Below are 144,179 nucleotides of genomic sequence, written 5' to 3' on the forward strand. Positions count from 1 at the left end.
TTTTTGGTCTGGATCTACAATTATAAAATATACGGTTTCCACTTACATACAAATTCAACTTAAGAACAAACCTCCGGTCACTATCTTGTACGTAACCCGGGCACTCCCTGTATTGGAGTCCAAACGCCACATGTGTCAATAAGGAAAAAACTGCTAAGATACATCTGACCAACAGAAAAGCCAAGAAAAATCCCAAAAAACAGATGGACACAGCCGGACGTGTGATACATGTGCCTCTTACTCGCGACCCTTAATAATGGAAGAATAATAGTACTAAAAATAATATTTTATAATATAGAATTGATAATTTTGGTTCGACTTGAGAACTTATCTTACACCAGTCACCAAGTCATTTCTATATTTTAATTCTATATTATTTCTGTGTTAATTACCAAGTCTTATGGCTGACAATGACATTCTCCATGATCTTAATAGTGGAAAACAAACCAGACTGAGTCGAAACCAGTACCATACCGTGGAAAAATGGCGTCAGACACTATTAGTACGTTAATGCTGTAATTACTTCCTATTATCCCCCACTTATTATGGGGTTCGGACATCCGGCGTTATAATGTTTAGGTATCAGTCATGATTCGCGTTGTAGTATCTGCCCCAGGGGCAGCAGTGATACAACGCATCAGGACTATTCCTGGCAGCGTCACATTAATGTGAGTCACATATCAGCTGCTGACAAGCATGAAGAGTCACGCCTGTGTCACACATCAGTGCAGCCATAATACGTCCCCAGCTGGGATTGTGTCACTAGTGTGTAACATGGAGCTGCCGCGTCATGTGTTATTGTGTGCAATGCCGCACGCCCTCACCAGGAAGCCATTTTACCATCTAGTCATATTTTAAGGCCCCCCCCCCCCTGATGTTTACCTTATTTTATAGTTATTCTCTCCCCTCAGGAAACCAAGAACATTAGGCTTTTTGTAGTCAGGAGGATTTCCCACATTATGTCACTAATATAGTAAATCTTAGACTGAAGTGGTATATGTGTTCATCATCATGCGTCTGTTTCCTGATCGCTGGCGGCCATTTTGATATGAGTGTCATGTGTAGTGCGGCCATATTGCTTGTGAATATTGTATACGCTGTCACTTTGTTATACATAATACATAATAGTCCATTTACATTGTTGTAGGAGAGGGGGTTACATCTGGCAAGTAATATGGCTGCACTACCTGTTACCAAGTTTACAAAAATGGCCGCCGGACTGCTGACTGGAAAAACACCAGATGGGACTTCTACATTAACACACCTTATAGCCATCTCCGTCATCTACAGGCTACTCCGCTGCTAGGGCCGGTCCTGCTTTCTATATTTAAAAGAAACCTGTCAGGGCAATTCGGGACATTATGGACCAGTGGTTTCATATCCAAAATATCCCTGTATGATTTTTAAGTGAAGTAGAAGTAGTGGAGTACTGTATTCAACTATCTATGTCGGCACTATAGAGATAAATAGAGTAGCGGACGCATGTGCAACTGGCGCCTCAGACCCAGTTCACCACTGGGACATGCACTGATTATCAAGTTATCCCCTATCCACACAATTGATGTGGCTGGACAACCCCTTTAATATTCATAGACTTGATTTCTGTCTATAGGACTGGTAATCAGTATCTGTGGGGGTCCGGCATAGCGATGTACAGTGCATAGTGCCTTCCTCTTTTGGCTCTGTCCCCTATATAGGTTCCGATCCCCTCCAAGTGCTGGAATCAGTGCAGAATTGGGGTGTCTGACCCCCATCTCATGTTACTAATGACCTATACTGATTCCAGGTTCCAGAAAACCTCCTGTAAAGGAGTATTACCATTTTACACAAAGGATATACTATAAAGTTGTGATAGTTGTGGGTCTAATATCAGCTGCTATTTGAGCCATAAGGCAGGGGATTTGCATCAATTATATAGGTTCTGGTACAAGAATTGTATATATGTCCCAATACTTCCCCAAAATATAATACGGCAGCCCTCCTTATGTGTATGGCCAGTGGCTTAATGAGATTTGGCTCCTTTCCTACAAAATGTTAGGGGACTTCAAAGCCGCTGCGCTAATCATGGCTTTTTGTCTATGTCCCTCCAGGCACATCCTGCTTATTACGGTCCTGAGGATCTCCTCAAATTACATCCATTTTCTTTCTTTGCTCTTGTTTGATGATCTTCATTCCAGTAGATTTTCATGTATCCTGGTAGACCCACTGAAGAGTTTTCCAGGAGATAAGCTGCGCCCCAGGTTATGGGCCCGAAAATGATGGTTCTTTTCCTGTTTTATCACATTCTTTACTATCTATCTGCCCACGGATAGACATTAGAAATGTTTTGGATGTATCCCTGAGGAGATCTCAATAATGTCTTCCTCATAGTTACCGGTAAATAGTTGCAGAGAACCGCAATTCTTCCTGCATAGCTTTTTCCTCACAATGATCTTAATTATTTTAGGATTGTCCCTAAATTATAGAAACTATAATGGAAAATTTGAGTCATAAAAAACTATGCGATAGTGGATATACCCAGGATGTTTTGGGTTCAGTTCTGATTTAAAGGAAACCTGAACCCAAAAGATTGAGACCTCTAAACCATAAACATGACTTTATGTAACTGGAGGTTATGGGCCCAAATATATATAGATCACCCCTGTGGGTTGCCTTGAGAAATCAAGGTGCAGTGGTTCTGTGAGTGCGCTGCAATGGGTCAGAATAAGCCTACAGCACATGCCCAGTGTGCCTGGTGAAGCTGATAGCATAGAGGTGAGATAGTGCTGGAGATACTAAGCCCCATCAGTATAGGCTACCTTCACACGACCATAGGGGCACGTGTATACGGTCACAATCTTGGGGCCATACATACGTCCCCCATAGGTCGGCAATGGGCGCCCGGAGTGATTTGGTGCTGCAATGGAGAGGGGACGTGTCACCACTCTTCCTCTCCATCGCGGCGAACATTTGCCTGCCGGTTCATGTGAATGTAGCCTATAGGGGGGCTTTATACTGCCCTCATTTTTACCAAACAAAAACTCTAAAGCCACTTTCACACCGTCCGTATTTTACCAGTATTTCATATCAGTATTTGAAAGCCAAAATAAGAAGTGGAATATCCGGGATCTACGCCAGTCCCTGGTTGAAGTACATAAAAATTTGTAGCACACACCGTCCCAGATACTGCAGAGTTTTTCCACAGACAGTCACCTGCTAACTTTTTACCTGAATTTTTTACCGTTTTTTTCCTGGGTATTCACTGCCTGACTAGACTGCCTGCTGTTGTGCATTGGTAAGGGGTGAAGGGGGCACTAACCATGCAGTGCCCACCACATTCTTAGGATTGGGCCCTAGTATATTTATACACATATATACCAGACATATAATGTGAGTATCCCTAATGATGACATCATTTATCACAATTTATACATAGAAACTTGCAATAACAAAAAAAAAAACATTGCCTCGTATAAAGAAACCGCATAGTGTGAATGGGTTGCGCTTTACACGTCATAAAAACGTTAAACAACTTCCACTGTTTGCAGGCAGCGGTTAACACTCCGTGTTATTTCTGTTTCTCCACAGATAAGACTCTAGGACGTGTTTTAGAGATAAAATCTCCCTGGAATGAGGAAGAAAACCCTGAAAAATAAAAACTGCAGCGACATTTTTTTTTCCACGGACTATTTAAATAAAAGCCACTACGATGCGGAGGGATACTTTTTGTAAAGTTGTAAAATAAAAGTTGGCGTTGCGCAGTGATACACTCCGCTGAATGCGTTGCCTGGCGCCGGACAGCGCCCACTAGCCCCTGATTGGTGGGTTGCCGTGTGACGTTACGCAGAAGGAGGGGATAGCGCTGCTCAACGGTGACTGTGATGGGACAAAACTATTCTGATCGCGCAGCCCAGGCTGCTGTAGGGTTCTCCTCCGCCGGAGAGTGGAAGAAGCGCCTCAGAATCCCGAGGAGGCGGAGAAGGGAAGACAAAAGCCGGGCTGAGGAGCTACCCGGGGGGCAGAGGACGGGAAGGGGACGGCGGCAGCCTCGTGCTGGAAGTACAGCGCTGAGTGTAGAGCAGACGGGGATAGAGAGCACACTATCAGCGGACAGAGGAGGCAGGGGTGAGAGTACACAACAGCCGAGTACAGCACAGGGTATACAGCAGCCGTATACACAGAGTACGGCGCAGAGTATACAGCAGTCCTATACACAGAGTACAGCGCAGAGTATACATCAGTCCTATACACAGGGTACACATCAGCCGTATACACAGAGTACAGCACAGGGTATACAGCAGCCCCATTGTAGCCATAGCCTGGTACCTAGTACAGCACAGGGTATACAGCAATCCTATACACAGAGTACAGCACAGAGTATATATCAGCCGTATACACAGAGTACAGCACAGAGTATATATCAGCCGTATACACAGAGTGCAGTGCAGGGTATACAGCAGTCCTATACACAGAGTACAGCACAGCATATACAGCAGCCCCATAGTAGCCATAGCCTGGTACCTAGTACAGCGCAGGGTACACAAGGAGACCCAAGACCTGGATCAGATTCAGCGGATTTAACCCCTGCCCTTCCAGGAGGTGAACAGAGCCCGTTGTGTACCCTTGAAGGTACAGCACCGAGTACACCAACTGCTGCAGCCCCTGACATGAGACTGGATGGGCAGGGAGGGCGGCTCAGAAGGGATATGTCCAAGTGCGATGCCGCCATGAATACCGGAAAAGAGAGAGTTTGGCTGGAAGACGGTGGGAAGAAGATGTTGGGGTCACCTGGTGACTGGGGGGCAGATGCAGAGCGGCCTGTAGAGGGCGCCGGCCAGGCGGTAGTGATCAGTAGGATGAGTGAAGTTTCGGAGACTCTGGACCTCTCCGGCAGTAACTGGAGAAGTGAGAAGAGACTCCACCAATCGATGAAGCACCATGGAGTCTGTGCCGGATCCCCCGGAGAAGTCTCTGGATCGTCCTGTGATCGGCTCTTATCACGCGTTACCATCTCTGTGTCTGGGACTGATCACAAAGTGGGCTCCAGCTGCGCCCCCCATCATTGTCCTGTGGAGGAGCTATGGAGCGGCGACTCTGGAATTGGCAGCCTAAAATTAACCATTACTCCCCCGGATACAGACTATTCCCCCAAATCACCCGGAGACACTCTACTAAGCAGAAGGGGCCCCCCTTTCCTTATGAACGCTGATAGCCCCGCTTATACCATCCCCCGACTCATCGTCACCCGAGATGTCAGTCCCAAACGCTGCGTCCCTCCATCTCTGTCCCCCCAGTTCAATGAATCGGGGTTCAGCCTGGACGTTCCCACCTCGGGCGAGGCAGAGTCGCCCTGTTCGGACAGCGGCTGCGGGGGGTCCCCGGTGCCTTCCCTTTTTCTACGCAAGTTGTCCAGTTCCTCCGGTCTCTCATCGGCTTCATCCTTCGAAGAATCTGAAGACGACTTCATCAGCAGCGACCTGGAGCCTAGTGGGTTAATGGTCTGCGGCCTGGACGAGCAAGGGGCATCTGTAAGTACAGGACGGAGATTGGGGGGCGGGGGTGGGGGGTCTGCGATTTCTTGGTTATTGATCTTTTGAAAAACTACATCTCCCAGTATTCTCTGGCTGCCGGGAATTCTGGGGGTTGTAGTTCCCAAACTGCTAAGTTATGTCTCTAGCAATAGGACTGATGTTTCCTTGGGCTCTCCTAAAGTTGCTGTGACTTCGTGATCACATGATTACTTGCTGTCATGTGACTCCCCCCCTCCATAGGAAGAGCTGGTGGTCTCCCTAACCTGGAACATCGCAAACCAATTGAAGTTAGAAGTTGTCCCAGGCATCATCTAACATAGTCTGTAGCGCAGTACACTATGGCCCCCATGGCTATACAGGTGGGGCCGTCCCTCCAGACTCTTGTCCACTGAGGTTTGGTTGCTTGCAGGATTCACTGGACCAAACCCAGAATCACTGACCTGAGTTCAGCAGGTTCATTAGGTCACTCTAGGTTCGGTCAGGTAAATCCCGGAAGAGCAGGAAAGGTTCCTGTTGGACTCGCTCATGGTCTGCGTCATCCGGTGCTTGTCGGCCGTCATTACTGTAAAGACAAGTATGCAGGGACCCGGACTCCCTGCATCCTATTCATCCCACTGATTGATCCATGAAACATGGCGGGTATATGGTCCATATTTCATGAACCAAACTGAACCCAGTCTCATCCTTAACCTGCACTAGAGAAATCCGGTTATATGGCTGAGCACCTCGTCTGATGCATCTTACAATCCTGGCACCCCCTCCATACACATGCACGCTCAGCTCATCCAAGTATGCATGTGTTCTGAATGGTTAAGGGGAGTAAGCCACTGCCAGCCTCCTCTCATGTTGGCTAAAGGAGTAGACTTATTAAAGGGGTTGGGGTCCAGCAGATGTTTGTGGTGTGTCCTACATAATAGATGGTCCTTTTACAAAATATCCATTGTCCTCCCCCTAGCCGGACCCCCCCCACCCCTCTCGTGTCCAGCTGTATTGTCCTCCTCTTAGCCGGGCCCCCCACCCCTCTCGTGTCCAGCTGTATTGTCCTCCTCCTAGCCGGGCCCCCCACCCCTCTCGTGTCCAGCTGTATTGTCCTCCTCCTAGCCGGGCCCCCCACCCCTCTCGTGTCCAGCTGTAGTGTCCTCCTCCTAGCCGGGCCCCCCACCCCTCTCGTGTCCAGCTGTAGTGTCCTCCTCCTAGCCGGGCCCCCCACCCCTCTCGTGTCCAGCTGTACTGTCCTCCTCTTAGTCAGGCCCCCCACCCCTCTCGTGTCCAGCTGTATTGTCCTCCTCCTAGCCGGGCCCCCCACCCCTCTCGTGTCCAGCTGTATTGTCCTCCTAGCCGGGCCCCCCACCCCTCTCGTGTCCAGCTGTACTGTCCTCCTCTTAGTCGGGCCCCCCACCCCTCTCGTGTCCAGCTGTATTGTCCTCCCCCTAGCCGGGCCCCCCACCCCTCTCGTGTCCAGCTGTATTGTCCTCCTCCTAGCCGGGCCCCCCACCCCTCTCGTGTCCAGCTGCCATGGTCGGGGCAGTCTCCGCCCCGGTGCCGGTGCTGAGGATGTTCTGTCTCGCTCCGCGTGTGGCGTTGGGGCAGGGTACAGCCTGTTTTGTGTGATAAGAATAGAAATCCGTGGCTGGTTTTTATTGTCTCCTCCAGTTATTTACACGCTGCTAAAAATACCGCGGGGAAACGCACCCGTCCCTCACCTCGGACGCTATTTTCAGAGTTACTTGGAAAAACCTGTTCTTGAAACACTGGGCGCGGATGTGTGAATCAGTTAATCCCTCTCCCAGTGGCACCCTAATCCTCCGACACGTCCTGCTTACACAGGAGTAATCCCACCCATTGTGTAGTTATATAAGGGAACAGACAACATTGGGGGTGGGATTTAAAGGGATGCTCCACCTAAGTGATAAGATGTATAATGGATATCCATGACCCGTGCGTCTGAATCCGCTGCAACATCTCGGACCTAATCGTTAGGTTACAGTGTATCGCTTTAGGTAAGTCCATTCATGCACAGCAAGCAGAGATCCTAATTTTTGCTTTGAGCTTCTTGTGTAAAACATTAGGTATGTACCCCCCCCCCCCCCACCATCTATAGGGCCGCTCACATCAACCTATGAGGCCCCAGACCTTAATGGTCGTGATCAGTCTGATCAGTGATCTGTATGGATGTCTGTCTCGGGGGGGGGGGCGGGGTTGGGGGGGTTCTGATGTTTTAGACTTTCACAGGGTCTACCAGCAGTTTTGACCATACATTTTGATCTGCGTGTGTGTTGTTAGTAGCAGGACTGTGAAAAGTGGATTTATATTCCAGGATTGCAGCTGTATTTGGAGCAGTGGGGGGAGTCTCCTCACACTGTTGTGTTCTTAAATTGCTACAATGCTCTCCAATCCCTCCCCTTTGCTGTCATATCTAACCAGAAGCCCGATACTGCTCTTACCTGGAGCCAAAGGGAGTAGATGTGCTGTGCTCAGTAAAGAGATACTACACCAGTGCAGCAGAACACTCCAAGTTCAGCTATAATCCTGGAATATAAATCAATTTTCACAGTTCTGCTTCTACTAACAAAACGTGGTTAGATATTACAGCGGAGGGGGGAGGTGCAGTGTAGTTAAGAATGCAGCAGTGTTGGGAGACTCCCCCACTGCTTTAAGTCCAGCTGCAATCCTGGAATATAAATCCTTTTTTTATCACAGTCCTGCTGCTACTATCAGCTCACAACATTACACAGATCTCCAGGGTCTTGTCTGCAGTTTAGTATGGTCAGAGCTGCTGGTAGAATAGATCATCTCTACTGATGTCCCTCCATGTTGGGGAAAATGTATCTTCATAATACATTGTATCTGATGCTACGTGTAGGGGAGGGGGGATTTTTGTGGGTGATCTCGGCGTCGGGTCTACCTACACGTGTCGGGGTGTGCAGTCACTTTCTCCTGTTTCCTGTCTTCTGCTTCTGTTTTTTTTTATTTTCCGCTTGTTGCTTCGTCTTCTTGTTTTGTCGCTGCACTGCTCTTTCCACGTGGCCCCCGTCTTGTCATTGCTGGGAACCGACTATTCTTATAATTACATGTCAGCCATGGATTGATATGAATGCTATGGGTCTGGCACATTTACACGTGTTACACTACACTTAAAGGGGTTGTCCAGCTCCCGTGGCCTAAGAATTTACACTGACCGCCACGGATGGGATGAGACTCTGCACAGCGGAGAATACAGTGCGGCTTCTAAATTAGGCTGCAATACCATAGACAAACTGAAAACAAGTGTGGCGCTGTTTTCCAGGACTGTATGTACCTGATACTGCCGGGGGGTGTCTGCTGCACCCTCATTGCCTAATCTGGATCATCAGAGTCCTGTATTGGGCCACGTTCTCTGTGTTCCCATAAACAATCACTTATCTTACCAATTGTTTTGGCTGCTTCTCCGTATTGACCTCGAGTCTAATAACATGGAATTTTAGGCTCCCCCGATACAGATATGTTTTAGAACTTTGTTTTATAGTCAGTGATTTAGGGGTTAATTTCCTAGAATCAAAGGAAACCAGGGACATTACTCGTTGATCCAGGGACCGGGACTGTGGGACCGGCTTATATCTGTTATTCATGGCCTCCTCCCTTCCAAAATCAATTAATGAGCTAGAAGGACTCTGGGGGTGTTACCAGAGCTCCTTAGTGCTGCAGCTTCACGGACTGTTACACTGTGAAGGAGCAATTCCACTAACCTCTGTGTGTGATTACATCAGGCAGAGTGGGAGGGGATGCTGATGGAGCAGGGTAAGGGGGGCAGAGTAACAGCCTGTGAAGTTGTAGCACAGAGGGGCTCTGGTAACACCTCCTGAGCCCCTGTGGCTCATTAGTATAATTTTATAGTTGATTTTAGAAGGAAGAAGGCCATGGATAAGTAATATAAAGAGATGACCACAGTCCCGGTCCCTGGATCTATGAGTCATGTCCCGGGTTTGTCAGGATGGATTCTTTATGGTTGATTTTTTTTGCCCGTAGGTTTTTGTTTGAATGACTTATGTTGAATGAGTATAAACTGCAATACCACCCAAAGCCTGCAGACTAGGGAGGCGCCACTAATGGAGGGAGATAGGAGCAACACTCCTGCTGCAGAGCACAAAGCATTGGAGGAGGTGGAGGGATGTATGGAGACATATGGATACAGGTCGCTCGCAGTGGAGGAGGAGGGGGATGTATGGAGACATATGGATACAGGTTGCTCTCAGTGGAGGAGGAGGAGGGGGATGTATGGAGACATATGGATACAGGTCGCTCTCAGTGGAGGAGGAGGAGGGGGATGTATGGAGACATATGGATACAGGTCGCTCGCAGTGGAGGAGGAGGAGGGGGATGTATGGAGACATATGGATACAGGTCGCTCTCAGTGGAGGAGGGGGATGTATGGAGACATATGGATACAGGTCGCTCTCAGTGGAGGAGGGGGATGTATGGAGACATATGGATACAGGTCGCTCTCAGTGGAGGAGGTGGAGGGATGTATGGAGACGTATGGATACAGGTCGCTCTCAGTGGAGGAGGAGGAGGGGGATGTATGGAGACATATGGATACAGGTCGCTCTCAGTGGAGGAGGAGGAGGGGGATGTATGGAGACATATGGATACAGGTCGCTCTCACTGTAGGAGGAGGAGGGGGATGTATGGAGACCTATGGATACAGGTCGCTCGCAGTGGAGGAGGAGGGGGATGTATGGAGACATATGGATACAGGTTGCTCTCAGTGGAGGAGGAGGGGGATGTATGGAGACATATGGATACAGGTCGCTCTCAGTGGAGGAGGAGGAAAGGATGTATGGAGATGCATGGATACAGGTCGCTCTCAGAGGAGGAGGAGGGGGATGTATGGAGACATATGGATACAGGTCGCTCTCAGTGGAGGAGGAGGAGGGGGATGTATGGAGACATATGGATACAGGTCGCTCTCAGTGGAGGAGGAGGAGGGGGATGTATGGAGACATATGGATACAGGTCGCTCGCAGTGGAGGAGGAGGAGGGGGATGTATGGAGACATATGGATACAGGTCGCTCGCAGTGGAGGAGGAGGAGGGGGATGTATGGAGACATATGGATACAGGTCGCTCGCAGTGGAGGAGGGGGATGTATGGAGACATATGGATACAGGTCGCTCGCAGTGGAGGAGGAGGGGGATGTATGGAGACATATGGATACAGGTTGCTCTCAGTGGAGGAGGAGGAGGGGGATGTATGGAGACATATGGATACAGGTCGCTCTCAGTGGAGGAGGGGGATGTATGGAGACATATGGATACAGGTCGCTCGCAGTGGAGGAGGAGGAGGGGGATGTATGGAGACATATGGATACAGGTCGCTCGCAGTGGAGGAGGAGGAGGGGGATGTATGGAGACATATGGATACAGGTCGCTCGCAGTGGAGGAGGGGGAGGGGGATGTATGGAGACATATGGATACAGGTCGCTCGCAGTGGAGGAGGAGGAGGGGGATGTATGGAGACGTATGGATACAGGTCGCTCTCAGTGGAGGAGGGGGATGTATGGAGACATATGGATACAGGTCGCTCTCAGTGGAGGAGGAGGAGGGGGATGTATGGAGACATATGGATACAGGTCGCTCTCAGTGGAGGAGGAGGAGGGGGATGTATGGAGATGCATGGATACAGGTCGCTCTCAGAGGAGGAGGAGGGGGATGTATGGAGACATATGGATACAGGTTGCTCTCAGTGGAGGAGGAGGAGGGGGATGTATGGAGACATATGGATACAGGTCGCTCGCAGTGGAGGAGGAGGAGGGGGATGTATGGAGACCATATGGATACAGGTCGCTCGCAGTGGAGGAGGGGGAGGGGGATGTATGGAGATGCATGGATACAGGTCGCTCTCAGTGGAGGAGGAGGAAAGGATGTATGGAGATGTATGGATACAGGTCGCTCTCAGTGGAGGAGGGGGGTGTATGGAGACATATGGATACAGGTCGCTCTCAGTGGAGGAGGTGGAGGGATGTATGGAGACGTATGGATACAGGTCGCTCTCACTGGAGGAGGAGGAGGGGGATGTATGGAGACATATGGATACAGGTCGCTCTCAGTGGAGGAGGAGGAGGGGGATGTATGGAGACATATGGATACAGGTCGCTCTCACTGGAGGAGGAGGAGGGGGATGTATGGAGACATATGGATACAGGTCGCTCTCAGTGGAGGAGGAGGAGGGGGATGTATGGAGACATATGGATACAGGTCGCTCTCAGTGGAGGAGGGGGATGTATGGAGACGTATGGATACAGGTCGCTCTCACTGGAGGAGGAGGAGGGGGATGTATGGAGACATATGGATACAGGTCGCTCTCAGTGGAGGAGGAGGAGGGGGATGTATGGAGACATATGGATACAGGTCGCTCGCAGTGGAGGAGGAGGAGGGGGATGTATGGAGACCATATGGATACAGGTCGCTCGCAGTGGAGGAGGAGGAGGGGGATGTATGGAGACATATGGATACAGGTCGCTCTCACTGGAGGAGGAGGAGGGGGATGTATGGAGACGTATGGATACAGGTCGCTCGCAGTGGAGGAGGGGGATGTATGGAGACATATGGATACAGGTCGCTCGCAGTGAATGGAGTTGGAAGAAATTCCTTAGTTCTGTGTCAGAAATTCCTGTCCCGGCAGAACAAACAGCAGGGTGTGATCTACCCACCTTCAGGGGAGGCGACTGATACTCCAGCAGCCGCTTCCCCAGGTCTAGGTTAACCCTTTACTGACCTGAGAACCAACTCCGTATTACAGGTGGGGGGGTCCATCCATCATCACGTGAACTTTCTAAAGCTTTTAGTCCCAAGGATCAAAGGATGATGGCTGAACTGCAATGCCGAACAAAGACACAATACAGTGTTTGGCGCTGTTCTTGATAAGGATTGTTGAAAATGTAACATCCCCTTTAAGGTATAGGGATTGGCTGGTGATACTACAGCACCCAGTATCCGCGGCACCAGTTGGGACTTCTGTATGTAGAAATCGAAAAAATAATTGGGTGCAAATAATTCAGTGTCCACAATGCAACCCCCCGTCCGCTCCCCTGTAGACCTCGCTATGGTTTCCTTTATAATCCCACTGTGTCCCTAGATGCCTCGGGAGCGCGGTGTGGATATTTAATCTTCCTATCTGTCTCCATGAGAGGAGTTAATCTCATGTAGGTGGAGGGCTGCGGGCGCGCGGTGAGCACTGGGGACTTGCCAGGTGACTATACTTAAATTTCGTGGTGGGCTTGGACATGATTTACATTTTGGGTTTCTGGGATCAACCATCAACCCAAATGTTTGCCCCGGAACTTGTCTAAACCCGATTCATGCGAATCTAGAATCTGGAGCATTCCCTCTGGGCTCTGCACATTGCTGACACCCGACTTTCATGTCCATAGGGTCACGTGGAGGGGGTCAGAGGTTTAGGGTCTTGTCAACCATTGCACATGGCAAGTTTTTGACTATTTTTACTTGTGAATGTGTTATAGTTTGGTTTTTAATATCCTCAGATTTTTCGGATACGCGTTAAATCTACGGCGTCTCGATTCAACCTGTAAATTCTGTTTCCTATATGTGTTCCATCGGGTTCCGGTTATGCAAATGCCAGGACGGCCATCTTCCAAAATTTACATGTCAGGAAGACGGAAGTGACCCGCAGCTTTTTGGATACAAGGGCACGGGGTCACCGAATTTTGCTTTCTCTAACCCCTTTGAGCCGTGTTTGCTCCGAGTCTTCATCTTTCCCCCGTTGACCTCTCTCCCTGACCTGAACTTGCAGGACCACAGGTCGTTTACCTGGACTGGGGCAGGTGTGCAGGAGGTCAGGGGTTAACCAGTTACATCGACACTCACACAGTGTTTTTTTTTCTCCTCTGTCATGGAAAAATTCTCCTGGGGGTTGCAGTTACTGAGCAACTTCCCAACGTCAGCAGCCGCCCCTCCCCTCTGCCAGCGGTGATTGTGTTTTCGGAGCGCACGCCGCAGCCCAGACCGGCGTGTGCCCCCCGTCATGTAGAAGAGCTTCCCCGGACGCGTCTTACTATAGTGAGTCATACCTGTTACACCTGCGGCTCTCCAGCTGGTGGGAGACTACAACACCCAGCATTGTCCCGCCTGCTGCAGAGCCATAGGTTGGCTTCTTAGTGGTGGATATTGTTTTGCCTGTTTAGATGTAGGACATAGTAGTGTGCAGTCTTCATTGATCCCCGGGGGGGGGGGGGTACATTTAGCCTCAGACTTGGCGCAGGCGCTATAGTGCAGGTGCTATAGTGCAGGTGCAATGGTGCAGGTTGTTTCCGGCTTTCATATTGAGCTTTTCCTTCTATAGAAAGTTCTTGTATAGAAGATGTGAGCAGCCCATGGACCTATACATTATCTCTGCACCAGTATAAAGGGGGGAATTTTGACACAAATTAAGTGACCCCCCCCCCCATGGCCCTTTTATATACATTCTAAAAGCGGTGATCAGAAATCGTTACGGCTGTCCTGGCGCTCCAGGAGTTTTGGATCCGGGCCGCCTGTTATATGGATGACTCTGTAAAGTTTTGGTGGGGCAGGGTCCAAGCCTTGGTCTCGGACTCTCGGGTGCTTCTATGAATACAATGACAATGAGTCCTGCTCCTCCCTCCAGGCCCTGCACCGTGTATTATCCCATGAGTCCTGCTCCTCCCTCCAGACCCTGGACCGTGTATTATCCCATGAGTCCTGCTCCTCCCCTCCAGACCCTGGACCGTGTATTATCCCATGAGTCCTGCTCCTCCCTCCAGACCCTGGACCGTGTATTATCCCATGAGTCCTGCTCCTCCCCTCCAGACCCTGGACCGTGTATTATCCCATGAGTCCTGCTCCTCCCCTCCAGACCCTGGACCGTGTATTATCCCATGAGTCCTGCTCCTCCCTCCAGACCCTGGACCGTGTATTATCCCATGAGTCCTGCTCCTCCCTCCAGACCCTGGACCGTGTATTATCCCATGAGTCCTGCTCCTCCCTCCAGACCCTGCACCGTGTATTATCCCATGAGTCCTGCTACTCCCTCCAGACCCTGGACCGTGTATTATCCCATGAGTCCTGCTCCTCCCTCCAGACCCTGCACCGTGTATTATTATCCCATGAGTCCTGCTCCTCCCCTCCAGACCCTGCACCGTGTATTATCCCATGAGTCCTGCTCCTCCCCTCCAGACCCTGCACCGTGTATTATCCCATGAGTCCTGCTACTCCCTCCAGACCCTGCACCGTGTATTATCCCATGAGTCCTGCTCCTCCCTCCAGACCCTGCACCGTGTATTATCCCATGAGTCCTGCTCCTCCCTCCAGGCCTGCCCCGTGTATTATCCCATGAGTCCCGCTCCTCCCCTCCAGACCCTGCCCCGTGTATTATCCCATGAGTCCTGCTCCTCCCTCCAGGCCCTGCCCCGTGTATTATCCCATGAGTCCTGCTCCTCCCCTCCAGACCCTGCCCCGTGTATTATCCCATGAGTCCTGCTCCTCCCCTCCAGACCCTGCCCCGTGTATTATCCCATGAGTCCCGCTCCTCCCCTCCAGACCCTGCCCCGTGTATTATCCCATGAGTCCTGCTCCTCCCCTCCAGACCCTGCCCCGTGTATTATCCCATGAGTCCTGCTCCTCCCCTCCAGACCCTGCCCCGTGTATTATCCCATGAGTCCCGCTCCTCCCCTCCAGACCCTGCCCCGTGTATTATCCCATGAGTCCTGCTCCTCCCCTCCAGACCCTGCCCCGTGTATTATCCCATGAGTCCTGCTCCTTCCCCTCCAGACCCTGCCCCGTGTATTATCCCATGAGTCCTGCTCCTCCCTCCAGGCCTGGAGCATCTGGATGGCGTTGATGGGTTATCGCCTCCCCTACTGGGTAAATGACAGACATTCGCTCCTAATTCTCATTGGACTCTTGGTCATGTGACTAAGTTGTTTTGTCATCCCTCCGTTTAACCCCTTATATAGCAAGATGTCAATACCTGCCGTAGGCGAGTGACGTGCGCCGGGTGTGGGAATTGTTATAATGCACCCAACAACCTCGTTATTAAAATCCGGTGACTCCGAGGACAGGACAGGGCGTGGGGCTGGGGCTTTGTTTTTTTGTTTTTTTAAATTTTGGTCCTAGAAAAATAATTCTCTGATATGACTGGACCTGACGGCATCACAGGGCAGGATAGCGACGGGTTCGAAACGATATTGACGTCACGTGTTTTACGGTCAGTCCTAAATGACTCCTTGGTGCATGGGTAATTATGGCTTGGGCTCGGTCCCTAATAAGGTGGAAAAAAAACCCATATAATAACCGGATCTATAATTGTCTTCAGAAAATGCGTCATCCGCGGCAGAACCTGCTCCTCGTGTACGTAGAACTTATTCTCGGCTCGTTAAAGCGTAACATGCAAAGCGCGGGGGTTTCCTCAAGCGATCGCGTAACCACAGGACCCTGGGGACCTTATAGAGAGGTCTCACCATCGCTGTCTATAGGGAGGCGTCACCAATGTCGGGTGTATGCACAGTGCGTGTGTGTAAGGGGGGCCCTTGTGGTCTGGCTTGAGCTCTCCCGTGGCTGCGCGGAGCGATCCTCTACGTGGTCGCACATAGTCTCCTCTGATCTTCTCGCCAACCACAACCGGGGCCGCAGTGGAAACAATCTGTCATAACATACATGTCATGAATCACCCGGCACTGCAGGTCCACAAGATCCTCTTGTGAATTGTTTGATTGACCTGACTTCACGTGTCGGGTTGGTGGAAGTTACGTAAACCGAAAATCAAAAAAAAAATTAAAAAAAATTTCAAAATCAAAGGCTTGAACCATTGTGCAACTTTGCTTCTGGCGATTGCAGGCGAGCGGAGACGTGAAGCTGCGCTCCTGTGTATACAGCAGATGAACGCCAGCTGAACCCAGGACGTATTGATCATCAGATGCAGATGGGGCCGTCCTGCTGACTGCTGGTGGTAGCACACGCACGCTTGACTAAGTATGGAGAAACGGATCCGGGAGACTGACAGCGATTTTGTATGTAATGTGTCGTCTTTAGCCTCAGGTAGACAAAAGTTTATAGAACCTTCTTCAAGGTCCATGAATTGAGAACTCTCTAAGCAGAAACTTTATGATCCCACTGTGCTGTGTGCTGACAATGTGCTTACATTATCAGGATACAGGGTTTGTCTGCACTTTTTAATTTACCTTCTGAACATTGCACTAGTGCCTGACACTTGGAAAGGGACATGGGACGGATCAGAGATGATGAGATGCATATAACGCACAATCACAAACTCAGCTCTGCTCTGCTATATGCCTCCCTCCCGGATAAAGGCCTTATCTGCCTGTAGCTTGTAGAGTAAGTCTCTGCACACGGCTGCTTGCTGGCAGGAAGTGCCTGTGTCTGAGCTGGTCTTGTAATGCAGTGGGAGGAGCAGGAGGCAGAGAGCACTGCCGCGTGCAGACAAGAGAAGCTATTCATGAGAACAATCCGACCTTAGACAATTTACGGTCGGCTCCAGGGGCGACCAAAATTATAAAGACCAGGACTGATAGACAGGTTTGAATTATATTTGTTAATAACAGTGATATGGAGAATGTGTTATTTTGTTATCCTGAGTATATTTGAGAATCTTGTCTTTGTGGGAATGTCCCTTTAATGATCTGCGGGCTTGAAAGGAGAAAAGAGTTGTCCAACGCTGGTCTGGTCAGCAATGGGTCACCTTGGGTCATGACTTGCTTGACGTGTAGCTTCATGGGAAAAAGCTTTCACGTCCGGTGGAGATCCCAGTCATCGATCTGTAATTTACTTCCCCTTTAAATAGCTATTGGACATTCACTTTACACAGGGGGGGTGTAAGCATCACTCACTTCTGATGTCGGCTTCAAAATTGTACAAGGATTGGGCATGTTGAAGATCAGCATGCCCAATCACTCTGTCCTCCCATGTTATGTGCCCCAGGAGGACACTGTGGCCTCTGCTGAAGGCTCCGCTGAAGTGTTTGGGCACCTTAATGAAACAGGAGAAGGGTGTGGACCTGGAAACATTGAGCTCTCCAACAAGTCTGTGCACCTCCGTGAATCGAGATTGTAATCCTCTAAATTCGGCACATGGGAATCGGACTACACCCATGTACGGGTTCACACGGGTGGGGTGCTGATGGATTGTCCTGAGGCTGCGTATAATGTTACAGATAGACCAGGGCCGCACGTGTCCACGGGAGACGTCTCCTGGTCATGGTCACGGTGGACGCAAACTCAACAACAAACCATCAGCAGGTGATCGACTCCTAAAGGGAATCTCCATATTCCCTACGTCCCCCCTCCCCCCCGGCCTGTCTGTCCTGCCGATCCCGCTTGTCACCATCTTTTCTTATCTCCGTAACCTGCAAATATTGAATTCTGTATCCAAACAATCGTTTCAACTTTGGCGTCGGATTTCTCTTTTTCTTTCTATCAGTCGGCAAACACCGGCGTCTGTTTGTCAACATTTGCTAAACGATGCGTGCGGTGAGATAAGACATTGTGCGGTACAATAGGGATCTGCTCCTCACCGCGGGAGCCCGACTCTTATACGGCCGCCAGATCTTTGCTCTGTGTCCAGGATTGATCCTAAATGAGATCATTTGTTGTCAGATTTGGTTCTCCTAAAAAAAAAAAAAACCCACGGGGATTGTGTATCTCTATAATAAGCAGCCAAGAGACCTTAGAATCCCGAGTATCCATAAGGGACTGTCTAATGTAAAAAAAAAATTTTTTATCAAACCAGTTGAAATCTCTTGGGCTTGGATTAAAATTGCGTAAAAGTGACACATCTCTGGGTCATAGGAACAACTCTGGCTCCAAATCCCGTGCAAATCCAGTCAAATAATAAAGTTATATCAGTCTGTGACCACCACTAGAGGGCGCCTATTGTACACAGATTCAAATTTCAAACAATACATGCAGGATGGCTCCCTAACGAGTGCCCATAGGACTAATCTCCTCTCGGTGCTGTGGTGGTAGTCACCAATACTTACTTGTGATTGAACCACTGCTTTGATCACACCTATCGATGAGTCTTGCAGAAGTGTCAAAAAGTATAGTGTACGGAGGGAGGTGGGATTTGTCCTCACACTGCTGTGCTCATAGCTCTCTCTGCAGTCCAGGGACAGTCCAGTCCCTAAGCTAAGCTCTGATTGACTTCTGTAGTATTTAAACTGTGTGTGTGTATATATAATATATATATATTTTTTTTTTTTATGGGGCTGTGTAGAATTGCAGTGCTGAGGGATAAGAGCACAGCAGTGTGAGGACACGCTCGGAGAAGCTACAATCTTGGAATGTAAATTCTGCTACGAACCACCTATATAAAGGTAAAATTAAACCGCACTGCAGGGGAGGTTCCCTTAAAATCAGGCAAATGGGACCACCCTCCCCTCCCCATGGACAGACCCCCTTGATCCTTGGTTTTGAGGTGAGACTCATTCTAAAGCTCGACCATGTTGCCAGCCCGGCAAAAAAAGATTTTGCGAATAGCGACAAACTTAACACTTTGCTTCCTTTGGTTTGTGGTGTAAACATAGTTTGATGCCTGCAGCGAGTGTCTGCTCTTTAGCGAGACGGGTTTGGCTGAAGTTGCAGGGCGGCGCGGTGCCCGTCGGGGAACGCTCAAGGATGTACTAATGCAAACTGAGGCGCGGCCGTGTCCCTTTTATTAAGCAGGGTGTTTCATCCTAATATTTCCCATGTCCTCTCGGTTCAGTACATTTCTCAGAAGCCTCTGTCGTCGTCCCTCTGTTATTCCTCCTGGAAGTTCAGTATTGATGAGACCTGGGTACAACATATGTTCCTAAATATCCTGCAGACTAATCTGATCTTCACCTACTTTTAAGGCGTTGAGAATTTTCGTTAGGCCGAGATTCACACCTCGTCTTCTGCCTCCTGCCGGCGGACATGTTTTTCCCACAAAAAAAAAATAAGGATCTGAACGTGTGCTGAGGCGAATGCGTTACTGATTATGGGTAAGATGGATGTACAGGCCGTGTGCTTGTCCTGTGGCGACTGTAAGCAGACAACGAGATGTGGGTCAGGCGGCACCTCATGTATTAGTGGGATCACGTACGTTCAACCAATCTAATTCTAGAATTTCACATGCCACGGCCTGGTCCTGCCACTTTCTCCGCCACTTTGGTCTTGATTTTTGCCCAGTCGGTGGCTCTTGAGATTTCAGCGTTGATCGGAGGGGAAGGAAGCAAGGACGAGAGCAGCCGGGGGACGAGAGAGTCCTAACCGTGCCACAGGACACTCCGCAGCAGCGGGGACGTCGGCCATGTAGCGGCGGGAGGGTGGCTCTGCAGCAGCGGGGACGTCGGCCATGTAGCGGCGGGAGGGTGGCTCTGCAGCAGCGGGGACGTCGGCCATGTAGCGGCGGGAGGGTGGCTCTGCAGCAGCGGGGATGTCGGCCATGTAGCGGCGGGAGGGTGGCTCTGCAGCAGCGGGGACTTCGGCCATGTAGCGGCGGGAGGGTGGCTCTGCAGCAGCGGGGACGTTGGCCATGTAGCGGCGGGAGGGTGGCTCTGCAGCAGCGGGGACGTCGGCCATGTAGCGGCGGGAGGGTGGCTCTGCAGCAGCGGGGACGTCGGCCATGTAGCGGCGGGAGGGTGGCTCTGCAGCAGCGGGGACGTCGGCCATGTAGCGGCGGGAGGGTGGCTCTGCAGCAGCGGGGACGTCGGCCATGTAGCGGCGGGAGGGTGGCTCTGCAGCAGCGGGGACGTCGGCCATGTAGCGGCGGGAGGGTGGCTCTGCAGCAGCGGGGACGTCGGCCATGTAGCGGCGGGAGGGTGGCTCTGCAGCAGCGGGGACGTCGGCCATGTAGCGGCGGGAGGGTGGCTCTGCAGCAGCGGGGACGTCGGCCATGTAGCGGCGGGAGGGTGGCTCTGCAGCAGCGGGGACGTCGGCCATGTAGCGGCGGGAGGGTGGCTCTGCAGCAGCGGGGACGTCGGCCATGTAGCGGCGGGGACGTCGCTGTTGCTTCATTTCTTGAACCAACTGTTTTAACAACCAATCTGGATGGACCCGCATGTCGCTCTGTGTAGACCGTCTCCTGGTTGTGATAATTTTTGGCTAAACCTGATCCACGGGTCCATCCGACCCCTTAATGTGTAACTCCTATCCCAATTCTGCCCGCCAATGGTCAATGTTTTAGGGAGATAAGACACCGGATCTGGCGTATTCCTCTCTTCAGATTAAAACCACATGCATGCTCAGCCGTCACGAAGGGAAAAGCGGTAGAAAGAAGTCCCTGTCGGCTGAAGGAGCCATCGGTGGAGAGACGTGATGTACACCGGTCCTGCCCCGAGGCCACCATTAGGTGTATTTTAGGAAATGTGTTTTTCAATAGAGGCATTTAGTCGGTGGCCAGTACATGGGGATAATCTAGTGAAACAAGACAAAGGCACGACCCCCCCCCCCCCCCAGGCCCGAACAATACGCCCTTTATCACGGAGAGAACGAGGCCGCCGTCAGCCTGTGTGTTTAGTCTTGGCTTCAATTAAACCCATTAACCAGCGGCTATAAATAGTCAGCCAGGTTCAGACTTGCTGGTTAATGAGTCAGCGAGATCCACGTGACGCTCCGCAATTAATGAAATTAACAGGAAAAAAAACCCTCTTATTTTGGACGCCGTTGACTTTACAAGTCGTGGCAAAGTATGACGGATGGATCTGTGTCCGATTTCTCCGCATGTAATAAAGTGAGGAATGTTCCTGCTCGTTTCCGCTACACGTGAGGAGACTGAGGAGACGCGTTGAATACTTTGGCCAAGTTTACGGAATTGATTTTGATTAATTGTAAAACGAAAAAAAATTCTTTTTTTATTCCATATTTTAGTCCACAGGAATTCGCAGTAAGTTTAGGACCCAATAAGCTAATACAGAGGTTACAGTCTCTTATTTTGGTGAAGTAGCAGAATATTTTTTAATTTTTTAGGGGACCCAACCTGTAGACATCATGTAATTCCTCATTTGGCCTGCAGAGGCAGTGCAGGGAAAGTGAATAGTTGCTGTTGTGTCCAGCTTGGTGGCTCCATTCTTCAGGGGTGCAGTGGGGTTACCACGGACTCTTGTTCTCGTGGCAAAGAGGCCCCCATCAATCATAATGTTAGCCCATAAGCCTAAGCAATAAAGCCATTGTATAATGGTCTAGGTCCCCGTTATATAGCGGCCTCGTTATAACACGGTCTCCATTAGGCGTTGTCCATAGGTCGGATTTGCTCACAATGGCCGTTCCTCTCCGTATCAAGTTCTCGGTAAACACTACTCCTGTAGAACAAACACGGAGCGTCGCAGTGGTCTGGCTATTTCTGTAGACTTGTTTACTCGCGGCTTTTTTTATACCATACTTTTGTGTATCTTTCCTCTTCCAGCAATGTTCACGCTTGTGCGACTGTGTGACAGGAGGGAGCTGACCTGCGCAGGACAAAGAGAGCCCTGTGTTTGGATAGAGCTGAAGTGTTTGAGTCACGGCCGGGGCGGTCTAAATACAAGTCCAGTTCTCGAAAAATATTGGGTTGCTTATAAACGTCCCTTTAAAAATTTGCCTCTGAGGGGAGGGGGGGGGGGGGTCTAGATGGGTCATTTTAGGTCAGCACAAAATGCCCTCTGTCCTAGACTGACAAAGAGCATGTGAAGCCCAACGTCGGGGGCAGAGGTCGCATTAACGCCTCACCACGCGTCTATGACGCGTGATGAGGCACGATTACCCCCCAAAATAATCGCCATGCGTAAAAGTACGCATGGCGATTATCATGTGTAGCGCGCGGGTCGACGCGCTCATTTGCAGGATCGCGATTCGCGATCATAATGAGAATCGCCGCGCACCGCTCTGCGCACAAGGCCAATAACCAAGCTCCTTTCACACTGCTGATGTTAAGCAGCGTGTATGGGGCTTTGTTATTGGCTGCACGCCTGCCCCTCAACCTTGTATATTACTCAAGCCCCTCCTGACTGTGCACTTGCTGTGGGCGGAGCTTGGAGACGGCGGGAGCTGTGGGAGTCAGGACTAAGCAGTGTGGTTCCTGGGTCCCGGTGAGCGGTTTCAGAATTTTGTGAGTGTGTAATTAAAATATGTACATTGCCTATTTCACAGCCACAGTGAAGACTGTGGCGTTTCACCTATAGTGGTTGTGCACTTTTGCAAGGATTAAGTTATTGCATACACAGTAGTTACATAGAACAGTACAGACATGAGACATTCACACTGCACATGCAGTGTAAGACAGGTGGATTACCAGGTGCAGGCAAACGTTTATATTTGTCCTCTGTCAGGTAAATGGAGGACCTTATATTTGGGCAGAAAAGCTCCCTGTATTAGCCCTGATGTTTATGGTACATGAGATCAATTTAACCCCTTAAGGACGCAGGGTTTTTCAGCTCATTTCTCGCTCTCCAACTTCAAAAATCCATAACTTTTTCATTTTTACGTGTACAGAGCTGTGTGAGGGCTTATTTTGTGCGTAACAAATTTTACTTTCCCGTAATGTTATTTATTTTAACGTGCCGTGTACTGCGAAGCTGAAAAAAAATTCCAAATGTGGAAAAATTGAAAAAAACCTGCACGTGCGTCACGTTCTTGTGGGCTCAGTTTTTACGACTTTCACTCTTCGCTCCAAATAACACGCCTACTTTATTCTTTGGTTCGGTGCGATCGCGGTGATACCAAATTTATATAGGTTTTATTGTGTTTTAATACATTTTCAAAAATTAAACGAATGTGTACAAAAAAGAAAAAAAAAATTTTGCCATCTTCTGACGCTAATAACTTTTTTATACTTTGGTGCACGGAGATGTGTGAGGGGTCATTTTTTGCGAAATGAGGCGACGTTTTCATTGCTACCATTTTGAGGTCTGTGCGACATTTTGATCATTTTTTTATTTCATTTTTTATGTTATGTAAAAAGGTGCAAAAGTTGCATTTCGGACATTTGGGCGCCATTTCCCGCCTCGGAGGTCACCGCTGCCCGTAACCGTTTTTATATTTTGATAGATCGGGCATTTTGGGACGCGGCGATACCTATTATGTTTGTGATTTTTACTGTTTATTATGTTTTATATCCGTTCTAGGGAAAGGGGGTGATTTGAACTTTTAATATTTTATTAATGTTTTTTATTTTTTAAACTTTTTTTTTCACTATTTTTTAGACCATCTAGGGTACATTAACCCTAGATGGTCAGATCGCTCTTACCATATACTGCAATACTACAGTATTACAATATATGGCATTTTTGCAGGTCATACGTTACAATGAGCCACTGGCTCATTGTAACGAACCTGCATAAGCCATGTAGCCTCGTGTCAAAAGAATACCCGAGGCTACCATGGCAACCGATCGCCGGCCCCCGATGACGTTCGGGGGCGCGGCGATCGTAAAAAAGATGGCGTCGCCCGCGCGCCGCCGTCTTTTAAACGCCTCCGGCGTGTGAGTGTAGTGTGTGCTGTGTGCGCAGTGTGTGCTGTGTGCGCAGTGTGTGTGTGCTGTGTGCGCAGTGTGAGTGTAGTGTGTGCTGTGTGCGCAGTGTGAGTGTAGTGTGTGCTGTGTGCGCAGTGTGAGTGTAGTGTGTGCTGTGTGCGCAGTGTGAGTGTAGTGTGTGCTGTGTGCGCAGTGTGAGTGTAGTGTGTGCTGTGTGCGCAGTGTGAGTGTAGTGTGTGCTGTGTGCGCAGTGTGAGTGTAGTGTGTGCGCAGTGTGAGTGTAGTGTGTGCTGTGTGCGCAGTGTGAGTGTAGTGTGTGCGCAGTGTGAGTGTAGTGTGTGCTGTGTGCGCAGTGTGAGTGTAGTGTATGCGCAGTGTGAGTGTAGTGTGTGCTGTGTGCTGTGTGAGTGTAGTGTGTGCTGTGTGCGCAGTGTGAGTGTAGTGTGTGCTGTGTGCGCAGTGTGAGTGTAGTGTGTGCTGTGTGCGCAGTGTGAGTGTAGTGTGTGCTGTGTGCGCAGTGTGAGTGTAGTGTGTGCTGTGTGCGCAGTGTGAGTGTAGTGTGTGCGCAGTGTGAGTGTAGTGTGTGCTGTGTGCTGTGTGAGTGTAGTGTGTGCTGTGTGCGCAGTGTGAGTGTAGTGTGTGCTGTGTGCGCAGTGTGAGTGTAGTGTGTGCTGTGTGCGCAGTGTGAGTGTAGTGTGTGCTGTGTGCGCAGTGTGAGTGTAGTGTGTGCTGTGTGCGCAGTGTGAGTGTAGTGTGTGCGCAGTGTGAGTGTAGTGTGTGCTGTGTGCGCAGTGTGAGTGTAGTGTGTGCGCAGTGTGAGTGTAGTGTGTGCTGTGTGCGCAGTGTGAGTGTAGTGTGTGCGCAGTGTGAGTGTAGTGTGTGCTGTGTGCGCAGTGTGAGTGTAGTGTGTGCGCAGTGTGAGTGTAGTGTGTGCTGTGTGCTGTGTGAGTGTAGTGTGTGCTGTGTGCGCAGTGTGAGTGTAGTGTGTGCTGTGTGCGCAGTGTGAGTGTAGTGTGTGCTGTGTGCGCAGTGTGAGTGTAGTGTGCGCAGTGTGAGTGTAGTGTGTGCTGTGTGCGCAGTGTGAGTGTAGTGTGTGCTGTGTGCGCAGTGTGAGTGTAGTGTGTGCTGTGTGCGCAGTGTGAGTGTAGTGTGTGCTGTGTGCGCAGTGTGAGTGTAGTGTGTGCGCAGTGTGAGTGTAGTGTGTGCTGTGTGCGCAGTGTGAGTGTAGTGTGTGCGCAGTGTGAGTGTAGTGTGTGCTGTGTGCGCAGTGTGAGTGTAGTGTGTGCGCAGTGTGAGTGTAGTGTGTGCTGTGTGCGCAGTGTGAGTGTAGTGTGTGCGCAGTGTGAGTGTAGTGTGTGCTGTGTGCGCAGTGTGAGTGTAGTGTGTGCTGTGTGCGCAGTGTGAGTGTAGTGTGTGCTGTGTGCGCAGTGTGAGTGTAGTGTGTGCTGTGTGCGCAGTGTGAGTGTAGTGTGCGCAGTGTGAGTGTAGTGTGTGCTGTGTGTGAGTGTAGTGTGTGCTGTGTGCGCAGTGTGCTACCCAAATTTTCATACTCCTCCTCGGGTAAAAATACTCCTCAAAAATGGTGAGAGGAGTATTTTTACCCTTCTGGAAAAATGTTAGTGCGACCTCTGGTCGGGGGTCTGCCGGAGCATCCGGTCTGGTATCTCCATGGAATTGAATGCCCTCTGTAATTTCCCGTTATCCAAAAAAAAAATGTATAAAATAGTCGGCTATACTACTAATAAATTATCCAAGGGTTTTTCATAGATAAAATATTCATAGATAATGTAAAGAAAATAAATATCATGTAAAACATATTAGTTTTGAGGATCTCTGACAAACGTAGGGCAATGCGGGTTGTCTCTCTCTAAACGTCTCAATAAAGTTTAATTGAAGGCTGTCCATGAATCCATGTTAGTTGCCAGGCTAAATAACCAATCAAAAGCGCGTCTAAAAACATTAATATGGAGACGACAATTCTATTTGTCCGCCTTGTGAATAGCAGGAAAGGCAGGAATAGCAAAGAGCTTCACGAGAAAAAAAAGAGCGGGAAAAACTAATACCAGAAATTACCTCAAAAGGTACTACTTAAGCCAGGAAAGGACCCTCTATCCCCCGATTCCTATCGTCCCATCTCCCTACTTAATTCGGACGTAAAAATCCTTGCAAAAATATTGGCGACACGACTGAACAAAGTGATCACCTCCCTGGTACATCCAGACCAAACTGGTTTTATGCCTGGCAAGAGCACAGACATTAACATTCAGAGGTTGTTTCTGAATATAGCGGCTGCTAGGGATGTCTCTGATCCTGGTTATGTGCTATCACTAGACACTTGTAAGGCATTCGACTCGGTAGAGTGGCCATATTTGTGGCTCCTGCTATCGAAAATAGGGATCGGCCCTAGATTCCTTGCCTTCGTAAGGCTACTATACCACGAGCCCAAAGCCAGGATCAGGACAAATTTGGACGTTTCTGGGACATTCTCTATGGGGAGAGGCACGAGGCAGGGTTGTCCATTGTCCCCTCTCCTGTTTGCCCTTGCTATAGAGCCCCTTGCCTTGGCGATCCGGGAGTCTGTTGATATACGTGGCATCGTCCGTGGCCCGATAGTAGAAAAGGTGTCATTATACGCAGATGATGCTATTGTATACTTACAAGATGTTGGGCCTTCCCTAGCGTCCCTCTTATCCCTGATAGATAGGTTCGGTTCATTCTCGGGTCTCAGGATCAACTGGAGCAAATCTGTGTTATTCCCATTATCAGAAATAAATGTATCATCCATGTCTTTTCCGGTTCCCCTCCAGGTTGTTTCTCGTTTTAAGTACTTGGGTGTGTGGGTCTCTGGGAATGTCAGGGCGTACCCAGAACTTAACCTTGAGCCTCTAATGACAGACACAGAGTCCCGCCTACGTAGTTGGTCCTCTCTCCCACTCTCCCTACTGGGCCGTATCAATATTTTTAAGATGATATACCTTCCCAAATTTTTGTATCTGTTCCATGTTTGCCCGGTTGTGCTCCCTAGGAAGCTATTTAGGCGCATTGAAAGTATGTTGCGTGCGTTCTACTGGCAGGGGGGTCCACCTCGCTTCAGTCTGGAAGTGTTGCAGGCCCCGAAGGAGAGGGGGGGTATGGCAGCCCCAGACATGTATATGTACTACTTGGCCTCCCAACTTGTTTATGCTAGGTGGTGGATCGATATTGACAGATCAAACGCGGCCACTGCGCTGGCTGGGGCTCTCCTGGGATCGTATGAAGCCCTCACTAGCTTATTGTACAGATACAAGTCATCTACATCTATCATTATGCCGCTGAAAGCAGTTGCAGTAAATTGGCAACGGGCACAAGGGCTAGTCCGTACTGCCGCCCCTACTCCTCAGTCCCCTAGAACTCCTCTCTGGCGTAACCCGTGGTTGGTCAACTTTGTTTCTCTCCCTGGTTGGACTATGTGGGGGGGTGCAGGAATCAAATTTCTTGGTCAGCTCTTGTCTACAACCTCAGAATTCCTTTCCTACGCTGAATTAAGTGAGCGTTTTGACTTACCGGCAATAGCGTCTTTCCATTACCTTCAGCTACGCCATGCATTCCAAGCACAGTTTGGCTCTCTCAACTTATCAGTAGAGTTTACTTCCCTAGAAAAACTACTGAGTTCCCCGGAACTTTCTAGACCACTCACCCAATCTTACACCCTTCTTCAGTCCACGCGTAGAAGGCCCTTCGATAAGGCCCTTTTGCGTTGGAGGGAAGATATCCCAGACCTCTTGGATGAGGAATGGAAAGAAGTTGAATCATCCTTCTTTGAAAATATTGTAAGCGCTAGGGACTCTCTGGTCCAAACGAAGTTCCTCCATCGCATTTATTATACCCCTGAAAAACTATGTCGTATAGGCGTTATAGAGGAGGACACTTGTTTCCGATGTCAAGCTGCTAGTGGGTCCTTTCTACACTGTGTGTGGTCCTGCAGCAGGGTTCAGCCATTCTGGGCTGCAGTTATGGAATTTCTGCATACACACTTTGACATGCCCCGTGTCCTATCACCCAAAGTCTGCCTCCTGGGTATAATTAATGAATTAGTCCATGGGCATTATGATAAGATCTTCTGTAGATTTGCCCTTTATTATGCACGAAAGGTAGTCATAATGTCATGGAAAGATCCCGACATCCCCGCCTTAAAGCGTTGGATGCTACTGATAAATAAGTTTATACCCCACTATCGTACGGTATATCAACACAGAGGTTGTCCGCAAAAATTTGACCTGGTCTGGGGAAGGTGGTGTAACACCCCGCGTACTGCTGCGTAAGGGTACGGATTCTTGTTTCTAGCATCCTTAATCCCACCTGGTGTGTCAAGGGGGAAGGGGGAGGAAGTGTGTGAATGTAGTTGTTGTTGTTGTATGTGTGATGTGCGAGTGAGTTGGTAGCTTGGGCTGCGGTAACGCTTCATTTACATTATACTATACCTAACAGCAATGGCAATGTCAAATTATGTCTTATAAGGTCAAGACGCATCGTTACTGTCAAAATATTGTTGCCGCAATGTATGTATGACATTGTATTTCTGTACCAAGTTGTATTAATGTTGTTCCTATAAAAGTTCTAAAAAATTCCAAAAATAAACACTTTTAAAAAAAGAAATTACCTCAAAAAAATACCTAATCCTGAGGTAAATTTAAGTGGCCATAACCAGAAAATGTGAAACAGCTGTAAAAGTGAGAACATTCATAGAGGACTGTGACACCCTGCATTCCCTTACACAATTGGTTCCAGGTGGTCCCTACATTCCCATAGGAATTTATGAGAACATGAAAAATATGGCCGCCACACGGATTACACACAGTGTAATGTGGGTTTGGTCGCATGTGGCCCCTGACGAGGTTGGTACAAGCAAGTGACATCATTTGCAGGCCTTTACGTTTGGTCACACAGACAATTTTTTTTTACACACCGATAACTTAAGGGCCACGGATCTGTTGTTTGTGGCCCACAAGCTGCACTTGTTCCTTTACGACTAGGTTAACTTTGTACATAGAGTTGTCAACTTTTGTCGGCTTCCACTTTTTCCAATGAATGAGAGAGACTTCGAGATATGGAAAAAATACTTTTTTAGGAGGTTGTCAGAACTGTTCCTTGAGAACCAAATTCCCACACCCACCTAACTAGTCACGTCTCCCAATTCCTGTCAGTGTAAATGTCAGTCATGAAAAATGCCACCGTTTTCCAGCGAGGGGGGGCCCCCCTCATAAATACATGATTTATGCAATAATTTTGGGCGTGCAAGGAAAATCCCATGCCTCACATAAGTGCATTGTATTATATGCCTGCCGGAGAGCCTCGCGGAGTGAGCCCCTCGTGGGTCATTTCCCCCTCCAGAAATCTTGTGTGATGTGGTGGAATTTCTGGTAACAGACGAGTCATTTTTCGTACAGCGGGGAAAGTACAGCTTTATGGATCCTACAAGGAAAGATGTGTAGTTCCTGAATGTTACGTATAATTTAGTTGCTGGTTTTTCCCCTAGTTAAAGAAATAAATACAAGCGCCTGTGTCGTGTACGCAGGTATGTGCTTGCGGGGAACGGGTATCACTTGACTGAGCTGAAAAGAATTTCTGGTTTCGCGAGTCCTTCATTCTCCATTCTCAAATTTCTGCATGTTTTTTGAATGGTGTCAGGATACGACGGGGTCACCGCAGCCAGAACCTACGGGTGACGGGGTCACTGCGCACATATGTGCACCCGACCTCTACTTCCTTAAACTCGTTTACAACCTTCTCTCGAATTTTGGTTTACTTGGCGTCAAGCGTGTGTAATTTTTACCTCAGGATTGTTCATGGAAACCTCCTTCCGTTTTTACGGCTCGGAGCTGCATTTGCTTGACAGATGGTCGGGAATTTACATTTTCCGATTTTCCTCGTTTCCACTGTTTGTGTAAATGATGCTTTATTCCAACAGCTGCAACCGCGACGGAGCGGAGTTCATGTAAACAGCGGCGTCCAAACCGAAGGCCCGTATATATATTCTCTCGTTTTCCGTACAAATTTAGTCATCCTGACAGGAAAAGTACAATTATTAGACTCCAAAGCCTTCTGTAAGCAGCTATTTGTCATGACATCGGCCTCTGGACTCCGGATACACTCAGGAAGTCGGGAATGGACTTGGCTGGAGCTGCTACACATGCGATTGTCCGCAGAATTATACACAATTCCAAGATTCCCGGAGTGATTTGTCCCACGGAGAAGCTTGTGGTGGGATGTGTGGCCCTTTTCTTTGTTTTGGAAGCAAGATCCTCCTAATGTAGCCTCTGGGGTGCCACAATATGGGTTTTAGCACTTTTTTGTTTTTATTTAAAATTTTTTTTTTTCCTTTTTATATTGTGTATTTTCTATATTACAATACGGCAGCCACAGTTTTAGAGGAAGAATGACAGAAATATATATCCGTATCCACATACATATGTTAAGGCCCCATCTAGTACAGTATTAAGGAGCTGTAAAACTTGTGTAAAAAAACATAATATGGTCATGACTGGAATAAAGGATTAGGGACAATTATGGCGTTTTCTAAGACTGGCATTCAGACTGGTGTAGGTTTGGGACATAACTTATACAAATTTTTTTTCCTTAAAATTTACAGTAGTTATTTCCCAGAGCAGATGGGACTATGGGTTGTGAATGGGGAGCAGTGGGGGGTGGTGGTTTCAGTATATATTTGAGTATAAGCCTAGGTACCTAATTTAACACTGGGAAAACCTATTGACTTGAGTATAATCCGAGGGTGGGACATGCATTGGTCACAGCCTCCTGCCAGTATATGGCCCCTGCCCCCTAGTATATAGCCAGCAGCCCATGGCCCCAGTATATAGCCTGCCAGACCAAAGACCAAAGGATGATGTTGCGTCTTCCAGTCTTCAAAATGGAAGGAACTGAGGTATTTTTTTGCAACCCTTTTACGGTGCATTATTTTGGGTCTCTTCTAATCTCCTGAGCGGTCATATCCTTCGTGGCCGCTGTTCGCGATGGAAAAACAATCATGTGCCTTTGATAGCGTCGGCGTCGGGTGTCCATCTGCTGGAGTAATTTTCCTACAGATATTTGTGGTGTTCATCAGTCAAACAGTCTCTACCCCCCCCCCCCCCACTATTTCCACAGATGTCAATCTGGTCTTTTTCGGACCTTACAACAGTCCTGTTAGTTCGTCGTCACATCTGCAGGCGGCCATTTATGCACAAACTGGGTTGTATCCAACTAATGTGATCGCTTGTGACTGACGTCTGGTTGAAGGCCTCAGTATCAAGACAACAATATTGGAGGAAGCGTTTGATCAGTGAGGTTCCTGGGTCCAAGCAGTGTCACGTTACACCTATCCCTTTACCACAAGGAAAAGCTCGATTTCCGATCCGCCGCCGGGTGTGTTCAGAGTTTGGACTTCGTACGGTCACTCGAGCCGTCTATTGTAAGAGAAGCAGCGACCTGCGGTCACGTGACTGGATCTCTAGGAATCTATCGCTGCGATTTATCAGGACATTTCTTAGGAGTCTCCTGTTTTGAGGCGTTTTTGACCAGTTTTATGTCTAGTTTTTACATATTTCGTGAGTGTCAGGTTTGGTCTGTGGCCGGGGACCTGCCTCCTGTTCTTCCAGCATGCCCCGGGTATTGGAGTTAGGACTTTGCCCCCGCACTGTGTAACACTTGGAGAATTCACGCTCTCAGTAGAGTTTACACACAGACGACATCTGTGACTGCGACCGGGTGACGCTCCCCCGACTCCTTGTTTTCTGACCTTATGCGGCTGTCCCGCTGATGGACGTGTCCAGTGATGAGGTAACGTCCGCTTTTTACGTGGTGGTTTTCCAAGATTTGTAATTGGGTTCTGTGGTTGGTTATTGCTGTGATCGTCAGAGGTCCTCATAATGGTCGGTCAAACTCTTCGACCCATTTCACCAGGACCTGCTGGACCGTCTTATGTGTGTGGGGGTCTCCAGACTCAGAAAGTGTGACCTCTGTGATGTGATCATCCGGTCTCGACAGTCACGTGACATACATGAATCCCCCTCGTCTGGAAGTGGTGGGGAATAAAGTGTCCTCACTGGACGAGAGGGACTTTAGTTTTGTAATTATTTATTATTTTTGAGTCGGCAACTCCTTAAGTAACTCTCTCAAAAATGTCTAGGACTATCGACCACCCGATGTTGGCTGTGACCGTAGGACATTGGTGGGGTGGAGGGTTAGGAGACTGACCTTTTGTGGGTTGTGTATTTTTTTTTTTTTTTTGTCTTCATAATGATGATTGGTTGTGCTGTGTAATGGACCTCCTGAGATGATTGGTTGTGCTGTGTAATGGACCTCCTTGGATGATTGGTTGTGCTGTGTAATGGACCTCCTGAGATGATTGGTTGTGCTGTGTAATGGACCTCCTTAGATGATTGGTTGTGCCGTGTAATGGACCTCCTTGGATGATTGGTTGTGCTGTGTAATGGACCTCCTTGGATGATTGGTTGTGCTGTGTAATGGACCTCCTTAGATGATTGGTTGTGCTGTGTAATGGACCTCCTGAGATGATTGGATGTGCTGTGTAATGGGCCTCCTGAGATGATTGGTTGTGCTGTGTAATGGACCTCCTCAAATGATTGGTTGTGCTGTGTAATGGACCTCCTCAGATGATTGGTTGTGCTGTGTAATGGACCTCCTGAGATGATTGGTTGTGCTGTGTAATGGACCTCCTGAGATGATTGGTTGTGCTGTGTAATGGACCTCCTCGGATGATTGGTTGTGCCGTGTAATGGACCTCCTGAGATGATTGGTTGTGCTGTGTAATGGACCTCCTCAGATGATTGGTTGTGCCGTGTAATGGACCTCCTCAGATGATTGGTTGTGCCGTGTAATGGACCTCCTCAGATGATTGGTTGTGCTGTGTAATGGACCTCCTTAGATGATTGGTTGTGCTGTGTAATGGACCTCCTTAGATGATTGTTTGAGCCGTGTAATGGACCTCCTGAGATGATTGGTTGTGCCGTGTAATGGACCTCCTGAGATGATTGGTTGTGCTGTGTAATGGACCTCCTGAGATGATTGGTTGTGCCGTGTAATGGACCTCCTGAGATGATTGGTTGTGCTGTGTAATGGACCTCCTCGGATGATTGGTTGTGCTGTGTAATGGACCTCCTTGGATGATTGGTTGTGCTGAAGGCTCTCGTGAAACCTTGTGTGCTCCAGTTTTAGGGTTTGTTGCAGGCGCCTATTGATCGCCTCCTTTAAGTATCAACAAGCCGCAGATGCCTGACCCAGCGTGTCCGTACCCACAGCGAGCGCTTGAGCAGCCGCCAGAGTCAGTATTGTTTCTCTCCCCCTTGGACTCCCTCCAGCAGTTTAATACATTTACAGCGACGCGCAGCCATTTTTTTTATTTCTCTTTCTTTTGCCAAACGTTGCAAGTCCACGGGTCACAAACTAATTAGATGACTTGTAGCTCGTCAGCCGCGACACCATCCGAAACTGTGGGTTAGTCCTGTAACGTGCCGTGAGGAACAAAGGGAGCCGCCGCTACTCTGGGGTCATATACAGAGGTCACCGCGGAGTCCATGGCATCTCGGAGGTCATGGATGATTTCCCTGTGATGGTTCTCTTGTTCGTTCATCCTCCCCAGGTGTCTGGATGACCTTTTTTTCGGAAACTGTAAACCAGGTGCTGGGTGGCGCCTTCACGAAAATACTCTGCATGTTTCCAAGATAAACTTGTGGTTAGACGTGACCGTTCCTCCGAGAATATCTCCAGCTCACAGCTCGTTGTCTTCTTGCTTCTTGTTTTGCAGAGCACATCCTGGAGGAAGCTGAAGAACATGGTCCACTGGTCACCGTTTGTGGTGTCCTTCAAAAAGCACTACCCATGGGTCCAACTCGCCGGACACGCAGGTAAGGAACATCTTCTGAGAGGTCAACTGTGAGTGAGGGACGGAAGGAACTTCTCATCCTCGGAGCGTAATCCTGGGGAGAGTCGCCACAGATCAGAAACCGAGTCCCACTTATCTGCCTGTAGGTAACTTCAAGGCCGGGGAATACGGGAAAATCCTGAAGAAGTTCTGTCAGTGCGAGCAGCAATGCTTAGAATGGTTGAACCGAGACTCTCTGAGGCCGTTTGTCCCGGGGTATTTTGGAGTGGTGGAGAAGGAAGGAGAGACCTACAACCAGATGGAGGACCTTCTGTCAGAGTTTGACTCTCCTTCTATCATGGACTGTAAAATGGGTGTACGGTGAGTGATGTGTCGGAGTTCTCCTGTGGGGGTCAGTTTACCCCCCCCCCCCATAACCTCCGCCATGGTCTGTCTTCACACCGGCACTGCTTGGGGCTCAGGATATTTCTGCTTTCTTCTGATCATCCTCTTCTTCTTCTGCAGGACATATCTAGAGGAGGAACTGGTCAAGGCTCGGGAGAAGCCCAAGCTCAGAAAGGACATGTATGAGAAGATGATCGCCGTGGACCCCGAGGCGCCGACAGAAGAGGAGCACAGACAGAGGGCCATCCTAAAACCTAGATACATGCAATGGAGGGAGACCCTGAGCTCCACCGCGACCCTGGGCTTCAGAATAGAAGGAATCAAGGTGAGGAGAACCACATCGGCCTCGTCCTACAAGTCTGATACATCCAGTCATTGTCCCTTTCAAGTCTTGGTTTTTCCAGATTTAACACAAACTCTCTGGAGATGTTATCGTGACCGGCTCAGGACTATTGTGCGTGGAACCAGTAAAACCTGTAAACCCGATGTCACCCGCTTGTTTCTTCTTGCAGAGAGCGGATGGGACGTGCGACACAAACTTCAAGAAGACCAAACACCGGGAGCAGGTGATGCGAGCGCTCGAGGACTTCGTGGACGGCAATAAGAACATTTTGGTGAGTATCTGGTGACGTCACCGGGGACCTCATGTTTTGGACTTTGCAGGACTTATAGGGGCAGACTTGATTTTTAAGACTTGATTCTGATTTAATTTGCACCATAAACTGTCTGTAATGAAGGGTTTGGGGGCACATGGCCGTGGTCGCTCTGTGAATATTGCACCACGCAGGGGGTGGATTTCATGGACTGACCACAATGCCAAGGACAGGACTCTGAACGGTGTAGTGAAATATGCATCGTTTGATGCTTGGAGTTACGTCCTCTCTGCTTGGGTCATCGTGTGAAATGTTGCCAGTGCTCTGTATATCGGGGAAAACCACCGACAAAAATATTTGGAATGATATAATGTTGTAATAAATGGGTTGTGGTTTAGTGGGGCAAAAATTCTGAAAACAAGACAAAATTTGCTCCGGTTGTAAAACTGAGCCAATAAATAGGATGCAGACAGTTAGACTAGAAAGTCTTAAAGGGGTTTTCAAGGAATTCTAGAAAACGTCACATGTCCTGGTCTTATGTCCGTATTATGTGTCAGCTTCTGGGTTCCAGTGGCTTCAGAACCTGCTGGAGCCACGGATGGGCCACGGCGGGTCTTGTGCAGTATCTGGATGCTTCAGGTCGTTGGAGCCTGAAGCTTTAGTCCTGTTGTCTGACCCTGGATAATAACATCTTGGATTCTTGTTTGTTTTAATTGCAGAAAAATTACTTAACGAGATTGAAAGATCTCCGCGTGGAACTGGAGAAGTCCGAGTTTTTCAAGCACCACGAGGTATCTGTATATATATGTATCTCACATGTTATTCAGTCATAAGTGAGGGACGGCCATGGATTACTACGTGTATTGTCAGGCCCAGTCTGGAATAGTCTCCGGGTTTATGGAGAATGACATTCCGGAGTATAATTCCCCTTCAGATTGTAATCCGTATCCAGACTGCGGAGGTCATGTGATCGGCCTTGTCACATACACAGTACATGGCATGTAGATTTCTATACCCCTTGTACATTGTGTATGAGGCCTCCGGAGTCTCTTCTGATGGAGGAAATAAGGATCGGACATGCTGCATTTCATATGCCCGATCCGGAGATGATCTTTCTTGGTTGGTTGGATGATTGTTTGGGGTCTGTAGCGGGTGGGCTGTCACGTTCTGAGCTCTAACCTCCCCCGTGTTCATGTCTTTCTCCCCCCAGGTGGTCGGCAGCTCTTTACTTTTCGTCCACGACTCCTCGGAATTGGCCAAGGTTTGGATGATTGACTTTGGTAAAACCGTTCGGCTCCCAAACAAGCAAACACTAAACCACCGGGTGCCCTGGGTGGAGGGTAACCGGGAGGACGGCTACCTGTGGGGGCTCGACAACCTCATCCACATCTTCTCTGACCTGGTGCGGGACTAGGATCCGCGGCTCCCGACCTCCTCTCTACTTCAGTCTATGGGATCTTACGTTTGTATTATAGACGGACGCCATTTTATTTATGCTTTTTGTAGCCTCCTAGAAACAGAACACTGGAAACTGTACAGGTAAAAGCCGGAGACAAGGCTCCTCCCGCTCTTTTATAATTTGTATATATATATTTTATTACTTCTTTACAAACTGATTTTATTCTATATTTTTATTTTTTTAAACGGTTGAGTTTTTAACCAGATGAAGCGTCAGACGGAGCAATAATATAATATAATGCACCGGCCACGTATCTTATAGCCAGACGTGAGGGGGGGGGCGGCTCCCGTATGTGCCGAGGTTTATGGGTCTGACCTGCGTTACCAGACCCTGCCACCGTCAGGAGTGGTGCTGTTTGAACTATATTTTGGGACAAACTGGTCCAGGTAATTCCCATTTTATAGAGTGATGAATATTACTAGAAAAAAGCCCCCACTTTGTAGTCATTAGGGGGTCTGATGGTAAAGATAAAGGGGATGCACTAGTGTCCCCCAATAAAGCTGCTGTGTGAAAAACTGAAGTGCAGCCCCATCAAAATGAATCGGATCAGGTGCAGGTCTATCCACAGCTGGGGGGTCCGAGTACCACTGTATAGGGGGGACGTAACACTAACGCAACTAAGCACTGACCCCCCCCCCCCCTCATTATAAGGGTCTTAGAGATTAGACCTTCACCAGTGATAAAATGATGGCACAACCCAGTGCCAAATCAGAAGAGTCCTAAAAGGGGCTTACCCGCAAAGAAAAGTTATGCCCTACCCACAGTCCTGAGACCCCCGCAGATCGCTAAAACGAGGGGTCCGACCGACCCCCTCATTGCTCCGTCAGCGTAATGGAGCAGACGGCCGCGCATGACCCTTCCGCTCCATTAATCTCTATGGAACCACTGGAAATTGCTGAGGGCAGCGCTCACCGCTCTCCGTCCGCTCCATAGAGATTAATGGAGCAGAAGGGTCCGCCGGGCCCCTCGTTTTAGCAATTTGCGGGAGGGTCTCGGCACTAAGACCCCCACTGATCAGCAAGTGATCCCGGGGATAGGGCCTAACTTTCCTTCGTGGGAAAATCCCTTTAAGGTTGCGTCATACAACCATTTATTCACCTGGTTGGATAATGGACAAACATCTTCCTACAGACATTACTGGAACCTATTTAAAGGGGTTGTCCATTTTCAGCAAATAATTGATATCGTCTCTGCTTGCTGTCACGCTATAGGAAGCTTCATTGTTATCTGTGGATAAATACCGGTCCCTGGTCATGTGACGTCACACAGGTGCACAGCTGATTATATGCTCTGATTATTATATGTGCACCTGTGTGACGTCACATGATCCGGGATCGGTGTTTATCCACAAGAAGTAAACCTAGAAGCTTCCTATAGAATGACAGCAAGCAGAGATCTAGAAAATGGTGAGGAATTGATACAGAAAGTCTATTGGAAAACTGTATAACTTCACTACAGAAACAGTATCAATTATTTGCTGAAAGTGGACAATCCCTTTAAGGGAAGAGATCACCAGGTGCACTGTAGTCTTGTAGAGTTACTGCAGCTACAAATACGTGAGATATTTGTGTATATGATGTATATAAGAACAGCGCCATCCCTGTCCGCAGATTGGACGTGGTATTGCACCTTGGCTCAGATCCGAGGATGCGAATCTGCGATGCCGGACAAAATCCATAGAAAATTGTGAATTCGGCTTCCGCTAACCAGAAGGTGCCGGTGCATGTGGCTAAACCAAGTGTCCTTCAAGGGAGATCGACTGGAATGGGGATAACAATCTGACCAGTGAGGGTCCTACAATCACAAGTTTGGATCCCCCAGCAATCCGGAGACTGGGGGTCCTGGTCCCACTTCTAGATGGAGCGGTATGTGGAGCATGTGCCCATTCTCTGGAATCTAGTGATTGTAGGACCCTCACTGGTCAGATTGTTATCCCCTATGGCAGCTCTGACCCATTTGTGTGCAATGGGGGGAGGGGAGTAAATGGACCTGCAGAGTGCAGCCCCTCTCACGGCACATAGGAGACCCCCCCCCCCCCCCCCCCCAGCCTATGGACTATGCAGCCGGACGTATAGGTTGTGCATCCGGTGGCTCGTGGAGAACTACAAGTACCTGCATGCCTGGCAGTATTGTGTGACTTGTAGTTCCTCTCCAGCACCAGGCGCTGCCATGTCGTACAGAGATATAACATGGATACAGACTGAAATGTTTCGGGTTCCCGGGTTTGACTAGAAGAATTTTTTTTTTTTTTTTGGTTCCTTTTTAGCCGAAATGAGTTATTTTTACACGATTCCTGTACAATATCTGGAATATGGTTTTTATAATAAACGTGACCTTTGAAAAGGAAGTGGATCTGATGTCATGAAATGTTCTGCTTCTCTATGGAGGGGAACAAACAGGAAGCCCAGAGTACAACCCAAAATAGCTTCCCCCTAACCTGTGCAAGGGTCAGCAATGTACAGCACTCAGCATGTGGTGATACTACAACTCCCAATGTGCCCCATTATGCTGGGAGTTGTATGCAGGCTGAACTAACATACCTACCTACCTACCTACAGCACAGCGGCCTCTTTAGGGGGACAAAACCTAGTGCCGAATTCTCTTTAAACTCCCAACCCGGGTATGAAATGTCCTTCTAGAATTCCCTCTTTTATGTGAAATCTTATTTACCTTTAAAAAAAAAATCCCCTCAAAGTTGTGAAAATAAGCAGAGAAGAGTCATATTTTATCTGAGACGAGTCAAGTTGAGAGGCTGCAGGGGGAGTGTCCCTTCAGAAGCAAATCTATAGCACCTAGAAACATGCTGCTGGTGTCACATTAAAGATAAGAATCCCAACTGTCAGATCAGGTCTATGGTTCCTCAGAACTACATAGACACAGGAAAAGTAATAGGCGGGATCTGGATTATTTTGTGCTGAGCCCAACTACTACTTTACTTGTCCATCTCCTGTTCTGTAGCTTTCTGAACCACCAGCCGGATGTGATCTGAAAGATGATACCAAATGCATGTCAGAAGTGACGCTCCTCGTGCAGCCTCTAAACTTGACTAATCTCAGGCAAAATATGACTCTTCGTTGCTCATCTTTCAGATCGCATCAGTTTTGTGTCTCTGTGATTTGCAGAAGGTTTCTAGGTGCTATAGATGAGGGTATCTGAAGTGACCCGGCCCTACAGCCTCTAAACCGGACTCCTCTGGTGCAATTATGACTCTTCTCTGCTCATTTTCACATGATTTTATTTTTTTTTGTATATACAAATGGGAAAGATTTCAAATAAAAGGGAATTCTAGAAAGGACATTTCATCCCTTGCATGAGGGGTCTGGTAATTTAGTAGGTTAGAACCTGCTAATAGTTTCCTGTAAAGGGCATCGACCACCAGGTATGATGACTATATGCAAATGAGCCAGGGGGGCTCCAGGCTCCATAGGTGTTAAAGGACATCTACCAGGATGAAGGATTGTAAACCCAGCACACTAATGTGTGTGCCCCCTCCTGCAGGATCTGCTCTTCACTTAGCTTTTTATGCCCTGGCTTTAAAATATATGCAGATGAATCTGTGGGGCTCCAGGCACCATAAGTGTTAATAGAGGCTGGAGCCCCTTGGGCTCATTTGCATAATTTTAAATATTTTTTTTCCCTTTAAAACCAGGCCATAAGGAGCTTAAAGAATAACAGATCCTGCCAGAGGATGCAAACACACCAGTATGTCAGTGTGCATGGTTTTACAATCCTTCATCCTGGTGGTAGATTTCCTTTTAATGTAGTCTGGAGCCCCTCAAGCTCATTTGCCTACAGTCATTCATCCTGGTCATAGATGACTTAACTCCCATAAAAGGGAGATTTGGTATGGAATAACTGATTACAGGCATCTGGGAACTACCTCTATGAGCTGCATCAGCTGCAGTGAATGTGGGTAGTTGGGTGGGGGTCACCTGTAGGTGACAGACGTCATTATAACATAAGGAAACTTGTTATTTTTGGAGTTTCTCCATAATTTTCAGGCCGGGACTTTCCCTATGGCTTGAGGAAGCCAAGAAAGTTCTCTCTGTTATTATAACAGGTCAGAAGTGGCCGAATCTATAGGCGGGGAGGGTCACCTCCGTGCCTGCAGGTAAGTGATGAATCCTGGTGGACAGAGGTAACCGCAAGGAACCTTCCTATACATCTAACCACGTGACCACAATGACCAATCACGGCTCTTCTAGGGAAAGTCTCGCAGGTAACACGGACACAGATTATAAGGATCGATCTTGGATACAACGAAAATAATCATCATGAGAGACCCGGGGCGCTCGGGGTGTGATCGCACGTGGAGATAACGTATCACAACAGCCGAGAAGAGATCTGTCTAATTCCATTGCGTTTACAGAATGCACACATGACCGCTCCCTCATCGATCCGGCACCGGGACTGTGGTGTCGTCTTATGTTCGTTATCCATGGCCTCATTCCTTTTCAAAATATGTTAATGAGCCTGAGGAGGGTGTTACCAGAGCTCCTCTGTGCAGTAGCTTCACAGGCTGTTACATGGTCGGTCGCTTCCACCTCAGTCTGCCTTCTGTAATCTCACAGGAGAAGGCAGGGGAGGAGCAGCTTTGTAACAAACGTGTCGTCATGGTAACAGATTACAAACAAACACTGTTACTATTTATCCCCATTTCTTGCTAATTTGGCACCACTCCTCCTCTACTCTAAGGGCGCGGTCACATGGTGCGTTTTGAAACGCATTACAACAGCTGAGATGAGGTGATTTGCCAAAGTACATTACTGTTAACAAAACCATGTAAAGCAATGTTAACAAAACTTAAACGCATGCATTAACATTTACACTGCGTTTTGTTAATGCAAATGTTACTTGTAATGTAATTGGGCAAATCACCTCATCTCAGCGGTTGTAATGCGTATGAAAACGTAACGTGTGACCGCGCCCTAACAGGTTGTAGATCCTGTGCGCTTCACAAGACAGGATCAGGTGTCTCCATGGTAACAGACTACAAGCAAACACTGTGTAGTCGGATGTTGCCATCTAATTTAGCGCCACATTTCCTCTCCTCGCCGTCCAGGTGATGTGTAACCCGCGTGCGTCACACTACACGGACAGGACGCAGCGACCAACATCCGCGGGTTTATTTATTTGGCTTTAATGAATAAACATTTTGTTACATCCTTTTGTTTCGGGCTCTGCAGCTTCTATGACACACACGGCACAACTCACTTAAAGGGATTGATCATCACATTCCGTATGGTGGGGTCTGACCCCCTCGATCCCTCCATTGATCAGCTGTAGGGGGCGACCTCTTATCTGTTACTACTTACCTCTCCTAAGAATGTAATAACAGATCCTGGAATATCCCTTTAAGCCGGCGCTGTCTCTATAGATAATAAAACAGTTAATAAGTTACGGTCTCTATACATTCTCTGAGTGTCTTAGCAGCAGGATCTTTCCGCACAGCCCGGCTTGTACGCCCCCTGCAGGCAGCACGTAGTCGTTGCCGTCGCAGCTTCTCTTGGGATCCAGGTGCAGGAGTTGGTTATTGCTGCGGCTCAGACACTCGTATCCCCACAGCTGGTAGCGGAGGCTCTTCCCCTGCTTAGCGATGAGGTAGGTTTCTTCTATGTCCCCCGTGTTGATGCTCCGGGGGCTGAGCGGCGGCTGGAAGAGATTTGGGACTTCCGGATCAGGATCATAAGAGCCGCTCCGCAATCCCAGCAGAACCCCTGAGAATAGAGAAGAACAGCGGCCATGGGATCAGGTCATAAATTATCACCAAGTGTCTGTGCAGTCAGAATCCTGATGAAGTGGACTCCACTAATATAGAAGTGAGAACTTCTCAGCCGCACTCACTGCTACCCGACCTCCTGCACCAATCATCTGCTCAGATATGGAAGCGCTTAATGGACTCTGTCCAAACCGAGGCTTGTCAGGCCGCGTGTGGCCCATCAGCACAGCTTTGTGCATCCTCCGCTGTAAGTTGAGATGAATGTTGCTGCACTTTATGTACATGCTCAGCAGAGAAGCTTCTCTTCTACAGATCAGAGGATAAGGCACAGGCAGGGAATACCTGTACTTATCCCAGCACTGCTAGAGGGAGCAGGAGAACAGTCAGCCGGTGACCGTTGTGGTGGAGCTGGAGTAAGAGGAGATGTAAGTTTGGCTACACGGCACCTGGGGTGCGTTTTATTGGATTGTGGGGAACAATATCTACCCCCCCCCTTCTCCCCCCATATTCATAAAGGTAGGGATCAGCAACCTCTGGCTGCAGCTGTGGTCACACAACTTCCAGCCTGAACACATTCTGGGTTGTTCTCTGAACTCTACATGCCAGTTGCTGGGAATTGTATCCACAGGATAAGGGATAACAAGCTGATCCATGAGGAGCCGCCTGCTGGGACCCCCACCAATCAAGAATAGGGGTCCCTTTCTTATTAATAGGTGAAGATGCCTAAGTGTCTGTGTCCTGCCCCATTCAATAGTATGAGAGTGTTAGAATTTGCAAAACACAGCGCCTGGTTATCTCTTGCACCTCCAGTCACTGTTTCAGTTAGTAGTGTAGATACCAGAGCGCTGTGCTCTGCAATTTCAGACATTCCTATACTACTGAATTCTCCAGATTGCTGGAGATCTACTTCTCCTGATTGGATCCTGTGGAAAGGGGAGAACTTGAAAACTCAATACAACCCATTTAAGGTTTCCAACTTCTTTCACTTGCTGTGGTGACCTGCCATTCCAGTCCGCTCTCATTTTGCCGGATCGGAGACCAAATAGCCAATCCGGCAGAATGACGGCTGTTTCAAAAGTTATGGTTGAACCCTTAAAATAAATGAATGACCCCATCCTATAACAAAGTCCTCACCTGAAACCACTGCCCAGTGCGCCCGGTGCCCGTTTTTCTGGCATGGTTCGTGATTGAAGTCTTCATCGTATCTGCACCAGCTGTTAAGTAGTTAAATACACAAATCTGCCTGATAAGACCAATTATCAGATGTAAATTAGATGCAAATGAGCGGCTACAGCAGTTATCACAGGGTCCATCCCTCCACGTGCGCTGCTGCTGCCACCTAGTGGCCATTAAGGAGAAGGCAACTTATTTCTACACTTCATGGAAAAGGAGGAGTTTCCCTTCAGTGCACAGGACTAGAGGAATCATCTATAGGACATTGTAATCTATAGGACATTGTAATCTATAGGACATTGTAATCTATAGGACATTGTAATCTATAGGACATTGTAATCTATAGGACATTGTAATCTATAGGACATTGTAATCTATAGGACATTGTAATGTATAGGATACGGGATGAGAACGGGAAGCCCCGCTGTCAGGTGACGCAGGATTCGCTCTCTGTTCTCTCCTTCCATTCCTCCGGTCAGTAGTTCACAGCGACAGCCGAAAACTTCCTCTGCGAGGAGGGACATGTTATCCGCTAGAAGAGAGAGGTCACACAAATCTGTCACAACCATCGGAGGCGCCAATTAAATAAGACAAATCCCCGATCCTGCGGGAAAATCTCCTTATAGAGGGAACCTGTCACCGGATTTTATCCCTCAGGTAAAGTCTGAAATTTCCTTTCATGTGAAATCTCACCGGTTTAACAATAAAAAAAATCTCATCCAAAGTCACATGACAAGGAGCAGAGAAGAGTCAGATTTGCTTGAGATGAGTCACATTTACATATTAGTTCAATAAAGTTTAGCAAAAGTTAGTGGGGACTTGAGGATTAGCTCTAAAAAGAGCTATCCTCACGTCCCTTACATCCACCTACCACCCGACCTACCTTTATAGGTACAATCGTGGTGGTAGGTTCCCTTTAAGAGTAGATTGTAGAGGAGAGAGTTTAGTGAGTGGAAGATGATTAGTAGGGAGCAATCGGAGGGGCAATTAGCAGGGGCATCACTCACCTGAGAACATTTCCCCGTGGATGGTGAATCCTCTGGACGACGCCACCTGTACAATGAGATCCAGTGTCACCTCCTGTTGGGCGCTCAGTGTCCCCCCGGCCATCCACAGGGCGACCAGCCCGCACCTACAGGACAGTGTATGGATCAGGGTACTATGGGGGGGTTACTGGTTACTCGGTGGAGGGGTCTCCGTGTACTCAATGCTAATTTCTAGTCATCTATACAGACCCCCTGTTGTGGGGGGTGGGGGGGGGGCACTGACTGGACTCAGGAGGTAAAAAATGAGCCTCAATATCTGAAGGCATAAAGGGGGCAACATCTCATCTGTAGGGGAGTCAGAGCCACGATCCAGCCCCCAGCTCCCCAGCCCCCCTTCCACCTGCTCATGAGGTTTCCATTCACTGACAGCCAACACAGGTCTTGTACACAGCAAGGAACAAGTTGAAACACAAGTTGTAGATGAGTCTTTTGTAAGTGACTTACTGCGGCCCCTCCTGTATAAGGGACGGGATGTGCTGGTTATACAGAAGCCACTTCAGATCTTCCCCCAATCTGAAATACAACAAATTGTAATGAATCAGCGAACACTCGGCCGCACATCACACGTCTCCCCCTAGCACTGGGGCACATCACACGTCTCCTCCTAGCACTGGGGCACATCACATGTCTCCCCCTAGCACTGGGGCACATCACTGCAGCCGTACATCACATCACACGTCTCCCCCTAGCACTGGGGCCCATCACTGCAGCCGTACATCGCATCACACGTCTCCCCCTAGCACTGGGGCACATCACTGCAGCCGTACATCGCATCACACGTCTCCCCCTAGCACTGGGGCACATCACTGCAGCCGTACATCACATCACCCGTCTCCCCCCAGCACTGGGGCACATCACACGTCTCCCCCTAGCACTGGGGCACATCACACGTCTCCCCCTAGCACTGGGGCACATCACTGCAGCCGCACATCACATCACACGTCTCCCCCTAGCACTGGGGCACATCACTGCAGCCGTACATCACATCACACGTCTCCCCCTAGCACTGGGGCACATCACTGCAGCCATACATCACATCACACGTCTCCCCCTAGCACTGGGGCACATCACTGCAGCCATACATCACATCACACGTCTCCCCCTAGCACTGGGGCACATCACTGCAGCCATACATCACATCACACGTCTCCCCCTAGCACTGGGGCACATCACTGCAGCCGTACATCTCATCACACGTCACCCCCTAGCACTGGGGCACATCACTGCGGCCGTACATCACATCACACGTCTCCCTCTAGCACTGGGGCACATCACTGCAGCCGTACATCACATCACACGTCTCCCCCTAGCACTGGGGCACATCACTGCAGCCGTACATCTCATCACACGTCTCCCCCTAGCACTGGGGCACATCACTGCAGCCGTACATCACATCACACGTCTCCCCCTAGCACTGGGGCACATCACTGCAGCCGTACATCACATCACACGTCTCCCCCTAGCACTGGGGCACATCACTGCAGCCGTACATCACATCACACGTCTCCCCCTAGCACTGGGGCACATCACACGTCTCCCCCTAGCACTGGGGCACATCACTGCAGCCGTACATCACATCACACGTCTCCCCCTAGCACTGGGGCACATCACTGCAGCCGTACATCACACGTCTCCCCCTAGCACTGGGGCACATCACTGCAGCCGTACATCACATCACACGTCTCCCCCTAGCACTGGGGCACATCACTGCGGCCGTACATCACATCACACGTCGCCCCCTAGCACTGGGACACATCACTGCAGCCGTACATCACATCACACGTCTCCCCCTAGCACTGGGGCACATCACTGCGGCCGTACATCTCATCACACGTCTCCCCCTAGCACTGGGGCACATCACTGCAGCCGTACATCTCATCACACGTCTCCCCCTAGCACTGGGGCACATCACTGCAGCCGTACATCACATCACACGTCGCCCCTAGCACTGGGGCACATCACTGCAGCCGCACATCACATCACACGTCTCCCCCTAGCACTGGGACACATCACTGCAGCCGTACATCACATCACACGTCTCCCCCTAGCACTGGGGCACATCACTGCGGCCATACATCTCATCACACGTCTCCCCCTAGCACTGGGGCACATCACTGCAGCCGCACATCACATCACACGTCTCCCCCTAGCACTGGGGCACATCACTGCAGCCGTACATCACATCACACGTCTCCCCCTAGCACTGGGGCACATCACATCACATCACACGTCTCCCCCTAGCACTGGGGCACATCACTGCAGCCGTACACCACATCACACGTCTCCCCCTAGCACTGGGGCACATCACTGCAGCCGTACATCACATCACACGTCTCCCCCTAGCACTGGGGCACATCACTGCAGCCGCACATCACACGTCTCCCCCTAGCACTGGGGCACATCACTGCAGCCGTACATCACATCACACGTCTCCCCCTAGCACTGGGGCACATCACTGCGGCCGTACATCACATCACACGTCTCCCCCTAGCACTGGGGCACATCACTGCGGCCGTACATCACATCACACGTCTCCCCCTAGCACTGGGGCACATCACTGCAGCCGTACATCACATCACACGTCTCCCCCTAGCACTGGGGCACATCACTGCAGCCGTACATCTCATCACACGTCTCCCCCTAGCACTGGGGCACATCACTGCAGCCGTACATCACATCACACGTCATCCCCTAGCACTGGGACACATCACTGCAGCCGTACATCACATCACACGTCTCCTCCTAGCACTGGGGCACATCACTGCAGCCGTACATCACATCACACGTCTCCCCCTAGCACTGGGGCCCATCACTGCAGCCGTACATCACATCACACGTCTCCCCCTAGCACTGGGGCCCATCACTGCAGCCGTACATCACATCACACGTCTCCCCCTAGCACTGGGGCACATCACACGTCTCCCCCTAGCACTGGGGCACATCACTGCGGCCGTACATCTCATCACACGTCTCCCCCTAGCACTGGGGCACATCACTGCAGCCGTACATCACATCACACGTCTCCCCCTAGCACTGGGACACATCACTGCAGCCGTACATCACATCACACGTCTCCCCCTAGCACTGGGGCACATCACATCACACGTCTCCCCCTAGCACTGGGGCCCATCACTGCGGCCGTACATCACATCACACGTCTCCCCCTAGCACTGGGGCACATCACTGCAGCCGTACATCACATCACACGTCTCCCCCTAGCACTGGGGCACATCACTGCAGCCGTACATCACATCACACGTCTCCCCCTAGCACTGGGGCACATCACTGCGGCCGTACATCACATCACACGTCTCCCCCTAGCACTGGGGCACATCACTGCAGCCGTACATCACATCACACGTCTCCCCCTAGCACTGGGGCACATCACACGTCTCCCCCTAGCACTGGGGCACATCACTGCAGCCGTACATCACATCACACGTCTCCCCCTAGCACTGGGGCACATCACATCACACGTCTCCCCCTAGCACTGGGGCCCATCACTGCGGCCGTACATCACATCACACGTCTCCCCCTAGCACTGGGGCACATCACTGCAGCCGTACATCACATCACACGTCTCCCCCTAGCACTGGGGCACATCACTGCAGCCGTACATCACATCACACGTCTCCCCCTAGCACTGGGGCACATCACTGCGGCCGTACATCACATCACACGTCTCCCCCTAGCACTGGGGCCCATCACTGCGGCCGTACAACACATCACACGTCTCCCCCTAGCACTGGGGCACATCACTGCAGCCGTACATCACATCACACGTCTCCCCCTAGCACTGGGGCACATCACTGCAGCCATACATCACATCACACGTCTCCCCCTAGCACTGGGGCACATCACATCACACGTCTCCCCCTAGCACTGGGGCACATCACACGTCTCCCCCTAGCACTGGGGCACATCACATCACACGTCTCCCCCTAGCACTGGGGCACATCACACGTCTCCCCCTAGCACTGGGGCACATCACTGCAGCCGTACATCACATCACACGTCTCCCCCTAGCACTGGGGCACATCACACGTCACCCCCTAGCACTGGGGCACATCACTGCAGCCGTACATCACATCACACGTCTCCCCCTAGCACTGGGGCACATCACTGCAGCCGTACATCACATCACACGTCTCCCCCTAGCACTGGGGCACATCACTGCAGCCGTACATCACATCACACGTCTCCCCCTAGCACTGGGACACATCACTGCAGCCGTACATCACATCACACGTCTCCCCCTAGCACTGGGGCACATCACTGCAGCCGTACATCACATCACACGTCTCCCCCTAGCACTGGGACACATCACTGCGGCCGTACATCACATCACACGTCTCCCCCTAGCACTGGGGCACATCACTGCGGCCGTACATCACATCACACGTCTCCCCCTAGCACTGGGGTACATCACACGTCTCCCCCTAGCACTGGGGCACATCACTGCGGCCGTACATCACATCACACGTCTCCCCCTAGCACTGGGGCACATCACTGCAGCCGCACATCACATCACACGTCTCCCCCTAGCACTGGGGCACATCACTGCGGCCGTACATCTCATCACACGTCTCCCCCTAGCACTGGGGCACATCACTGCAGCTGTACATCACATCACACGTCTCCCCCTAGCACTGGGGCACATCACATCACACGTCTCCCCCTAGCACTGGGGCACATCACTGCAGCCGTACATCACATCACACGTCTCCCCCTAGCACTGGGGCACATCACTGCAGCCGTACATCACATCACACGTCTCCCCCTAGCACTGGGGCACATCACTGCAGCCGTACATCACATCACACGTCTCCCCCTAGCACTGGGGCACATCACTGCAGCCGCACATCACATCACACGTCTCCCCCTAGCACTGGGGCACATCACTGCGGCCGTACATCTCATCACACGTCTCCCCCTAGCACTGGGGCACATCACTGCAGCTGTACATCACATCACACGTCTCCCCCTAGCACTGGGGCACATCACTGCAGCCGTACATCACATCACACGTCTCCCCCTAGCACTGGGGCACATCACTGCAGCCGTACATCACATCACACGTCTACCCCTAGCACTGGGGCACATCACTGCAGCCGTACATCACATCACACGTCTCCCCCTAGCACTGGGGCACATCACTGCAGCCATACATCACATCACACGTCTCCCCCTAGCACTGGGGCACATCACTGCAGCCGTACATCACATCACACGTCTACCCCTAGCACTGGGGCACATCACTGCAGCCGTACATCACATCACACGTCTCCCCCTAGCACTGGGGCACATCACTGCAGCCATACATCACATCACATGTCTCCACCTAGCACTGGGGCACATCACTGCAGCCGTACATCACATCACACGTCTCCCCCTAGCACTGGGGCACATCACTGCAGCCGTACATCACATCACACGTCTCCCCCTAGCACTGGGGCACATCACTGCGGCCGTACATCACATCACCCGTCTCCCCCTAGCACTGGGGCACATCACTGCGGCCGTACATCACATCACCCGTCTCCCCCTAGCACTGGGGCACATCACTGCAGCCGTACATCACATCACACGTCTCCCCCTAGCACTGGGGCACATCACACGTCTCCCCCTAGCACTGGGGCACATCACTGCAGCCGTACATCACATCACACGTCTCCCCCTAGCACTGGGGCACATCACTGCAGCCGCACATCACATCACACGTCTACCCCGAGCACTGGGGCACATCACTGCAGCCGTACATCACATCACACGTCTCCCCCTAGCACTGGGGCACATCACTGCAGCCGTACATCACATCACACGTCTCCCCCTAGCACTGGGGCACATCACTGCGGCCGTACATCACATCACCCGTCTCCCCCTAGCACTGGGGCACATCACTGCAGCCGTACATCACATCACACGTCTCCCCCTAGCACTGGGGCACATCACTGCGGCCGTACATCACATCACCCGTCTCCCCCTAGCACTGGGGCACATCACTGCAGCCGTACATCACATCACACGTCTCCCCCTAGCACTGGGGCACATCAGTGCGGCCGTACATCACATCACACGTCTCCTCCTAGCACTGGGGCACATCACTGCGGCCGTACATCACATCACACGTCTCCCCCTAGCACTGGGGCACATCACATCACACGTCTCCCCCTAGCACTGGGGCACATCACTGCAGCCGTACATCACATCACACGTCTCCTCCTAGCACTGGGGCACATCACTGCGGCCGTATATCACATCACACGTCTCCCCCTAGCACTGGGGCACATCACTGCAGCCGTACATCACATCACACGTCACCCCCTAGCACTGGGGCACATCACTGCAGCCATACATCACATCACACGTCTCCCCCTAGCACTGGGGCACATCTCATCACACGTCTCCCCCTAGCACTGGGGCACATCACTGCAGCCGTACATCACATCACACGTCTCCCCCTAGCACTGGGGCACATCACTGCAGCCGTACATCACATCACACGTCTCCCCCTAGCACTGGGGCACATCAGTGCGGCCGTACATCACATCACACGTCTCCCCCTAGCACTGGGGCACATCACTGCAGCCGTACATCACATCACACGTCTCCCCCTAGCACTGGGGCACATCACTGCAGCCGTACATCTCATCACACGTCTCCCCCTAGCACTGGGGCACATCACACGTCTCCCCCTAGCACTGGGGCACATCACTGCGGCCGTACATCACATCACACGTCTCCCCCTAGCACTGGGGCACATCACTGCGGCCGTACATCACATCACACGTCTCCCCCTAGCACTGGGGCACATCACTGCGGCCGTACATCTCATCACACGTCTCCCCCTAGCACTGGGGCACATCACTGCGGCCGTACATCACATCACACGTCTCCCTCTAGCACTGGGGCACATCACTGCGGCCGTACATCACATCACCCGTCTCCCCCTAGCACTGGGACACATCACTGCGGCCGTACATCACATCACACGTCTCCCCCTAGCACTGGGGCACATCACTGCAGCCGTACATCACATCACACGTCGCCCCTAGCACTGGGGCACATCACTGCAGCCGTACATCACATCACACGTCTCCCCCTAGCACTGGGGCACATCACTGCAGCCGTACATCACATCACACGTCTCCCCCTAGCACTGGGGCACATCACATCACACGTCTCCCCCTAGCACTGGGACACATCACTGCAGCCGTACATCACATCACACGTCTCCCCCTAGCACTGGGGCACATCACTGCGGCCGTACATCACATCACACGTCTCCCCCTAGCACTGGGGCACATCACTGCAGCCGTACATCACATCACACGTCTCCCCCTAGCACTGGGACACATCACTGCAGCCGTACATCTCATCACACGTCGCCCCCTAGCACTGGGGCACATCACTGCAGCCGTACATCACATCACACGTCTCCCCCTAGCACTGGGGCACATCACATCACACGTCTCCCCCTAGCACTGGGGCACATCACTGCAGCCGTACATCACATCACACGTCTCCCCCTAGCACTGGGGCACATCACATCACATGTCTCCCCCTAGCACTGGGACACATCACTGCAGCCGTACATCACATCACACGTCTCCCCCTAGCACTGGGGCACATCACTGCAGCCGTACATCACATCACACGTCTCCCCCTAGCACTGGGGCACATCACTGCAGCCATACATCACATCACACGTCTCCCCCTAGCACTGGGACACATCACTGCAGCCGTACATCTCATCACACGTCTCCCCCTAGCACTGGGGCACATCACTGCAGCCGTACATCACATCACACGTCTCCCCCTAGCACTGGGGCACATCACTGCAGCCGTACATCACATCACACGTCTCCCCCTAGCACTGGGGCACATCACTGCAGCTGTACATCTCATCACACGTCTCCCCCTAGCACTGGGGCACATCACTGCAGCCATACATCACATCACACGTCTCCCCCTAGCACTGGGGCACATCACTGCAGCCGTACATCACATCACACGTCACCCCCTAGCACTGGGGCACATCACTGCGGCCGTACATCACATCACACGTCTCCCCCTAGCACTGGGGCACATCACATCACACGTCTCCCCCTAGCACTGGGGCACATCACATCACACGTCTCCCCCTAGCACTGGGGCACATCACATCACACGTCTCCCCCTAGCACTGGGGCACATCACTGCAGCCGTACATCACATCACACGTCACCCCCTAGCACTGGGGCACATCACTGCGGCCGTACATCACATCACACGTCTCCCCCTAGCACTGGGGCACATCACTGCAGCCGTACATCACATCACACGTCTCCCCCTAGCACTGGGGCACATCACTGCAGCCGTACATCACATCACACGTCTCCCCCTAGCACTGGGGCACATCACTGCGGCCGTACATCACATCACACGTCTCCCCCTAGCACTGGGGCACATCACTGCAGCCGTACATCTCATCACACGTCACCCCCTAGCACTGGGGCACATCACATCACACGTCTCCCCCTAGCACTGGGGCACATCACTGCAGCCGTACATCACATCACACGTCACCCCCTAGCACTGGGACACATCACATCACACGTCTCCCCCTAGCACTGGGGCCCATCACTGCAGCCATACATCACATCACACGTCACCCCCTAGCACTGGGGCACATCACTGCAGCCGTACATCACATCACACGTCACCCCCTAGCACTGGGGCACATCACTGCGGCCGTACATCACATCACACGTCTCCCCCTAGCACTGGGACACATCACATCACACGTCTCCCCCTAGCACTGGGGCACATCACTGCAGCCGTACATCACATCACACGTCACCCCCTAGCACTGGGGCCCATCACTGCGGCCGTACATCACATCACACGTCTCCCCCTAGCACTGGGGCACATCACTGCAGCCGTACATCACATCACACGTCTCCCCCTAGCACTGGGGCACATCACTGCGGCCGTACATCACATCACACGTCTCCCCCTAGCACTGGGGCCCATCACTGCAGCCGTACATCACATCACACGTCTCCCCCTAGCACTGGGGCACATCACTGCAGCCGTACATCACATCACACGTCTCCCCCTAGCACTGGGGCGCATCACTGCAGCCGTACATCACATCACACGTCTCCCCCTAGCACTGGGGCACATCACTGCAGCCGTACATCACATCACACGTTCCCCCTAGCACTGGGGCACATCACTGCGGCCGTACATCTCATCACACGTCTCCCCCTAGCACTGGGGCACATCACTGCAGCCGTACATCACATCACACGTCTCCCCCTAGCACTGGGGCACATCACTGCGGCCGTACATCTCATCACACGTCTCCCCCTAGCACTGGGGCACATCACATCACACGTCTCCCCCTAGCACTGGGGCACATCACTGCAGCCGTACATCACATCACACGTCTCCCCCTAGCACTGGGGCACATCACTGCAGCCGTACATCACATCACACGTCATCCCCTAGCACTGGGGCACATCACTGCAGCCGTACATCACATCACACGTCTCCCCCTAGCACTGGGACACATCACTGCAGCCGTACATCACATCACACGTCTCCCCCTAGCACTGGGGCACATCACTGCAGCTGTACATCACATCACACGTCTCCCCCTAGCACTGGGGCACATCACTGCAGCCGTACATCACATCACACGTCTCCCCCTAGCACTGGGGCACATCACTGCGGCCGTACATCTCATAACACGTCTCCCCCTAGCACTGGGACACATCACTGCAGCCGCACATCACACGTCTCCCCCTAGCACTGGGGCACATCATTGCGGCCGTACATCACATCACACGTCTCCCCCTAGCACTGGGGCACATCACTGCAGCCGTACATCACATCACACGTCTCCCCCTAGCACTGGGGCCCATCACTGCAGCCGTACATCACATCACACGTCTCCCCCTAGCACTGGGGCACATCACTGCAGCCGTACATCACATCACACGTCTCCCCCTAGCACTGGGGCACATCACTGCAGCCGTACATCACATCACACGTCTCCCCCTAGCACTGGGGCACATCACTGCGGCCGTACATCACATCACACGTCTCCCCCTAGCACTGGGGCACATCACTGCAGCCGTACATCACATCACACGTCTCCCCCTAGCACTGGGGCACATCACTGCAGCCGTACATCACATCACACGTCTCCCCCTAGCACTGGGGCACATCACTGCAGCCATACATCACATCACACGTCTCCCCCTAGCACTGGGGCACATCACTGCAGCCGTACATCACATCACACGTCTCCCCCTAGCACTGGGGCACATCACTGCAGCCGTACATCACATCACACGTCTCCCCCTAGCACTGGGACACATCACTGCAGCCGCACATCACACGTCTCCCCCTAGCACTGGGGCACATCACTGCGGCCGTACATCACATCACACGTCTCCCCCTAGCACTGGGGCACATCACTGCAGCCGTACATCACATCACACGTCTCCCCCTAGCACTGGGGCACATCACTGCAGCCGTACATCTCATCACACGTCGCCCCCCATAGCACTGGGGCACATCACTGCAGCCGTACATCACATCACACGTCTCCCCCTAGCACTGGGGCCCATCACTGCAGCCGTACATCACATCACACGTCTCCCCCTAGCACTGGGGCACATCACTGCAGCCGCACATCACATCACACGTCTCCCCCTAGCACTGGGGCACATCACTGCAGCCGTACATCACATCACACGTCTCCCCCTAGCACTGGGGCACATCACACGTCTCCCCCTAGCACTGGGGCACATCACTGCGGCCGTACATCTCATAACACGTCTCCCCCTAGCACTGGGGCACATCACTGCAGCCGTACATCACATCACACGTCTCCCCCTAGCACTGGGGCACATCACTGCGGCCGTACATCACATCACACGTCTCCCCCTAGCACTGGGGCACATCACTGCAGCCGTACATCACATCACACGTCTCCCCCTAGCACTGGGGCACATCACTGCAGCCATACATCACATCACACGTCTCCCCCTAGCACTGGGACACATCACTGCAGCCGTACATCACATCACACGTCTCCCCCTAGCACTGGGGCACATCACTGCAGCCGTACATCACATCACACGTCTCCCCCTAGCACTGGGGCACATCACTGCAGCCGTACATCACATCACACGTCTCCCCCTAGCACTGGGACACATCACTGCAGCAGTACATCACATCACACGTCTCCCCCTAGCACTGGGGCACATCACTGCAGCCGTACATCACATCACACGTCTCCCCCTAGCACTGGGGCACATCACTGCAGCCGTACATCACATCACACGTCTCCCCCTAGCACTGGGGCACATCACTGCAGCCGTACATCACATCACACGTCTCCCCCTAGCACTGGGGCACATCACTGCAGCCGCACATCACATCACACGTCTCCCCCTAGCACTGGGGCACATCACTGCAGCCGTACATCACATCACACGTCTCCCCCTAGCACTGGGGCACATCACTGCAGCCGTACATCACATCACACGTCTCCCCCTAGCACTGGGGCACATCACTGCAGCCGTACATCACATCACACGTCTCCCCCTAGCACTGGGGCACATCACTGCGGCCGTACATCACATCACACGTCTCCCCCTAGCACTGGGGCACATCACTGCAGCCGCACATCACATCACACGTCTCCCCCTAGCACTGGGGCACATCACTGCAGCCGTACATCTCATCACACGTCGCCCCCTAGCACTGGGGCACATCACTGCGGCCGTACATCTCATCACACGTCTCCCCCTAGCACTGGGGCACATCACTGCAGCCGTACATCACATCACACGTCGCCCCCTAGCACTGGGGCACATCACTGCGGCCGCACATCACATCACACGTCTCCCCCTAGCACTGGGGCACATCACTGCAGCCGTACATCACATCACACGTCTCCCCCTAGCACTGGGGCACATCACTGCAGCCGTACATCACATCACACGTCTCCCCCTAGCACTGGGGCACATCACTGCAGCCGTACATCACATCACACGTCTCCCCCTAGCACTGGGGCACATCACTGCGGCCGTACATCACATCACACGTCTCCCCCTAGCACTGGGGCACATCACTGCAGCCGTACATCACATCACACGTCTCCCCCTAGCACTGGGGCACATCACTGCGGCCGTACATCACATCACACGTCTCCCCCTAGCACTGGGGCACATCACTGCAGCCGCACATCACATCACACGTCTCCCCCTAGCACTGGGGCACATCACTGCAGCCGTACATCTCATCACACGTCGCCCCCTAGCACTGGGGCACATCACTGCGGCCGTACATCTCATCACACGTCTCCCCCTAGCACTGGGGCACATCACTGCGGCCGTACATCACATCACACGTCGCCCCCTAGCACTGGGGCACATCACTGCGGCCGCACATCACATCACACGTCTCCCCCTAGCACTGGGGCACATCACTGCAGCCGCACATCACATCACACGTCTCCCCCTAGCACTGGGGCACATCACTGCAGCCGTACATCTCATCACACGTCTCCCCCTAGCACTGGGGCACATCACTGCAGCCGCACATCACATCACACGTCTCCCCCTAGCACTGGGGCACATCACTGCAGCCGTACATCACATCACACGTCTCCCCCTAGCACTGGGGCACATCACTGCAGCCGTACATCACATCACACGTCTCCCCCTAGCACTGGGGCACATCACTGCAGCCGTACATCACATCACACGTCTCCCCCTAGCACTGGGGCACATCACTGCGACCGTACATCACATCACACGTCTCCCCCTAGCACTGGGGCACATCACTGCAGCCGTACATCACATCACACGTCTCCCCCTAGCACTGGGGCACATCACATCACACGTCTCCCCCTAGCACTGGGGCACATCACTGCAGCCGTACATCTCATCACACGTCTCCCCCTAGCACTGGGGCACATCACTGCAGCCGTACATCTCATCACACGTCGCCCCCCATAGCACTGGGGCACATCACTGCGGCCGTACATCTCATCACACGTCTCCCCCTAGCACTGGGGCACATCACTGCGGCCGTACATCACATCACACGTCTCCCCCTAGCACTGGGGCACATCACTGCAGCCGTACATCACATCACACGTCTCCCCCTAGCACTGGGGCACATCACTGCAGCCGTACATCACATCACACGTCTCCCCCTAGCACTGGGGCACATCACTGCAGCCGTACATCACATCACACGTCTCCCCCTAGCACTGGGGCACATCACTGCAGCCGTACATCTCATCACACGTCTCCCCCTAGCACTGGGGCACATCACTGCAGCCGTACATCTCATCACACGTCGCCCCCCATAGCACTGGGGCACATCACTGCAGCCGTACATCACATCACACGTCTCCCCCTAGCACTGGGGCACATCACTGCAGCCGTACATCACATCACACGTCTCCCCCTAGCACTGGGGCACATCACTGCAGCCGTACATCTCATCACACGTCTCCCCCTAGCACTGGGGCACATCACTGCAGCCGTACATCACATCACACGTCTCCCCCTAGCACTGGGGCACATCACTGCAGCCGTACATCACATCACACGTCTCCCCCTAGCACTGGGGCACATCACTGCAGCCGCACATCACATCACACGTCTCCCCCTAGCACTGGGGCACATCACTGCGGCCGTACATCACATCACACGTCTCCCCCTAGCACTGGGGCACATCACTGCAGCCGTACATCACATCACACGTCTCCCCCTAGCACTGGGGCACATCACATCACACGTCTCCCCCTAGCACTGGGGCACATCACTGCGGCCGTACATCACATCACACGTCTCCCCCTAGCACTGGGGCACATCACTGCAGCCATACATCACATCACACGTCGCCCCCCATAACAATGTGTGACCACTCACCGGTTCTGCCGATTCCTGATCAGTCTCTTTAACTCTTCACATCCCCCGACAGAAGGGTCGCTGTTCTCTGCCACCTTCTTAAAGAACTTGCTCTTGACAAAAGGAGGGGGGGAGAGGACCGGGGGCGGCAGTGGGGGTCCAACATTAGTGTTTGTAGGGGCATCTCCATCCTCCTGCGGCATGAGTGCTAAAGAGACAAGGTGGATAAGACACGAGCCGACATGTTATAGGTTCAGCCATACAATCCTATAGTATACCTGCATAGATGGCTGCCCACCCTGATAATGCGTTGTGGCACCACCATGCGGCTCCCTATGAGGCACAGCTGCTTCTGCTCCAATCCGTTGTAATCCCTTTTTGGGACGCATATTAAGTGTGTATTCCAGGACTATAGGATCACATGATCAGGGCGGGGGCCTATAGCTGGGGGCTAGAGGGCACCTCTGGTTTTAGCTGCAGACTCTCTAGGACAGTGGTGGCGAACCTATGGCACTCAGAGCCCTTTCTGTCGGCACACCGGCTGTCTCCAAGGCACAGAGTTTGCCAGACATGACATCTTCCTGCAGTCTCAGGTAGTCCAAGTAGTGTCCTGCTATTTTAAAGTGACCCATCCTGTGCTGCTTGGTCCTGTCCAGAGAGTGAGAAGTTGTGGACCGGGTCGAATTGGAGCTCAATGATTCTGGTAGCAATAAGTTTGTTACTGCCTAACTTGCCGTGTTGGTACTTTGGGAAAAGCTGATGTGTTTTGGGTCTTATTTTGGACACTCGATCCCTAAAAGGTTCTCCATCACTGCTCTAGGATCATCTGTGTCCTTCCAAGGACGTCTCCTCCTCCACCAGATAAGACGCTGTCCGGGTGATATACGAGAGGGCGAGGCCCGCCCCACGGACACACCCTGCGCCCCAATAGGCTTTATTACAAAATCCAAACTTATACTGATTTATTTCTAATAAATGTGGTCATGTTGTCCCTTAGAAACCAGATGGCTTCCTTGGATACGACCACCTCACATTTTGGCAGCGGTGGCCAGACATGCGCTATTGAGTCCTGCCTGACCTCCTGGATTCAGCGATCATTATTACAGGACGGCTGTGGGACCTGCAGTGACACCCGGACATTTCATATACAAAAACTTTTTGCAATCCCTCCAGCAGAGGTGGTTGTATCCAAGGACACCGTCTAGTTTCTAAGGGACCATAAGACTACATTTATGAGAAATTATTTTCACACAGGTGATTTTTTTTAGTGACATCTAATTGAAGAAAGGTTTACATACGGCAGATTAATGACACTGAATGTCAATGCTCAGACGAGAAAACCCCTTAGGCAAATATGACTTTTCTCTGCTCATGGTCACCGGACCGAACATTTCATACCTGACCCGAGGGGTCTGTAAGTTTAACCCCTCAGTGACCAAACTCATTTCCCCTCGAAAATATGAACCCTAATTTGGCACTTTCAAAATTTTTATGTTTAATGTCGGAGCAGACGCCAGCGATGCCCGAGACCCCGGAGCAGACGCCAGCGATGCCCGAGACCCCGGAGCAGACGCCAGCGATGCCCGAGACCCCGGAGCAGACGCCAGCGATGCCCGAGACCCCGGAGCAGACGCCAGCGATGCCCGAGACCCCGGAGCAGACGCCAGCGATGCCCGAGACCCCGGAGCAGACGCCAGCGATGCCCGAGACCCCGGAGCAGACGCCAGCGATGCCCGAGACCCCGGAGCAGACGCCAGCGATGCCCGAGACCCCGGAGCAGACGCCAGCGATGCCCGAGACCCCGGAGCAGACGCCAGCGATGCCCGAGACCCCGGAGCAGACGCCAGCGATGCCCGAGACCCCGGAGCAGACGCCAGCGATGCCCGAGACCCCGGAGCAGACGCCAGCGATGCCCGAGACCCCGGAGCAGACGCCAGCGATGCCCGAGACCCCGGAGCAGACGCCAGCGATGCCCGAGACCCCGGAGCAGACGCCAGCGATGCCCGAGACCCCGGAGCAGACGCCAGCGATGCCCGAGACCCCGGAGCAGACGCCAGCGATGCCCGAGACCCCGGAGCAGACGCCAGCGATGCCCGAGACCCCGGAGCAGACGCCAGCGATGCCCGAGACCCCGGAGCAGACGCCAGCGATGCCCGAGACCCCGGAGCAGACGCCAGCGATGCCCGAGACCCCGGAGCAGACGCCAGCGATGCCCGAGACCCCGGAGCAGACGCCAGCGATGCCCGAGACCCCGGAGCAGACGCCAGCGATGCCCGAGACCCCGGAGCAGACGCCAGCGATGCCCGAGACCCCGGAGCAGACGCCAGCGATGCCCGAGACCCCGGAGCAGACGCCAGCGATGCCCGAGACCCCGGAGCAGACGCCAGCGATGCCCGAGACCCCGGAGCAGACGCCAGCGATGCCCGAGACCCCGGAGCAGACGCCAGCGATGCCCGAGACCCCGGAGCAGACGCCAGCGATGCCCGAGACCCCGGAGCAGACGCCAGCGATGCCCGAGACCCCGGAGCAGACGCCAGCGATGCCCGAGACCCCGGAGCAGACGCCAGCGATGCCCGAGACCCCGGAGCAGACGCCAGCGATGCCCGAGACCCCGGAGCAGACGCCAGCGATGCCCGAGACCCCGGAGCAGACGCCAGCGATGCCCGAGACCCCGGAGCAGACGCCAGCGATGCCCGAGACCCCGGAGCAGACGCCAGCGATGCCCGAGACCCCGGAGCAGACGCCAGCGATGCCCGAGACCCCGGAGCAGACGCCAGCGATGCCCGAGACCCCGGAGCAGACGCCAGCGATGCCCGAGACCCCGGAGCAGACGCCAGCGATGCCCGAGACCCCGGAGCAGACGCCAGCGATGCCGGAGACCCCGGAGCAGACGCCAGCGATGCCGGAGACCCCGGAGCAGACGCCAGCGATGCCGGAGACCCCGGAGCAGACGCCAGCGATGCCGGAGACCCCGGAGCAGACGCCAGCGATGCCGGAGACCCCGGAGCAGACGCCACCGATGCCGGAGACCCCGGAGCAGACGCCAGCGATGCCCGAGACCCCGGAGCAGACGCCACCGATACCGGAGACCCCGGAGCAGACGCCACCGATACCGGAGACCCCGGAGCAGACGCCACTAATGCCGGAGACCCCGGAGCAGACGCCACTAATACTGGAGATACACCCCAGTCCCTACAGCCATACAGTCTCATGTATACAGTGTACACAGCCACTTACCTGTAAGTTCTCTCCACTTCCTGCACTGAGAGGAGGCTCCGCCCCTATCCGTGACATCACAGATTCCCAACTAAAGACACTGGCAGGGGGCGGGGCCTGTGCGGTCTCTCTTTAGTTGGGAGCGATGCTCTGCAGCAGTCCTGCAGCGCATCGCTCCATCCTGAGGCAGTCACCTCACAGATGTGTTGGGGGCGGGGCTGCAGGAGTGACACGTGACACGTCCAACACAGAAATGTCTGACTGACAGGGTCACATGCTCAGCTGCTGGGGGCCCCGCCCACATATCATACAGCGCGGGGTGGTGTCACGTCTCCTCTCTGGTGTTAGTACATGCAAGAGACTAACGGATGCAGGCGCGTTATGGTGTATAATGCGATGTGAACAGTCACCTAACACTAACATCAGGCAAACCGACCCACGGCGCGCGCTCTCCTCACAGTCCGCCCCGGGCTAATGGCTATGGCCTGCGGTGATTGGGTGTTGGGCGTTCGGAGCAGTTTCATTGGCGGAGCTCTGTCACGTGCCGCACGGCAACGCTTAGGGGCGGGGCGTTGTGTTCTAGCCAATGAGAATCCGCATGGTGGCTACAGAAGGGCGTGGCTTAGCCGGCGGTTGTAGTAGTGAGGCCTGTGCTGCGGCCTAGTCACTTTGTGTGAGGAGAAGCGCGTGTTGCAGTCTCATCCGGTGTGAACTCTACAGGTAAGGGGGAGCGGGACGAGGCCGACGCCGTTACCCTGGGGTGACCGTGTAATACCGGCCGGGGTCTTTCAGGCCGCGTTCATACGGTGCGTTTTGAGGCTTCCAACATTTCATGTTGTGGTAGCAGACGTTTAGCCGCAGCTCGTGATCATGGTTGAGGCCTTCGGATTGCATACTAAAACGCACGGTGTGAACGCGTCCTCAGAGTGACGCCGCTCTTTACAGACTCTATGGCAGTGGATGGGGTGGAGGCCTGACTGAGCTCCGGAGCCTCAGCTCCTCGTAGATCCCACAACATGGCGGCGCCCCCCAGTGTGTGCGGTACAAGAGGCTCCATACAGCAGGACAGTGAGTGCAGCTCTGCAGGAGGAGCCCCCCAGGGTGTGAGGTACAAGAGGCTCCATATAGCAGGACAGTGAGTGCAGCTCTGCAGGAGGAGCCCCCCAGTGTGTGAGGTACAAGAGGCTCCATACAGCAGGACAGTGAGTGCAGCTCTGCAGGAGGAGCCCCCCAGTGTGTGAGGTACAAGAGGCTCCATACAGCAGGACAGTGAGTGCAGCTCTGCAGGAGGAGCCCCCCAGTGTGTGAGGTACAAGAGGCTCCATACAGCAGGACAGTGAGTGCAGCTCTGTAGGAGGAGCCCCCCAGGGTGTGAGGTACAAGAGGCTCCATACAGCAGGACAGTGAGTGCAGCTCTGCAGGAGGAGCCCCCCAGGGTGTGAGGTACAAGAGGCTCCATACAGCAGGACAGTGAGTGCAGCTCTGCAGGAGGAGCCCCCCAGGGTGTGAGGTACATTAGGCTCCATACAGCAGGACAGTGAGTGCAGCTCTGCAGGAGGAGCCCCCAGGGTGTGAGGTACAAGAGGCTCCATACAGCAGGATAGTGAGTGCAGCTCTGCAGGAGGAGCCCGGATGTTGTGTCCTCTCCTTACACTTCCCTTTCTATTTCAGCCTCTGGTACAATGGCCGGCCAGGAGATCCGACCCAACAACACAATCTACATCAACAACCTCAACGAGAAGATCAAGAAGGACGGTGAGTGCAGCTCCGCTCTATAGACCCGCCCGATCCTTGTGCATTGGTTATTCATGCGCTGACACACTGTAACGAAGCCGTGCACATTATAGTCAGTGTGGAGCCGTCTGTTAGTGTGCAGGTAGCATTGAATTAAAGGGGTTGTCTGAGAGTTATAAATGGGGGGGGGGGGAGATAAAAAAAAATTATACATGTACTTACCTTCTTGGTCCCTCCCAGTGTCCCGCGCTGTGGTCTCTGCACGCTGTGCCCCGCCTGTCCCAGTGCTCGGATGTGGTGATGGGTGAACGGGAGGCACGGAGAGACGGCAGTGCGGGACCCCGGGGGGTAGCCCCGAGGTTAGTACCTGCCACATTGCTGACATTCTATGACTCTGGGACAACCCCTTTAAGCATAGGCCGGGGATCTGTAACTGATTTCTCTGCGCTGTTATTATACTTTGAGCAATTTTAAAAAGCTTCAAGTTCAAAGAAAAACAAACAATGGGAGTGTTAGAAACAGCAGAGCACAGCACAGGGGTATCACCGGGATCCCAGTGTTCCCCCATCGAGTTTTTTTTGGATATCTCCTTTGTGCAGCTTAAAAAAAAAGTTTCTATAACTTCAAAACAAAGGAGTTTTCCAAAAAGAACTGGATGGGGGATGACTGGGATTCCTGCCGATGTGATTGGGGGTCCCGGTGATACCCCGGCGCTGTGCTCTGCTGATTCTAACACTCCCATTGTATTGAATGGTGTGGTGAGATGCATCCTGGTCCTGATACTCAATGAGAACTAGAGCGTCATTCCTGTGACCGGTTTGGGGGTCTAGATGCTGAACCCCCCCCCCGGCTCCAGTGACAACATTTAGTTATCATCAGAGACCGTTGCATGCCAGTGGAGACGTGACTGCTGATGCCAGAGATGGGCTCGGTGGGCACGTGCAGTCAGATGGGGCAGGGCGATTGTGAGACTTGTTGATGCTCATTACTTGATGTAACTGCTTAATGTTTCCTCTAGAGCTGAAGAAGTCTCTGTACGCCATCTTCTCCCAGTTTGGGCAGATCCTTGACATCTTGGTGTCTCGCAGTCTGAAGATGAGAGGGCAGGCGTTTGTCATCTTTAAGGAAGTTGGCAGCGCAACAAATGCCCTGAGGTCGATGCAAGGATTCCCCTTTTACGATAAGCCAATGGTTGGTATCGCTGTTTATTATGTTATAGCACCACGGCTATATCATGGTCGTGTCTGGTAGTGGAGACTAGACAAGGATCTCCTCTAGATTGTTCTTTCCTTCTCCAAACCTTTGATTTCTCTTTTCATTTAGAGAATACAATATTCAAAGACCGACTCCGACATCATAGCGAAAATGAAAGGCACCTTTGTGGAGAGAGACCGAAAGAGACAGGAGAAGAGGAAAGTCAAGGGGCAAGAAGCTGCAGCTGCCAAGAAGATTATGCCCGGCGCTCCTATGGTGCCAGGCTTACCAGGACAGATGCCGGTGAGTCTTCTCTTACTGATCTCTCTGGCTGCAGCCGCTGATCTCTCCTGGATTGTCTCAAAAAATGTTGTTTTTATTATTAGGGAATGCAGAACATCCCTGGCATGGGCCAGGCTCCTCGTATGATGCACATGGCCGGACAGTCGCCTTATATGCATCATCCTGGAATGATGCCACCCCCTGGAATGGCTCCTGGACAGATGCCTCCTGGTGGCATGCCTCATGGGCAGATGATGCCAGGACAAATGGCACCTATGCAACCGGTGAGTAAACTTTCTACAATGTTACATTGGTTGTAATTCATTCCGTACTGGTAGTGTGCCGATTGTGCAGTAGTGGAATTAACCGCACAGCCTGGTGTTACAGCTTTATCCCCACCACTAAATGGCTTGGGATATTGCTGACATGTCATACAGGAAGGACTTTGAGGCTCAAAAAACCCGCTAAAGCCTAGAGAATGTGTCTGTGGCCTCCTGCACCCAACTCGCATGTGATGTCCGTAGTCGGTTCAGTTTCAGTTGTTAACGTTTGTGCCAGACGTTCCAGCCAGCACGTGAGATGGATGCATTGTGCTCGCTACTGTGTTAGGGGCCTTAACGTCCCAGAGAAGTGAAATACAGGAGACTGTTCTCCATATTACTTTGGATGGGGGGGGGGGGGGGGGTTAATAGTATCTTTTATCACACGGCCTTTTGAATTGTAGTGTATGTCACCACTGAGGCCTCATGCACGTGAGCGTTATAGGGGCTGTGATCATGGCCCTTGTATGGCATTCGGTCGTTGAGCACCATTTCTCATTACGGGAAGTGTCCTATATTTTGCCGTTTTGCAGCTGCACGTGAGGAGCACTTGGCTGCGTGTATTTGGCCTATATATGTCTAAAAATACCGGGAAGTCCTTTGCAGCACAATGAAGCTGCCCTATAGAGGTCGGGGTGTGTCCGTATATTGCATGTAGGATCGCAGACTATAACACTTCCACTATTTTGTTCCTCAGATATCTGAAAATCCTCCGAACCACATTCTGTTCCTGACCAACCTCCCTGAAGAAACGAATGAGCTGATGCTGTCCATGCTGTTCAACCAGTGAGTATCTATCTCCTCCCTGCGTTTCTGTACCTTGTGACAAGTCATTGTGAGACTTTGTCTCTGGAGAAGCCCTTGTGTTGCCCCTTTTCTGGTCCTTGGTGGTCTGTACTTTGCGTCATGACTTCTTCTTCCTTGATGCCGGCAGGAAAGGGTTCCCTCAGATATTAACAATCAAATCTTCTCCTCCAGGTTCCCCGGGTTCAAAGAAGTGCGTCTGGTCCCCGGCCGTCACGATATCGCCTTTGTGGAGTTTGACAATGAAGTCCAGGCCGCAGCCGCCCGAGAGTCTCTACAAGGATTCAAGATCACCCAGAGCAACGCCATGAAGATCTCGTTTGCGAAGAAGTAAAGGTTCTCTCCTCTCAAGCTTCAGACTGACCCCAGGAAAATCACGGACTTGTTTTTTTTTTCCAGTCGTTGATAACGATTGGACGCTTTTATTTAATTGTAGCAATTACTTAGTGCTGATCTCTCATCCGTTGTGTTGGTGAGTATGGCATGGTTTCTTTTTTTATGAATGGGATGATAGCATTGCACCCAGAGTCTGACTCCCAGACATTGTACCTGGAGCTTGTCAATAAAATTTTTTTTCTATGAGTTTTCTGTATTTTTGTGCTTCTCTTTGATAATTTGAGTCTTTACTTGCAAACCATCTAGTGGCTGCCCCTGACCTGGGAGTCTGTTTACTCAGTCACATCTTTTGTATTGGAGCCTTTTACAGATGTCTCCGGTAAATCCGGCTGTAACCTCTCACTATTGGACAGTTGCACCAATTCTCATTTGGGAAAACCTGCCAGCTAAATAAAAGCTACAAAGGGTTAACTAAGAGAACCCTATGCAGATGACCACAGGTTAAAGGGGTTGTCTGGAGGTTGAAGAAAAAAATGGCTGCTTTTTTTCCAAAAAGTGTGACGTCTGCCCATGGTTTTGGGTTATTACACCTAAGCCGGTTTCATCTCTATGCAGCGGAGGTGTAATACCGGCACAGACAGACGACTTGGGGAAGAAAGCAGCCGGTTTCTCCATTTGTGATGCCAACAATAAGGAAAAACTAATCGCTCGCCACAACTGACTGTCCTGGGAATGTGTAAGTCTGGTCTATATATGCAGCCAAATCATTACATCCTGATTGTATTTGGATGTGGAACCTCTTGCCCCTCTTACTCAGACTATTCATAAGTTATAATACTTCATGTCACATTAAAATTGCCCTTCCGCCCCGTATCCCTGCTCATGTGAGCTGTGACCCACAAGATCCAACATGTTCCAGCTGCACACAAGCCGCTCATTGATGGGGAGATACAGCGGTCACTTTGTGTACGGAGCTCCAGGTCCCAGTATACAGGAGGAGACGGATCATGTGACTATATTCATGGCCGCGCTTGGGATGTAGTTTTCTGTTGCCTTTCCTTCTCCATTCATTGCTTGACTCGAGGGAAACTTTTAATAACCTAAACGTTTTATACTTCAATCCATTGGTATAAATAAGGCGACCAGAGCCGGTAATGATCACAAGCAACGGAGCCAAAGGTGAAGGCTGGAAAATATGGTCTGTGTTAGTCCGGGGAGACACCTGACACATACTCCAGGCAATGCTTTGCTATAATTCTTCAGAGGGGGGTGTCCAGAGATCCAAAAAAACAGCTCCTCTGACCATGCATGCAGGGTATTGTGACTAAGCTCCATGCAGCTGAGCTGTAATACCAGCAGGCACCATGCTCAGGTGTGGCGCTGTTTTGGAAGAGAGCAGCCACGTTTCTCAACCTCTGGAGAACCCCTTTAAGTACAAAGGTCTAATGTCCAGGTAATGGAGCCCTGTGGCCAGTAGCTGTACGGTTTTACAGTCTTACCTAAAATATGAGAAATACAGGTGCGTTTTTTAGTTTTTGTTTTTTTTTGTAGTACATACAGCATTGTTCACAGATTGGATCAACCCACTGAAGAACCTCTGTGCACAGTGGACTATCCACGAGTCGTATTTGCACTCATACGAGAGTCGGTGAAGAGCAAGAGACCGTGTGAGCGCCTCCTGCTGAGGGTGAGACCGTGTAACAGTCTGCATCTACCACCAGGATGAAGGACTGTATGCAAATAAGCCTCAGGGGCTCCATTAACACCTATGGAGCTCCTCAGGCTTATTTGAATGTAGTCCTTCATCCTGGTGGTAGATGCCCTTTAACGTATGCAGCGAGTTCTGCGCACGTGTCAGTGACAATTGAGTCGTCGGCTCCGGACGCATAAACGTGCAGGACTAGGACCGGCTTTATCTTTTGTGTCTCCCGGCGCCTTTCACGTTTTGTACTGCGGCAGCCACACGGTTTCTGCAGGAACAGTGTCCCGCTCCGTGTCTATAAAAGAGGAGAATCCATGGCTAGCACTAACTCTGCAGCGTCTTGAGGAGGCTCAGTCATCAGAATACAGCCGCTTCTCCATGAAGACGATCTGCCAAATAGCGCAAAGTCAGCGGCAGAGAAATGACTGAGCCATGCAAATACACCAGCGCATGCGCAATAGCTGATAGAAGGGGGCGCAGTGAATGTGCTGCAATCCCACAATCATTGTGTATAAAGTTTTACTGCCCCCCCCCCAAAAAAAAAGCAGAGAAGAGTCATTTTTTTTAACAGAGATGAGTCTAATTTATAGGACCTAGGTACATGGTACTGGTGACATATTAAAGATAACTATCTCATCTTTCAAATCACATCAGACTGTGAGCTGCAGATAAAGATCCAATTCCTGCATTTTTTTTTTATAACTGCCTTTATCTTTGGTTCTGTAAATCACCGACCAACAAGCCTGATGTAAGTTGAGATTCTTATCTTTAATATGACACCAGTACCATGTTTTTTGGTGTAGAACTGGAAATAGGGGCATCTCAAGTAACGCTCCCTCTACAACCTCTAAATTTGACTCGTCTCAGGCAAATATGACTCATTTTCACGTGAGATTTTTTTTTTTTAATAAACAAGTAAACGAGTGAGATTTCACATAAAAGAGGAAATTATAGAAAGGACATTTCACCCCCGACCTGAGGGGGGTAAACATCTGGAGACAGAGACCCTATAAAGTGAAAGTCTTGAAGAAGTTAGCAGAAAGGAGTTTGTTGTTTGCCGTCCTCCTCCTCCTCCTCTTCCCCAATTAGATGGAATGGGAAAAAAAAAAGCGGTGGGGAGGAGACGTGAAGCAGAGTCCTGGCTGATCGTCGCTCTGCTCCGGGCGGTCAGTGCCGGGAGTCTGCAGAGCATCGCAGCCATGTATCGCTCACTGCTGGGACTTCTCTTATGCCTGATACTTGGGTCGGTCCAAGGAAACCGGAAGATGCCCAAACTTGCGGACAGGAAGCTCTGCGCGGACGAGGAATGTAGTCGTAAGTAGTCCCAGTCCGATGGGGGTTATAATACTATGCTTTTATGACATCGACAAAAAGTGAACATTTCATGGCGGCCAAATCTTGGTCCTCTTTAGATTTAGTTTCCAGTAATCGCCAACGCGTTTCGCTCATCTTTTAGTCTTATCTACTACGACACCGACGCTACTGGAAAACCCAATATCAAGCTGGTGGCAGGGGCAGCACGGTGGCTCAATGGTCAGCACTTCTGCCTTGCAGCGCTGGGGTCCTGCGTTCTAATCCCATCCAGGACAACATCTGCAAAGAGTTTGTATGTTCTCTCTGTGTTTGCGTGGGTTTCCTCTGGGTCCTCCGGTTTCCTCCCACACTCCAAAACATACTGGTAGGTGATTAGATTGTGAGCTCCATGGAGGACAGGGACTGATTTGGAAAGCTTTGTGCAGCGCTGCGTTATCTGTGTGCGCTATATAAATAAATGAATTATTATTATTATATACAGTAAACTTTGTAGATCTCCACTTGGTGAACACCCATTCTCCTCCGGAAACTAATATATAAGAACAAACACGAGCGGATCGTCCTCCGACTCCCAGAGATCTCACGGCTCTCAGTTTGTGCTCAGAACAATGTCAAATATTTAACACTTTGCTGCGACAAGTGACCGCGCTCATCTGTGACTGCGTTCATCCTGAGCAGCCTGGTTCACAAACAAATTGCAAAACAAAGCCAAAGGACTGGATTATTATAATTTTTTTTTAAATAAAAATCATCCTTCGTTTGGTTTCTACATTGTATCAGTTCAGACTCCATCTCCAGCTGCACCAGTTCTCTAGAATGCACTACCCTGTTGATTCCAGGCAGGGAAATAACATAGAAAGTTACGTATATTTTCTTTAAAAGGAGGTTTTCCATGAATTATGTGTCGTCCAGGGATGTTATATGTGATCTGTGACTAAAACAGAGGCACCAGTAAGCACAACAGCCAAATGTAACTAAAATGCTGCAAGTAGCCACCACTAGGGGGAGCTATCTGTATACAGAATACATGAATACTGCTCCAGTGAGGGGCAATTAATACATATAGCATTCTGTGCACCCTAGAGTGTGGTTAGAGGTGAACAAGCATCTGTCACATTGTTATTGCAATATGAAGGGCCTGGAAACACGTATGAAACATTTATGTGCTTAGATGTGACAATACTCAGTATTATGAGGTTTTATTCTCCTTCCTCTTGGCAGATCCCATTTCTATGGCCGTGGCGCTGTCCGATTACACCCCCTCTGACTGTCGCTTCATCCCTATCAGACGCGGACAGACTCTGTACATCTACTCCAAGTTAAAGGGGCGGGGGCGCCTGTTCTGGCTGGGAAGTGTAAGTAGCCGCGCGGATGTGTAACGCTCAGTAATGGAGTCACGTATGACCTCCTGCCGTCTGTTTATAGGTACAAGGAGATGAATACGGGGAGTACACGGCCAGGTTGGGCTACTTCCCCAGCTCCATTGTCCAGGAGGAACACTACCTAATGCCCGGGAAAGTGGAGCTCAGGACGGATGTGAGTAATTACAGCGACTTATGGTGGACGGTAATGTAAGGGGGTGCAGGGGGCGGGGTCACATTTAAAGGGGTCTTACAAATTTCCATCTCTCGTGGTCTGATGTCCCACAAGGTTCATTGTCGGGAGCCTCAATTATAAACTTCTATGATGACCCCCATTCTTCGGGATTAGAGTGGGTCCAAAATCCCCACCCCCCACCACCTCCGCTGGACCCAGATGACCACGGCCGCGCGCAGCTTACACTTTGTTTTGTCTTTTCTATTTCAGCAATGGGATTTCATGTGTCACTGACCTCCCCCAACCTCAAGTGATGTCCATACATATCAACAGCACAATTGCAGCAGAGCCATAAAGCGAGACCTACTCCCCAATCCCTATGGCTGATCTGTGATGCTACGTACAATAAATGCATATACCAGGGTCGTGTCATTCAATGTGTTCAGATCCATGTCCTAAAGGAGCTTCCGGTATATTTTGACCTAGTTTACATATTAATTTACATATATTATAATGTTATTATATTATTTACATGTTAATCATAGATTTAGATAGGGCTGCATCAAGGGTTATACCCATTTTCAGTCCGGGGTGACTTGGGCCCCTTTCTATTAAAGGGGTATTCCAAAAATAAGTTTAACTTATATTCAAATATGTCATTAAAAATATAAACTATTTAAAGGGGTGTTCCGGGAATATGAATGTCTGATACAAAAACCCATAAATGAATACAACAAAACTCAATGTCCTTAATCATAAAGTGGCGCTTAAATAGTTTGCTTTCTAAAGTAGGCGGAGTTATCTCCAATATTGCCTACAACTACAACTCCCATGATCCCTCATTTACCAACCAACCGACTACAGCCAAACATAGTGGTGATCACATGACCTGCCCAGGCAGATGCAGGACATGTGATGTGGACATGTGACCAGCGGCCATCTTCTGTCCTGTGTCTCCTCCACAGGGACAAAGTCACAGGACTGATTAAAGGGCCGGTAGCATTTTAATTTTCCATAACAGTGAATGTCCACATCATTTTTCTGCTAAGGGGATCTAAATTTTAAGTAACAACTAATTACATATCTTTTGAAGTGGGTTTTCATTAGGGTTATAGCCTGGGCCCCATCGGGGGATCCTCTGATCCTTTGGTGGGCCCTTCCGACACTGGTTATACCATTGTTATGGGCCTGATATCAGCTTATATAAATGGGCATGAATCATTACGGCCAAGGCCAGATGTTTCGGTAGGTACGTGCTGAAAACAGTGACTCTTCTCTCACTTAATATTAGATGAATTGCAATACCTCCAACAACCCACGGACAAGGGGGGCGCTGTTTAACGTGTCAAAAAATGTCTAATCTGGGAAACATTTGTATTGACTTTTTGTGATAGCTCAGTGGTATATAGGACTATGCAGATATTTAGGATGTGTCCATAAAGGGATCCTGATCACCGTGTGATCCCATTATCCCATGTAAATGAGGTCAGGACTGGGTAAAGGAAATTGCCCCCTCATTTACACCGAGGTGCTAAGTGCTCGCTCGTTACAATGTCATTACTCATGTGACACATTGTATCCTATTGTGAGATCAGGCCCCTCGTGGCGTTACTGGCCGGTGACCCTGGACTGTGATGTGGGTCTCACATACACGGAGCAGGTGAAGTCATCTTCATGTTTGTTAAAGGGATCCCGCCGAAAAATCAAAGGCTCTAGTGATCGGCCATAGGAAACGGATATCAATGATGTGTATTCCGTATCATCCATATAATAACCTCCATAGGTTCTTAGGTCACCATTGCTATTCCCGCACTCATAGTCCTGTCGCCCATGGAGCTTACAATCTAGTTTCTCTATGAGGCTTGATCCCCTGACCTGCCCCATAATCACCACATCATCACCTGACAGATCTCACTGATATCTAGAATATGTCATCTATTGCTGATCACTAGGGGGCGCAACTGCAGACAACCCAACCTAGCAGTGAGGAGGAAGGGATGCCATTATTACATAGATGTAGTACCAGAACCAAGCTTAGTGCATTGATACAGAAGCAAGTTTATCACATAAATACAGCTCCAGAACAAAGCTTACTATATACACACACAACAGAAGAAAGCTTTCTACATAGATACAGAACCATAACTGAGCTTACTATATAGAGACACTACAGTTACAGAGCCAAGCTTGTTACATAGATAAAGCACCGGAACCAAGATAATAACATAAAGTACTACAACCAAGCTAACTAAATATACAACAGAACTAAGCTTACTATATAGACACAATACAAGAACCAAGCTTACCACAAAGATACAGTACCAGAACAAAGCTTACTACATAGATACAGAACCATAACTGAGCTTACAGTTACAGAGCCAAGCTTGTTACATAGATAAAGTACCGAAAACCCAAGATAATTGCATAAAGTACTATAACCAAGCTTACTAAATATACAACAGAACTAAGCTTACCACATAGATACAGTAACAGAACAAAGCTCGCTATATAGAGACACAAAAGAGCCATTTTACTATATACATACAGTACCAACGCTAAACCTACTACACAGATACACAACCACAACCAAGATTATTACATAAAGTAACAGAACCAAGCTGATCACATAGATAAAGTTTTAAAACCAAGGTTATTGCATAGATACAGTCTCAGAGTCAATTTTATTACATAATCTACCAGAGCCAGCTTACTACATAGATGCAGTACAAGAGCCAAGCTTATTGTATTGGCATATATAAAGTACCAGAACCAAGCTTATCACATTGATACAGAACCATAACCATGCCTACTAGATAGAGAACCAGGAATCAGTTGCTATACATGTTGTGTGAACATACCCTTATGCTTCAGACAGGTTGTGGACCTGTTCTGTGATTGCACAAGCCTTCTGGACCTCCAAAGTCATGTGGAAATGAGCAGAGACGAGTCATATTTGGCCTGAGATGAATAACTTAGAGGCTCCAGGGGGACAGTCACTTCAGACAACCCTATCATCAGTTCTATAGCACCTAGAAACATGGTGTCATATTAAAGAAAAGAATCTCATCTTTCAGAACCCACCAGGCTTGTGGTTCCATGAGCTAAAGATCCAGAGATACAGGCAGCTAAAGAAAAAGGCAGGAACCGGACCTTTATCCACAACTCACATTCTTAACTATGGGCCCGATTTATTAGAAGCGTCTGAGAGCAGAAATGTTCTAGTCGTCCATGGCAGCCAATCAGAGCTCAGCTTTTTATTTTCCCACAACTATAATTAAAACTGATCTCTGTTTGGTTTCCATGTTCAACTAGAACAGTTTTCCCTCCGACACCTCTGATAAATCTCCTCTGATGTAGCTCATAGAACTAACAAGCCTGTTGAAATCGGAAAGATGACATTATTGTCTTTAAGATGCCACCAGCATAGTTCAAGGTACTACAGAACCCAAGATATGAGCATCTGAAGCAATGTCCTTCTAATCAAGTCGCTAAAAATGACTCATCTCAGGCAAAAAGTGACTCCTCTCTGCTCATCTGCATATGACTTTGCAGAGGATTCTCTATGGGTAAACAACCTGCAAGATTACACATGAAAGAGGGAATTCTAGAAAGACTCTGAGGGGACTAGTATTTTTGGGTTGTAAAAGACCGAAAACTCCAGCTCTTCTTTTAAGAAGTTCAGGAAGTAGTTTTATAGACCATCCTGTAGAGATGAACATATGACAATTATTGTATGTAATGCTTAGAACCAGCCACTAGAGGGAGATAGAGCAAGTAATCTACATTCTGGCCACTAGAGGGAGATGCAGCAAGTAATCTGCATTCTGGCCACTAGGGGGAGATGCAGCAAGTAATCTACATTCTGGCCCCAGAGGGAGTAAGAATGCTGAAGTGATCAGTATCGGGACAGTACCCCCTTTAAGGGGTGGACACCAAACATCCCAAGTTATTTTTTTCCCCAAAAAAACTTTTTAGAAGTTTTAGGAAAAGTCGATTGACAAAGGTGGTAGAAAATTCCTTTGACGTCGATGAAACGAGAAGCAAACTTGGGGTCGGCCTCATCGTATTCTAGAGATGTGAATATACTTGAAGGGTTTAAAGACAAAGGTAGCAACCACGTCTGAACACCGCTTCCTTAAAGGGGTTCTCCTGAGGTTGAAAAATATGACTGCTTTCTTTTAAAAACAGCGCCACCCCTGACCATGGTGAGTGCCGGTATTGCATCTCAGCTGTATAGAAATGAGTGGAGCCGAGTTGCAATACCCCACACTACCCATGGTCAGGTGTGGCGCTGTTTTTGGAAGAAAACAGCCATGTTTTTCAACATTAGGAGAACCTCTTTAAGAGGCACTAGGGTTTGTATTAAAGGGAACCTGTCACCAGATTTTACTTCCTGTAAGGTACAAAATGTCCTTTCTAGAATCACCTCTTTTATGTGAAATCTCACTCGTTTGCTTATAAAAAAGAATCTCCCGCCAAGTCATGTGACAACGAGCAGAGATGAGTCAAGTTTCGAGGATGCAGGAGAGAGTCTCTTATCTTCAGTTGTATAGTTCATATAGTTCCTGGTGTCAATGAAGATAAGAATTTCATCTTTCTGACTGAATTAGACTTAGGGTTCTGTGAGCTACAGAAACGGGGATACAGGGGGGTAAAGACATAGTTGGAAATATGATTGGTGGATAAATATCTCACTTTTTTTTTTTTAACTCCCTGTATTTCCGGTTCTGTAGATCACAGAATTACAGGCCTGATTCAATCTAAAAGATGAGATGCTCCACTTCCAGCCTCTAAAAGTGACGCATCTCTGCTCATTCAAATATGAGTTTCGCAGGTAAAAAGGTAAAAAAGTTGCTGTTTTTATTTTAGTTGCTGAATTTATTGGGGGGGGGGGGGTAAAGTCTGGTGAGATTTCCTTCATGATGGGACCTTGTGGTGTGCGGTAACTAGTCTAATCCCAAAAATGGCTGGACAATCCAATTAACATGTAATCCTAGAGCAGAACGACAAAAAAAGGCTCGTTAGTAATGATCCATAGGGGTGTAACACGTCACTTTACCACTAGGAGGCAGTAGATACATATATTACAAGTGTAAATCTTCTGCAAGTAACCTGTTCCTCTCCAGGTTCTAAAGATAGCAATGCTGGGGGTAGTAGTAGTAGTAGTCCCTCAGGATCGGCAGTCAAATGTTGCAGATGTGTGACATGGATATAAGACCGGCCATAGCTCAGTGGGACATGGATATTACTAATAACCCCATATAGGTGTAGCCTATAGGGGACATATAGCCACTAGGTTGTAATAATAATAATAATTCTTTATTTATATAGCGCACACAGATTCCGCAGCGCTGCACAAAGCATGACAAATTGGTCCCTGTCCCCATGGGGCTCACAATCTAACAGTATGTTTTGGAGTGTGGGAGGAAACCGGAGGACCCTGAGAGAACATATAAGAGAACATAATACAGCACTAATAGACTATTATGTGTCATTATTGTACCCTAATAATGCTTCAGATTTTGTATTAACCTTACAATCCAGATCCAGAACCTATGGGGGAAATTTATCATAGGCCTCTTAGAGCAGAACCGTTCGAGTTGTCCATGGCAACCAATCAGAGCTCAGCTTTCATTTCCCCACACCTGTTTATAAAATGAAAGCAGAGCTCTGATTGGTTTCCATGGGCAACAAGAACAGTTTTACCTCTGATAATCTCCCCCTATATATTATGATTGAATGTTATATGATTCTATATTACAGAACATATGTATCAGTCGGATGGTATATATTACAGTATATATGTATCAGGCGGATGGTATATATTACAGTATATACGTATGAGGCGGATGGTATATATTACAGTATATATGTATCAGGCGGATGGTATATATTACAGTATATATGTATCAGGCGGATGGTATATATTACAGTATATACGTATCAGGCGGATGGTGTATATTACAGTATATATGCATCAGGCGGATGGTATATATTACAGTATATATGTATCAGGCGGATGGTATATATTACAGTATATATGTATCAGGCGGATGGTATATATTACAGTATATATGCATCAGGCGGATGGTATATATTACAGTATATACGTATCAGGCGGATGGTATATATTACAGTATATATGTATCAGGCGGATGGTATATATTACAGTATATATGCATCAGGCGGATGGTATATATTACAGTATATACGTATCAGGCGGATGGTATATATTACAGTATATACGTATCAGGCGGATGGTATATATTACAGTATATACGTATCAGGCGGATGGTATATATTACAGTATATACGTATCAGGCGGATGGTATATATTACAGTATATATGTATCAGGCGGATGGTATATATTACAGTATATATGTATCAGGCGGATGGTATATATTACAGTATATATGTATCAGGCGGATGGTATATATTACAGTATATACGTATCAGGCGGATGGTATATATTACAGTATATACGTATCAGGCGGATGGTATATATTACAGTATATATGCATCAGGCGGATGGTATATATTACAGTATATACGTATCAGGCGGATGGTATATATTACAGTATATACGTATCAGGCGGATGTTATATATTACAGTATATACGTATCAGGCGGATGGTATATATTACAGTATATATGTATCAGGCGGATGGTATATATTACAGTATATACGCATCAGGCGGATGGTATATATTACAGTATATACGTATCAGGCGGATGGTATATATTACAGTATATACGTATCAGGCGGATGTTATATATTACAGTATATACGTATCAGGCGGATGGTATATATTACAGTATATATGTATCAGGCGGATGGTATATATTACAGTATATATGTATCAGGCGGATGGTATATATTACAGTATATATGTATCAGGCGGATGGTATATATTACAGTATATATGTATCAGGCGGATGGTATATATTACAGTATATACGTATCAGGCGGATGTTATATATTACAGTATATACGTATCAGGCGGATGGTATATATTACAGTATATATGTATCAGGCGGATGGTATATATTACAGTATATATGTATCAGGCGGATGGTATATATTACAGTATATATGTATCAGGCGGATGGTATATATTACAGTATATATGTATCAGGCGGATGGTATATATTACAGTATATATGTATCAGGCGGATGGTATATATTACAGTATATATGTATCAGGTGGATGGTATATATTACAGTATATATGTATCAGGCGGATGGTATATATTACAGTATATATATGTATCAGGCGGATGGTATATATTACAGTATATATGTATCAGGCGGATGGTATATATTACAGTATATATGTATCAGGCGGATGGTGTATATTACAGTATATACGTATCAGGCGGATGGTATATATTACAGTATATACGTATCAGGCGGATGGTATATATTACAGTATATATGTATCAGGCGGATGGTATATATTACAGTATATACGTATCAGGCGGATGGTATATATTACAGTATATACGTATCAGGCGGATGGTGTATATTACAGTATATATGTATCAGGCGGATGGTATATATTACAGTATATATGTATCAGGCGGATGGTGTATATTACAGTATATACGTATCAGTCGGATGGTATATATTACAGTATATATGTATCAGGCGGATGGTGTATATTACAGTATATATGTATCAGGCGGATGGTATATATTACAGTATATATGTATCAGGCGGATGGTGTATATTACAGTATATATGTATCAGGCGGATGGTATATATTACAGTATATATGTATCAGGCGGATGGTATATATTACAGTATATACGTATCAGGCGGATGGTGTATATTACAGTATATATGTATCAGGCGGATGGTATATATTACAGTATATATGTATCAGGCGGATGGTATATATTACAGTATATATGTATCAGGCGGATGGTATATATTACAGTATATATGTATCAGGCGGATGGTATATATTACAGTATATACGTATCAGGCGGATGGTATATATTACAGTATATATGTATCAGGCGGATGGTGTATATTACAGTATATACGTATCAGGCGGATGGTATATATTACAGTATATACGTATCAGGCGGATGGTATATATTACAGTATATACGTATCAGGCGGATGGTATATATTACAGTATATATGTATCAGGCGGATGGTATATATTACAGTATATACGTATCCGGCGGATGGTATATATTACAGTATATACGTATCAGGCGGATGGTATATATTACAGTATATATGTATCAGGTGGATGGTATATATTACAGTATATACGTATCAGGCGGATGGTATATATTACAGTATATACGTATCAGGCGGATGGTATATATTACAGTATATATGTATCAGGTGGATGGTATATATTACAGTATATACGTATCAGGCGGATGGTATATATTACAGTATATACGTATCAGGCGGATGGTATATATTACAGTATATATGTATCAGGCGGATGGTATATATTACAGTATATACGTATCAGGCAGATGGTGTATATTACAGTATATATGTATCAGGCGGATGGTATATATTACAGTATATATGTATCAGGTGGATGGTGTATATTACAGTATATATGTATCAGGCGGATGGTGTATATTACAGTATATATGTATCAGGCGGATGGTATATATTACAGTATATATGTATCAGGCGGATGGTATATATTACAGTATATACGTATCAGGCGGATGGTATATATTACAGTATATACGTATCAGGCGGATGGTATATATTACAGTATATACGTATCAGGCGGATGGTATATATTACAGTATATACGTATGAGGCGGATGGTATATATTACAGTATATACGTATCAGGCGGATGGTATATATTACAGTATATACGTATCAGGCGGATGGTATATATTACAGTATATACGTATCAGGCGGATGGTATATATTACAGTATATATGTATCAGGCGGATGGTATATATTACAGTATATATGTATCAGGCGGATGGTATATATTACAGTATATACGTATCAGGCGGATGGTATATATTACAGTATATACGTATCAGGCGGATGGTATATATTACAGTATATACGTATCAGGCGGATGGTATATATTACAGTATATACGTATGAGGCGGATGGTATATATTACAGTATATACGTATCAGGCGGATGGTGTATATTACAGTATATATGTATCAGGCGGATGGTGTATATTACAGTATATATGTATCAGGCGGATGGTATATATTACAGTATATATGTATCAGGCGGATGGTATATATTACAGTATATACGTATCAGGCGGATGGTATATATTACAGTATATACGTATCAGGCGGATGGTATATATTACAGTATATATGTATCAGGCGGATGGTATATATTACTGTATATATGTATCAGGCGGATGGTATATATTACAGTATATACGTATCAGGCGGATGGTACACCCCGTCACCATAAAGCACTATCAGCCCCATAATCCCACAATCCCCTAATCTAAACAGTAACAGGGAGTCGCCATCTCTGGGTGTTTGATGTAGGGTGAAGTGTTTGGAGAAGGACGCGCTGGGTGGGCTCCGCTCCCCGGGATACACAGCTGCTGGATCTGTGCTGGGGACAGATGCCGGGACGTCACTGTTCACACCTAAGAGACGAGGCTGATGGCTCCTCCACATGGGGGGCGCTGCTAACTTCTATAATCATTTTATCTTACAATGTGATTTATAAAATAAGAAACCCAAATGGGGCAGATATTGGGGGGTGTCTGCTGGGATTCCCTGCTACAGGTCTTAGCTGAGGGGACCTGACGACCAAAGTCCTGCAGTGACGTGATGGACGGAGAAGAGATCAGCAAGTAAATAGTTAATATTCAGAATGTATATGGAAGCCGAAGCATCATCATATAGTGTGACATCATAACACACAGTGTGACATCATCATATAGAGTGTGACATCATCATATATGGTGTGACATCATCATTTACAGTGTGATATAATCATATACAATTTAACATCATAATACAGAGTCTGACATAATCATATATAGCATAGTACCGTCATATATATGGCATGATGTCATCATATACAGTTTGACATCATCATATACGGCATGACATCATTATTTACAGTATGACACCATATCCAGCGTATAGAGCGCAACATCATTATATACAGTGTCACGTGATACGCAGTTTGACCTCATATGACATCATATACAGTAACATCATAATATACAGTGTGACATCATATATAACATGACATAAACATATACAGCATAGTATCATCATATATGGCATGACATCATCATATACAGTGTGACATCATTATTTACATTGTGGCATCAACATTTATAAGGTAAAGTCAAAATATACAACGTGACATCATTAAATACGGTATGACATCATATTCAGTGTATAGAGCGTGACCTCACTTTATACAATGTAACATGATACAGTTTGACCTCATAATACACAGTGTGACATCATCATATACTGCTTGACTTAATTCTATATAATGTGATGTCATAATATACCACATGACACCATCATATACAATGTGACATCATCATACACGGCAGTATGTGATCTCAATGCCAGTGAGGCGCTGGGTAAAGCTTCTCCTGTGATGTTGGCTTATATCGAGGGCTGACGCTGGTAATCGTGAACGCCATGACATCATCGGCAGAGCCCCAGGGCCACACAACTATTAAGTAGATCAGTCAGACAAGTGTGGGCTCTTCCCTCGTCAGTCTGCGGTCTATTCCGTAACATCACTAATAATTCACTTTATGGTTTGATCCCGGATCCTACAAGACTGATCCGAAATGCGGAGACTCTGAAGACATTACACGACGTCTTAGCTCTCCCTGTGTGAGGCTGTAAGCAGGATTATAGCATTAGGTAGGTACATTACAGGCTAAGCCGGGGAGATCCTCTCAGCCCGGGGAGCCGAGGGTTAAAATGAAGACTTCTTAGAAAAGTCCATTGTACAGGAATCTCAACTCCAATTCTTCAGGGCGGAGATTTCCAGAAGGAGAAATGTTAACTCCTTCATTTCCCCTTGGATGAGAGGGGAGAAGGGACTACGGGAGTGTTAGGGAACTTTTCTTCTTTCCCAATTCTATGCAAAACTCTTTAGTGAAGAGCCCCCCGCCCCCCCAGAGCCCTTCCTCCTCCCAACCCTTCCACCTCCCCCACCACATCAATCCCTTCGCCCTCCCCATTGATTATCCCAGACTGTCTCCTCCCTCTCCTCCGCCTGCAGAGTTCCCAAGAGCGAGGGGGGTGTCTCGCACAAAGAGGGAGGGGAAAACCATTTTAAAAAGTCATTTCTCCTTTTCCTGAAACAGTTTACCTGTAGGAACCTGACAAGGTGGACCTTCCGCGCCCGCAGGATAATGCCCCCCCAAGAGATGTCCATGGAATACAGGTCACACTTTGCACCCCCTGTGCCACCGCACAAGCCTAAACCTCTACCAACCACCGGAGGTCAAGAGAGGATCCTCAAATGTGTCCTACTAGGAGATGGGGCCGTGGGGAAGACCAGCCTTCTGGTCAGCTACACCACCAATGGCTACCCGACCCGCTACATTCCCACCGCCTTCGATGACTTCTCAGGTAGGGGCACGGCGACAATTCCCATAGCAAAAACCAATGTCAGACTAAATCCGGAGAAAACCTCCACCTAATTTTTTTTGCAATGTTTCTTCTTGCACTACACCGAGAAGGTCGTCTCCCTTATGTTGTATTCCTCGCACGTCTGTTTGCACAGGGTTTCCAGGGCGTATGTGAAAGGGATCCGATATTTGTATATAATAGGGGATTGTTGTTACTCCCCTATTATTCCATTTAGGAATGTGCCTTAAAGCTGTTGTGTTCCGGGTCAGATCTTATATAACTCGGGATAACGTCACCTTTTATGTTTTTATTAGCTCCGTGTTTTATAACGTCTTCTCGCTCTGCGGCATCTGGCGTTACGATAATAGGGTCATGCTCTGCCTGTGCCACCTTACTAGATATATATAGGATTGTGCGCAAATGGTTAATTCTGGGTCATATTTTTCTTACAGCTCTGGTGCAAGTGGAGAACACGCCTGTCAAGCTGCAGCTCTGTGACACCGCAGGGCAGGTAAGTGCTCAGCTAGATTGTATTTCAGGCTTGGTGTTGCATGATCCTCTCCGGTGCGTTACTATATATCCCTGAAGGCAGGTAGAGACGCCGTATCGTATATCTGTGACACCCTACAGATTCCGTGTCCTACAACTTCTACCTTCTGGAGCACCTTGTGATGGGAGAACCTACCCCCACCCTGGGCTATGCCACCACTTCATGACCATTAGGGTTATTCCCCTTTCACCTAGGATCCTATATAAGCCTACATTAGTTGTGCCCCCGCCAGTTCCACCTCCACCAGTTTTGTTGTTCTTCTTCTGGATACACAAACCCTAACCCCACGTTCCTTCTCTCTCTCCAGGATGAATTTGACAAGTTGCGTCACTTCTGCTACCCAAAAACGGACGTGGTCATCCTGTGCTTCAGCGTGGTGAGCCCGTCGTCTTTTCAGAACATATCGGAGAAATGGATTTCAGAGATACAAACCCACTGCCCCAACGTGCCGCTCATCCTGGTGGGCACACAATGCGACCTCCGCGAGGATGTCAAAGTCCTAATCCAGTTGGCGCGGTATCGGGAGAAACCTGTGCCGCCTTCTTCCGCCAAGGCCCTTGCTGAAAAAATCGGAGCCGTCGCCTACGTCGAATGTTCCGCTCTTACTCAAAAGAACCTGAAAGAAGTGTTCGATACCGCCATCCTGTCCGGCCTCCGATACTCCGACCTCCGGAACCAGAGGGAGAGGAAGATGGCTGCCACCGCCAGCAAGATGAAGACTCTCTCCAAGGCTTGGTGGAAGAAGTACGTGTGCGTCTAAGACTCTTCCTCACTGTAACCTTAGGACCAACAAGCCAAGTGCCTTATCCAAAGAGCTTGCACTCGGAGCGGGAGCGCGACTCCTTGCTGTGAAAAGTGACTGTGAAAGTTCATGGTTCCGGACTATCGTGCCCAAATTCCGGGAGCACGCAGAGTTCAAAGACTTGTACTAGGGAGGGGGGTCCGGTATGGACTGAATCAGCAGAGCCCCTTCCCTCCCCCTGGAGACGTAGAACTAACCTACATAACGATATTCTGACACCTCTTCTTAAAGGGATACATCCCATTTGCACCCATGTTTACACTGGATAAGGGATCCAGGTGGGAATGTGTCAGAATGAATCCTGGTGAGCTGGTGCCTATAGTGCATGAATATGATGATTGCTTTGATTCGCTGCCTCGCCCTGGCGGCTGGACGCCCTGAATGTAAAGCTTCTGTTGTAGGAAGCGTGTGACATATGGACATTGTAATACTGTGTATTAGCCTGGACATCCGTGTCTGCGAGGGAGACGGGACCTGGGATCAAACGGGTTTTGTGTAACTCCAGGCGCCTCCAGCTGCTCCCAACTACAGGACCCCATGCTGAGACTTGTAGTCCGGGGAACATCTGGGGGGCCGCTAGTTACTAACCCCCCCTTCTACTAACCCCCAGCGCCTGTCACTCCCAGCTCGCCTCCTATCAGTCTCAGTGATGACGCTTTACAAGCATTTTGTTTGTTTGTTTGTTTGGACGCAAAATTATCTTTTCATGCGATTTCTGTTTGCAAATAAAATCACCTTTTATCATGTAAAGTGTCCGCTCTTTCCTTACTGTCCTGGAGGATGCGGGAACGGCCCGACTGGTACAAGGGTCACCGAGAGAAAAGTGGCTGATAGCAGAGAACAATAGATGCATTCCATCAGCAGAGATGGGATGGATACAAGGAAGTTATCCAAGACTTGTGCTTATTATTGCAGAGGAAAGTTCAGTCTAATTAAAACTATTACTACATTGGGGTGAATTAACTCCGCCCCTGCACTGAGCAGCGCCCCCTGTGGTCACATCACACAGGACAGTATAGTCTCTTATCAGAGGGCCACATACATCCCCGAGGCTTGTACATAAGACTCCTCCATACTTCCATACCAACGTTATGCTCGTCCAGTATATATATATATATTATCCAACTCCATCCCAGCTGATCCCTACTATCATAGCCGAGACTCTGCCACACACAGCATCAGCAGGGGATCAGCGGTGATGCAAGGAGCCGGCGGCTCCCTGCTTCACCATTGCATTCAACTCTATTTGCGTCCTGAAAAAAGTACCTGGGACAACGATAATACATATGTACAGCTTGTAGCGTAGTAGGGCTGTATATGTACTAGGCCGCACATGATGTAGCAGTGTCAGTTCTGTGTATGATGTAGTGTAGCTGTATGTGTCCTAGGCCGCACATGATGTAGCAGGGTCAGTTCTGTGTATGATGTAGTGGAGCTGTATGTGTCCTAGGCCGCACATGATGTAGCAGAGTCAGTTCTGTGTATGATGTAGTGGAGCTGTATGTGTCCTGGGCCGCACATGATGTAGCAGTGTCAGTTCTGTGTATGATGTAGTGTAGCTGTATGTGTCCTAGGCCGCACATGATGTAGCAGTGTCAGTTCTGTGTATGATGTAGTGGAGCTGTATGTGTCCTGGGCGGCACATGATGTAGCAGTGTCAGTTCTGTGTATGATGTAGTGGAGCTGTATGTGTTCTAGGCCGCACATGATGTAGCAGTGTCAGTTCTGTGTATGATGTAGTGAAGCTGTATGTGTCCTAGGCCGCACATGATGTAGCAGAGTCAGTTCTGTGTATGATGTAGTGGAGCTGTATGTGTCCTGGGCCGCACATGATGTAGCAGTGTCAGTTCTGTGTATGATGTAGTGGAGCTGTATGTGTCCTAGGCCGCACATGATGTAGCAGTGTCAGTTCTGTGTATGATGTAGTGGAGCTGTATGTGTTCTAGGCCGCACATGATGTAGCAGTGTCAGTTCTGTGTATGATGTAGTGGAGCTGTATGTGTCCTAGGCCGCACATGATGTAGCAGTGTCAGTTCTGTGTATGATGTAGTGGAGCTGTATGTGTTCTAGGCCGCACATGATGTAGCAGTGTCAGTTCTGTGTATGATGTAGTGGAGCTGTATGTGTCCTAGGCCGCACATGATGTAGCAGAGTCAGTTCTGTGTATGATGTAGTGGAGCTGTATGTGTCCTGGGCCGCACATGATGTAGCAGTGTCAGTTCTGTGTATGATGTAGTGTAGCTGTATGTGTCCTAGGCCGCACATGATGTAGCAGTGTCAGTTCTGTGTATGATGTAGTGGAGCTGTATGCGTCCTGGGCCGCACATGATGTAGCAGTGTCAGTTCTGTGTATGATGTAGTGGAGCTGTATGTGTCCTGGGCCGCACATGATGTAGCAGTGTCAGTTCTGTGTATGATGTAGTGGAGCTGTATGTGTTCTAGGCCGCACATGATGTAGCAGTGTCAGTTCTGTGTATGATGTAGTGGAGCTGTATGTGTCCTAGGCCGCACATGATGTAGCAGAGTCAGTTCTGTGTATGATGTAGTGGAGCTGTATGTGTCCTAGGCTGCACATGATGTAGCAGTGTCAGTTCTGTGTATGATGTAGTGGAGCTGTATGTGTCCTAGGCCGCACATGATGTAGCAGTGTCAGTTCTGTGTATGATGTAGTGGAGCTGTATGTGTCCTAGGCCGCACATGATGTAGCAGTGTCAGTTCTGTGTATGATGTTGTGGAGCTGTATGTGTCCTGGGCCGCACATGATGTAGTGGAGCTGTATGTGTCGTGGGCCGCACATGATGTAGCAGTGTCAGTTCTGTGTATGATGTAGTGGAGCTGTATGTGTCGTGGGTCGCACATGATGTAGCAGTGTCAGTTCTGTGTATGATGTAGTGGAGCTGTATGTGTCCTGGGCCGCACATGATGTAGCAGAGTTGTTGCTGTGCTCTACCTGACTGATTATAAGACTATATTTAGTTGTTGTCTTTGTGAAGACGTATTTTTGCAGGGATTAGGCCGCTCGCCATGGAGACGGACAGTGACATCACTGATGAAAGGCCGGGGGGGTTCACGTCTACCTCTAATTCTTAATGAGCGGATCTATTTATAGCCAGAAAACGAGGGGCAGCGTCGGAAACCATGGTCTATGTGAGGAAATCTGGGCTGTTATTACACAAGGTTTGATCTGGAGACATGTCTTAATGACAGGGGAGAGGACAATGGCCGCTTCTTCCAGCGCTTAGAGGGCACTTAAAGGGGAAGTCCACCTGCGTGGCCTCTATGTGGCCATTATCTCAGAGAAGTGAATGACGAAGTTGATAAAAGTTTGACCACAGAAACCTGATAATTCCCCTCCCCCAGTTCATCGCCAACTCCGAAAATGAAAAGAGGCGCCGGCGATAAGGAGAACGCCAGGGACTTCCCGAGAAATCTCCGGCCAAAGGTCCCTCAGCTGTTTCCAGTAACTTCTGTGCCGACCGCATGACAGGAATCAGCAAGAAAATGCCGGATAATAGAATAAAAAACAATATACTAACACTGATGTATGTAACTGGGCCCCTATAGAGTAACAGTGATGTATGTAACTGGGCCCCTATAGAGTAACAGTGATGTATGTAACTGGGCCCCTATACACTAACACTGATGTATGTAACTGGGCCCCTATATACTAATAGTGATGTATGTAACTGGGCCCCTATACACTAACACTGATGTATGTAACTGGGCCCCTATATACTAACAGTGATGTATGTAGCTGGGCCCCTATAGAGTAACACTGATGTATGTAACTGGGCCCCTATAGAGTAACACTGATGTATGTAACTGGGCCCCTATATACTAACAGTGATGTATGTAACTGGGCCCCTATATACTAACAGTGATGTATGTAACTGGGCCCCTACAGAGTAACACTGATCGATGTTACTGGGCTCCTATATACTACCACTTATGTATGTAACTGGGCCCCTATATACTAATACTGATATATGTAACTGGGCCCCTATATACTAACACTGATGTATGTAACTGGGCCCCTATATACTAATACTGATATATGTAACTGGGCCCCTATATACTAACACTGATGTATGTAACTGGGCCCCTATATACTAACAGTGATGTATGTAACTGGGCCCCTATATACTAACAGTGATGTATGTAACTGGGCCCCTATAGAGTAACACCGATCGATGTAACTGGGCCCCTATATACTAACACTGATGTATGTAACGGGGCTCCTATATACTAACACTGATGTATGTAACGGGGCTCCTATATACTAACACTGATGTATGTAACTGGGCCCCTATATACTAACAGTGATGTATGTAACTGGGCCCCTATATACTAACAGTGATGTATGTAACTTGGCCCCTATAGAGTAACAGTGATGTATGTAACTGGGCCCCTATATACTAACACTGATGTATGTAACTGGGCCCCTATATACTAACACTGATGTATGTAACTGGGCCCCTATATACTAATACTGATATATGTAACTGGGCCCCTATATACTAATAGTGATATATGTAACTGGGCCCCTATATACTAAGTGATGTATGTAACTGGGCCCCTATATACTAACAGTGATGTATGTAACTGGGCCCCCATATACAAACAGTGATGTATGTAACTGGGCCCCTATATACTAACACTGATGTATGTAACTGGGCCCCTATATACTAACACTGATGTATGTAACTGGGCTCCTATATACTAACAGTGATGTATGTAACTGGGCCCCTATATACTAACAGTGATGTATGTAACTTGGCCCCTATAGAGTAACACCGATCGATGTAACTGGGCCCCTATATACTAATACTGATATATGTAACTGGGCCCCTATATACTAACAGTGATGTATGTAACTGGGCCCCTATATACTAACAGTGATGTATGTAACGGCCCCTATATACTAATAGTGATGTATGTAACTGGGCCCCTATATACTAACAGTGATGTATGTAACTGGGCCCCTATATACTAACAGTGATGTATGTAACGGCCCCTATATACTAATAGTGATGTATGTAACTGGGCCCCTATAGAGTAACAGTGATGTATGTAACTGGCCCCTATATACTAACACTGATGTATGTAACTGGGCCCCTATAGAGTAACACTGATGTATATAACTGGGCCCCTATATACTAATACTGATGTATGTAACTGGGTCCCTATATACTAACACTGATGTATGTAACTGGGCCCCTATATACTAATACGGATATATGTAACTGGGCCCTATACATTAACACTGATATATGTAACAGAGCCCCTACAGACTAACACTGATGTATGTAACTGGGCTCCTATATACTAACACTGATGTATGTAACTGGGCCCCTATAGAGTAATACTGATGTATGTAACTGGGCCCCTATATACTAACACTGATGTATGTAACTGGGCCCCTATATACTAACACTGATGTATGTAACTGGGCCCCTATATACTAACACTGATGTATGTAACTGGGCCCCTATATACTAATAGTGATGTATGTAACTGGGCCCCTATACACTAACACTGATGTATGTAACTGGGCCCCTATATACTAACAGTGATGTATGTAGCTGGGCCCCTATAGAGTAACACTGATGTATGTAACTGGGCCCCTATAGAGTAACACTGATGTATGTAACTGGGCCCCTATATACTAACAGTGATGTATGTAACTGGGCCCCTATATACTAACAGTGATGTATGTAACTGGGCCCCTACAGAGTAACACTGATCGATGTTACTGGGCTCCTATATACTACCACTTATGTATGTAACTGGGCCCCTATATACTAATACTGATATATGTAACTGGGCCCCTATATACTAATACTGATATATGTAACTGGGCCCCTATATACTAACACTGATGTATGTAACTGGGCCCCTATATACTAACAGTGATGTATGTAACTGGGCCCCTATATACTAACAGTGATGTATGTAACTGGGCCCCTATAGAGTAACACCGATCGATGTAACTGGGCCCCTATATACTAACACTGATGTATGTAACGGGGCTCCTATATACTAACACTGATGTATGTAACGGGGCTCCTATATACTAACACTGATGTATGTAACTGGGCCCCTATATACTAACAGTGATGTATGTAACTGGGCCCCTATATACTAACAGTGATGTATGTAACTGGGCCCCTATAGAGTAACAGTGATGTATGTAACTGGGCCCCTATATACTAACACTGATGTATGTAACTGGGCCCCTATATACTAACACTGATGTATGTAACTGGGCCCCTATATACTAATAGTGATGTATGTAACTGGGCCCCTATATACTAAGTGATGTATGTAACTGGGCCCCTATATACTAACAGTGATGTATGTAACTGGGCCCCTATATACTAATAGTGATGTATGTAACTGGGCCCCTATATACTAAGTGATGTATGTAACTGGGCCCCTATATACTAACAGTGATGTATGTAACTGGGCCCCCATATACAAACAGTGATGTATGTAACTGGGCCCCTATATACTAACACTGATGTATGTAACTGGGCCCCTATATACTAACACTGATGTATGTAACTGGGCTCCTATATACTAACACTGATGTATGTAACTGGGCCCCTATATACTAATAGTGATGTATGTAACTGGCCCCCTATATACTAACAGTGATGTATGTAACTGGGCCCCTATATACTAACAGTGATGTATGTAACTTGGCCCCTATAGAGTAACACCGATCGATGTAACTGGGCCCCTATATACTAATACTGATATATGTAACTGGGCCCCTATATACTAATAGTGATGTATGTAACTGGGCCCCTATATACTAACAGTGATGTATGTAACTGGGCCCCTATATACTAACAGTGATGTATGTAACGGCCCCTATATACTAATAGTGATGTATGTAACTGGGCCCCTATAGAGTAACAGTGATGTATGTAACTGGCCCCTATATACTAACACTGATGTATGTAACTGGCCCCTATATACTAATACTGATGTATGTAACCGGCCCCTATATACTAATACTGATGTATGTAACTGGGCCCCTATAGAGTAACACTGATGTATATAACTGGGCCCCTATATACTAATACTGATGTATGTAACTGGGTCCCTATATACTAACACTGATGTATGTAACTGGGCCCCTATATACTAATACGGATATATGTAACTGGGCCCTATACATTAACACTGATATATGTAACAGAGCCCCTACAGACTAACACTGATGTATGTAACTGGGCCCCTATAGAGTAATACTTATGTATGTAACTGGGCCCCTATATACTAACACTGATGTATGTAACTGGGCCCCTATAGAGTAATACTGATGTATGTAACTGGGCCCCTATATACTAACACTGATGTATGTAACTGGGCCCCTATATACTAACACTGATGTATGTAACTGGGCCCCTATATACTAACACTGATGTATGTAACTGGACCCCTATATACTAACACTGATATATGTAACTGGGCCTCTATATACTAATACTGATGTATGTAACTGGGCCTCTATATACTAATACTGATATATGTAACTGGGCCCCTATATACTAACACTGATGTATGTAACTGGGCCCCTATATACTAATACTGATATATGTAACTGGGCCCCTATATACTAATAGTGATGTATGTAACTGGGCCCCTATATACTAAGTGATGTATGTAACTGGGCCCCTATATACTAACAGTGATGTATGTAACTGGGCCCCCATATACAAACAGTGATGTATGTAACTGGGCCCCTATATACTAACACTGATGTATGTAACTGGGCTCCTATATACTAACACTGATGTATGTAACTGGGCTCCTATATACTAACACTGATGTATGTAACTGGGCCCCTATATACTAATAGTGATGTATGTAACTGGCCCCCTATATACTAACAGTGATGTATGTAACTGGGCCCCTATATACTAAAAGTGATGTATGTAACTTGGCCCCTATAGAGTAACACCGATCGATGTCACTGGGCCCCTATATACTAATACTGATATATGTAACTGGGCCCCTATATACTAATAGTGATGTATGTAACTGGGCCCCTATATACTAACAGTGATGTATGTAACTGGGCCCCTATATACTAACAGTGATGTATGTAACGGCCCCTATATACTAATAGTGATGTATGTAACTGGGCCCCTATAGAGTAACAGTGATGTATGTAACTGGGCCCCTATATACTAACACTGATGTATGTAACTGGCCCCTATATACTAATACTGATGTATGTAACCGGCCCCTATATACTAATACTGATGTATGTAACCGGCCCCTATATACTAATACTGATGTATGTAACTGGGCCCCTATACATTAACACTGATGTATGTAACTGGGCCCCTATAGAGTAACACTGATGTATATAACTGGGCCCCTATATACTAATACTGATGTATGTAACTGGGTCCCTATATACTAACACTGATGTATGTAACTGGGCCCCTATATACTAATACAGATATATGTAACTGGGCCCTATACATTAACACTGATATATGTAACAGAGCCCCTACAGACTAACACTGATATATGTAACTGGGCCCCTATAGAGTAATACTTATGTATGTAACTGGGCCCCTATATACTAACACTGATGTATGTAACTGGGCCCCTATAGAGTAATACTGATGTATGTAACTGGGCCCCTATATACTAACACTGATGTATGTAACTGGGCCCCTATATACTAACACTGATGTATGTAACTGGGCCCCTATATACTAACACTGATGTATGTAACTGGACCCCTATATACTAACACTGATATATGTAACTGGGCCTCTATATACTAATACTGATATATGTAACAGGGCCCCTATATACTAACACTGATGTATGTAACTGGGCCCCTAAAGAGTAATACTGATGTATGTAAATGGGCCCCTATATACTAACACTGATATATGTAAATGGGCCCCTATATACTAATACTGATATATGTAACTGGGCCCCTATATACTAATACTGATATATGTAACTGGGCCCCTATATACGAATACTGATATATGTAACTGGGCCTCTATATACTAATACTGATATATGTAACTGGGCCCCTATATACTAATACTGATATATGTAACTGGGCCCCTATATACTAACACTGATGTATGTAACTGGGCCCCTATATACTAATACGGATATATGTAACTGGGCCCTATACATTAACACTGATATATGTAACAGAGCCCCTACAGAGTAACACTGATGTATGTAACTGGGCCCCTATAGAGTAATACTGATGTATGTAACTGGGCCCCTATATACTAACACTGATGTATGTAACTGGACCCCTATAGAGTAATACTGATGTATGTAACTGGGCCCCTATATACTAACACTGATGTATGTAACTGGGCCCCTATATACTAACACTGATGTATGTAACTGGGCCCCTATATACTAACACTGATGTATGTAACTGGGCCTCTATATACTAATACTGATGTATGTAACTGGGCCTCTATATACTAATACTGATATATGTAACAGGGCCCCTATATACTAACACTGATGTATGTAACTGGGCCCCTATAGAGTAATACTGATGTATGTAACTGGGCCCCTATATACTAACACTGATGTATGTAACTGGGCCCCTATATACTAACACTGATGTATGTAACTGGGCCCCTATATACTAACACTGATGTATGTAACTGGGCCCCTATATACTAACACTGATGTATGTAACTGGGCCTCTATATACTAATACTGATGTATGTAACTGGGCCTCTATATACTAATACTGATATATGTAACAGGGCCCCTATATACTAACACTGATGTATGTAACTGGGCCCCTATATACTAACACTGATGTATGTAACTGGGCCCCTATATACTAACACTGATGTATGTAACTGGGCCCCTATATACTAACACTGATGTATGTAACTGGGCCCCTATATACTAACACTGATGTATGTAACTGGGCCCCTATATACTAACACTGATGTATGTAACTGGGCCTCTATATACTAATACTGATGTATGTAACTGGGCCCCTATATACTAATACTGATATATGTAACTGGGCCCCTATATACTAATACTGATATATGTAACTGGGCCTCTATACACTAATACTGATATATGTAACTGGGCCTCTATATACTAATACTGATATATGTAACTGGGCCCCTATATACTAATACTGATATATGTAACTGGGCCCCTATATACTAATACTGATATATGTAACTGGGCCCCTATATACTAATACTGATATATGTAACTGGGCCTCTATACACTAATACTGATATATGTAACTGGGCCTCTATACACTAATACTGATATATGTAACTGGGCCTCTATACACTAATACTGATATATGTAACAGGGCCCCTATATACTAATAGTGATGTAGCAGGCCGCTGTCTTGCGGTTGTGCTGGACTCTGACGTCTCCTTTGCACCATATATTCCATCTCTTGCTCGCTCCTCCCGCAGCTCAGAAACGTCTCCACAATCCGACCATTTCTGACAACTGAAATCTCTAAAATGCTAATTGTTGCTCTGATTGCTCCCGACTTATCATCTTCCGCTCACTAAACTCTCCCCTCTCCAATCTAGTCTTCATGCAGCAGCCGGGCTCGTCCTTCAGACCAAACGCTACACGGACGCCTCCAGTCACTGCACTGGTTTCCTGGTCTTATTCCGTATTCAGTTTAAAATAATAACCCTCATCCACACAGCTCTGCACAATGCTGCACCTCCCTATCTCTCTGCGTCTATCGCCCTGCCCGTGCTCTTCCATCTGCCAGTGACATTAGATTCATCTCTACCTTAATTCGAACCTCTAACTCACATCTCCAGGACTTCTCCTGAGCTGCTCCAATTCTCTGGAATGCCCTTTCCCGGACTCTCAGACTAATCCCCACCCTCCAAAGCTTCAGACGTGCTCTTATATCCCATCTCTTTAGGCAGATCTATCGCTCGCTAACTGCATGAAATGTCACCTCTCCCTTTACTAATCCATCCTGTGTCCTCCTCCTGTCACTTATCCGCCAAACACCAGATATACACCGAGCTCCAGGCTTCTCTGCAGTCACTTTCCCCTTGGACCTTGTATATAATATGGCGGCTGATGGCCGGTTCAAGCAGCAGAATTGGGGGTAGGTGGTCATTTAAGACAATGTTCATCACATCATTATATCTGTGAGTCGTGCAGCCATGATCTGGCCTTTGGGGTGACCTCAGCCAGTAGTGGATTATAATATAGGCGGCTAGGGTGGCTGCCCCGGGCCCAAGACTTCAAGGGGGCCCACAGCCTCCTAAACCAATCACCAAGTTTTATACTAAGAAGGACCTTAACCTATGAAATCCTCATACATCTGTTCCTCCTCTCAACACACATGTACACAAGAGTCAATTCAGGACCTTTGAAGGTCCTCCAAAGGTCCTGAAACCGCAGATTGAAAGGAGACAGAAGGGACTCATCCTCCATTCCCTAAGAAGCTGATCCTAGTACCATATGTACTAGTAGGGGCTATAATATTCATACAGCCTGGGGCCCATGACTGTATCAATCCGTGACCATCGGATGGGGATCCAAGCATCGTCTCAGGAGCGGCAGATGTTTTATACTATTGTCAGCTGTTTGTAAAAGTTTTCATATGTTTGAGCAATCCCATAATTATTCTGTATCCTACTGGAAGGACATTGTGTAACAATCAGCGTAAATATTCATCCGTAAGATCAGCAACTTTCTCCGGGAATATGCCTCATCCTGGGATCCTATGGAAGATCTGCCGGGGCTGGTAACTGTGCTCGGAAAATCAAATATTATGACGCACATCCTCAACCCATCCCTAAATCTCCGGAGCGGTTGTGTGCCAGCATAGCTCTGCCTGAGGGGGGGTTGGGAGGAGACAATGGGGATGTGTCCCCGCATCCCTCCACCAGTCGCTGACCACTGCAGGACTCCATGAGCTCCGTGCACAACAGCTGCTTATCTGCTGGAGGATGAGTCCTGCCAAGAGATCTGCCGAGCAATGGACAAGAAGAATTATTATTATTCCATTACCCTGCCTCAGCGCTTAGAGGGAGGCTAAACTCAAGTACAAGTCCAGGCGAGAGGCCGAAATCACTGTAAATCACTGGGAACATGACAGGGGGCAATATGAGGGGCACAGCAGCAGGTGGAACACTTTTATGGGGGCATTTCAGATAGATAGAAATTTTTGCCGTCTTTCGGAGAGAAGACCTGAAATGTTGGATTAGGATCCATCTTAAAGGGGGTTTCCAGGAGATCGACATCTGTCAGTAATAACATATGAGAGTGTACTATATTCACATGTAAATAGGGCGGACCTGCAGTACCATATACAACCTGTGGACAGGCGTGGCGCTGTTCTTGTAATGAAGCAACCACATATGCCTATATTATGTTTGCATGTTGTCCGTTATCCACAAAATAGGTAATAATAATCTGAACGATGAGGGTTGACTGCATGGACCCCCAATGACCATGAGAATTGACCGCCATGGGGGTCCTTGTCTTGCTAATGGGTGGAGTAGCAGGTCGAGCATGTGTCCTACTACTACATTCAATAGTATGCCAGTATCAGAAATGGCCGTGTGCAGCGCTCGGGTATCCTTGGCATTCTCATTCAATGCTTATGTAAGTGCCGGAGATACCTGAGCGCTGTGCTCAGAAATTTCTGACCTCTCCTATACTATTGAATAGAGCAGCAGGGCGCATGTTCAACCCATTGGTGAAAAAGCGACCTCCCTATCCACAGATTAGGAACTAACAAGGTGATCAATGAGGGTCAAAATGTTGGGACCCCTGCTATCTGGAAAAAGAGACCCCCAACAATCAGGAGAATGGAGGTCCTTTTCTCACTAATTGATAAAAACCCCAGGATGAGCATACACCCTGCCGCATCAAGTGAGCGCAGCGCTCAGCTATCTCCCACACTTCTGTTCGCTTTCTGGGAGTGCCGGAGGTACCCCAGCGCTGTGCTTGTCAATTCCTGAAATTGCCCTTGTATTGAATGGAGGGCAGGAGACATGCACGACCTAGTGCTCCATAATTTAGCGAGAACAGGACCCCCATTCTCCCAATCCAGGTCTCGTGATCACCCACCAAATTGTTATCCCCTATCCATGGATTGTAGGATCCATTAGAACTTTTTATTAGCCTTATACCAGATGCTTATTGTCCTATACAATAGCGGGGCCCCCTATAGATATGGTCACCCACCTGCGCCCCCTGTCTATGGATATTTCGCTGTCTACCTGTCGTACCTGTGGTTTCCCCCATCACAGAGCGGCCACATCTTCCAGGTCTATAATGAGTCTGGGATTATACTGAACTACGTTCAAACCTGAATTTTCTGGTTGGCCGGGAATCTATTCCTGGAAAATAAAAGTTTATTTTCAGCTGCGCCTTCCAGTTTATCGCTCTGAAAGTGACAATTTCATGAAAAATTCATTAGATAGAGTGTGATGTGTGACATAGTGAGAGGTGAAGGACCTAAGAGCTTCATCAGGTAGTGATATGTGAGATAATGGGGGTTATCATATTGAAGGACATCATCATCATCCAGTGGCCTCATTCTGTTACCCCATATAGTGCTCAGATAGTACTGCTACCAACATCCTATGTAGTACTGCTACCAACATCCTATGTAGTACTGCTACCAACATCCCATGTAGTACTGCTACCAACATCCTATGTAGTACTGCTACCAACATCCTATGTAGTACTGCTACCAACATCCTATGTAGTACTGCTACCAACATCCTATGTAGTACTGCTATCAACATCCTATGTAGTACTGCTACCAACATCCTATGTAGTACTGCTACCAACATCCTATGTAGTACTGCTACCAACATCCCATGTAGTACTGCTACCAACATCCTATGTAGTACTGCTACCAACATCCTATGTAGTACTGCTACCAACATCCTATGTAGTACTGCTACCAACATCCTATGTAGTACTGCTATCAACATCCTATGTAGTACTGCTACCAACATCCTATGTAGTACTGCTACCAACATCCCATGTAGTACTGCTACCAACATCCTATGTAGTACTGCTACCAACATCCCATGTAGTACTGCTACCAACATCCTATGTAGTACTGCTACCAACATCCCATGTAGTACTGCTACCAACATCCTATGTAGTACTGCTACCAACATCCTATGTAGTACTGTTACCAACATCCTGTGTAGTACTGCTATCAACATCCTATGTAGTACTGCTACCAACATCCTATGTAGTATTGCTATCAACATCCTATGTAGTACTGCTACCAACATCCTATGTAGTACTGCTATCAACATCCTATGTAGTATTGCTATCAACATCCTATGTAGTACTGCTATCGACATCCTATGTAGTACTGCTACCAACATCCTATGTAGTACTGCTACCAACATCCTATGTAGTACTGTTACCAACATCCTGTGTAGTACTGTTACCAACATCATATGTAGTACTGCTATCAACATCCTATGTAGTACTGCTATCAACATCCTATGTAGTACTGCTACCAACATCCTATGTAGTACTGCTACCAACATCCTATGTAGTACTGCTATCAACATCCTATGTAGTACTGCTACCAACATCCTATGTAGTACTGCTATCAACATCCTATGCAGTACCACTATATGGTGCCCAATGGAAAGCAAGTTTGAAGGTAAGTTATAAGTTATACAAATCATGTGACAAGTGGGAGCTGGCATGGGTGAGGAATTATGGGTGAGGGCTTATGGGTGAGGGCTTATGGATGAGGCTGTATTTGGTACCTGCACTGTTTGGCCACATCCCACCGCAAAATTATCTGCAGATTTCCTTTGTCAGTTCTTCCGATGCGGATTAAAAGCGTAACTGTGGGGATGATGTTTCCATGTGGAGACCACCGAAGAATGGACTGTGGGATGAGCTCACAAGTTTTTTGCAGAAAATTAGCATTAGCAGGTTTCCAAAGATTAAAGATCACTCACAATACTGCCATATAGTGCCCATAAAATAATGCAACTTGCGGTAATTCCAAAATGATACCACAAAATGATAGCAATAAAGAATACCACCACATAGCAATAATGTAATAAATAATCCCCCAATACAGACATTAATTATTCCACCACATAGCAATCAATAACCTGACCCTATAGAAATTTATAATACCACCATATAGCAAAAAATAATGCCAACATATAAGAATACCAACACATAGCAACAATGTAATAAATCATACCACCGTAAAATCACCATATAGCAATAAATAGTAGCACCATATAGCAATCGCTAATACCACTATATAGCAATAATGAGTAACTACCATTAGCAACAATGTAATAAATAATACCACCATATAGCAACAAATAACGTAATGCCACCATATGGCTATAAATAATACCACCGTATAGTCATTAATAACATCACCACATTGCAATAAATAATATCGGGTGTTTTTATTTCGTTAATAACGTTCCGCTTGTCAAAGGCCTGATAAGAAAATTGAGACATTGGTTATTGATCAGGATTCTATCCGTTCCATTGCCCTCAGATACAGAAGGGAAAAGAATGTAAGGAATGTTTGTTTTTTTGTTTTTTTAAATTTTTTCAGACAAATATGAAAAAAAAAAACCCCGTGTATTATTATGCAACGTTTTTATTTCGTATAACTGCACCCTTAAAAAATATACCGTAATGATAATAATAATTAAATAAATGATAACTACCAATAAATAATAGAAATAATGTAAATATATATTTTATATACCATTTCCATTTATTAGTTTTATTTGATACATTTTACCAAAATATTTTGATGGGTGATGAACTTCATTCATGAGTCAGTAAATTATAGACATGACCACAGTTCCCGTATAATACTACACTACAATGAGTATAATAATAGCGCTATAAAATGCGAAGAGGTTTTAGTGTGAGGGTCTCTGTACTGAGGGGCTTCTCGGGGTCTTAGATACTGGTTCTGGTCTGCAGATTTTCATTCTATTTCGGTAAAATTGTAAAAAAAAAAATTCCAGGAACAGAAAACTGTGATAAGAGCCAAAGGAGACGCGTGCACGTATATGGCCGCAGTGATGTATAGAGTCATATGGAGGTGAGGAATAACTGTGCGCTGTATAAACACGGCATTTCTCCGAGTTACTGCTGTGACAAGTCTGAACACAGTCCAGCGGCTCTGAACCAATATATATGGATTATCATCAATCATCCGGACGGACACCCGGAATGCTGCGCCGCCTGACAGTGACAGAGATCTGGAGTCACGCCCTCAGAGATGATGTGTGCTGTATATACGTGGTCACGTCCTCAGAGATGATGTGTGCTGTATGGATCCTATACGTGGTCACGTCCTCAGAGATGATGTGTGCTGTATATACGTGGTCACGTCCTCAGAGATGATGTGTGCTGTATGGATCCTATACGTGGTCACGTCCTCAGAGATGATGTGTGCTGTATGATCCTATACGTGGTCACGTTCTCAGAGATGATGTGTGCTGTATGGATCCTATACGTGGTCACGCCCTCAGAGATGATGTGTGCTGTATATACGTGGTCACGTCCTCAGAGATGATGTGTGCTGTATGGATCCTATACGTGGTCACGTCCTCAGAGATGATGTGTGCTGTATGGATCCTATACGTGGTCACGTCCTCAGAGATGATGTGTGCTGTATGGATCCTATACGTGGTCACGTCCTCAGAGATGATGTGTGCTGTATGGATCCTATACGTGGTCACGCCCTCAGAGATGATGTGTGCTGTATGGATCCTATACGTGGTCACGCCCTCAGAGATGATGTGTGCTGTATGGATCCTATACGTGGTCACGCCCTCAGAGATGATGTGTGCTGTATATACGTGGTCACGTCCTCAGAGATGATGTGTGCTGTATGGATCCTATACGTGGTAACGTCCACAGAGATGATGTGTGCTGTATGGATCCTATACGTGGTCACGTCCTCAGAGATGATGTGTTCTGTATGGATCCTATACGTGGTAACGTCCACAGAGATGATGAGTGCTGTACGGATCCTATACGTGGTCACGTCCTCAGAGATGATGTGTTCTGTATGGATCCTATACGTGGTAACGTCCACAGAGATGATGAGTGCTGTATGGATCCTATACGTGGTCACGTCCTCAGAGATGATGTGTGCTGTATGGATCCTATACATGGTCACACCCTCAGAGATGATGTGTGCTGTATGGATCCTATACGTGGTCACGTCCACAGAGATGATGTGTGCTGTATGGATCCTATACGTGGTAACGTCCACAGAGATGATGAGTGCTGTATGGATCCTATACGTGGTCACGTCCTCAGAGATGATGTGTGCTGTATGGATCCTATACGTGGTCACGCCCTCAGAGATGATGTGTGCTGTATGGATCCTATACGTGGTCACGTCCTCAGAGATGATGTGTGCTGTATGATCCTATACGTGGTCACGTCCTCAGAGATGATGTGTGCTGTATGATCCTATACGTGGTCACGTCCTCAGAGATGATGTGTGCTGTATGATCCTATACGTGGTCACGTCCTCAGAGATGATGTGTGCTGTATGGATCCTATACGTGGTCACGTCCTCAGAGATGATGTGTGCTGTATGGATCCTATACGTGGTCACGTTATACATGTCATAGATGCACGGACACTGCAGTGAGGGTCCTAACAGTCATACCTTGAAATCAGCTTGTTATTCCCTGTTCTGTGCATTGCATACCATACAAATTTAGCACAACCCCTTTAATGGTGACCTGCTTAAAGCAACCAATAAAATCCTGCATGATAAACCAGGGACATGTACTCACAGATCCAGACTCATGGTCTCCTTCCTTCAAAAATTAACATTTATAATTATGCTAATGAGCCAGAAGGGCTCTGAAGCGTGTTACCAGTGCCATTCCGTACTGTAGCTTCACAGGCTGTTACACTGTCTCAGCCTCCACCCTCCAGTTCAACCTCCCTCTGTAATCCCAGGTTTTATATTGTGTATGTCTTCTCACAGATCAGATCCCACCCCAGCTGGGAGGTAGGTTGCTCCAGCAGTAATCTCCTCTCTGCCCCGGATCTAATCCTCTGTAATCTGGTCCAGAGATGGACATCTGGTTTCCCCATTGAAGAAATTGACTTGAAGTGTTGCAAATCGGCGTTTGCTTTCTGTATTTCACGCATTCATTCAGGACAAACGTGCACATTGTATCTATGAATGAAGGGAGGAGAAGCTTCCGGGCAGCCATAGACATGTGTTCCCTGGATTATCATATCCCCCATGTAAGGAAGGTAAAGTAGCACTGAAGGTTCTGGGGTCTGTCTCCGTGTCGTTGACCCCACTTTCCCTATAATGACCCTGGAGGTGCAGCTCACACTTCCTTTTCCTGTGACCTCGTGGTGGATAGAGGGGACATGACCCTGCGGAGGCAGGAAGAGACAATGCCACGGACTAAAAAAAGAAAATCTATTCCCATATATTCATCTCCTTGGTGTCGGAGGTGAACCAGGATCCATCTGTGGCCCCTTTGGGTCTTGGTGGTGATGATGTCACGTTCAATCCACTGGCCTCAGAGACCACGCTTGTGTGTCCTGTATCAGACCACTGAGGCCATTAATTGGTTGCAGCCGTCATGTGGGTGATGTACGTGGACCAGCAGTGGCCACCGATCAATAAAGCTAGCGAGGAATTGAATAAATACAGATCATATGTTTATGGTGGAACCCTGACCTATAGGTACAACCAGACATTAGATTACAATTTGCCATAATTGGCACCTCATGGGGAACATAGGATCAGCCATATTGGATTTATAGGGTATAGGTCAGTAGTATTTGGGGCCCTTAAAACCCCAACAATGTCGAGATTCCAGGCGGTGGGAGTACGGTGACATGAGGGCAGCACGGTGGCTCAGTGGTTAACACTACATCCTTGCAGCATGGTGGCTCAGGGGTTAGCACTACAGCCTTGCAGCATGGTGGCTCAGTGGTTAGCACTACAGCCTTGCAGCACTGGGGTCCGGCTTCAAGTCCCACCCAGGTCAACATCTGCAGAGAGTTTGTATGTTCTCTCTGTGTGGTTGCGTGGGTTTCCTCCGCGTCTTCCGGTATCCTCCCACACTCCATAACATACTGGTAGGTTGATTAGATTGTGAGCCCCATTGGTGACATATGGCAAAACTTTGTGCAGCACTGCAGAATCTGTGTGCGCTATATAAATAAAGAATTATTATTATTATGAGTCCAGAGGGCGCCTTTCTGGAACTCCACTATTGTTACCTTCCAGAGTTTCAGGAACATGGCAACCAACACAGGTAAGGTAAAAGATTCGGGACCTTAGACCCCCGCTGCATGAAGACATGAACCTACTGATAGGGTCTCACAGACATCTGACGACATAGAGACCACCATAAACCCTCTCCTGCTGGAGAACACATGTGTGCTGTGCTCAGCCAAGGGTGCATGTGCATGGATGTAGTTTGGAGGTATCGCTGGCCAAGCTGTGGGCTTTCACTGACAATGGACCCCAATCCATCAAGGGGTTCATCATATATTTCCCTACACACTGAAGTTACCAGCTACTATTGGTCAGACAGGCTGAATCACATTGGTGACACATTAACTCAATAGGAACCGGTCCCAGTAAGCATTAACCCAACGTCTACCATGACCAGGACTCGTATGATCTGCAGGGTGAGGAGGTGTGGAACATATCAGGAACAGTCAGATGAGATCATTCAATCCTGTTTACTTTCTGCTCTTTCCATTGACCAACGCAGGAAGTTCTCCAGAACTCATGATATGTCTATTGTTACGGGAACCTGTGAGCGATCTGGTCATCAAAAGGTCTTCACGTGACTTGTCACAACATAATGACCCAGGCAGGGCAAACCTCAACCCTAATCAAAGCAGAGTCTGTAAGATGACCCCCTCCAGGGGACCATGAGGGTCTCCGCTAGCTTCCTTGGTCATGCCCCCATCACAATAACATCCTGCAGACACTGGGAAGTGAGCAAACACAACTTTAAGGACCCTCTCCAGAGGAGCCTGAGGGGGTTTAGGAAGCAGTGTCAGCATATAATAATATAATTGAGGAGCCAGGTTATATATAGCATGGAGGTCTTCTGTTCTGAGGGTCATAGAACATATGGAGGCCTACAATACTACCATAAAAATGACCAATAGTATGTGAACTGAAGGCTCCATTTACATCTCTTCTTGTCTGAGCCTATTGTTTCTCTTTGGAACCCTTTATCCCTTCTACTTCCTATTACACAGGATTCAATGGTTCTCGGGTACAATTAAATGGCTTAAAGGGGTTGTCCAGGGATGAAAATTGATGACCATTTTCCACGATGGGCTATCAGTGACCCAGCTTCCCAATAATAATGTGTCTCAGTGCTCTTGCCGGCTCCCAGTTCCTACGTTGCTCCAGTATTCCCGGATTTCAGGCCTGCAGGACAAAAGTTCCATAAGGTCATATGACCCGCTTTATCCAATGAGTAACCACCTTGGGCCAGGTGACAAAACAGGAAGTGAAGCAGGCCTGGAAAACAGGAAGTGAAGCAGGCCTGGAGAACAGGAAGTGACATCCTGTGGTCTAAGAAGGCCAATCATTGGATGAAGCAGGTCCCGTGACCGCTGACCCTTCTAGCCGAAATGTGGGCTGGAGCGGGGTAAGTTTGAGCTCTTTTTTTCCAAGTCCCAAACAATGTATACACAATGGGTGAGATTTACTATTGTAGTTGAAATTCATTTGACTGTAAAATGTGCATATTTTTAGCACAAGTAAATTTAGACCCAGTTTTATGTGGCCAATAAAATGTGTTATATGAACGTCCATATATCTATATACTCCAATATACAGCCCAGAGAAAGAATCTCAGCAATGCAACAGGTGAGGACATAAAAGACGTCTCACATACGGCCTTCACGGGTCTTGTCCTCGAATGATTACCCAGAGATATTTCTGTGACACGGTGAGTGTGTAAGGCCACAAAGTGCACGGCGCCATCCACATTCCTCTATACAACGGCGGTGTAGCTATGTGTATCAACTACATAGGCCTACAATGGACGTATGGGAATCAGGCACTAAAGAAAGGGGAAAATGCCACATTGAGGATCTTTTGTAGGGTAGAGAGGTCATCGTTACGGGGTGGAAGCACCTTCTTTGTTGGGTCCTGCTCATGTCACCCATTAGATATCACACGTCCCCTAAATTTAAGCTTCTCTTCTCCATGTTCCTCCATGACAAGGACACTTTGAATAAAAGTCACCTTCCTATAAGAGAGCTGGTTGAAGCCATGTCGAGTGACCTGCCTTCTTTCTTGGCTGGACTATACAAGAGCAACTATGGTCACAAACCTATTTACCATATATACTCGAGTATAAGCCGACCCAAGTATAAGCCGAGGCCCCCAATTTTACCATAAAAACCTGGGAAAACCTATTGACTCGAGTATAAGCCGAGGGTGGGAAATGCATTGGTCACAGCCTCCCCAGTATATAGCCTGCTGGACCCTGCCCCATAGTATATAACCAGCACCTGCCCCCCAGTATATAGCCTGCCAACCCAAATCCCCCAGTATATAGCCTGCCAGCCCATATCCCTTAGCATATAGCCAGCCCCCTGCCCCAGTATATAGCCCGCCGGACCCTGCCCCATAGTATATAGCCAGCACCTGCCCCCCAGTATATAGCCTGCCAACCCATATTCCCTAGTATATAGCCAGCCCCCTGCCCCAGTATATAGCCAGCCTCCTGCCCCAGTATATATCCAGCCTCCTGCCCCAGTATATAGCCAGCCCCCTGCCCCAGTATACAGTTAGCAGCGGGGGAAGCCGGAAAGGTGAGTTTTGATATATATTTTTTACTCGAGTATAAGCCGAGTTTGGGGTTTTCAGCACATTTTTTTGTGCTGAAAAATTAGGCTTATACTCGAGTATATATGGTATATGGATGGAGATGTAGCAGTCACATACTGGGGCCCCAAAGAACCCACTGCCTTACAAGAAGACCTTAACATTATGAATGCACATGATAGGTTCAGGACCCCTGTTATACATTTGGGTTTAGGAGCTTCAGGTTACACTTCGTTGTCTTCAAGGATATGTAAGATGTGCCTGCTCCTTGTCTTCCACGTCTAAAGGTAACCAGTTTCCGAGAGATGAATACAATGGTTGTTCTGATCTTAGTCAAGCACACTTAGAAAGCAAACATCAGGTGAACTGTGTCATAGTCACTGAACTTTCCTACTTCATCATTGTTCACATGGGCAGGATCCAACAACAGCATGACTCACGTAATGTGAAGAGTGCAAGGTCCTCTCTCCAGCACTTGGACATGATCTGTCTCCTGTGATAATAACTGATAGACTTATTATGCAGAGCAAATATTTTTTTACCCTTTGTGTCATAACAAATGATAACATTTATTAACCCATCCATAACAACGGCTTGTGAGCCCTTCACCGCCAAGGTTTTCCAATCAAGAAGACTTCAAGGGGTTGGGAAGTATGACGTGGCTCTTCTTAGTGCTCCTCTCATGTCCAAGAATGGATGAAAGACTCCTGATCGTCTTCCATATTCCATAAAACCTCTTCTAAATGACCACCTAAAACTGTAACAAGCAGCGGGTTGTGGACCCTCTGTGCTATCCAACTGGTTTGGCTTTGGGCCACACACTAAGAGCGTTATCCGTGGACCTCTCCGGTATTCACCATTTTACCCCTGGACTTCGCTACAGAGAGATTGCAAGGCCGCTACCTCTTGTGGTGGTCCAAGTGTGGATAGCTGCTGGCCCACCTGGTACAGAAACACCGGTACATGGTACCGAGGGGACAGGCAGAGCGGGTAGTCAAGTCAGTCTGAGGCAGGCAGCATACAAGCAGAAACGTATACAAGCCGAGGGTCGTGGCAGACAGGACAGGATCAGAATACAAGGGATACCAGGGAACAGAGTCAGAAAACACATGGGTCACACATGGGAAGACGAGCAGATTCAGATACCATACAGCAAGTTACACCTTAAAGGAAACCTACCAGTTAGAATGGCCGGGGTAAGCAGTAAGTACCGAGCACCAGCTCAGAGTGAGCTCAGGGTGAGCTGGTGCCGGTACTTACTTTCGTTAGTGTTATTAACCGCTGTATCACGGTTTTAACACACGCGCGCCTACATAGAAAATGCCGGAGACGTTGCGCGCACACGGTTGCGCGCAGCGCCGAAGCCTCTTCCGCTCTACAGTTTAAAGTGTTAAAACCGCGATACAGCAGTTAATAACACTAACGAAAGTAAGTACCGGCACCAGCTCACCCTGAGCTGGTGCTCGGTACTTACTGCTTACCCCTACCATTCTAACTGGTAGGTTTCCTTTAACTAACCACCTTGCTCAGACGCGGAGAATAGGGCATGCCGGAATATATGACGGGAGGTGCATGCTAATGCAATGCCCTGCTCCTTTAAGAAGGAGAGCTGCGCCCTAAGGGAGCTGAAGCATGGCCGGACATGGCGGCTGAAGGTAAGCCTGCAACAGGGAACGCGAAAAGGCGCGGAACCCGTCGCCAGCGTTACAGATACCCAAAATATGGAGAAATAGTGAGTGGTCACCATCCGTAATCCGTAAATCTGTCACTGGAATTCTAGTCTAAGGTGTGGTCGACTTTTGGAAAGGTTTTATTCTAAGCCATATAACAGTGGTGGCGAACCTATGGCATGGGTGCCAGAGGTGACACTCGGAGCCCTCTCTGTGGGCACCCAGGCCATCACCCAGCACAAAGGTCACCATTCAGGACTCCTCCTCCTGCAGTCACAGGCAGCTCAGAACGTGCCATGTACAGCACTATTTTAAAGTGACTTGAAGAGCAAGGAGGAGTGGACGGAGCTGGATTATCATTGAAGCCCCTTCAGGACGCCAATACGTTCAAATCTGTGACACAGCAGGGAGCAATAAGTTACATTAAATTGGCATTTGGCACTTTGTGAAAATATGTGGCTTTCGCTGCCATATAATATATTTGGTCATTGGACTATTTGGTACCAACAGAGCAAACGGAGATTATAACGAGCCACATGGACCCTTTAACATCCACATTTGCTGGATACATCTAGTAGATTAGAGACACTTTCCGTGACCTACTTTCTAGTTTCATTAATTCAAGAGACAGCAAATCTTCAAATAGAAAGAAAACTTTTTATATCTCGCTGGGGGTTGAATCTTGTGTCTCTCTGATCTCATCTGCTGCCCAGAACTGAGGTTGGTTTCTTTCCAGCTGCCGGCGGGAAGACGTTATTCTTGTGCAGCCTTAAGATCTTTTTACAGAGGGTTTATGTAACGTGATGTTGGACAAGACGACTATCATGGGGCCCATGGAACAGGGGGACCCAGCAGCCAGTCATTGATCCCCATATTATATTCCATTTACACGATAGGGGATATGTGTCTAATCACTAGCAGTCACCTGATATCAGGTGTGGGTGGTCTTTGGCTAAAGCCGGGGGTCTGGCTCTGCCCACCTGACAGTAGAGATCTGGAAATAGTGACACTGATTGATCAGGAATGGTAGAAAAAATTCCAAATATGCCGGAATCAGCGGAAAGACAAAGAGTGTCAGATAATATAGATGGTCAAAGGTCTTCTTAAATTGGCACAAACCAATGATGAAATGCCGAGATAATTAACTTTCTCTGGATATGCAAATCAGCCTGCAAACGCATTGGGGGCGGGAATAATTGGCTTACCTACTATACTGGAGTTTCCTCCAACCCTACAAGAGATATACTCATCCGTGTCCGGACCGTGTCTGATGATATGCAATATTTCGACACTAAATAGGCTACAGAAAAATGGCCGCCTTCATGTAAGACCAACATAATGACGACTAATGTCCCTCCCGAAAGGAATGGATATGAAACTGCTCCATTTCTATAGAGACCTAATCTATATTGCTCTGGTTGTCTTATGACTTGGGACACGATTGTCCTGAGGTTTTCTCTGCGCCCTGCGGTGGGGAGGTCATCGATCGGCTGAGGATTTATTACGTTTACATTGGACAAAGGCCAACGAGAAGAAACTGCTGTACTAATGCAGCATTGGCCCATGTCATATGAAGGGCTTGTCCTACCCATGAGGCTGGTGCACATGTCTTCTCGCCACTTTAATTCACTTAGACAATGTACCTGCCCGGGAGGACGATCCTGGGTGGTCCGAGAAAAAGGTGCATTCACAATACAGGAAGCCGCTAAATGCTTCCAAAAAAAGAGCTTTGATTACTTAGATTATTATGGAAGGGTTAAAAGGTGACTGGGGGGGGGGGGGCGAGGGGCACATGATGGAGTGTGCCGCTGTTTGTAGGAACACAAAGCAGGGTATACAGAGACGCCCTGTATAAACAAAACCAGGATTCATTGTAGTGGGTCCAGGATCCTGATGGAACCAAACTCATGTAAACAAACACGTTGAGCACGGGGGGGAAGGCGAGGTGGGCTCTGCGGTGCACGGGGCTGTCAGGAGTGGAGAAAGTTTGTACAAGAGCTGTATACACAGAACAAGAGGTGCATTAGTAGTATATCCAGAGCGGGGTGTAATACACAGAACAGGTGTGTATACATTAAACACAGAGAAGGATGTATACACTGCAGCCGTAATGTCTAATAGGCCGGCACAGTGGCTGAGTGAGGAGCACTTCTGCCTTGCAGCGCTGGGGTCTTGGGTTCGGATCCCACCCAGGTCAACATCTGCAAAGAGTTTGTATGTTCTCTCCGTGTTTGTGTGGATTTCCTCCGGGTCCTCCGGTTTCCTCCCACACTTCAAAAACATACTGGTAGGTTGTTTAGATTGTGAGCCCCATTGGTGACAGGGACCAATTTGACAGCTCTGTGTAGCGCTACGTAATCTGTGTGCGCTATATAAATAAAGAATTATTATTATTTATTATGTCTCAAAGTCAAGTGTCCCCTAGGTAAAAAAAAAAAAGTTTTTTGATTTTACACCCCGGCTTCATTGCGCATGCGCCGTACCCATATATGTAGTACCTCGGCTTCACTGCAAGACCACGCGGATGCCGAAAGCTCCGGACCAAGGTAATTATAAGTGTTAGTTTTGGGCCAATAATTTACCAAATCTGCAGAAGCCACATGGGGGGTTTACTGCGCCGAATCGCCCTAACAGCTTCCTTTTAAGGGCTCCAATTGATTAAACAAAGGTCATCAGATCACAAACTTTGTCAAGACCCTCTACTTCCAAAAATTCATAACCCTATTTATCTTGTGTTTGATGTTATTTAATTGAAAAGTTCTATCTTAGGTGGACAATTAGGTCAATTTAAAATTTTATGCATTTATTATTATTATTATTTTTTTAAATATTTATTTTTATTATTTATGATTTTTTCTTTTTTTTTACTATTTGTGTTATTACTCCTTTATGCTATCACTATTCCTGGTATGTGTTAGTACATTAGCCCCTATGCTACAAAGTGAGTGTGAATTTTAAAAATTTTTTTAAAAACCCCTGTCAAGCAGTAACAGATGGTAGTTTGTACGTGACATCGTGGGGCTTGAGCATACGGACAACGCAGCAAACTGTTAACAACTTAATAGCGACATCAAAAAGCTTCATCCGTCCTCATAACAGGAAGAATTGATGGTTTGCAGTGGAAATAATAATGTGGAAAATGTTAAAAAACAAGAGGAATTCCCGTGAGATGAGGTCAGACTTTCCCACATCTGGATGACAGGTAGGTTGTCTTTCAAGTTCGGAGCCTGAGGCCGGTGATTAGGTAAAGTGCTCGCTGGGGTCAGTCAATGGCGCAGAATATGTCATTCACAAAGAACAGTCTACCGGGGGGGTCAACAGATTGTCCTGATCTCTGGTCATTAATGGTCTCCTCCGAAGATGACAAAGTTCTACTTTCATTTGTGAACATGGAAACGCCACAGGGGCCCCAAATCCCTTCTCAGTTTACCCTTTTTTTACCCTAATCCTACTAAATCTTGACCGCCGTGGTCAATACCTTCACCCAGATGGTCTCAATGTTGTCCAGGTTTCTAGAACATTTCCACCTAAGATTATAAAAATATTCTACGCAAATGAACATACAATATATGGGCAGCACGATGGCTCAGTGGTTAGCATTACAGCCTTGCAGCACGGTGGCTCAGTGGTTAGCATTACAGCCTTGGTGGCTCAGTGGTTAGCACTACAGCCTTGCAGCACAGTGGCTCAGTGGTTAGCATCACAGCCTTGCAGCACGGTAGTTCAGTGGTTAGCATGACAGCCTTGCAGCATGGTGGCTCAGTGGTTAGCATTACAGCCTTGCAGCACAGTGGCTCAGTGGTTAGCATTACAGCCTTGCAGCACGGTGGCTCAGTGGTTAGCATTACAGCCTTGCAGCACAGTGGCTCAGTGGTTAGCATTACAGTCTTGCAGCACAGTGGCTCAGTGGTTAGCATTGCAGCCTTGCAGCACGGTGGTTCAGTGGTTAGCACTACAGCCTTGCGGCGCTGGGGTCCTGCGTTCTAATCCCACCCAGGTCAACATCTGCAAAGAGTTTGTATGTTCCCTCCGTGTTTGCATGGGTTTCCTCTGGGTCCTCCAGTTTCCTCCCACACTCCAAAACATACTGATAGGCTGATTAGATTGTGAGCCCCATTGGGGACAGGGACTGATTTGGCAAGTTCTGTGCAGCGCTGCGTAATCTTTAGGCGCTATATAAATACATTATTATTATTAAGGTAACGCCAAGCTCCAAAGCAGAATCTGCCCAAGGCCTCCTTACCATGTTACTACTATACTATTTATAGACCTGGTCTTCTCATACTGGAAGACAATCCATATGGGCCCCCTATGGCTCCTAGGCTTAGGCGCAACTGTACCCCCTTAATTTATGTACCTGGACGTCACCAGCTTCTTCTTCCTTGATTCATAAAATACAACAACGGTGTCTGTGGGAGGTTATAGAGCACCTAAGTCTCTGTGCATTCATAGAGAAAGCTCATCTACAGGTAAAGATCCCATTGTGCAGTGAATCCCAGTGAACCCTACTGACATAATGGAGTCCATGGGGATTGCATTGTGATGTCTGATCTCTTTCCTGTAAGAAAACTGCTGCCTGCTGAGCAACGGGAAAGAATTGCAAATGGGGGCCTACAAACGAAGCTACGAAACTATGGGTGCACATAGCCTGAAGTCATTATGAGGTCCAAGTAATGTCAGGACATGGTAGGGTCCATCTCTGGTAGAGGAACGTATGGTGGTGTCAGCACGATGGGGTGGGAGAGACAGTAATTACATAGGGAGGCACATTACTAGCCTAATATTGTAAGACGGATTTGGTAAGAAAATGTCAGCAGATTCCAGTGTCCGGTCCTGGTAAGGTCAGCGTTCAATAAGAAAATCCTGATAGTTCAGCAATTGTTTCCAGGAGGGCGTCTTCCAATTAGGGCTTTTTCGAAAGAGACGACGTCATAACAATCTTCCGGGCTCCGATTTGGATAATACAACAAGGCCGAGGACAACCACTCTTATTTAATTAAATTTGGTTGAAGATGATTCTTATGGTTGTCTATTGCTTCAAGGAGATATTCATAGACAACTGTGGTTCCAAAGCTCCAGGATCTCCAGAGACAGAAATGGACCATAAAGCAATGGTGGCGAACCTATGGCACGGGTGCAGGAGGAGGCACTCAGAGCCCTTACTGTGGGCACCCAGGCCATCACCCCAACACTAACTTGGTCAGATAGGACTCAAGGCTTCCTCCAAGTCCAATACAGCCCATGACGTGCCGAGCTCAGCGCTATTTTAAAGAGGACCTGTCACTCAAAATTAAGCAGCTCCTAGTCCTTAAACAAACGCCGCAGTGTTAGAAGGATAGCGTTACCGGAAACACTGAGGCGGGGTACAATGTAATCATCGGACTGATCGCAAAGCTGTCCGATGTATTCAAGAGGGGGCGGTCTACCCTGGACCGCCCGGGGTGGCCGGTGTGGATAGAGATGGATTGTCAATGGAGCTCCTGCTCTGGGTCCCCTGATTCTTCCTCTTCAGGAGACCCTGGAGGGAAGCTACAATCCAAATTTCTCCATCATCTTTCTATTGTATTGGTGAACTCAGGACGCCAATACGATTAAAACCTGTGATACAGCAGGGATCATCAAGTTACTGCTTAAATTGTCATATCGGCACCTTTGCGACATGTAAGTAGGTTTTCGGTTGTAGCTTGGGCACTCTGTCTCCAAAAGGTTCCCCACCACTGCCATAAAGTATTCATTTCAGTGCAGGAAAATGGAAATATCATAAGGTTTCTAAGTACTGGTGCAACAAGGGGTCTTCGAAAATAAAGGACACACTTTGCGTTGGCTCAAGGAGACCCTTTATATTCTCCAGCACTTGCACAAATAAGGATCTCTCTGGTAGAACACGAGGTCTGTGGACCCCGAAATGTCTTCTGAACCTTTACAGTTGATATTAAAATCTGCCCATCGACGTAACAGAACTTGGTAATCGGCTTCCAGTGTGTTTGAGACCATGTTTCAGCCCCGTGTTACATTGTCAGCCTGGGACTGGGATTTCTTCAGTGAAATTTGTGCTATTTTGTCAAGAATAAAAGGAAAGAACTTGGTCTACAAGTAAATTAGGAAGTTAATCCCCTGTGAAGGTCTCTCCAGCCAATCCACTATTTACACAACAAAGAGTCTTCAGTCTTTAGATGTTAAACCCTTTATCTTGGTATAATGTGGGGTGGAAATATAATGCCCTTCCCCCACTCAAAACAGCCCCTCATTGCAACCTACATCTCTGCTGACACCCAATTAAGCAGTATTGGACTCTGTGCCCCATGGGTATTTCTTTCTGTACCTCGGTGGGTAGGGGGTGGGGAAGAGTTTGGTGCCAATCTTGACAGCCAGCGTCTGTAAACTTTATTGGAATTCCTTTTGCCATATTAAAAGTCCATGGAAGAAAACCTAAAAGTCTGACCACACATGGTGTCTGTCCTACATAAAACCCATAACCAAATGCTGCAGAGTCACATACATCCAGCTCACCACTGCCTATAACTTATGGGTACAATGAGTGGAAGCATCTATAGAGAATAGAGGTCCCAAATATTTGATAGGAGCCCTTTGTTTGCTACTTCTTGATGTCCAGGAAGATAAGTGTCCATTTATAAAGTCAGCCAGGCCCCATAGAAGTTGTGTAGGTCACCCCTGTGGTACCTTCAATCATCCTTCAAGGACTTTATCACAGGCCCAGCTCGTAGTCACTATCTATGTGGGCACCATATACACTACATACCACCGGCACATTGACCTCTCAGTGATGGAGTCCACTGATGACCCCTGACCCAACCCTAGACAGGATTATGAATTTGTAGGACTCTCTCCATTGAACTCTACGGTAGTTACCGACTTGCCTCTTTATCTTCAAGAGAGATTAGCGGAGTGGGTCACATACGTGTCCATATGACGACGACAGTCAGGTGCCATCTAGTGCCGGCTAGTTCTCGAGCATAGGGTAGGCCTCCACCAACTATAAAAGGATTGTCTCACTTACTGAATTCATAAAACCCTTTTCATCCTGAAGTGGATACAACTACTGAAGACACTACCCCTCGTTCTGGAAGACTTCTGCCGTCTGTGTATTACATGGACATAAAAACTTTGTGTAAAGTTAAATCATCAAAGATGGCCGTCACGTCCTCATTCTTTGTCCCTACTAGTCAAAATTAAGGGTTCATTAGGGACCTGATTAGGGCAAATAATAATTTATAGAAAGATTTCATTACACTTTAATCTTAAATGATTGATATTTAAAGCTCTAGTTCTGAGGGTCCTCCAGGTTGTCCATTGGCCGTGGGTCTATCATGTAGAGTGTCGTTCCCAGGTCTCCCCTCTGTTATTGAGGCTGAGGATCACACCAGGGCAGCCATTGTTTGTAGCAATAATGTTTTCTGTAAAGCACAGAGCTGCGGGAAGTAGCTGTGAGGCCCCGAGTGCTTTGTGTGAGGCGGGACGCCTCATTAATCACACGTCAGATGATGGTCAGAAGAGACAAAACACTGTGAGACTGGCGAGGCCGAGTATTGTTCTGGGGGGCCACGTTGTAAGAGGGGGGAAGGAATCAGATCGGGAGGGTTTGGGAAAGATAACAGACTATTTCAGGACATTCACTGATGCAAGGAGAGACTGCGCTTCTAAATATACATTTCTTTTTTTACTTGACTTGGGTTCTTCTTCCGTCACATTTCCTTTGTCCGTATCACATCCTCCTGTCTTTTCCAGCTCATCTTCAATCTTCTTCCTTTTATCTTTATCCATCTCGTCCTCGAATAACAGCCCTACTCTTACACCTAATATCCAATCCATCACAACCCAACGACCCATGTCCTTAGCCATCCCCTCTCTCCAAGGACAGGGGGGGCTCTAGCTGGGGCCCCTCTCTTGTAAGAGTAGATCAAAACCCTTTTAATGTTGTTGTACGTTGCACTAGCATGTAAAACGCCTTTAAGACGTCTAGACCAAGCTCATATGGCCCAGTCCCCCACCTTCCTGGCTGACGTCTCCTACTCTATAGCTTCCCCAATTCATTATGTTACAACCCCCAATCGCCTCGTTCCCTGCTCGTGAACCCTCCTTCATATCATTGAACATCTAGTCTTGTCTTCTTGACCCCATCTCTTGGCCGTCTTGACCATCATCACATCTCTTCCCGTCCTTCTCCTAGACCTGGTCTGTATCCCCTACAACCTTTCATGTTCCTCATTACCGCCCTTCATTCCTCGCTCACCTTCTCCGTCGCCTCTTTATGTCTGGATCCCCTGCCCTCCATCTTTCATATATATCCCCCCTAACAATGAAATCTATCTTAATTTTACATGAAGCGTTCCCTATCAACCATCCCCCCCACACCATGAATATAGATCAAACGATTTCCTCTCTCCGCAGCAGCGTCCTACTTTTTTTTTGGCTCATTAGTGACATCATCCCTCAGTTTCCTCTGCAGTTCTGCGGCAGAGATAAATTCTACACATGGGAAGGAGATGCTAATGAGCAGCATAGGAGACAATGGAGGCAACGCGGGACAGGAGATTCTGCTGACACAAGTCATTCTCTATGTGGTTTATTACTATACGTTCCAAAATTTTGGATAACCCTCTTGTACAAGTGCCCTTCTGACAGCCACATTTCAGACCATAAATTACCTAATGCTATATAAGCACATTGGATTGACTGGAGGATCCTAGCAGCTGATCAGTGGGAGTCCAATGCCTAGGACAACCACTAACCAGCTCTGGATGGCGGCCCTCCATGCTCGGAGAAGTATGGAGAACACTTGCATCCTGTCTGAGCTGTGTCATTGACCTTCTTACTTCTTTCTGCAGGATTCAGGAGAAGCAGAGACCATCTACATCCAACTGGTTAAAATATTGGTGGGGTAAAGGGTCTTCTGGGTGTCTAGGCCAGGACGGGAATACAAGTGTCTCATTGTATGGGGAAGAGACACCTTAAAGGGAACCTGCCATCATAAATGGGCCCAATAAACCCCTACCAGTATATTGCCAAGCGGCTGTACAGTTTCTAGATGAGGTTATTTTCATGGCCCATGGTGGTCACATCATTCAGAAAATCAACTTTGAAGTGAAATGTTAATTGGTTGTATAAAGTCAAGGGGGCGGAAAGTTTAACACGAAAGTCAAGCTCTCACTGCCACTGAAGACCATCATCCCCCCGAGATCTGATCAATGATGTCCCAGGGCACAGGACCATCAATTAAGGTGAAGGGGGTTCCAAGGCAGAGAAAGCCTGACTTCAGTATTAAACTCTCCGCCTCCTTGACTTCATAAGACCAGTTTACATCTGACTTCAAAGTTGATTTTCTGGATGATGCCGCCGCACCAGACCCTGAAAGAAACGTTATCTACAAGCTGCTCAGCTGCTTGACAACTACTGCTAGTGGTTTATTAGGCCAATGTCTGATGACAGGTTCCCTTTAAGGCAGGGGTGTCAAACTCATTTTCATTGATGGGCCACATCGACCTTGTGGTTACCCTTAGAGGTCTGAATGTCATTTAATTACTGTATAAATGTATCTGCTCAAGGTATTTAGTAGTTACATTTATACAGCGTTACCATTACAATCAGTCATCTGAAGGCAACCACAAAGCTAAAGGTATTGTTACCGAGAGAGACACCGGCGTGGCCTGTATGTGCCCCTGCAGTAGTCACAGAGCCCCCACATGATAGCCAGTAGTGACAAGTGCTCCCAGACAGTGGTAAATAGTCACAGAGCCCCCACAAGGTAGCCAGTAGTGACAGTGCTCCCAGACAGTGGCAAATAGTCACAGAGCCCCCACATGATAGCCAGTAGTGACAGTGCTCCCAGACAGTGGCAAATAGTCACAGAGCCCCCACATGATAGCCAGTAGGGACAGTGCTCCCAGACAGTGGCAAATAGTCACAGAGCCCCCACAAGGTAACCAGTACTGTGCCCACAAACAGTAGCCAAGAGTCACAACATCCCCACACAGTAGCCACACAGCGTCCCCACACAGTAGCCAATAGTCACAGCGTCCCCACACAGTAGCCAATAGTCACAGCGTCCCCACACTGTGGCCAATAGTCATAGTGTCCCCACACAGTAGCCAATAGTCACAGCGTCCCCACAGAGTAGCCAATAGTCACAGCGTCCCCACACGGTGGCCAATAGTCACAGCGTCCCCACACGGTGGCCAATAGTCATATCGTCCCCACACGGTAGCCAATAGTCACAGCGTCCCCACACGGTAGCCAATAGTCACAGCGTCCCCACACAGTAGCCAATAGTCACGTTGCCCCCACACGGCAGCCAGTAGCTCCAATATAATATGGCTTGTGTGTTGCTTTTCTGGCATTCAAAGCATAAAAAAAGTAGCAAATCTGTGTCATTGAACTTGCAACTATTCACTTCTTTTGTGCCATGTGGGGACGAGGAGGGTCCGGCATGAATACCCTGACCCACCAGATTTATTATAACCTGAGCCAAAAAACTGGGATTGATTATAACTGAAATCTAGGCAAGGTCAGAACCTCTAAACACAGGGGTGTTTCATGGGGGGCCACATCAACCTCGTGGCTGCCATAAAGGGGCTGACTGTAATTATATCACTGTATAAATGTATCTACTTGAGCTGCTTAGTAGTTACATTCATAGTGTGATACAATTACAATCGGCTCTTTAAGGGCAACCACAAAGCTGAACATAATGTTAAATAATCAGAGACAATGGCCACTGTACCCCACAGCGACAAATAATCAGAGTACCCCACAGCAACAGCCACAGTGCACCCCCAGCAGCCACTGAGCCCCCACAGTGCCACCCAACATCCACAGTGTCCCCAATTTGTCCCTGCGGCAGTCGCAGTGTCCCTGCGGCAGTCACACTGCACCTCCAGCATCTACAGTGTCCCCAATTTGTCCTTGCGGCAGTCACAGTGTCCCCAGGCAGTCACACTGCACCTCCAGCATCCACAGTGTCCCCAATTTGTCCCTGCTGCAGTCACAGTGTCCCCAGGCAGTCACAGTGCTCCCCCAGCAGTCACACTGCACCTCCAGCATCCACAGTGTCCCCAATTTGTCCCTGCGGCAGTCACAGTGTCCCCAGGCAGTCACAGTGCTCCCCCAGCAGCCACAGTGCATCTCCAGCTGACACATTGCCCCCATAGTGCACCCCAAGCAGCCACAGTGCCCCTAAGCAGTCATAGTGCCCCCCAGCAGCCACAGTGCCCCCCCAGCAGCTAGTGCCCCTAGTGCTTCCCAGAAGCCACAATGCCCCAAGCAGCCACAGTGCTCCCCAAGTAGCCACTGTGCTCACCCATGCCCCTCAGAAGCCACTGTGGTCCTAGAGCTCCCCATAGTCACAGTGCTTTCCTAGTGCCCTCCAACAGTCACAGTGCCCCTAGTGGTCACAGTGCCCTTTCCTCTCCCACTTAAAAAAAACAAAACATTTGTTTACTTTTCCTCGCTCCCCAGAAGCAGCAGCTGTCTTCTTCTTTGCTCCAGTGTGCGCCCGCTGAACGCGCCACCTCTGAGGTCAGAACACGTGATGATGTCATTGGGCGCACACTGGAGCAAAGTAGAGGACAGCTGCTGCTTCTAGAGAGTGAGGAAAGGTAAGTATTGTAGTTGCCCTGCCCCATGCTGCACTCCCGACAAGGGCATTATAGGGGTAGGGAAACAAGAGTTGGGCCGGATTTGGCCGCGGGCCTCGTGTTTGACACCCGCGTCTTAACCCATGGGCCACTGTTTGTCTTCCCAGCAGTGAATGTTTTCCTACGTAAGTCCTTACTGCATACAGGAATAATCTCACTTTATGAAAGTGGATGAAGGTTTTAGAGTAAGACCACAATGTAATATAAAACACAGCGAGGGGCCGGGGTGTGTTTGGGGTTTGACTGACACTAATACAAGGTTTGTACAAGTTCCCACCGCACACAATTAAAGTGGTGAATGTGAGATGGCCACAGGGGGCGGCTAGTTAACATCAGCATTTTAATGGACTTAGAGTGAAACTGTTCCCAGCAGCTTGGGTTGTCTAATGACAGGGGTACGTGTCATGGGGGTCTACTAACAATGGAGCAAAGTATAGGTTAGCTATTAAATACTCACATCTGGTAAGAGGCGGCGGGCAACGCCTCGCTATACGGAGAGAGGAACAGGCGATGTAATGAGATTATCTTATTACCTTTACACTCATTCCTTTAGATAACCCGGGCCATAGACATCTGAGAGCTGCCATTATTAACTTACACGGTCCAACCGTGAAGGGTGGGATTATCACTAGGGGACCAAATAGCGCAGGTTACCATGAAAGACCCCCAGGACTATCAGCATGTGTGGTATAGAGATTAGATTGTCAACGTACTGGGTCTATGATGTGACCATGTATCATAGTTTACATGGTTGAAAAAACACACTTGTCCATCAACCAAGGAAGGGAAGGGATTGGATGAGGAAGGGATTTATGGGAAACAATTCTATATAACATAACCATCAATGTTATTTAGGTGTAAAAATGCATCTAGACCCTTCTTGAAGCTCTCTGCTGTCCCTGCTGTGACCAGCGCCTGAGCTCTCTGCTGTCCCTGCTGTGACCAGCGCCTGAGCTCTCTGCTGTCCCTGCTGTGACCAGCACCTGAGCTCTCTGCTGTGCCTGCTGTGACCAGCGCCTGAGCTCTCTGCTGTCCCTGCTGTGACCAGCGCCTGAGCTCTCTGCTGTCCCTGCTGTGACCAGCCCCTGAGCTCTCTGCTGTCCCTGCTGTGACCAGCGCCTGAGCTCTCTGCTGTCCCTGCTGTGACCAGCGCCTGAGCTCTCTTCTGTCCCTGCTGTGACCTGCGCCTGAGCTCTCTGCTGTCCCTGCTGTGACCAGCTCCTGAGCTCTCTGCTGTCCCTGCTGTGACCTGCGCCTGAGCTCTCTGCTGTCCCTGCTGTGACCAGCGCCTGAGCTCTCTGCTGTCCCTGCTGTGACCTGCGCCTGAGCTCTCTGCTGTCCCTGCTGTGACCAGCGCCTGAGCTCTCTGCTGTCCCTGCTGTGACCAGCGCCTGAGCTCTCTGCTGTCCCTGCTGTGACCAGCGCCTGAGCTCGGCTATTCCACAGATTTACTATGACAGTTCTCATAGTAAAAAAGTCCTGTCGCCTCCGGTGATTAAACCTTGTTTTCCGGTGCCCCCTCGTCTTTTGATTTGATTTAATCTGAAACAACTTTCCACCATATATTTTGTATGGACCATTCATATATTTATATAAATTAATCATGTCCCCTCGTAGTCGTCTCTTTTCCAGACTAAATAAATCCAGTTGTTTTAATCTTTCCTCATAACTCTACAAGCCCTTGGTTTCCTTGGCCCCGTGTCTGAGCCGATTGCCCACAATACTTGCCCTTGTTTGCATCTCAGTCTGTGCTTTCCACAGTCATCAGCACACGAGCGGACCTTACACACCGAGGATACACAGGTCATGGGACCATCATTTGTGGGCCTTGCTACGTTCATGCACATGAGGGCTAAGAGAGGATCCTCCAATGTGCCAGACTGTCTGCACCCACCTCTGAGGAGTGTGCACCCTCTAATATTCCCTCCTGTAACTTTTTGTCTCTTGGTTTCCTAAGGCACCTAATCTTCCACCACATGAATGTGCCTGAGCAAATGGTTCCTAGGTTTGGAATGATCTAGAGTTAGTTTATCTGTGAGTTTATACAGGCATTCCCTGGGTTACATACAAGATAGGGTCTGTAGGTTTGTTCTTAAGTTGAATTTGTATGTAAGTCGGAACTGTATATTTTATCATTGTAATCCCAGCCAGAACTTTTTTGGTCTCTGTGACAATTGGATTTTAAAAATGTTGGGTTGTCACAAGACTCAATATTAACAATAAAGCTTCATTACAGACGCCTGTGATATCTGTTACAGCTGATTATTGTAGCCTAGGACTAAAGTACAATAAATTACCAATATCCAGAGGTCCGTTTGTAACTAGGGGTCGTCTGTAAGTCGAGTGTTCTTAAGTAGGGGACCGCCTGTACTTTGGTGACATCTGGGTCACCCCCCAGAGACTACTCTGGAGATAGTGGTCCCTTTAGCAAAGAGCTACTGTCAGTAGTGTTTAACAATATGGGTGGTTTGGGCTGTAGCCTGGGCCCAAGCCTTCTAGGGGGCCCATGGCCACCCAAACCACCCACCAAGTTTTATACTGAGAAAGATCTTCAGCCATGAAATCCTCATACATCTCTTACTGCTCTCAATACACATGACCTTCCGGACCTTTGAAGGACCTCCAAAGGTCCTGTAACCACAGATTGAAAGCAGCAGAAGGGGCGCATCCTCCTTTCCCCAAGAAGCTGATCCTAGCACCATATATAGGAAGTGATCCCAGCCTTGAAGGGTCTATAATATTCATACAGCCCAGGGCCCATGGTGGTCCGTCCGCCCCTGCCTACTGGAGGGGTTAAAGGGTAAAAACCAGGGACAACTTTGACAGCCACTTTCGCTCTGAGCCAAATCCATTCAGTGTGATCACAGTCATCGCATCACATTCACGAGTTTTCTTATTTTAGCTAAAAAAATTACATCAAGTCAAGGAATCGATACAAAAATGCACATTTGTAGGGACATCCGTCCGTCCTGATCCTCCATAATCATAGACAGATCCATTTGTGCTACAGAACATTATCACTGTAAAAAAAAAGTCAAACTTTTTGTGTTTTTACCTCCTACCACGTAACACTGACTGAGGTTTCCTCAATGAAGCGTCTTATGAACTAAAAAAGGGCCCAAACAGGAAGTTTTTAGTGTAAAGCAAAACGGTCCTTCCTCTGAGAACAAAGTTGTATCTCCCGGATCTTGTGATGTGATCGCCCCCTGCGCTTGTCACATACAGGGATGTTGGGCTAGACTTAGACACAACAAAGTGTTCGTGTGATATGATGAAAGTACGAGTGTTCCTCAGATAATCTTAGCACGAATGTATAAGAGCTGCGACCAGACAGACCCCTGGGAAGAGGATGGACCTGTTTACAGCTTTGGACCTGTGGACTCTTCTTGTAGACATTTATCACCTTCCGCAAAAACAGTCAAAATTAACCCGGAAAAGGGAGACTCATGCTGAAGCTGGAATAGTGGAATATTCACTTAAAAGGGTCGTCCAGTCACAACAATTTATTCCATATCTGTAAGGAAGGGGTTAACTTGCACCTTCCGGATCACGACGATGGGGGGGTCCGTTGTATCCGAAATGAATGGAGTGGTAGGTGAAGCATGTGCACTGCTGCCTCATTTGTAGTCTATGGCCATTGACCAATAGTAGAGCGCTGTGCTACGCTATTTCTGCTGGGTCATACAATGGACCCCTATTTGGTGATCCCTGGGGGGTCCCAACACTTGGACCCAGGGGTGAACCTATACTCTCTGCTGCCTGAGGCTAACTGGTGCGCCCCTCCTTACAATTCAATGGTAACATATCATTTTAGTTGTTTGGTTTTGTGAGTTTTCCACGCAGTGTCTCACACCCTCGCTGACAAAGTGTGAAGAGACCATGGGGCTCATTTACTATGGGTCCGCAGACCGCATTTTCGTCAGGTTTCCCGACTATTTCCGTGCTGTGCCGCATCTAACAGGGGTTTTTGGCGCACGTGATCGGATTTTGGCGCAATTGGATTGGATTTCATGCAACGCAAATCGGGGGGCGTGGCCGTCGGACAACTCGATGGATTCGGACTACGCACAGGATTTAAAATTCAAATTGTGTCGCAAGACACGCACTTACAAGAACCGGGAAGAATAAGGTGAACTCCGGCGGACTTCAGCGGGGAAGCGACACCTGCAGGATCTCGGGCGCACAAGCTACATGAATCGCGCCGGACTTCATCTTCGTCGGACTCTCCGGATCAAGGATTAGTTAAGTAAATGTGCCTCATTATTTTCAATTGTCAGGTCCTGCTTTGTAGAAAGACTATGCCCTTGGTGCTGCCTCCACCTTCCTGCAGTTAGTGCTGCCTGAGGCGAGAGGCTCAACTTGCCACGTGGTTGGTGCACCTTTGCTTGAACCCCCACCTGTCTGCAAGGGACCATGTGATGTGGCTGGACAACTCCTTTAAGAAGATGCTGAGCTTTAGTTGTCCAGGGATGGCCGCTACACAGAGAATGGAGCGAGTGTTACTACTACTACAGGAATCAGCCAGGGTCTCGAGGGTGGGATCCCACCGACTAAATACCGATTAGAAAATCTGATAAGGTGAATGGACAGCAGCAGGAGCCTCCCACCCCCCAAAAAAGTTACATGCTTCTCTTCATATATCCTGCCCCACGACAGACCCCATTACAAGTATTCATTCCATGATGATGTGGCTTCTATTCTAAATCTGTATACAAAGTGTCATCAAATTAGAACGACTTTGTGCCGCCCCTCTGTTATCCCTCTTGGAAACGTATAAAGTTATTTTATGGAGCCACACAGGAGCGCCGGATGGATGGACACCGTGAAATGATCCTACAGACCTGCAATATTCTGCGTTATGGGAACTCTGATTTTTTCCATATGAGACTCCTGTAGCCAGGAGTTATCTTATATAAACCAACTTGTATTTTAGGATTAGCGGCTCTTTAATCTCGCTCTGGTGACCCGGTGTGTGCACAACTACCGGGACGTCACATATGGAAAGTGTTAACAGAATGGAAGTTGTTTGAAGCTGGGAGGGGGCGCAGGCTGCACACGTCTCAGGTACAGCGCGAGCCTCACAAATCACTCTGCCAACTTCTGACACATCCTTACATAACACGATGCCCGCAGCCGCACAACGTCGCCTCCGCAATGTGTCACTGCCAGGACTCCAAACTGTTACTAAAGTGCTCAGGTCCTGTATATGGCCAGATCATCCGTCATGTCGGGTGCCAGGCAACAAGGCAAACTTTAGCCGAAAATGTCATCCCACAATCTCTCATCATCCTTCTATCATGTCAGGACGACCTGTAGCCATCACCCACATCTGATACGGCTGTGATATACCGACCACTGTGTGATCATGGCCCTGAGGAAAACCTGTTCCTATTTAAAGGGAACCTGTCACCAGATTAAACTACACACTCCCTCATACAGGATATGAAATAGTCTTTCCAGAATTCCCCCTTATGTGAAATCTCAACCATTTGATCTATAAATAATCATTTCCAATGTCTTGTGAAAATGAGACAAGAAGAGTCAAATTTTGACTGAGATTAGTCAAATTTAGAGCCTTCCGCACCACTTTCTCATCTTTGGTTCTATAGCACCTAATAATTTGATATCGGTGTTATTTTAAAGATAAGAATCTTATCAATCCGGTCGCTTCAGACACAGCAGATAAAGACATAGGGGGTTATTTATTATTAGTGGTGCCGGGCTTCTTTTGGCGTAAAAAGTCGCAATGAGTTTTTTGGGACTTTGACTGCTAAAAAGTCGCACAGGACTATTTCCGCCACTTCACTATTCTGGTGTCAATATTTAAAAAGTCGCATAAAACATTGCATAGTCACTCCGATCCCCTGCTGGAGGATGTGCTGCGACTTTTTATGCATTTTGCAACTTTTTGAACAAAAGACCCAAACAGTAAGTAGGGCCTAAGAACATTTACTAAGGGTTCAGAGTCACATTCATGAATCTGAGGGCAGCGGAGCATCAAAGACAGACATAGAAGTGTCCAAAGGAGCCGCTGGATGATAAATAACCCCCATAGTTGAAATGTGAGCTCCCGATATAGATCCAGTTCCCATCACAACTCACCGTGACAGAAGCCCGAAAAGACCATCAAGGGCCACAGCATCCAGTCCACATCGGACCTTCCATAACCGTTTAACCCCCTTTGACCACAACTAAGCAGGTTACGGCTCTCTGGGGTTACTGCACATGTACGGCTGCATTTAAGAGGCTTCCCTGCTTTAACAAACAGCTGACCTATCCTGACCCCCTTTAACCCTTCAATCGCTAAGGACAAGATGCTTCTGTGATTAAGCTTCTTACCTATACCAGGTCACATATTTAGGCCTAGAATCAGAATACAGGCAGTCCTCGGGTTATATACAATACAGGTTCCATAGGTGTGTTTTTAAGTTGAATTTGTATGTAAGTCAAAACTGTATAATTCATAATTGCAGATCCAGGCAAAAAAAATTTTTTGCCCCAGTGATAATTGGAGTTTGAAATTTTTTTTGCTGTAATGGGACCAAGGATTATCAATAAATCTTCATTACAGACACCTTACAGCTGATCATTGCAGCCGGGGACTATAGTAACATCCAGAGAGGTCACCAGAGGTCACAGGGGCCCGTCTGTAACTAGGGGTCGTCTATAAGTCGGGTGTCCTTAAGTAGGGGACCGCCTGTATGTATTAGGAGCCATTAATTGTTTTGATGCTGACATGGATAATTTCTTGCTATTATGAGACCTTCCCATCATGGGGTCAGACCATTAGTATACCAGTGATGTCTCCCATACAGTAATGGGTGGCGGATGCAAATTTTCCACTTCTTAGGATGCGTTAGGAGGGATGTTTACGGTTCCTATAGGCACATTGCACAACAAAAGTCTAATGTGTCCCCACAATTTGCATCTCCATGATGTTGGTCAAAAGTGCGTCAAGAGCTGGACCATTTATGGAGAAGATGATGAAAAATATCTCTGCCGTTATGAGACTCTTATGAGACAAGTCTCCATTGTTTCCGGCCAAGGTGGCGGTCCTCAATTAGGACCAAAGGTGGGCGGACATTGTACATTATGGGGCAGACTCTGTCTAAAAGTCAGAATATTCCTAGTTGCCCATGACAACCAATCACAGCTCAGCTTTCATTTTACCAGTGCTCATGAATATTTTAAAGGGGAGCTGTGATTGGTTGCCATGGGCTTGATAAATCTGCCCCTATGAATGGTGTTGTTTATTTTTATTTTTTTTCCCCCCAAAATAGACAGTTTTACATCCTACATCCACGGAGGAACCTTATGAACCTCTGGATCCACCGTAGACATCTTGTCATCTCTGAACCTAAAATTGAGATTGTTACTTAAAAAGGACCTACTTTACACATGTAAAGGACCCTAGGGGAGGGGGTGACAGATCCTGTATGCTGGACATCTCCATGCTCCCGTGTCTGACTCCATGGACAATGTTTGTCCTAGTCATTGAATACAAAAGGTATCAGACCGTGCCCTCCTTATGTCTGCGCTCTATTAGTTCCCAATAAGGACTTATTAAAAGGCAATGAGTGTAACTGGCCGCTGCCTCCATTACCTCCATAAGCTCATCATCCTCCCTCATAACAATGCCCTTTGTTTCCCCAATGGCTGGACTGGTGCTATCCTCCTCCTCGTGTCCTTATCACCGTGGGAAGAGGCGCTTGCCAGAGGTCAAAATAAACAAAATGATCCAGGAGGGAGCCGGCACAGCGCGTCCTATTGCTGCGCACACACCTATTGTTCCTCTTCATTACTGTTTGTTTACTAGGCCTCGAGCCTGAGGTGGATGTTGTCTCTGCATCCTCACCACACTCCCACACAAAAGGAGGCTACTTATGGATAAACACGGGTAGACGTTAGGGTACATGGGTGTATGGGTGTCCTTTTACATCACAGTCCTCCTTTCATATGCCCCATTTAGGCAGAGTTATTGACTGTACCCGAGAACTACATTCAAGGAGCTGAGGCCACTGGAGGACCCTTGAGATGGGCACATTGGGGGTCATTTACTAAGGGTCCGTTTCGCGTTTTCCCGACGTGTTACCCGAATATTTCCGATTTGCGCCGATTGTACCTGAATTGCCCCGGGATTTTGGCGCACGCTATCGGATTGTGGCGCATCGGCGCTGGCATGCACGCGACGGAAATCGTGGGGCGTGGCCGAACGAAAACCCGACGTATTCGGAAAAACCACCGCATTTAATAACCGAAAATGTGTCGCTTGGGAAGCGCTTACCTTCACCTGGTCCAGCTCAGTGTATTCCGGTGCGTTCAGATGATTTTCAGCGCAGCAGCGCCACCTGGTGGACGGCGGAGGAACTGCCATCATAAATCCCGTCCGGACCCGAATCCTGTTCAGAGAACGCGCAGCTGGATTGCGAATGGGCCGGGTAAGTAAATCTGCCCCATTGATTACAAAGCAAGGACCTGTTAAGTTTCTGATCACGTAAAAATGGCGTTTCCGAGGTCCCCTTTAAATAAAGAGGTAATGTGCATTATGCTCCATTCACTTCTATGGCACCAGGAGTTGTGGGCCGCGAGTCTTATGAATATAATTGGGGTGTTGATCACACGTGCGCTATTACTCCATTCACAAAGTGGACCCCCACTTCCGTGATTATTGTGCAGATTTCAGGGGTGATGCCACACGTTAGCATCCGGGGTCTGTTATTGTGTAAATACGAGATACGGGGCGCTGATTACCGATTGCAAGCGTTTGCATACAAATGCATTGCCTGAGGGGCCACCCCAGTGGGCTCTGATTCAGTTACAAAACGGAGTCAAAATGCTAACGTGTGGCATCACCCTTAGTCTGACCTCTAATGATCAGACACTTTCATATGAATTAGTGATGGGTCGTTTGCAAACGAGCCGGCACAAAGAGCCGGCTCTTGTTCTTGAACGACCTGAGCTGGCTCCCGTTAGTGAGCCGATGGCTCACTAAACCGTGCCCCTGAACGGCTCACCACGCCCCCTTTAACGCAATTAAATCGGGTTAAAAGTGGAGTGGTGTCCGGTGACTTACTGGCCTGCGGCTCCCTAGGGAGCTGTTCAGGAGCCAGAAGAGCCGGCTCTTCTTAGTGAGCTGAGTCTAATGAGCCAGCTCACTAAGAAGAGTCGGAATTCCCATTAGTAATGTGAATACACTTTCAGAATACTTTCTATTGACAGGTATACTTACTAGCCTTATACAGACCGGTATTTTTATGTGCCCACTATGTGCAACATCCCCACCGGGGGATGACAGTGTATAGGGGCAAATGTATATCAGGAACTGAGTGTCTGGCTTGGTTGCGGCCTAGCCAAGGATGTCATGGTAGCATGTCCCGATGTAGGCTTCTTCCATGCCCGTCAAGGTCAGCAGGGTAAAGCAAGAAGAGTGGCTGCCAATGTGGTAATGAGGCTCCCTATAGGGCACTCCCGGAGCAGGTATCTGATTTTATGAATGGAGGCCGGTGATGAGTCTCAGCGCCTAGTGGTGTGAGCAGTCCTACTGGGTCCACTCCAGCATGAATACCAGACTATGAATTTTCATAGCTCCGGCACATAAAAGACGTGCTGCCCCCCTATTGAGGCTGGAATTTTTAAGCTCTATCATGTTTTGTGTCTCTAGCCACCCTAGAGGTCAGATATCTCAAAAGAAAAGGATCGGACATGTTAAAATTCAGCTGTCCAATATGGGGCAGTCTGAGACACCTCTCATAGTTGGGTGATCCAAAATTTACATAATATTTATGGGCCGCAGTCATGAGAAACCTTTTATAGTTGGGTGATCCAAAATGTACAGAATATTTATGGGCCGCAGCCACGCGCTTCATTCGAATTGGGTCTAGAAACAATTCAACCACAATGGGAAGAAGCTTCTCCCGATCCCGATAACATCATCTACTGACAAAACACATATTGATTGTTCCCAATCCCAAGACTTTAGGTCTACGTGTATCTTTGATCGGCCAAACCTCCTCCGCGCCGTGCAGGAATCTAATCTCTTAACGTAATTCAAACGCAGGTGAACGCGCGAGAACGTGGCCTCAGAATTCCCAGAAAGTAGCAATTCTAGAAGGGAGAGGCAAAGTGTTTTCTTGAAATTCTTTGAAACTCTTCTAGTGAATGCAAAAAAAGAGAAAAAAACTGAAAGAGGAAACAAAAGTGGGTCAGGCGCGTAGGAAGAGCGGCTTTGTTCTGAGTTTTGTTCTGAATTTGGCTGTAAATGTGCACGGACAATGAAATCAACAGTTGAGTGGAACTGAAAGGTCATCGGCCCCTCTCCGCCCTGCGTTTTTTGGGTGGGGCGAAGGCTTAGATCCTCTGTGCTGGGAACAAGCCTGCACTTGCTGGCGCTGCCTGACTCTCTGTGACTTTACCCTCTATGATATCACAGATCAGCCATAAAGCCCGAGAGAGGCGGCCTCTGATCTCACCGCTCGCTAACCATTAACCCGTTCACTGTACAGCCCAACTATAACTCCCAGCATGCCGCACATTGGGGGGAGTCATTTCCCAGCATCCATAAAGCCTCGCAGCTGCCTAGTACGCTGTGACCTATGGGGAATGTGAACCTACCTGACTCCTTTCTGCTAATGATTGCTTGATTTTCCATACATCACATTACAAGTCAGCCAGCAGCAATGCAATCAGTTTTACTTATCTGTGCATTACCGCCAGGGAACATAACCCAGATCCTTTCTCGTCTACCTGAGAGCTATTTGCAAATTGTAACATGTTCTCATATTTAACCAAGTCCATCAAAGCCTCTATTTACCTATAGACAACGTCAGCTCCAAGGCCTGCCTTCTGCTCAGGGAGTAGGTCATGATAGACGGCAGTGGAGAAAATCAATACACAAAGCTGCTAGTGCACCCCAAGAGCTTTAGGTTAGCTGCTGAATATTCCTCAGTGACTAACCCCCTGCAATATATAGTAACTACATTGTTGGTGTTATAGAAACAAACACCTAATTTAGGTAGTATTTTGCTCCAGCTGATTTCCTTCCAGATTTAGAAGTAGCGCATTATCAGTATTTCTCCATACCCTAAAGGGTTTGCCCCTTTCTTAATTCCATTAAATCATTCTAACAGCTTTCTAAGAGGGGTAGATCTCCAGAACCCCAAGATATGGTAGGGTTTGCTTTATGGACTTTGAATTCTTTAGTCTGCCACAATTTTCACGGTACCTGCTTGCTGTCAGGGAATGGAATCCTACTATGAATTAATAGCTCAGAGCTTAAGGCCATAGGGATTGGCTACTTTTATGTTTAGTGTGTAAACTAGCCCTAAAGTATCTGCCCTGTATTGCAAAAAACCATAAATACTTTCTTCCAATAATAAAAGAGCGCCACACCTTTCCATAGGTCATATATGGTACTGCAACTCATTTCAGTTGACGTAAGCTGAGCTGCAATACCGCACATAACCTGTGGACAGGCATGGCGCTGTTGTTGGAAGAAAGCAGCCAATTCTAGATAACCGTATCCAATCTTGACTAATCCAAAACTAGTAACCAGCAGTTACTCCATTGTGATAGAGTTTTCCTAAAATGGTACATTATAAGTTGCTACCAGGGGCGCCTGGCTGCGAATACTTCCTTCATTAGAAGTCATGTGTGCTCAGCCAAAATACACAAACATGTTGCATTCATCATTAGATCATGAAGTGTGAACGGAGACTAATTCAGGAGTCAGGAGTTAGAGGCTTAGATAAAAAATGACTGACATCCCATCCAAAGCGGCAGCACTTGCCAACAAAAATCATAGGCATAGGGTGTATGAAGGTTTTTATGATTTCAGGGGCATTTGGTTGTGTCTACAGATCTCCCCCAGAGCTGGAATTTGGAATTCAGTAGTTTTAGTATTCACCAAATGCGGCCTCTGGACAGCATGGCAGGTCTCATGGACAATTTGCTTTCCCTGTGTAATCTTTACTTACGAAACCCTCCAAATGGTCAACCGGGGACATACAAAACATCCAGAACCGATGGACAATATGGCTACAGAAGTTGTAGCATAGTAAAAGACAAAAAACAAAAGTAAAGAACCATAAAATGCACTTAGAGCAAAAAGGCGCACATTTTTAAAAAATCTGTATATATAGTGGTGCCTTAAGGTAGATAAAACCATGGAGAACATATGGCACAAGGTGTTTTATATGGGGGGTTGCTGTAAACCTACACAGGGTTTGGCTGGTGCACTGGAAGATCATCTGGTTCTAACCAAATAATAGGTTCCCCTAGGAAGCGACCCAATTTAAAAGGTCTATTTCTTCAAGGTTGATGAAGGTGCACCCAAAGATACTCAGTCCTACACTAGACCAATGAATACCCATGCATTACAAGGGGGTACAATTGGCTGACGTTTGGCCGGTGTTCACATGCTGTGTTTGAAGCGCAATTCATGCACAGCGTGGAGGAGCTCCTCCTGATCGCAAATTATTACACAATTATGTATTATAAGTACAGGCAGTCCCCGGGTTACATACAAGATAGGGTCCGGAGGTTTGTTCTTAAGTTGAATTTGTATGTAAGTCGAAACTGTATACTTTATAATAGAAGTTCTAGACAAATTGTTTTCTTTTGTCACAGTGACAATTGGAGTTTCAAAATTTTTGGTGTAATTGGACCAAGGATTATCAATAAAGCTTCATTACAGACACCTTACAGCTCAGCATTGCAGTCTAGGACTATAGTAAAGCATTCAGAGAGGTCAGCAGAGGTCACAGTGGGCAGAGGGGTCCGTCCTTAACTATGAGTTGTCTGTAAGTCGGGTGTCCTTAAGTAGGGGACCGCCTGTAACTACTCTTAATTGCTCTTTAATGGGTACCAGCCTTGCCGCATAGATAAAGAGGTTCTTCATTGTTGTCTCCACGCCGGTGCACGCGGTATCTACGATGACTAGTTCACCACCTCTAGTATTCTAGTATCAGCTTGGCCACCGCTGGTGCACGTGGTATCTACGATGACTAGTTCACCACCTCTAGTATTCTAGTATCAGCTTGGCCACCGCTGGTGCACGTGGTATCTACGATGACTAGTTCAGCACCTCTAGTATTCTAGTATCAGCTTGGCCACCGCCGGTGCATGCGCAATCTACAATGACTAGTTCACCACCTCTAGTATTCTAGTATCAGCTTGGCCACCGCTGGTGCACGTGGTATCTACGATGACTAGTTCAGCACCACTAGTATTCTAGTATCAGCTTGGACACCTCGGTACACGAGGTGTCGACAATGACTAGTTCACCACCTCTAGTATTCTAGTATCAGCTTGGCCACCGCCGGTGCACACAGTGTCTACGATGACTAGTTCACCACCTCTAGTATTCTAGTATCAGCTTGGCCACCGCCGGTGCACACGGTATCTACGATGACTAGTTCACCACCTCTAGTATTCTAGTATCAGCTGGGCCACCGCCGGTGCACACGGTATCTACGATGACTAGTTCACCACCTCTAGTATTCTAGTATCAGCTGGGCCACCGCCGGTGCACACGGTATCTACGATGACTAGTTCACCACCTCTAGTATTCTAGTATCAGCTTGGCCCCCGCCAGTGCATGTGGTATCTACGATGACTAGTTCATCACCTCTAGTATTCTAGTATCAGCTTGGCCACCGGCGGTGCACGTGGTATCTACGATGACTAGTTCACCACCTCTAGTATTCTAGTATCAGCTTGGCCACCGCGGTACACGAGGTGTCTACAATGACTAGTTCACCACCTCTAGTATTCTAGTATCAGCTTGGCCCCCGCCAGTGCATGTGGTATCTACGATGACTAGTTCACCACCTCTAGTATTCTAGTATCAGCTTGGCCACCGCCGGTGCACGCGGTATCTACGATGACTAGTTCAGCACCTCTAGTATTCTAGTATCAGCTTGGCCACCGGAGGTGCACGCGGTATCTACAATGACTAGTTCATCACCACCAGTATTCTAGTATCAGCTTGGCCACCGGAGGTGCACGCGGTATCTACGATGACTAGTTCAGCACCTCTAGTATTCTAGTATCAGCTTGGCCACCGCCGGTGCACACGGTATCTACGATGACTAGTTCACCACCTCTAGTATTCTAGTATCAGCTTGGCCACCGGAGGTGCACGCGGTATCTACGATGACTAGTTCATCACCTCTAGTATTCTAGTATCAGCTTGGCCACCGGCGGTGCACGTGGTATCTACGATCACCACCTCTAGTATTCTAGTATCAGCTTGGCCACCGCCGGTGCATGTGGTATCTACGATGACTAGTTCATCACCACTAGTATTCTAGTATCAGCTTGGCTACCGCCGATGCATGCGGTATCTACGATGACTAGTTCAGCACCTCTAGTATTCTAGTATCAGCTTGGCCACCGCCGGTGCATGCGGTATCTACGATGACTAGTTCAGCACCTCTAGTATTCTAGTATCAGCTTGGCCACCGCGGTACACGAGGTGTCTACAATGACTAGTTCAGCACCTCTAGTATTCTAGTATCAGCTTGGCCCCCGCCGGTGCATGTGGTATCTACGATGACTAGTTCACCACCTCTAGTATTCTAGTATCAGCTTGGCCACCGCGGTACACGAGGTGTCTACAATGACTAGTTCACCACCTCTAGTATTCTAGTATCAGCTTGGCCACCGCCGGTGCACGTGGTATCTACGATGACTAGTTCACCACCTCTAGTATTCTAGTATCAGCTTGGCCACCGGCGGTGCACGTGGTATCTACGATCACCACCTCTAGTATTCTAGTATCAGCTTGGCCACCGCCGGTGCATGTGGTATCTACGATGACTAGTTCATCACCACTAGTATTCTAGTATCAGCTTGGCCACCGCCGGTGCATGTGGTATCTACGATGACTAGTTCATCACCACTAGTATTCTAGTATCAGCTTGGCCACCGCCGGTGCACGCGGTATCTACAATGACTAGTTCAGCACCTCTAGTATTCTAGTATCAGCTTGGCCACCGCCGGTGCACGCGGTATCTACGATGACTAGTTCAGCACCTCTAGTATTCTAGTATCAGCTTGGCCACCGCCAGTGCATGTGGTATCTACGATGACTAGTTCATCACCTCTAGTATTCTAGTATCAGCTTGGCCACCGCTGGTGCACGTGGTATCTACGATGACTAGTTCGGCACCTCTAGTATTCTAGTATCAGCTTGGCCACCGCCGGTGCACGCGGTATCTACGATGACTAGTTCATCACCACTAGTATTCTAGTATCAGCTTGGCCACCGCCGGTGCACGCGCAATCTACAATGACTAGTTCACCACCTCTAGTATTCTAGTACCAGCTTGGCCACCGCCGGTGCACGCGGTATCTACGATGACTAGTTCATCACCACTAGTATTCTAGTATCAGCTTGGCCACCGCCGGTGCATACGGTATCTACGATGACTAGTTCACCACCTCTAGTATTCTAGGATCAGCTTGGCCACCACCGGTGCACACGGTATCTACGATGACTAGTTCACCACCTCTAGTATTCTAGTAACAGCTTGCCCACCGCCGGTGCATGCGGTATCTACGATGACTAGTTCATCACCACCGCTTGTATTCTAGTATCAGCTTGGCCACCGCCAGTGCACGCGCAATCTACAATGACTAGTTCACCACCTCTAGTATTCTAGTATCAGCTTGGCCACCGCCGGTGCACGCGGTATCTACGATGACTAGTTCACCACCTCTAGTATTCTAGTATCAGCTTGGCCACCGCCTGTGCACGCGGGATCTGCAATGACTAGTTCACCACCTCTAGTATTCTAGTATCAGCTTGGCCACCGCCGGTGCACACGGTATCTACGATGACTAGTTCAGCACCTCTAGTATTCTAGTATCAGCTTGGCTACCGCCGGTGCATGCGGTATCTACGATGACTAGTTCAGCACCTCTAGTATTCTAGTATCAGCTTGGCCACCGCCGGTGCATGCAGTATCTACGATGACTAGTTCAGCACCTCTAGTATTCTAGTATCAGCTTGGCCACCGCCGGTGCACGCGGTATCTACGATGACTAGTTCAGCACCTCTAGTATTCTAGTATCAGCTTGGCCACCGCGGTACACGAGGTGTCTACAATGACTAGTTCACCACCTCTAGTATTCTAGTATCAGCTTGGCCACCGGCGGTGCACGCGGTATCTACAATGACTAGTTCATCACCACTAGTATTCTAGTATCAGCTTGGCCACCGCCGGTGCACGCGCAATCTACAATGACTAGTTCACCACCTCTAGTATTCTAGTACCAGCTTGGCCACCGCCGGTGCACGCGGTATCTACGATGACTAGTTCATCACCACTAGTATTCTAGTATCAGCTTGGCCACCGCCGGTGCATACGGTATCTACGATGACTAGTTCATCACCTCTAGTATTCTAGTATCAGCTTGGCCACCGCCGGTGCACGCGCAATCTACAATGACTAGTTCACCACCTCTAGTATTCTAGTATCAGCTTGGCCACCGCCGGTGCACACGGTATCTACGATGACTAGTTCACCACCTCTAGTATTCTAGTAACAGCTTGCCCACCGCCGGTGCATGCGGTATCTACGATGACTAGTTCATCACCACCGCTTGTATTCTAGTATCAGCTTGGCCACCGCCAGTGCACGCGCAATCTACAATGACTAGTTCACCACCTCTAGTATTCTAGTATCAGCTTGGCCACCGCCTGTGCACGCGGGATCTACAATGACTAGTTCACCACCTCTAGTATTCTAGTATCAGCTTGGCCACCGCCGGTGCACACGGTATCTACGATGACTAGTTCACCACCTCTAGTATTCTAGTATCAGCTTGGCCACCGCCGGTGCACGCGGTATCTACGATGACGAGTTCAGCACCTCTAGTATTCTAGTATCAGCTTGGCCACCGCCAGTGCATGTGGTATCTACGATGACTAGTTCATCACCTCTAGTATTCTAGTATCAGCTTGGCCACCGCTGGTGCACGTGGTATCTACGATGACTAGTTCAGCACCTCTATTATTCTAGTATCAGCTCGGCCACCGGCGGTGCACGCGGTATCTACGATGACTAGTTCATCACCACTAGTATTCTAGTATCAGCTTGGCCACCGCCGGTGCACGCGCAATCTACAATGACTAGTTCACCACCTCTAGTATTCTAGTACCAGCTTGGCCACCGCCGGTGCATGCGGTATCTACGATGACTAGTTCATCACCACTAGTATTCTAGTATCAGCTTTGCTACCGCCGGTGCACACGGTATCTACTATGACTAGTTCACCACCTCTAGTATTCTAGTATCAGCTTGGCCACCGCGGTGCACGCGGTATCTACGATGACTAGTTCATCACCACTAGTATTCTAGTATCAGCTTGGCCACCACCGGTGCACGCGGTATCTACGATGACTAGTTCACCACCTCTAGTATTCTAGTATCAGCTTGGCCACCGCCGGTGCACACGGCATCTACAATGACTAGTTCACCACCTCTAGTATTCTAGTATCAGCTTGGCCACCGCTGGTGCATGCGGTATCTACGATGACTAGTTCACCACCTCTAGTATTCTAGTATCAGCTTGGCCACCGCCTGTGCACACGGTATCTACGATGACTAGTTCATCACCACCAGTATTCTAGTATCAGCCTGGCCACCGCCGGTGCATGCGGTATCTACGATGACTAGTTCATCACCACCGCTTGTATTCTAGTATCAGCTTGGCCACCAACGCTAAAGACAAGGCTATCAGTTAATTACAGATAATACAACCTCCCCCTTCATCTGTATCACAATGGATGGAGACAATCCAGTGGGAACAAGGAAGAAAAGCCCCACAGATAACAAGCCCCGCTCCACCATGCACGGACCGTAAAAGCGTACACACCCCTAAAACAATGGAGTCCATTCAGGATTGTTAGACCGCATTCATAGAGCTACAGCCTGAGAGCCTCTTGTGTTGGAGTCATCTAATATTTCATCGAGAGGTAATGTAGGTGACAATCTTTAAGGTCACGTTCACACACTGGGGCACATTTACTAAGGGTCCTGCGGCCACACCTTCGTTGGATATTCTGACGATTACCGTTTTGTGCCACATTTAAAAGAGGATTGTGTTGCAATCGGATTTTGGCGCACATGCGGCGGGGGGGGGGGGGGGTGTCAGGCCGTTTGACGATCCGACGGATTCGGACTGAGCGCAGGATTTAACATTTGAATTTATGTCGCAGGCCATGCACTTACATGCACCAGGAAAAAGAGGGTGAACTCCGGGGACCTTAGCGGGGAAGCGACACATGCAGGATATCGGACGCACGATCTACGGGGATGGGTAAGTAAATGTGCCCCACTGTCTTTGAATAGCATTTAGAAATGCACTTGAAGCGCAGTGGGGAGGAGCATCTCCAGATCCCGTTTATACCTAAACGTTTGCGTTAGGAATGGGCGACATATGTTCAGCACTGATTAACAAGTGTTTCTCCAGATCGCAAACGCATTGGGGCCTAAGGGGGCGTTGTGTTTGTTAACACATTGCAAATGCAATTCAGTTGTGTTTGCACGGCGTAAACATTATGTTGACACTATCTTTACATCATGTTAAAATTGCATTGACGTAAATGCGCTGCTAACTAGTTTGATAACACAATGTAAACGCGTTGTTAAAGCAGTGTAAACACAATGTAAAAGCGCCCTGAGAGGAATGAGGGTTCACATTGTGCCTACAAAGTTACACCAGAAACTGCTACCTATGCGCCAAGCTGTGCCAAACTTAAAGGGGTATTCCATTTTGAAGGGCAAGGGAAATCAATAAAATGTACTTATCTTGCTTTGGATTCCCAGATTGTCTCCATGTTTTACTGATCTGTATGGCGACTTGGTGGCATTGGCGGTCACAGAAGGAAACAACTTCCTCACAAGTGACCACTGACTGGAAACCCCCTTTAAATTTTACTACAAATAACAATAGGCTCCTATCCGCAGTGATTATAATAATCCCCTGAAGTGCCCCATGTGAATGTGGCTCTGATGCAGATGCCCACCATAATTTTCGGGCAACTATTGTATAGGTTTGTGGGAGTGGGGTAACTCAGAAGTCCTATTAAAGTGAAAGGGTCCTAGTAATCGGACCCCCTACAAGTACCCTAAGGTGCCCCATGTGAATAGTAGGTAGTATATAATTTTGAGGACGTCCACCCAAACAAACAAGTTTCATATATTTTGTGGAAGATAATCCAGAAGATTTGACCATCAGGAATAAACCTGGTTACCAATCGCATGCGTTTCGCAAATAGGTTCAGGCTAAGGCCCGCCCCCGTTATAAAGGTAAAGCTAGCGGAATGTGTGACCGCGGCCTTTAGGGTGATGCCACACATCGCGTTTTGAACCCGTTTTTGGTCCGTTTTTAAGCAGTCCGCCCGAAAACGCATGCGTTCAACAAACAGACTGCTTAAAAACGGACCAAAAATGGGTTCAAAACGCCATGTGTGGCATCACCCTAAAAGGAAATTAGAAAAAAAATGGCATTTTTTCAAAACAGCGCCATTTTCACCTAAAGGATATATTGGGTATTGTAGCCTGGTCATTGCACAGAACCGAGCTGCAATACTGGAGACAGCCTTAAGATAAGAGTGGCGCTGTTTTGGGTAAAAAGAAAACTCGTTTCTGATCAAAGATGTTCCCTTTCCAGGAATATTACAGGAACGCAGAGGAAGATACAGGAACCACAAGCTCCGGGGTTCCTATAGATGACTAATAGGTTCCAGCCTGTAATTAAAAAGCCATTTTTCCATTATTACAAAACGCTTGGAACACATAAAGGTCGTAATAATAAGACGTAGTAATAATAATAAGGCACAAGGATTCATTAAACTTCAAAAAGATTTACAAAGACGAGGGGGCTGTGCACCGCACACGGGTCCCGATAGGAAACCATAAAAGCCCTGTGGATGGATGTACATCAAGCACCGAGCCCCAGGGCCAGAACACGGCACTAAAAGCTTTTTACGGATGCAGGATGGGGGTGATTACAGAGACCCGACCTCTAGGAGAGAAGATGTGCAGGTAGTGATCCCTAGCCCCGGGCCCCCAGCAACAACCGCAGAGCAAGGAGCGAGCGCAGCATCACCATACATCACCATACATCACCATATATCACCATACATCACACATCACCATACATCAACCTCTACAAGAATCCATTATAGACAGCCGCTCCGCTAAATATTTACATGGATTCATTATAGTATATACGTCACATGAACAATTAACCCCAATGTATAAAAGGGAAGGTTTAGTGGTTTAAAAGGGAATATATAAAGTATAAGCTCTAATAACATGTAAAGGGAACCTGTCAGCAGCTTTTACCCCATTAATCTACTAACTTCCTCAGGTATGGGATGACATGTCCTTTCCAGAATTTCCTCTTTTATGTAAAATCTCACCTATAAAAAAAAAAAATCTCCTCCAAAGCAAATGTGAAAATGAGCAGAGAAGAGTCATATTTTTACCTGTGATGAGTCAAGTTTCGAGGTATCAGGGGATGTGTTGTTTCAGACGGTCCATTCTTCAGTTCTATATCACCTACAAACAAGGTTCTGATGTTACATTAAAGAATCTAATTTTTCCGATTGCAACAGGATTGTGGTTTTCTATTGTACGGAATTGGAGATACAAATAGATAAAGACATAGATGGGAACTTGTTCTTTTTTTGCTACTCATATTTATAGCTTAGCGGATTAAGAATACTATGGGCCCAGGGCTGTATGAATATTATAGCCCCTACAAGCCTGGAATCACTTCCTACATATGGTGCTAGAATCCGCTTCTTTGGTAATGGAGGATGCGTCTCTGCTGCCTGCACTCATTCGGCAGTTTCAGGACCTTTGGAGGATCTTCAAAGGTCCTCAAGTGGCTTTTGTGTACATGATCATTAAGAGCAGGAACAGATGGACGAGGATTTCATGTGTGAAGGTCCCTCTTAGTATATAATTTGGTGGTTAGTTTGGGTAGCCATGGGCCCCTGAGCTACCGCCCAAACCACCTATATTATATATTTCACTACTGCCTGTAGCTCACAGAGCCACAAACCTAAAGTGACCCGAAAGATTAAATTCTTATCTTTAATAGGACACCAGAAGCATGTTTTTAGGTTCTATAGAACTGAAGATTGGAGCGTCTAAAATGACATTCCGTCTGCAGCCTCTAAACTTGACTCATCTCATGCAAAAATTGACTCTTCTCAGTCTTTGCAGCTCATTTGCTTATGGCTTAGGAACCACCTTGTGATGGAGGGTGCTCTGCTATTTTGTTTTCCAATATATTTTCCAAACATATTTCCTAAATATTTAAAGGGATACAATGTATATATACACAAAGGCTCTGCCACTAGGAGGAGCAGTTATAGAAATGGTTGTGATTTTAGCAGATCTTCATCGGGGCCCTGGTGAACAAATTGTCTATAATTACTATAATCTCTAAGAAATCACTTTTCCCTGGTGTCCCAGTGTCCACCTGATCCCTATTTCCATGTCAGACATTGTGAAGCCAAGCAAAACCTTTGGAGATCACACATGAATAATGCAAGCGGCATTGTGACCCCAGAAGACCTATGGGCAGGGGCGAGCAGCTGGCAGAGAAAACACAAATACATCTCCAATAATTATCTGCAGCCAATCAGAGTAGCCGGGACACTGCAGAGTGAGGCAAAGTTCTATTGTCCCATCCCTTTTTTTTGGGGGGGGAGTGGTCTGGTAACCCACTTTGATTTGGTACACCCTGAACAGTAGGAGATCCAATGCCGTAGCTTTGTACTGTATTGGCATCATGTGGCTGCTGATATAGTTTAAAGTAAGTCAGAAGTTTTCGAGATTCCCCTCCCCCACTTTCCCAGATCATACCTAAACAGATAACGTCCTGTACTGGATGTGAGGACTCTATAATTCAAAGCTTTTGGGTAGGCCTTGCACCTCCACCATACTCCAAATACCAATATATTTACACCAAATTTGCACCAATTAGTCACAAATTGATACATGTATGTTACTAATATTGTGGTAAATGACACTTAAAAGGAAACTGTCCATTTCTAGAATTTTGTAATAATAAATTTCACCCATTTACCTTTAAAAATCTCCTCCAAAGTCATGTGAAAAAGGCAGAGAAGAGTCATATTTTACTTGAGCACAGTCAAGTTAAGAGGCTGCAGATGGAGCGTCATTACAGACAGACAATCTCAGGTTGTATAGGACCTAGAAGAGTGCGCCTGGTGTCATATTAAAGATAATAATCTCCTCTTCGGATCACATCAGATACAGAACCAGAAATACAGACAACTAGTTGTAAATGTGAGCTGCAGATGAAAATTTCCAGCCCTGAATTTAACCGCTTCTGCTCCTGTTCTGTAGTTCACAAATCCTGATGCACATGCATTTGGTGTCATATTAAAGATAAGAATCTCACCTTTCAGATCGCATCAGGTTCTGTAAGCTAAATAACAGGAGATTTGTGTTTAATGGTCTGCGTTTTTGGGTCTGTAGCTCACAGAACCACAGTCCCTTTGTGATCTCAAAGATGAGATTATTTTATTTTATTAATCTGACACTAAAAGCATGTTCTTAGGTACCACAGATCCAAAGATATAGGCCTCTGAAGTGACTCTCCTCCTGTAGCCTCTAAATATGACTTGTCTCAGACAAAATATAACTCTTCTCTGCTCAGTGTCAGAAGACTTTGGAGGAGATTTGTTTTCTAAAGGTAAATTTCACATAAAAGAGGGGATTCTAGAAAGGACACTGTACCCCCTACCTCAGGGGGCTGCTAGTTTTATGGGGTAAATCCTGGTGACAGGTCCCCTTTAATGGATATTTGCGGATGAAGTAGTGGGTGACGTAACGTGTTTATATACATGTATGACCAAAGTCCATTGTCCTCCATGGCCGGAGCGGAGCTGGTGACAGGCGGCTTCACTCAATGTCCGCACAGAAGTTTTCCCAAACCCGTGACCTGTCCCCTCCGTGTGGGATCAGAGGTCAGAAACCACCCACCAGCAAACAGAGACGTGTGTGGCAGGAGAGTAAACAGCACCAGGCATCCCGGCCATGTCTATCCCACCACCCAAGCGGGCGGCGTATCTGCTATGCGTCAGTGAGGGGACATGTCACAGATACATGACAGGTGACAGCGTAGGCCGAAGCCTCACTATCCTACTACACGTTCCCATGGAGACGACATAATCTTGTTTACTGTGGAGAACCAATTTTCCATCCTTCCCCAGAGCGCAGGCCTTTGGATAACCATGAGGCCTGTATACATTACCCGCTAAACAATAGCAAAAGAAAAAGCGGTTCCATCATGGCCGTTTTAACCCTCGTGAGGTAAAAATATCCGATGCTGCCCAGGTGCACGGCTCGTTATATATCTGGTCATGTGATGTCACACAGGTGCATGGCTTGTTATATCCCTGGTCATGTGATGTCACACAGGTGCACGGCTCGTTATATATCTGGTCATGTGATGTCACAGAGGTGCACGGCTCGTTATATATCTGGTCATGTGATGTCGCATAGGTGCATGGCTCGTTATATCCCTGGTCATGTGATGTCACACAGGTGAACGGCTCGTTATATCCCTGGTCATGTGATGTCACACAGGTGAACGGTTCGTTATATCCCTGGTCATGTGATGTCATACAGGTGAACGGCTCGTTATATCCCTGGTCATGTGATGTCACACAGGTGAACGGTTCGTTATATCCCTGGTCATGTGATGTCACACAGGTGAACGGTTCGTTATATCCCTGGTCATGTGATGTCACACAGGTGAACGGTTCGTTATATCCCTGGTCATGTGATGTCACACAGGTGAACGGTTCGTTATATCCTAGGTTAGTGATAGCGAACCTATGGCACTGGTGCTAGAGGTGGCACTCAGAACCCTTTCTGTGGGCACTCAGGCCATCAGCCCAGGACAGAGTTCACCAAATAGGAACAAATCCATAGATCTTCCTGCAGTCCCAGGTAACTTGTGAGATGCTGCTCTCAGCGCTATTTTACAGCGACACTTTATTTACTGTTTGGAACTGTGGGAAAAGTGAGAAGGTGATGACAGAACTGCAATATCTTTGGAGGTCCTCCTGCTGGACCCACCATTCTTCCTAAACAGAGAGACCCTGGAGAGAAGCTACAACAATAGTCTGAATTTTCCCACCTTGTTTCAACTGTATTGGCAACCGATACAATTAAAGAAGTGGAAGAACAGGAAGCAATAAGTTACTGCTTAAAATGGCACGTTGGCGCATCAGGTTAAATAAGTGGGTTTTGGTTGTAGTTTGGGCACTCAGTCTCTAAAAGGTTCGCCATCACTGTCCTAGGTCATGTGATGTCACATAGGTGCACAGTTAGTTTTATCCCTGGTCACACAGATGCACGGCTGGTTATACCCCTGGTAATGTGATGTCACACAGGTGCACGGCTCACATACCTGGTCATGTGATGTCACACAGGTGCACGGCTCACATACCTGGTCATGTGATGTCACACAGGTGAACAACTTCTTATATCACAGAGCTCTGATCACTTTCTGTGATATAAGAAGCCATGCACCTGTGTGACATCACATGACCAGGTATGTGAGCCGTGCACCTGTGTGACATCACATGGCCAGGGAGCAGTTTTTAGCCTCAGGAAATAAACAATGAAGCTTAATATAGAATGACAGCAAGCAGATATATAGCAAACCATGAGGAACTGATACAGAAAGTATATTGTATCACCTTTCATTACGCAGAATATCAATGATTTGATGAAACAGGACGACCCCTTTAAGCTGCAGTAACCTGTAATACGCTGATGGGACTTTTCTAATTGGCCATGAATAGTTATCTTATTAAAGGGCTGTTCTAATGACAACATGTTTCCTGTGGATCGGGGATAACTTGCTGATCAGTGGGGGTCTCGGTGGTGGGAATGGGATCCCCACTGATACAGAGAACAGGGGATTGTTTGACCCCCAACTGTATGGAGCGGCAAGTCAGACTGTTTATAGCACCGACAGAAGTAGTAGCGCACTGCATTCGGCTATCTTGTCAGTACCATAAAGCACAATAAGGCACAAGTACAGATTCGGGGACCCCCATTCTTTTTATCTGTGGGATCGGCAAGGTATCCCCTAAGCTGTGGTCTTGTTTTTACTGGAATGCCCCTTTAATTTTTTTCTTTTGGCCATCATCCTGGACAACATGGGCCCCCCAAGTTTCGGACCCCCTTTGCACGCCCACGTGTGGTGTGGTGACAGGATCTGCCTTGGACGAGTCGGAAAAAATCTATGAGAGCTTAACAAATTCCACAGTAGACGCGAATATTCCATCTGAATTTCCAGGTTAGGTGTGAAATCTATATCCTCTTACTACGCCGAGACCTGAGCCTGTATCTAGAGCAAATATCCGCGTTGGGTCGTATCTTATTCCGAAGCAAATACCAATTA

The 144,179-nt window shown here is 48.0% G+C and overlaps 5 protein-coding genes across 6 annotated transcripts; 4 read left to right on the top strand and 1 right to left on the bottom strand.

Annotated features, from left to right (window-relative positions):
- Positions 1-3,792: 3,792 nt before the first annotated feature.
- LOC140076938 (inositol-trisphosphate 3-kinase C-like) lies at positions 3,793-36,828 on the top strand. 2 transcript variants are annotated; one of them, XM_072123742.1, is made up of 8 exons: positions 3,793-4,256; positions 4,308-5,507; positions 33,746-33,845; positions 33,970-34,183; positions 34,328-34,532; positions 34,720-34,821; positions 35,520-35,591; positions 36,011-36,828. In XM_072123742.1, exons 1-8 carry the CDS (start codon positions 3,861-3,863, stop codon positions 36,212-36,214), a joined length of 2,493 nt encoding a protein of 830 aa, XP_071979843.1. In that variant the 5' UTR covers positions 3,793-3,860; the 3' UTR covers positions 36,215-36,828. The 2 variants fall into 2 exon arrangements, with proteins under 2 accessions (XP_071979843.1, XP_071979842.1); XM_072123741.1 differs by having other exon boundaries at positions 3,793-5,507.
- Positions 36,829-41,370: 4,542 nt separating this feature from the next.
- On the bottom strand, positions 41,371-61,806 carry LOC140076800 (actin maturation protease-like). Its single transcript, XM_072123514.1, has 7 exons — positions 61,360-61,806; positions 58,144-58,330; positions 44,642-44,710; positions 44,159-44,283; positions 43,554-43,683; positions 43,113-43,183; positions 41,371-41,976 (listed from the first exon to the last, which is right to left on the bottom strand). The coding sequence occupies exons 2-7, from the start codon at positions 58,323-58,325 to the stop codon at positions 41,666-41,668; spliced, it is 888 nt and encodes a 295-aa protein (XP_071979615.1). The 5' UTR covers positions 58,326-58,330; positions 61,360-61,806; the 3' UTR covers positions 41,371-41,665.
- Positions 61,807-61,935: 129 nt separating this feature from the next.
- On the top strand, positions 61,936-66,242 carry LOC140076801 (U1 small nuclear ribonucleoprotein A). The gene is made up of 7 exons (XM_072123515.1): positions 61,936-62,058; positions 63,010-63,093; positions 64,091-64,263; positions 64,396-64,569; positions 64,653-64,832; positions 65,566-65,654; positions 65,847-66,242. The coding sequence occupies exons 2-7, from the start codon at positions 63,021-63,023 to the stop codon at positions 66,004-66,006; spliced, it is 849 nt and encodes a 282-aa protein (XP_071979616.1). The 5' UTR covers positions 61,936-62,058; positions 63,010-63,020; the 3' UTR covers positions 66,007-66,242.
- Positions 66,243-68,832: 2,590 nt separating this feature from the next.
- LOC140076949 (melanoma-derived growth regulatory protein-like) lies at positions 68,833-70,983 on the top strand. Its single transcript, XM_072123756.1, has 4 exons — positions 68,833-69,024; positions 70,246-70,379; positions 70,450-70,560; positions 70,831-70,983. Exons 1-4 carry the CDS (start codon positions 68,910-68,912, stop codon positions 70,852-70,854), a joined length of 384 nt encoding a protein of 127 aa, XP_071979857.1. The 5' UTR covers positions 68,833-68,909; the 3' UTR covers positions 70,855-70,983.
- A 10,813-nt stretch (positions 70,984-81,796) lies between these two features.
- Positions 81,797-84,261, top strand: LOC140076733 (rho-related GTP-binding protein RhoU-like). Its single transcript, XM_072123394.1, has 3 exons — positions 81,797-82,159; positions 82,612-82,670; positions 83,017-84,261. Exons 1-3 carry the CDS (start codon positions 81,940-81,942, stop codon positions 83,467-83,469), a joined length of 732 nt encoding a protein of 243 aa, XP_071979495.1. The 5' UTR covers positions 81,797-81,939; the 3' UTR covers positions 83,470-84,261.
- Positions 84,262-144,179: the final 59,918 nt, after the last annotated feature.

Source organism: Engystomops pustulosus, chromosome 9 (genome assembly GCF_040894005.1).
Source record: "Engystomops pustulosus chromosome 9, aEngPut4.maternal, whole genome shotgun sequence".
Classification (NCBI taxonomy): domain Eukaryota; kingdom Metazoa; phylum Chordata; class Amphibia; order Anura; family Leptodactylidae; genus Engystomops; species Engystomops pustulosus.

Excerpts from the sequence above, each read along its gene's own strand:
- LOC140076938 (XM_072123741.1), top strand. The coding sequence starts at position 3,861 with ATGGGACAAAACTATTCTGATCGCGCAGCCCAGGCTGCTGTAGGGTTC. Across the intron at positions 5,508-33,745 it reads TGGACGAGCAAGGGGCATCT|AGCACATCCTGGAGGAAGCT; the intron begins GTAAGTACAGGA and ends CTTGTTTTGCAG. Across the intron at positions 35,592-36,010 it reads AGTTTTTCAAGCACCACGAG|GTGGTCGGCAGCTCTTTACT; the intron begins GTATCTGTATAT and ends TTCTCCCCCCAG.
- LOC140076800 (XM_072123514.1), bottom strand. The coding sequence starts at position 58,325 with ATGCCGCAGGAGGATGGAGATGCCCCTACAAACACTAATGTTGGACCC. Across the intron at positions 44,284-44,641 it reads CTTATACAGGAGGGGCCGCA|GTGCGGGCTGGTCGCCCTGT; the intron begins GTAAGTCACTTA and ends ACTGTCCTGTAG. Across the intron at positions 43,684-44,158 it reads CCACGGGGAAATGTTCTCAG|CGGATAACATGTCCCTCCTC; the intron begins GTGAGTGATGCC and ends TCTCTCTTCTAG.
- LOC140076801 (XM_072123515.1), top strand. The coding sequence starts at position 63,021 with ATGGCCGGCCAGGAGATCCGACCCAACAACACAATCTACATCAACAAC. Across the intron at positions 64,264-64,395 it reads CCTTTTACGATAAGCCAATG|AGAATACAATATTCAAAGAC; the intron begins GTTGGTATCGCT and ends CTTTTCATTTAG. Across the intron at positions 65,655-65,846 it reads CTGTCCATGCTGTTCAACCA|GTTCCCCGGGTTCAAAGAAG; the intron begins GTGAGTATCTAT and ends CTTCTCCTCCAG.
- LOC140076949 (XM_072123756.1), top strand. The coding sequence starts at position 68,910 with ATGTATCGCTCACTGCTGGGACTTCTCTTATGCCTGATACTTGGGTCG. Across the intron at positions 69,025-70,245 it reads CGCGGACGAGGAATGTAGTC|ATCCCATTTCTATGGCCGTG; the intron begins GTAAGTAGTCCC and ends TCCTCTTGGCAG. Across the intron at positions 70,561-70,830 it reads AAGTGGAGCTCAGGACGGAT|CAATGGGATTTCATGTGTCA; the intron begins GTGAGTAATTAC and ends TTTCTATTTCAG.
- LOC140076733 (XM_072123394.1), top strand. The coding sequence starts at position 81,940 with ATGCCCCCCCAAGAGATGTCCATGGAATACAGGTCACACTTTGCACCC. Across the intron at positions 82,160-82,611 it reads CGCCTTCGATGACTTCTCAG|CTCTGGTGCAAGTGGAGAAC; the intron begins GTAGGGGCACGG and ends TTTTTCTTACAG. Across the intron at positions 82,671-83,016 it reads TCTGTGACACCGCAGGGCAG|GATGAATTTGACAAGTTGCG; the intron begins GTAAGTGCTCAG and ends CTCTCTCTCCAG.